The sequence below is a fragment of the Berghia stephanieae genome, chromosome 3, assembly GCF_034508935.2.
Source record: "Berghia stephanieae isolate SIO BIC M18660-M18661 chromosome 3, UCSD_Bste_1.3, whole genome shotgun sequence".
NCBI classification, from domain to species: domain Eukaryota; kingdom Metazoa; phylum Mollusca; class Gastropoda; order Nudibranchia; family Aeolidiidae; genus Berghia; species Berghia stephanieae.
In genome coordinates, this window is record NC_088362.1 from 66,700,822 (window position 1) to 66,818,321 (window position 117,500).

The following is a 117,500-nucleotide window of genomic DNA, read 5'->3' on the forward strand; positions in this document are numbered from 1 at the left end:
ATAAATGCCTAGTTTTTAAAAAAATAATAAGGGATAGAAGGTGAGAGAGTACGTGTGTGTGTGTGTGTGTGTGTGTGTGTGATTGTGTGTGTGTGAGAGAGAGAGAGAGGGAGAGAGAGAGAGAGAGAGAGAGAGATAGGATGGATTAGATAGAAGGTTCGATAACAATAAAAAATACAGTATTTTGAAATCGCCTACTTTAGGTGATCCGTATAAATGTCTCAGATAAAAACACGGAGAATTACTCTATAAGTCGTCTAATTCTAAATAGGTTTATGCAAATACTAAAAGTACCAGGTGTTGCTTATTACAAATATGTATTTGCAACATTATTCGTCCAATAGTTTTCAATGTTATGCTAAATACCAATGTCGGATAAGGTACTTGCAGTAAAATCAAGTTGCCAGCGTAGAAATTTGTAAATAAAGATTGTTTCTGAAGAATGCTGCCAATTATTCTGAAGACAGTTGCATTGGCATAAAATTTGCTATGAAGAATATAATGTCAATGTATTGTTCCATTTGATAGTCAAACATATTTATCATGTAAACAAATTGATTTTGTTGATGGTTTGGCTAATTGATTTGATCAGGAAAATAATATCTGTCACATAACAATGATTCATCTTTATTTTTCTAAAGTTTTATCTTAGTAATAAAAACAAAAGAACGGAGTTAATAATAATAATAATAATAATAATAATAATAATAATAATAATAATAATAATAATAATAATAATAATAATAATAATAATAATAATTATTTATTATTATTTTCTTATTATTCTTCTTCTTCTTCTTCTTCTTATTATTATTATTATTATTATTATTATTATTATTATTATTATTATTATTATTATTATTATTTTATTATTATTATTATTATTATTATTATTATTTATTATTATTATTATTATCATTATTATTATTATCATTATTATTATTATTATTATTATTATATATTATTATTATTATTATTATTATTATTATGATTATTATTATTATATTAATAATAGTATTAATAATATTATTGTTATTAATAATAATAATAGTAATTAATAATAATAATAATAATAATAATAATAATAATAATATAATAATAATAATAATAATATATTCGTTGAGAGATCTTCCATACCACGAGGAAATGCTCAGAGCGCTTTATAGGGGAATCAACAATTCAGATTGAAAAACAACAAAGTCTTACGATTCTTCTTCCGATAAAGAATGTCAAATGTATATAAAAAGTTCAAAAAAGCTCAAAAATTTAATTTGGAAGTTTGTTCCAGAGAGATGGGATGTTTCTAGAAAATGATTATCCTGCAGATGACACGTAAGAGTTCTTTCCTTGAGTGACAAGCAATTTTCCATCGGATGACGAGCGAAGAGATTATCGGTTTGTTGTATATAACTCCAATTTATCATAAAGATAAGTTGGTTCATATGTGTTGAGGCATTTAAAACACAATATCAGAACTTTGTAAAATATTCACTCCTTTACAGGAAGCCAATGAAGCTCTTATAGCAGAGGTGGCGTGACGCATGGTGTTTCGTATTGCACTTAAGGACTAGATAATCTTGCAGTATTGTTTTGAATTCTTGGCTGCTTGAGTATTCTCACATTGGTGAGGTTCAAAATGAGATATCTCGTACGGTAGAGTCAAGCTCTCTCGGACTAGGCGGAGTTGTCGTACCAGTAATAAGGTCGCGGGTTCGAGATCCCATCGCCGCCGCGAAATTTGTATTTACTATTGTCTTCTGGTACTTTCCTACTCACTTCATTTCTTGTTCTTTCATTAATTAGAGCACGATGAGTCATCTGTATGGAAATTGAAGTCACCCGTAATGATGAAAGGTATTAGTTGTAGATTTTAAATGGGTTAAAACTTGTCAAATTCATCAATAAATGTTGATGTTGTGAATGTATTATCTTACTCGGTGGGAAGGGGTGGGGGGGGGGGATACACGAATACTGAAGTCAGACGATGCGAGGACGATTAAATGCGGAGAGTAGCCGCTTCGAATGTAACAAACTTGACTATAATGTATATCCTGGTGTAATGGCAGATTACTTATTTCTACACAAGAACGCAATGCCCCCTCCTTAACGACTGATTCGTGGAAATGATTTAATTGAGTCATCATTTGGTGTCATTTCTGCCTGTGTAAATGCATCTCCGGATATTAGCCACATTTCTATTAAACAAAGATTAAATGCCCTTCTCAATTATCAGGTCTTTTATATCTTGAGGTTACTATTTGTTGATGGAGAATTTAGACAACCGATGACTACATTTCTTTATTTTTTTTATTCTTACTATTCGCTCTTTGATATTCTCTTCGTCAATATTGTTTTCATTAAAACCATTCACAAATTTATAAATATCAATGAGTGTGGGTGACGGTCTCGGTGATTTCTGGTGTGCTGGTGGTTGACTGCCAAGCTGAACATTAATCGCCATATGTTTTCTTCGACCACCCACTTGACCTCGTCTATTAGTTTTAAAGATAAATGCATTGCCGTCAAATGGCACGGTGAACAAAGTATAAACACACAGACAAAATGGCTGATGTTGTAGACTCCATTCTAAAAATCAATTTTATTAAAAGCAGGATTGTTAAGAATATTCTTAAACTATTTAAAAGGGTACACAGTTATAAAACAATTATCACAGTATGAAATTCAATAATATAGAGTAAATCCAACACACACAAAAATCAAGTAATCACAGCACATTCGACACAGCTGCCTGTTGCACTCCAGTTATATTTCGGTAGGCTTAGAAAAAACTCGACTTTCTAATATTAGATGATCATTCCTGTAATAACCTTTTTTTGACTTCATTTCAAATTAGTGAATACTTTTCATTCAACCTTTGTCACGAAGACACTTATTATAAAGCTAATTGATTTAATCTTCATTACTCACTTCTCTCAAGAACATACGCCTTGACGGACACACTATTCAACTTCTCATATTATCTTTATTTTCGATATTTATATCTTACTCTTGGGACTTTTTGGAGCACTTCACTATTTTTTATTTCCGCCATAAAGGCGCCGGAATTTTGTTGGTCACCATTGCCAGGCACATTGCTGTCAGGATTTTTTTGTGGCTATGTGGTCTAGTGGTATGACATTCGCTTTAGGATCGGAAAGTCCTGGGTTTGAGCCTCACTCGGCACATAGTTGAGTCCTTGGAAAAAGTTCTTTATTCACATTCTCTCACCGTATTCAGGTGTAAAATGAGTACCTGGCCGTAAAGAGCGTTACCTCTCTCCGAAAAAATGTAATATTGCATCACAGGCGTCATGTCTCGTCCTACATGTTAAGTGTTGCTGTTGGCCAGGGACCCCTTGTAAAGTGCTTTGAGCACGTTTAGTGTATATTTTTCTTTATAAAAACTCATTTTTTTCAAGCACTTAGAATCAGGTGTCTCGGAGTTATAGCGCTATATACGTTTTCAGCATTCTTCTTCTTCTTCTTATTCTTATTCTTCTTCTTATTATTATTTATTTATTTATTATTATATTATTATTATTATTATTATTATTATTATTATTATTATTATTATTATTATTTATCATGCCGGGGTCCAGGAATTGCAAGTACTCTCTGACTGGAAGAGGAACCGCCCAAGTCCTCACGCAATATTTAATATTATCAACATATCAGCAAGATCCAATGCTCATGGCATGGGAGGAAACGATTTGTTATATAGATCCAATTCGTTCACTCTGCTCCAGCGTGCTGTTTTACAGAATGTGCTGGGATTCGGCGTGCTAAAATTCGGTGAGTATTGTAATAGATAAGTATTGTGGTTTATGAAATCAGTGTTTCTTTTCTCATCTGTCCCAATTTTTATGGGAATAACCAAACTGCTGGAAATGGTTGTACATAATGAGAGCACTCTCCATGTTATTTTCTGGTGAATTAATTTAATCGAAGCATCCACTGCAGTCAGGTCAGAATGCCAAGCTCAATCGGATGGCAATATATTCTTCATGACATTTCCTATTAGATATACAGCCTTTCGCTTGGACTTGGCACTTTGGCATCAACACATTTGAGACAAGGTTTGGAAACATTTCGATTGAGAGAAGAAAAAAAAAACTTAAAGAGAGTATGTAAATAACAGTATTTCAAGAATGAATATGGCTGCGCTGTCTCTATGGACGCTTGCCGTGCATGTGTGTGTTACTTAAAGTGTGTCAAGTCTGTTTTTAATATCCAGTTAGTAATTGGTTTCCTTAAATCTCTGTCAAGTGTTCTTAGATTTTGAATGTTATCATGTGTGTTAAGGCACTGAGGCAATTGGATGTTTCCTTGTGTTGTTGAAATCAATTCTTCGGTTGTTGTTTCTAAATATATTTGATATTATTTGAGATTGTGATTCAATGTTGTTGGAAGTGAAGTTGGTGTACGCCCTCTATATTTGGCTCTTTGCTTGAAATAATCATCCATCGAGGGTTGTGCTGGATTATTTTCATCTGGTCGGAGCACATGTCCGAACAGTTTTCATCTTTGCTTCGTTATCCGTGTGCTTTCTCTTTGAAGAGAGTAGGTAAATAAGTCTTTCGGAGCCTTACAGATCATTAAGCTTAAGTTCATCCAGGTTTCTGTAGATTTCAAGAGAGAAAGATGGTACATTGAAAAGCATTGATTAGAGCGATAGTTCCCCAAAATTCAAAAGTCCTTCACAGCAATCTAATATCTAATGTTAATAATTTTAATATATTCGAATGCCGGTCTGTTTGTTGTGATACTTGCAATCTATTACTCGAACTATCGGATCCCATATAATAATGATTTGATCTTTTATTATTTATATCGATCATAATTTATTGGTTTGCACAAATTTTTTAAAGTACTAAAATAAGATAAGCTACACTTTCTTTCTTAACAGGAGATGAATAAAAAATTATGTCCAGTCTTCATGGATTCAATTCTGAAAGGAAAATAATAAAAATGTACAAGAGATTTTCTTACCAGATTTAATCAGATAATGAATTGGTAATATAAAATTTCTGTAATAATTGGATTCAGAAAATTGAACAAATAGATCATCAGGCTAAAATTAAATAAATAGTTTCCGACGACTCAGATTTGTTTCCATGTTCTTGTGTTCTATCAGCAACGTCATCGGATAGATTACGGCCCATATTCATATGCAGCGTCCAAAATAATAAGCTTTTGTACAGCGAAATTATCCACTCAATATGCTCAGAGCGCTTTACCAAAACCAACAACAACCAACACTTAACATGTAGGACGAGACATAACGCTGTTACCGCTCAAGTACTCATTCTTCATCTGGGTATGGTGAGAAACTTTGCAATGACTCAAAACATTTTTTAGAAATTGGGAGGCGAGTTTCCTGCCACTTAAGCACAAAGCAGCAAAGTCCAATATTGTCTTCCACAATGCATCTTCCAATGTTGTTGGGCATTTAAAGCATTTCAGCATCAAGTGCAAGTGGGCAAAAATCAAATCCCCAAGGCTGCCTTTGTTTAGACCACCCTACTTGTAATTGAAAATTGTTTGTTTTCATGGAAAAGAGCAGTCAATATTAACTTTTAAGAAAATATGACTTACCTTTTCTGTATGGCAATATGTTGGAATGAACTGCATACCAATTATTGAGTCAATTATTGAGCGATATTAGGCCATTTCGGGGTTGTTGTTTTTTAATTTCAGAGAGACCTGTCTTCAAATCAGAAAAATCAGTTTCCGAGATATCTATAGCAATTGAGACGATTGGTCACAAATTAGCAATTTGCCTGAGAAAGTATTAAACAACCCTTCAAAGCCCTGTATATAATATATGTCCTCTGACACCAAACTTTCCTTTTCTGGCACGTTTGGTTGAAACATGTATGCTTATGTAGGTCTTCATGTCATATTGTTGCAAATGGCCCTATGTACCCTATTACTGCAAAATTAGAGCCTCCTTTATTCGCAGTCCCGGCGGTATAACTGGGAATGGGAGGAGAGTCTGGCCCCCTTAACATTCGGCATGTAGGACCAACGTTGAGTGGAACACGCCCTTGTGCCCATCCGCCAGCCTCACAGCTATGGGTAAATAGCAAATCCCGAGTACATTGAGCTTGTGAGCCATGACAGGCAGTCAATTTAGGAGAGGAACAACTCTGAATTCAAACTCGGGCAGATGCAGCTCGTTAGTATAGAAACACAATCGTCTAAAGGGTGGAAACCCTGAAAGAAGAGATCCCTAGTCCTACTAGTAAAGAGATTGGGCAGCAGGCTAACTACCTTCTCTTGTAAAAAGAACTATTGTTACAGAAACCTCTAAAGCGACCAGAAATCTTCATTTTGCCTTGAGGAGGGGGGGGGGGTAGGGCTTTCCATCGGAGAGATATGACTTGCTTCATTGAAAGCCGAAAAGAAGCTGTTGAACCAATGACCCTTCTTCTCCAAGGACCCCCAACTACTCTACCTGAAAACACATAACCTATATTGGAACATGGGATGTGCGAACATGAGAGAAAAAGAAATTCGTGCACAAATCACAAAAGAAATGAAAAGCTATAACCTCACTCTGCTCGGACTCTGCGAAACAAGATGGAACACCTTTGGAATAATTAAATTTGAGACAGGAAAAACCCTTCTCTATTCATGAAAAGGAGAAGATGAGCCACCTCGAAGCAGGAGTTGCTCTGCTTTTGTCGCGTCAAGCAAACAAGTCTCATATATTGAAAACCAATATCTGACCGCATTATCAAAGCAATGTTTGAATCTGCCCCACCTTTCGTGTCCCTTGGGGTTTCCACTCAAGGGACTGGCGGGTGGCATTGCTCCCTGGTCTTCTTAGTGTATGACGACTGATCTCCATTTCCTCCTTCTGATTTGGATGTTGATGGGTTCTTGGTTTGACGTTCTCCATATTTCTATATTGGTGATGTGGTCTTGCCATCTGATTTTCAAAATCCTGCGGAGGCATTTGTTATTAGGGTCTGAATTTGTGAGTAAGTTTGTGACCCTCCAGGTTTCCGACCCATACAGTAGAATAGGTTTCACATTTTAGCCAAACATTCTACGCTTGGTTGCATTAGAGATAGCTGTTGCTTTCCATATTGGTGACAAGGTGACAAAAGTCAAGACATGCAGCCTAAATTAGGCTGCTTGACAGAAACAGCATACATTGTTGGTCTCAAAATAAATGTTGAAAAATCAAAGGTGATGCGAACCAGCACCAAACCCTAATCCACATATCAAGGTATCCAGTTCAAGATGTAAACGACTTCGCATTCTTAGGCAGTAAAGTCAGTGAAACAGAAGTTTCAGAGGAGGATGATTAAGTCATAATAAGGAAAGCACAGCAGACTTTTGCCACCTTGTCGCCCATATGGAAAGCAACAGCTATCCTAATGCAACTAAGCTTAGAATATTTAAAACAGAGACAACGCTTATAGCGGTTAAGTACGGTCTAGATAATAATATGCTATCTTTTGACCTGATACAAAGTGTGTATTTTGAATGGTTGGCAATGAGTTTGCATTGACTTTATATCCGGATCATTTAACACAAAATATGAGAAAAGAGCCTTTAGTAGAAAAATCCAGAGACAAGCTGCACTATCCGATACTTTACTAATTGTAAGTCCAGTTATTAGATATATGTCAGTCAAGCTTTGAATCAGATAGAATAGCAACCATTAGGAGACCGCAGATAATCAGTCAGGCTTAGTCTCTATAGGATCAGATAACGATAAAATGGTTTTATCCAGTTTAAACAAAGTAACCAAAATAGATTGTGTATTTTATATTCAAACACAGCGTCTTAATTGATTCTCAGATAAACTGAAAATTTTTAATCAAAAATCTCTTGTCAAAATTATTATAAACCATTCTAAAATAGGAGACAAAACATAATGACCAAATTCCTATCCTGTGCAGTACACATTTTGAACTGATATCCCTACAATAGCCAAGTCATGAACTAATTCAGATTTACATTGATTGGGAACATGTGTGTAACACAACACTGGCCAGAACTTTTTGACCATTATCACCCATCCATTCACTGACTACTTTCAAAATCGTTTGACTTTTATGTAAGATGAGATGCCTTATGAAAATCGTGGGATAGTTACTCATGTAACATACAGTGCTTCATAAAGAATAGTATTAATCTGATATTTTTAACGGTAAAATAGAAAATCTGACCCGTTGTGCCAATCTGGTGTTATTTCGGAATGAACTAAAATGTAAGCATTTAATTGCCGTACTATGGAAAAAAGACACATCATGAAAAATTTGGCCAGAAAACTCATCCTTCAAATATCGGTCAATTTAAATGGCCCTCATCTTGACAAAAACGTACTCTCCTCAATTTAGGAATTTATTTTATCTCAAATGTTATAAGTTATGTTTAGAATTAGGATTTTTGCATCAGGTATCCCCGACATGACACCATTTTGAGACGATTGGTTGGCTTTGGGCCCTTGTAGTATGACACACGTCTTTGGATCGGTAAGTCCTAGGTTTAATCCCGATCTGAGTGACTTGGTGTTGAGTCTTTGGAAAAAGATGATTATGATGGCAATGATGATGATCATAATAATGATGATGATGATGATGATGATGATGATAATGACGACGACGACGATGATGATGATGATGATGATGATGATGATGATGATGATGATGATGATGATGATGATGATGATTTCTCATTTGTCTCTGTTTTAAAATAAAATGTAATATCGCCTTGCAGGCGTCATTTCTCGTCCTACATATCAAGTGTTGCTGTTGGCTGGGGATCTTTGTAAAGCGCTTTGAGCATGTTTAGTGGATATTGGGCTAAATAAATGCTTAAGTTTTGTTTTGTTTGTTTTTTTAATTAGGACAAAGTATGGGCTGATAATATTTCCAATGTACTCGTAGATTAAGAATACTCCATTTTTAACATCAAGTGGCAGCGGAGGTGGTACCTAAGATTATAAGAATCCATCATTCTTGCAACCATAGTTGAGGTAAATGCCGTTCCTGGTGTCATTGCGGCTTTTTACTTATCGTTCCTTACCGCTCATCTTTGCTCTTACGAGAAGTCTGACATTCATGAGCGACCAACGCTCCTCGGGGCATGGATTTCATTTCTTAAAAGTTTGGATTATTTCTATGCGTGTTCCATACCAGACTTATGTCCGAATCTTGTCCGACTTAGCAGACTCGCCTACTAGAACGAAAAAAATTCGCTACAATTTATTTTTTTACTCCTATTGTTTGACTTTGCTCCTTGTGGAATATAGCGCCTCTACGAGCGTCCGCCATCTACTTCAATCCTTGGTCATCTTCCTGGTAGCCTCCCAGGTGAGGCCTTCCTTTTTCATTTCTTCTGACAATGAGTGCATCCATGTCTGTTTTGGACGCCCCACCTTTCGTGTCCCTTGGGGGTTCCACTCAAAGGACTGGCGGGTGACATTGCTCCCTGGTCTTCTTAGTGTATGACTGACCCACCTCAATTTCCTCCTTTTGATTTGAGTGTCGATAGGTTCTTGGTTTGACCTTCTTCATAGTTCTATGTTGGAGATGTGATCTTACTATCTGATTTTCAGAATCCTACGGAGGTGTTTGTTAATGAAGGTCTGAATTTTGTGAGTAAGGGTGTTTGTAACCCTCCAGTTTTCCGATCCTTACAGTAGAACAGGTTTCACATCCGAGCCAAATATTCTAAGCTTGGTTGCTATTAAGTAGTTTTTTTTTTCCTTCTCTCAATCGAAATGTTTCCAAACCTTGTCTCAAATGTGTTGATGTCAAAGTGTCAAGTCCAAACGAAAGGCTGTATATCTATTAGGAAATGTCATGAAGAATATATTGCCATCCGATTGAGCTTGGCATTCTGACCTGACTGTAGTGGATGCTTCGATTAAATTAATTCACCAGAAAATAGCATGGAGACTTTTCTCAATACAACCATTTCCAGCAGTTTGATTATTCCCATAAGAATTGGGACAGATGAGAAAAGAAATGCTGATTTCATAAACCATAATACTTATCTTTTACAATACTCACCGAATTCTAGCAAGCCGAATTCCAGCACCCTGGAGCAAAGTGTCCAATCAAGGGACGCTACTCTTCCGCTAATCTCATTCCCTATATGATAAGTCGTTTCCTCCAATGAGCATTGGATTTTGGCACGCTCGGATTCTAGCACACTTTTTGGCTTCTCCCAAGAGCATTATAGAATCCAACGAACACTGTATTGACATAGATACCAGATCAAAATATTACCATCAGCGCAGCATTTTAAGATGCTTTTGCCTATGCATTCCATGAAATAATATTGATAATCCATTACATTTTAAATGCTTTTAACTTTTTTGACAGGTCTGGAGCCATTTCACCAATCAACATTTGAAGTTAATAGTTTTCTGACTAAATGTAGTATATTAAATTGAAGCTTACATTCAATTTCACATTGTTTTGTATTTGTTCCTTAGGAACATTGTAAGACGATTGTTTTGTTTTAGCAAGTTACTGAAAGAATACTGTCTATTTATTTTAAAGTTTATCATATCATATAACTTGATGAACGAAGTCTGAGCTGTGTCGTTGCATAGAATACATTAATAATTATAGGAAACAAAATAAATATCCTCTCTCAGAATGAACTACACTCTCTCGGCTGCAAAGGATTCCACCTCGCTTCAGGAAAATACGAACGATCTAAAGCCTTAACAAAGTTTCAAAGTTTATTCAATCTTAGGCTTTCGCCAATAAATCAACAATTTGATGACAACATACATGAAAGTGGGAAAAAAATAAATGAATAACTAAAAATGGTAAATGGAACCAAAAAATAAACTGATACACCACACAAAAATACAACAATCGTAATACCATCAATACGTACAATAATAATAATAATAATATATAATAATAATAATAATAATAATTAAATAATAATAATAATAATAATAATAATAATAATGATTATGATAATAATAATAATAATAATAATAATAATAATAATAATAATAATAATAAATAATAATAATAATAATAATAATAATAATAATAATAATAATAATAATAATAATAATAATAATAATAATAATAATAATAATAATAATAATAATAATAATAATAATAATAATAATAATAATAATAATAATAATAATAATAATAATAATAATAATAATAATAATAATAATAATAATAATAATAATAATGATAAGAAGACGAAGAAGAAGAAGAAGAAGAAGAAGAAGAAGAAGAAGAAGAAGAAGAAGAAGAAGAAGAAGAACAATAATAATATTACCATCATCACTACTATCCCAATCATCACCGTTACCACCACCACCATTACCATTATCACTACCACTATCACCATCACTTTTACATCTCCAATCAGTTTTTCTCATTAAAACAATAAATAAATAAATTAATATATATATATATATATATATATATATATATATATATATATATATATATATATTGATCCCCATCACAACAGACCTCCTCACTACTACGAAAATTCCCTTAGAACTACGGCTAAATCCCGACCTGGATATAATAAAGGTTTTTAATTAAATGTCATTTCTTGAAAACGAAGTTCTGGTGCCAGAGCTATCACATAGAGTTAAAAATATTTTCCCCACGCATTATAAGGATAAACTGTTGATTTTTAAGAGTAGTTAAAATGTCTACGATGTTATTAACCCAGACAAAGACAGAGCAACACAGAAAAGGAAAACAGACAAGGGGATAGGAGACACACCAAGTGACCTCTCTGTACACGATGGGGGGTCAGAAGACCACTTCATGGTTGATGGGTTAGTACGAGGTCTTATTTGTAAAAGTTTCCTACATTAGATAAATCTTTCGTTTCATCGTGTCTAATAATTTTCCAGTTTGATTCTTTTTTGTGTGTGTGTTGTTTTAGATTTAAATATATCTTTGTTTCAAAGTCAATAAAATTCTAATTTTTAGTGACCAGATGCAAACTCTTCCCACGTGACTTAGTTCTTGGGTAAACAACTGTATACTATATTACCTACTATGACACTAACAGTACAGACAGTGGGAGGCTAGTTTCCAAAGTGCCAAGAGAAAACAATGAGCATGACAGATTACTTCGGCTGTTCACGCGTGAGATCTGTGTTTCATGTTGCCAACTTGCTGAATATAAAAATGCCCACTATGTAAGGCATTATTCCGTCTACTTTAATGCTGATAGGAGCCACTTGGAGGAAGCGCTGCGTCACGTGATCACTTTAGCGTTGCTTTAGCGTTGATCACTGGAGCCCACCAACTTCAATTTGATTAAAATTCTATATTATTATTATTCTATATTTTCAAACGGAATTGTGTTCAATGTATATGTTGTGAATTCATTCATCTGGATAGTGTATATATTCGTAAAACTTGTGCAATTTTAAACAATAGTTAAACGCCTATTTATCGCCTGCCATCTCGGTCACTTTGTTTACAAACAATGAACGCCATTTTTGGTTCCGAGTCAGTGATGGAGAAAGAAACAATCGAGAGTAGCCGAGCGGACGATAAGAAAGGGAAAGGAGGTGGTGAAGTGAAAGACGGGGCGAGCGAGAAGGAATGTGTTGGGAAAGGAAGTGTAAGAGGTGTAAAGGGGACAGGTAAAGGAAAGAAAACGGAGGGGAGCAGTTACGGTGCTGGTAGTAGTAGCGTTGGTAGCAGTGAACTGGACTTTAATGAAATAAAACAACAACTCAGTGTGTTGATGGGATTGGTGCCAGTGGTGAGCCAAATGAAGGAGGCCTTTGACCGTTTTAATGAAATGGAGGAGGAAGATGCTAATGTCAATATTGGCCTTTCGCGGCCAATATGTAATGATGACATTGAGTCTGATCTTTCGCGATCAGGCAGTAAAGATGTAAGTAATGCTGACCTTTCGCGGTCAGGCAGTAAAGATGTAGAATGTAATGCTGACCTTTCGCGGTCAGTTGATGTGGTGCCAGGCAGTAGTAGAGATACAGGGATGATGGAGCAGACATTCTCATATTTCGAGAATGTGGTAGGCAGGACAAATATAATCAGCCACACGAAAACGTGCTCACACCCATAAGAATACACACAGTAAGAGTGCACAATTATACATCGATTTTATGAACTCATCTCAAATATTAGCTATTTTATCTTCTCCAACTTAAGAAGTTTTTCACAAGACGCCATGATTGCATAATTGATACAAAAATTATCCCCGAGCAGTATAAAAATGTAGAAAATGGATTTTGAGTTTCTCAACTCAAAATGCCAATGCATTCAATCTTCATACCTGGTTATTAATAATTCTTTTCCACAAAAAAGCGACTGTCAGAGGATCAAAGGAACGGCGATATCTTTAAAAGTAGAAATCGATTGTCGTTTTACACAAAAGGCGACTGTCACATGATCAAAGAAACGCCGATATCTTTAAAAGTGCAAATCGATTGTAACATTAAATTTTAATATTATTCTGTGCCCCCTGGTTATCTTTTACAAGACAAATTGGATAAGATTTGATTTAATGGTCTCTTAAGGAAAATAAATTGCGTTACATACAAAACATAGAATTAACTTTCAAATTTACATATTATAGTAGAAACAATTCACGGGGAAAATTAATACATTTTTATTCCATACAAAGAATTTGGGGTTTTCGGGGGATGGGGTTGACAACGTCGCTGACACTTGATGTTCAGAATGGCATCTTGTTTGTGGTGGGTTAAACATTGAAAGTACAGACAAGCGTATCATTCCCGTAGAGAATCAAATATCGATTTTGAACAGCCTAAGGATAATAATGTAACGATCTTAACCTTTTCAAGAAGGCATCTCTTTTACATCGAATAATCAACGTTCATGTTAACGTATTAAGTTGTGTTCTCCGATTAATTGCAACAATATTACCATTTTGTAATTATCTAGAAATCATTAGCATAGATTTATGCGAATAATATGACGAATAATACTTGTTTGCACTGCTGCTAACATGGCTTACAAGCTTGTATGTATATATATTATGCATTGTTATATTATTATGGTTATCTTCTATATGCGTGTGTGTGTATGTGTGTGTGTGTGTGTGTGTGTGTGTGCTTTGCATGTCACGGTTAAAGATATAGGTTTGTACACCACATATACATGAGTACATTTAAGTTGAATCTTTACCACGAGTATCATTATTGTAATCTTTAATCAATAGATTTATGGCATTACTACTATTATTAAGGGCATTCAAGGGATTTTGTCCTATTTTGCCCTATACCATATTTTATGTTATATCCAACGTCATTCGATACTTTAAAAGAGATACTGTTCATTATTTCCTTTTCCTGTATAGATTTTTATTTTAAAATATAAATATTAAAAGTGGGGGTAGTTACAAATTTGCTGAATTTCAAAGTCTTGCATGTTATTTCCATCCTTTGGAATAAGTTGCCATGTAAAGATAGAGGCATTTTCCTCCTATAAAGCACATACATATTTTATTATAACAAGAAGTGAAGTGAGTAGGAAAGTGCCAGAAGGCAACAGAGAATAAAAACTTCATGGCGGCGATGGGGGCTCGAACCCGTGACCTTACTGGTACGACAACTCCGCCTGGTCGAGGAGATCGTGACTCTTCCGTATGAGCTATCCACGACCGCCCCCCCCCCCTCACCCCCCACCCCTCCCAAAAAAATATTTTTTTTAAATTGTCGTTTCAAATCTTAGTCTAACTAGAGCCTCTCTTCCCGACTTCTTGAGGCCATATGTTCAACACACACAAACGTTGCAAAGTTAGTTTGCCAGCATTTAAGCTTTATTAATAGCCAATAATTTTTTATTAAAGCTGGCTTTTTATGATCATTATATTTTACATTACCGCAATATAAATGACATTTACTTTATTGTAATCTGGATAATTTAGAAGCATACTTCTGTTTTTAAGAGTTTAAGCCGCTTGCGACTCTTATATATCGTTTCAGCAACAGTAAAAAAAAATTATGTGACAGTAGTCCAAAGATTTTTTTTTAAATCTACGAAAAAAAAGCGAGTTGCCTGTCACTGGAGAAAGATATTCAGGGCTAGGACGAAATCAAGTAAGTATTTTGTGATTCTAATATTACGAAAAAGTCATGAAGCAATGTAGAAATATTTGTTTTTGTTTGTTTTTAATGGTTTTACGCGCTTGCGACACATTTAGATCACATCAGCGCCAGTAAAAAGAAGACAATGGAATAGTCAAAATATTCTAGATTTACAACCAAAGCACCCAAGAAAAAGTAAGACAAATGGGAATTGGTTCAAACAGGGAACAGATGTAGATTCCAAAAGCATACCAGCAATGTACTTAGTTTGAGTTCACCTTAAAGTCTCATTCAGACACCAGTACAGGATCCCACTAAGAGGAACACACTCAAATGTTTACAAATCATATTTTATGTAAAATTTTAAATATATATATATATATATATATATATATATATATATATATATATATATATATATATATATATATATATATATATATATTTATATACATACAGTGCATAACAGAGAGATAATTTACAAGATAAAAACTGTCATCTCCCAAAACTCTTGATACATTTGATTGTTTCCCTCCAGCCAGAGCCAGGACAAAATCAAGTAATCTCATTCCAGACAAAGACTGAAAGCATGTTGAAAAACAGATATAGGAGGATAGAAGACACAGTAAGTGCTTCCCTTCCCAATATGGGAGGTCAGGAACCCCACCGAGATGTAGAAATGTAAAATAGATAATAATAATAATAATAATAATAATAATAATAATAATAATAATAATAATAATAATAATAATAATAATAATAATAATAATAATAATAATAATAATACACATTTATACAGCGCTCATTCTCGTGTAAAACACAAGCTCTGGGCACTTTACAATATAAATTATCAATTTTAAGTGGAAAAAAATAATAATAAATAAAATAAAAATAAAAAATAAATAAAAAATAAATTTTAAAAAAATAATAATAAAAAAATAATAATAATAATTCATAGGCAAATCAAGGATGCATAGAGTCAATAAAAACAAATACAGTAAAAATGTGTCTTGAGATTCTTTTTAAAGGTAGGTAAAGACTTACACTCCCTCAGAACACGTGGTAGTTCATTCCAAATCTGGGGGCCGAAACAAGCAAACGATCTATCACCAAATTTTGTTCTTGATCTTTTTTCCGATCTTAAAGTGTAATTTTCAAATTTACACATCACCACGTGATCTGTGAGATATGCCTGTGCTATACCAGTCAAACACTTATAAGCAAGACACGCTGCTTTGTAATATGTGCGCTTTTCAATGGGCAACCAGTGGAGAGAGGCCAACAAAGGGGTTGCATGATCAAATTTGTTTTTGCCAAAAACTAATCTTGCTGCACTGTTTTGCTATAGTTGTAATTGTTTAATAAGAAGCCTGAGGCAAGTTGACAAGCAGGGGGTTACAATAATCTAGTTTAGAAAAAATGAGGGAAACAACCAATGTTTTACATGTTCCAATTGCAATATACTGACGGATCGAACTGATTTTCTTCAATTGAAAGTATAAAGATTTACAGAGAGCAGAAATTTGAGCTGACATTCTCATTTCTGAATCAAAATAGAGACCCAAATTGTTCACAGTCTTTGAAACTTTGATCTTTTCACCCCCAATCAACCCCTCAAGACCATCATTCACCTTCAACTGCCCTCTATTTCCCACAATCATCACTTCTGTTTTTGACTCATTCATTTTCAACTTGTTTGCATCCATCCACTCTTTTACATCCGTCACACATTCTTCCACACTTTTCACAATATTTTCGAGATTTTTAGTTTTATCAGTAGCATAAAGTTGCGTTTCATCTGCATAGAGATGATAGCGCAGCCCATGACCAGTGATGACATTAGATAATGGAGAAGTATACAAAACAAAAAGAATTGGACCCAAAACAGAGCCTTGGTGAACACCAAAATACAATGTATGTTGACGAGAAAGTTTATCTAAAATCATAACCTGTTGCTTTCTGCCATCTAAATAAGATTCAAACCACTGCAAGACAGTCCCAGACAAGCCAAAAGTTATATTAAGTCGTTTAATGAGAATACCGTGATCAATAGTATCAAACGCCGCCGAAAGGTCTAACAATGTAAGAAGAGAAACAGAATCTTTATCTAAAACATCAAGCAAATCACTCGCAACACAGCACAGAGCAGTTTCTGTGCTGTGATAAGAACGATAAGCTGACTGAAATTTTTCCCATAGATTGTTTTCATGGAGATGTTGTGAAAGACGTCTGAGTACAACTTTTTCATTGATTTTAGAAAGAAATGGCAGATTTGAGACGGGACGGTAGTTATTAAGGTCATTTACATCGCGATTTTGATTTTTTATGAGAGGCTTTACAATTGCATTTTTATAGATATCTGGGACTTGTCCTGAGATAAATGACTGATTTATAATATGAGTTATGCAAGGTAACAATTCAGGAAGACATAATTTCAAAATATTAGTTGGTAAAGGATCTAAATCACATGCCTTCGAGGAAGATGAACAAATTATTATAGAAATCTCTTCTTCAGTTGTTTCTTTAAAACAAGAGAGTCCCTGTGAACCCGAAAAAGGGTGGAAATTTATGTCTTCATTTTGCACGAGGTCCAAATTGTTCCGAATTTTCGATATTTTTCCCGAAAAGAAATCTGAAGATGCATCCGGCTGTTTTTCTACCGGGATATTCGTGGGTAGACACATGCCCTTTTCTTCCCCTAAAAGTTCCTTTGAAACAGAGAAAAATTCCTTAGTGTCCCTCACTGATGATAGTTTCGTGTTCTAATAGTTTCTTTTTGCTCTTTTGCAGGTGGTTTTATATTTATGCTTTTTTTTTGCTATATATGTAGCAGCCGGTCAATCTCAAGGCCCAATTTTCTCCACGATGCCTCAGCATTTCTCTTTTCCCTTTTGGCAATTTTTCCACTCTGGTTAAACCACGGAGACGGTTTCCTGGAATTTATTATTCTAGTTGTCTTTGGCGCATGCCTGTCGATGACGTTGCGCAGTACGTCGTTCGTTTTCTGTGCTGATGGTATATCCTCTGACAGATTATTTGTGAAGGAACTAATGTCTATTATTTTAGTGTCCCTAGACACTATCTTGACTTTCTTTGCTTTCTCTTTGATGCATTTGAGAGTTGCCAGAATCAGATTATGGTCTGAAATTTCTTTTTTGATGTTTTTAATTGGCGACGGTGTATCAGTGATGAACCAGTCCAAAGATGTGTCCGATCTTTGAGTTGGAGAGGCCACTAACTGAGTCAGGCCATGTTCATTCAGCATATTTTTAATACTTTTAATGAGACTATTCTTATCAACATCAAACTGAATATTAAAATCGCCGATAAATTTTTTTCGCTTATTTGATGTGTCTTTTGATACAAAATCAGAAAATTCGTCAGCAAAATCATTCTGTCTCAGTTTGTTCTTTTTGCTTGGGGGTGGTCTATAGATACAAGTGATTAAAAATGAAATTTGAGGGTAGGTCAATGTGGTTTGGACACACTCAAAACTTTTGAACGAAATTGGCCTGTTTTATATTTTAGACGAAAGAGCGTTTTTGTATATGATGGCGATCCCCCCTCCTGATCGTCCATTTCTTGGGAACGATTCCATCTTGTAGCCGGGAGGTGTCATTTCTTTCATTAGGCTTTTAACGAAATCGGGTCGAACGAGACGCCGAACGCCGAACCCGAATGGATATAGCCTTCTCACGTGACCATGAACGAGATCTGGATAGTGAAGACTCTCAAGCGGTATGCAGCATCGGATCTAAGGTCACGTGATAGAGGATAGCTTGGGTTGCTGTTGGCTTGTGTTAGGGGAGGGCAAGGTCAGTGTCATTCAATAGTATATAATTGTGCATGTGGCGCTCTATACAGAGAGAAAATTATAAATTGATTACGGGGGAAGGTGGGGGGAGGGGGGGGGGGGTGGGTTGACCCACAAACGATCGAGGTGTTGGGCTTCGGGTAGACCATGATACGAAATCAAAGAGAAAAGGCCGCTGGTACTTGGATGGTGGAAATGGTTGGGGGGGGGGGGGGGGGTAGTGACAATCAGCATGGGATGTATATATTAACATTAATAATATAGGCAATAGATGACCAGGGATGTGTATTGTTTGTGTATTGTTTGTATATGTTTGTGTGTGTGTGTGTGTGTGTGTGTGTGTGCGCGCGTGTGTGTGTGTGAAAGGGATTACACAAAAACACCTTTCTCTGTAGCTTCCAAATGATTACGTATACGATAAATTTGAAACCCACATTGTTTGAATCAGCTCACTAATTAATTCCTGAGCCTTGAGATGGTGACGCAACTATTACATACAAGACCTTGCAGTCGAGACGCAGGGCTTTTGGGTTACACAACCACTATTTACCCATCGGTCAGCGGTACTCTTTGATGTATACAACACTCACCGCCTTTACGCAAAGCCGCCTGCCCATAAATCAAGAGATGGTCTCCTAACTGTTCACAAGCGAACTGTCAAACGAGCAATCGATGATTGGATAAGAATCTCAAGATCTCATATAATAAGGTAAGTTTTGGAGAGGTGATATCCCCCCACCCGTCATCGGACAGAACTTTCATTGCGTTATATCATATGAGCTCCGCCTCCTCTTTCTATTCGGGAGTGACGAGATTAGACGAGAGGACGCGAGAAAAAAAATGGTCACGTGTTGGGCAAGTCGTTCGTTAGGCGAGCTTCGGTGTCTAACTATAACTCCGTATTATAGGTTCATCACCGAACTGACGCAACCATGATTCAGTTATATATAGAATATCGATATCGTGTTGATCTATGACATCGATTATATCGAATGTCTTGTTTCTCGATGACTGTGCGCTCAAGTGACGCGGCCTTGCATTCCGGAAGTTACACTGGACAGTGCCTAGTTGCTACAGCTGATCAGTTGAAACAATGGCAGCTCGCCTAGCAGTTTTTTAATATTTACACCCATCCCAGAAAATACACTTTTTTGAACTAATAGCAATAATTTATGGTACAACCTTTACATTTTCTTAAAGGGAAATAAGATATTTATTGAGAGAGAGCAAACTTAGTAAGAATTTATGAAACCTGTAACAGTCATCTTTCTATTTCGAATAGTTGAGTGGTGGAGCAAGGCTTTACACCTTATTGCTACACACATTAGCCTAGTTTTCGTCTAACACACGCATATACACACAAAGAGCCCACGTACAGATGCACACATGTAATAAAGGAATTTTCTACAAACACACACACGTGGGTAACATTATTTCTTTGTGCCCTTTGTTTGAGATGTAACAGATGACCAGAGCATGCAAAACAGCGTGGTATGGGCATGGGGGTGGGCAGGGGGGGGGGGCTCTTTGTTGGCTTCGTTTATGACTTGAAAGGCCACTAACTTGCTTTCAACAAGTTGAAGGACATAGCTAAACTATTGACCAATCAGAATCAAGTAAATTTTTACTGCATTTCTAAATATAGAAAGGTTAACAACTCCATTCATAAACGGGGTTGATCTTGTCCTCAATAATGGACTGGCGCGCTCGGCGTCAAAGCCAACTCGTCCTCAATACTGGACCGTCGCCCCACTGACTCAGTTATGCTCGTCCTCAATATTGGACCTGCGCGCTACTATGGCCAATACAAATGTTATGGTTTCCACGACTTGGTCTTGTCTCATTTGTCAATATTTTTGTTTACGTCTGTGGTGGTCGAGTTGAACGATGACAGTTCACTGGAGGTCGCGGGACTGTTGTTTCAGTAACATTTTGTTTACGTCGACCACCCCGTTTACAGACAATCTTTTGTTGATTGTAATGGTGTTCACGTTTGAGGTAGGAGTGTGTCTTTTCAATTTGTAAACAATAAAAGCGCAGGGTGAATAAAAGTCCAACGACAGCCGACAGTAAAAATTGGTTGTGAGAACGAGTAAAAATGGCGGGGTCTTGGTGAAACATGGTAAAATAGTCCGAAACAATTTCGATAAAAATGACGTCGAAACCGTATAATATATAATTAAAGCAATATCACAATGGTATCTTACGTGTTGTACAAAAATCCTTGAATAAAAATTGAATTGAAATAAGACGTGTAAATCCTTGAAATCGGTAAAAATTGAAGAGAAATGTCACAACAACAAAAACACGTCTTGCCTGTTAGGCAACTACACACATTGAGGTATTGATATTGAGAGAGGGAGGAAAAAGCAAATGATGACCCCTAATTTTTTATAATGTCTGGAACCCAAGACTCCAAAGAAATCTCAAGTTTAAGATTTTTGGTAAGTTAAGGGTCAATTTTTCAATAGATACATGAAGTAAAGGTTTTCTGGCCAAATTGGAAATAAGGGATTTTTATCAGAATACGGTTGTATAGAGTTAGCATAGATTAGGAATCAATGTTATCACACTATATTATCATGTCTTCGTGTTTTCACACAGACAGCGCTTTAAACAATAAGACACTATGTTTTTATTCATTATCATTATTCAATTTCAATTACCATTACAGAGGGAAGAAATATCAAGATCATTTCATCACACTCCAAAATGTCAGAGGTTCCAATCTCAACAACTTCATCAGCAGTCTCGGTAACTCTCGGTGTTAACATCCTGTCAAAGAGAGACAATGACACTGACCCAGATCTACCACCCACCAGAAATCTTGCAGGATTGATAATGCTTGTGAAGATCGGATTGGCCATACGTATCTTGGGTGTGTCCATATCTTTTCTAGGCTTAATTACCAACCCAATCAATATCGCGGTATTTTCCAAGCTTAAAGACAATGACACTGTCAGCATCAGTCTACTCGGTATGGCCATAGCAGATTTCTTTGTTTGTCTTACAACATTCTATGGATCAATCGCAGATTTTGAGCAAATCCGAAAACTTTCCTTACTCCATCTATCAGTAGATTTAAGGCAAATAATGTTTCTGGTCAGCGCACTACCTAATGCCCATTTTGCAAGGGTAACGCTTACGATATCTGCATTCATTACAGTAGAACGTTGCTTGTGTGTCGCCATGCCTTTAAAGATAAAATTGATTTTTACCCGAACGAGATGCAAGGTCATTATGTTCTTTTGCTTTTTGATAAACCTCGTACAAGTTATACCGAATTACTCAACTTATATTTTCATCCGAAGATACAACCCAATTCTGAATAGAACAATCTTAGGCTACACTGTTAAAGAAGGATACAAGGAAAAAATAAAATTTACGGGTCCATTTGTTCTTATATATTTTTACATAAATTTTTCGCTTATAGTCATTTGTACAGCAATACTTATCGTCGTCCTCAAGAGGAAGAGAAGCTGGCGTCAAAGTGTTACCACCACAGCCACTTCTTCAAAGGAATCGAACCAAGCGTTGTCTAAAGAGTTTAAAATCATCAGAATGATGGTAATGATTTCAACTTTTCATCATTTTCAATCTGCCAGCATCAGTCGTATATCTCGCCAATGAAATAGACCCTAGCATCAGCATGGACGGATCACGGGTAGGTGTGTATATCTTGCTTGGATACCTTGGCATGTTATCACAGACGACCAATTCAGCTGTCAATATCTTCATTTATTATTTTTATAATACAAACTTCAGAGTTAAATTTAACCAAATGTATGGCGTTAAAGGAAAAGAAGGAGAGAAAAACGTGTCAGATACGAAACATAACTGATTATTCATCATAGAGACTGAGAATTACTGATTTTACAAGTATAGCATATAATAAACAAACTTTTATCTTCTTTATCGTCACCATTTGAAAACTCCTTCATGAATAACAGATAATTTACAAAGGAAATCCAAAAAGAATAAGCTTGCGACTTTACATCCAGAGACCCGGGTTCGATCCCAAGTGTCGCATCGTGTTTCCCTTGAGTAGGACACTTAACCCCTATACATGGTCACTTGGAGACGCTGTACTGGTGATAGACCTGTAAAAGTAAACCGTCGCCCCCCTTCCCCATCCCCAATCCCCATCCCTTGAGAATGAATAAAAGGGAGTTGTTAAAAAAAAAAAAAGAAAGAAAGAAAGAAAGAAATAGTGTTAAGCTTTTTTCGATTCTTACTCTTTAATTGTTTAAAGTGAAATAAACAAAGGCTTTAACCATGAAAAGGTTATTCTCCTTGATATTTTATTCAACAGATATATATAGTCAAAGAAAGCACTGGTGGTGGTTACAAGAGTTGATTTAGAAAAGAGGTCTTGCTTGTATAAACAATTTTATCATTGAATGAACACGGACATTTTGTAATGAACGACTGGATGGAAGAATTATTTAAGAATATTGTTTGAAATAAAAATACAATAGAAAACCTTTATTTTTTGGGTGGGGGAGCTCTTACATCCATTTAGTGGATATCGTGCTACATAAAGCTTCCATTATTTTTTAACAACAAGCCGTGCTCTTTATTCATTTTGAAAAATTAGACATTGGACTATCTCCCTCCCAGTCAGGGTATCCGGCCAGGGCTTGGACATTCTCATTCCCAGACAAAGACAGAGAGCAATTGGAAACCAGATAGAGGGTGATAGAGAAGACACAGCAAGTGCCTCCCTGCCCACTATGGGAGGTCGGGAACCCCACCCAGATGGTAGCAATAATGAAGAAAATGGGAAGTCAAAAATTCTAGATTTACAATTGAAAGCACATGAGAAAAAGGAAAACAAAGGAGAATGGTTCAAATAGAGAACAGATGTAGATTCCAAGAGCACACTATCAGTGTACTTAGTTTGAGAAAACCAAAAAATATCATCTAGACACACGCTCAGGTCCCTACTAAGAGGAATACACTCAAATATTTACAAACCATATAATATACCCCCAAAAATTTACAAACCATTACATATTTTAAAAAAAAATAAAAAAATAATGTAACAGTACATGACAGAGAGATGATTTACAATCTATAACTATACATTTGACTGTTTCCCTCCCAGTCAAGGATTCCAGCCAGGGCTAGGACAAAACTAAATTATCCCATTCCAAGACAAAAACAGAAAGCAACGTAGGGAATAGAAGACACATCGTGGTCTCCATCATGGGAGGTCAAAGAGTAGTCCTTAGGAGCCATTCGGCCCATGGATCCGGAGTTTATTCTCATTTCTAAGAGTGAAACGGACAATAGCAATTGCTTGCTACCCTTTGGATAGGACGCTAGTCTATTGCAAAGTACTTTCCGCCAGATCTAGCAGACCCAGTTACCCAATCACTTCTTGCTGGACAGAGGGGTCATAAAAATCAATCTCGACTGCACCCGGGATCGATCTTGGTCCTTTGATCGTGAAGCGAGTGCTCTACCAACGGAGCTACCACTAACCCCGAGGTCAAAGACCCCATCCATCATTGTCATTTTAACGCAACAGAACATATGATTAACTCCGACTCCATTAGGCCTTATGGGTCTGAAAGACGACTTTATATTTATGTTTTTGTTTTTAAGGGATTTACGGCGCTTACAAAACATTAAGGTCATATCAGCGCCAGTAAAAAGGAAGAAAATGGGATAGTAAAAAGTTCTAGAATTACAATTAAAGCACTAAAGGAAAGGTAAGACAAAGGGGAATTGGTTCAAATAGGAAACAGATGTAGATTCCAAGAGTACACTATTAAAGTACTTAGTTTGAGATCACCCAAAAGTCTCATCCAGACACAAGCACAGGTCCCCGCTAAGAGGAATACACTCAAATGTTTAGAAATCATATAATATAATATGCAAACAAAACATAATACAATGCATAACAGAGAGATGATTTACAAGGGAAAAAATATAATCTCCCAAAACTGTAACTATACATTCCACTGTTTCCCTCCCAGCCAAGGAACTCTGGTCAGGGTCAGGACAAAAGTGAGTAATCTCATTCCAAGACAATGACAGGAAACAATTGGAAAAAGGGTATGGAGGGAATAGAAGACAGCATGTACCTCCCTGCCCACTATGGGAGGTAATTGTTTGTTTGTTTTTAAGGGTTTTACGGCGCTTGCAACACCAGTAAAAAGGAAGAAAATGGGATAGTAAAGAGTTATAGAATTACAATTAAAGCACTCAAGAAAAAGTAAGACATGGGAGAACTGGGAACAAATAGGGATCAGATGTAGATTCCAAGAGCATACCACCAATGTACTTTGTTTGAGATCACCTAAAAGTCTCATCCGGACACAAGCACAGGTCCCAACTAAGAGGAATACACTCAAATGTTTACCAATTATATAATATAATATGTAAACTAAACATAATACAATGCATAACAGAGAGATGATTTACAAGGAAAAAAATATCATCTCCCAAAACTATAACTATACATTCGACTGTTTCCCTCCCAGCCAAGGAGCTCCGGCAAGGATCAGGACAAAACTAAGTAATCTCATTCCAAGACAATGACAGGAAACAATTGGGAAACGGGTATGGGGGGATAGAAGACAGAGCATGTACCTCCCTGCCCACTATGGGAGGTCAGGATCCCCACCCAGTATGGGAGGTAAGGATCCCCACCCAGAAAGACGACTTTAAAAACCACCCACTCAGACAGGAATTACTACTGTGTAACTCAGGTATCAGTGAAGGTCGTGACGCATCACTGTAATAGCTCTCTGTGTGAAAGCTGTAAATATGATGTCAATGCAAACCCAATTCAAGCTTGCAAGGGGTTAACAGTATCTACGATACGAGTACATAATGGCTGATTGGAATTAATGCCTTCTACTTTCAATGTCATCAGACATCCCAGCTTCGGCTGTATCTCGAAAATAATTGTAAACATTAAGAGCCATACGACCCAAGAAGCAGGAGTTCATCACAATTTATTCAACATTAAATGAACAATCACAAAAGGTGGATACCCTTTAAATAGGATTATTTTAGGATGCTAGTCTGTCGCAAAGTGCTTTCCGCCAATTGGATTGGACAGAGGATATTTTGTGCAAAATGCCTTTCCTATGTCATACAGACAAGGTGCCAAATCAGGAACTTGAACCCTCAGACCCCACTAAGCTCGTGTTGTACAGGACTATACCCCTATAAACAATCTGAACGCTTCGAATTTAAAAAGATACACTTGTCATTTGTCATAGAAAAGTGTAATTTAGATTTTGTCGTCTCGAAGCAGTAGTTTCATTAATTCACTTTTCCTTTATATTTGGTTTTAATCAGGGATTTTATAAAATTGGGAAGCCGGATCTGAAACAAGATTAAGAAAAATGAAAAAGTGTGGCGTTAACGTTATACGGTTTTAAACATTTGAAAATAGTAAGCAATGTACCTCAATTTTCTGGCAAAACTATTTTTTATTTCATTTTGGCCTGAAAACTTTTGCTCTAAATTTCGATTTGGTGACGCCCAAAATGTCTCAAACTTGAGACTTTTAACCTTAATCTTATCGAAGTTTAAAGAGGTTTGAGAATTTCTGACACTGAATAAGTTGTGGTCATTTTATTCAATCGATATTTGAAGTTATAAGTTTTGAGACCATTAAAAGAACAAGTGTTTGTTTTGTTTTTGTTCTTAATGGTTCTACGGCGCTTGCAACACATTAAAGTCATATCAGCACCAGTAAAAAGGAAGAAAATGGGATAGTAAAAATTTATAGAATTACAATTAAAGCACTAAAGAAAAGGTAAGACAAAGGGGAATTGGTTCAAATAGAAACAGGTGTAGATTCCAAGAGCACACTATCAAAGTACTTAGTTTGAGATCACTTAAAAGTCTCATCCAGACACAAGCACAGGTCCCCGCTAAGAGGAACACACTCAAATGTTTACAAACCACATATAATACATAAACAAAACATACCAAAACTAACTATACATTTGACTGTTTCCCTCCCAGCCAGGGTATACGACCAGGGCCAGGACAAAACTAAGTAATCTCATTCCAAGATAATGACAGAAAGCAAGTTGTAAAACAGACATAGGGGGATAGAAGACACAGTATGTACCTCCCTGCCCACTATGGGAGGTCAGGAACCCCACCCAGAAACAAGTGTTTTGTCAGCGTATGGCAGTGAGGATAGATATAGATCAGGCGGGTTTTTATTGTTAAAGATGATTGGGTGAAAAAGTAGATTACATTACAATTTTGATTCACATGTAAAAGTGAATTTAGATATTGCAGGTAGGAAGACAAGTGAGAAAAAAAAAGAATAATTGCTGAAAATAAAAGTGAAAAAAACATTAATTCCAATTCAAATATTTCAATCCTCAAAGAATAAAGAATTCAAAACGTGTAATGGGAAGCGTGGTTTGACATAAAACAACACTGGACGTTTTCTGAATTAAGTCAAAGGTTATAAAAAGTTAATTATAACATAACATAACATAACATAACATGTGGTATAGGGCAAAATAGGATAAGATCCTTTGAATGCCCTTAATATTAATTAGTAATGCCATAAATCTATTGATTAAATATTACAATAACGATACACGTGGTAAAGATATTATTTCAACTTAAATGTACTCATGTGGTGTACAAACATATATCTTTAACCGTGACATGCAAAGCGCACACACAACCACACACACACACACACACCCACACACATACACATACACACGCGTATAGAAGATAACCATAATAATATAATATACATACAAAATTGAAAGCCATGTCAACAGCAGAGCAAACAAGTATTATTCGTCATATATAAATCTCCCATCATATAATTCCCTGTCTACTAACACCTTGAAATAATCCATAGATTTTGCATTCTTTGTTTCAAATTTCAAACTGTTCCATTTCTGAACAATACGAATACCGAACCAGTTTTGTCTTATGTTTGTTTTGCATCTAGAGACAAAAATCTTAAGGGGCGGTTTGGGTCTTTTCTAAAAAAATGTTAATTACCTATATTTGGCGGTTTTAATCATTCTGTATCGTCAATATAGGTTAAAAAACAACATTTATGGTGAAAAATTTTAATTATCTGTGTTGATACCCATTTTGCGATCTAATTTGGGGGTCTGACATAAAAAAATATAACAATCTTGTGGCAAACGTTCCACAAAAACTAATGAAGGAATGACCTCCATATTCTTCCTTCTTGTCAACATTGTACCATAGTGTGTCACCATAGAGAGATTTTACGGCTTTAGCTTATGGAATTTTTATTAGATCATTACAAAGTTGAGAATCAAAATGTTATGACAAAATTGATGTAAAAAATTCAGATTTAGGATTATAAGTTAAAATTCACAAATCTTATCAAAAAAATCTCTCTATGGTGACATAATACATTATCTCTGCGATAACTGTGGAAATTTTCAGACAATTTCATTGAATAGATTCTGAGAAACGTTTGACACAGTTTCCCATACCCTTAGAAAAATGACATATTGAGAAAATAGCAAAATGGCTTCCCGTTTTTCACACATTTCTTACTACCTGTACCATTTTGGACTGTGTATTTCGTGCCTTTATAGTCTACTTTAAGAATTTGGACTTCAATTATATTATTTCTACGATAATAAAATATAATTTTCCACCAAAATCTCAAAATCAAATTTTTGAAGGATTTTCCTAATAATTAGACCCAAACCGCCCCTTAAACTTGTCCCCTCTAGTAAAAGTAATATTAGAATATGAAAAAAAATCAGAAAAGTCTATCCTATCCAGACCATGTACCAATCTATAAACCTGAATTAAATCCCCACGAATTCTTCTATATTTCAAACTGGGTAAGTCAAGAAATTCTAACCTTTCCTTATAAGATAAATACTGTATTGTATAAATTTTTTTGATAGCTCTCCTCTGTACACTTTCAATACTAATAGATTGTCTTTTATATAATGGGCTCCAGATGCAATTTCCGTATTCTAGAATTGGTCGAACGAGCGATTTATACAAATATAAAAATGTGGTTTTATCAAGACTAATAAAGGTTCTATATATTATTCCCATCATTCTGTTTGCACGGCTTACACAATTATCAATATGTAAATCAAAATTCAAATGTGAATCAAAAGTAACTCCCACATCCTTTTCATAAGGCACAACGGAAAGTAGATTTGACATAGAAGTATCGGTAAAATAATTATGACATGGATTATTTTTTCCTATATGTAATACTTTACATTTCGAAACATTAAAATCCAAATGCCATGTTGTAGACCATTTGAAAAGTGAAAATATATCATTTTGTAGAATGTTATGATGTTCAGTTGTACTATAGATCTTTGTGTCGTCTGCAAACAGTTTGCAGGCTGAATTTATGCCACATGGTAAATCATTTATATATAAAAGAAATAAAAGTGGTCCCAATACGCTTCCTTGGGGTACACCGCTAATTACATTCTTAAAATCCGACCCCACACCATTGACAATGACCCTTTGTATTCGATTATTAAGAAAGTCTTTAATCCAGCTAAAGATATTCCCTTTAAATCCATATGTTTTTAGTTTAATGAATAATCTCTCATGAGGTACAGAATCAAAAGCCTTGCGGAAATCAAGATAAACAACATCAATGTATTGATCACGATCAATTAACTTGGTAAAATCCTCCATCACCTGTAAAAGTTGAGTAATGCATGATCTCTTTGATCTAAAACCATGCTGGTTATCGTTTAGCATCGTATGACTTTCAAGAAAGTCCATTATTCGGTCTTTCAAGATAGAAATACAATAACAATTGTACAATATAAGTCATTCAATTTATCGATACCAAAAATAAATCAATGGTTTCCTTATTTAGTTTATGGTGTCCATGAATCGCATCCTTTCTTTTGTTAAATACATTTTAAAAAGGAATAATTTTTTTTTGTTTGTTGCTTTAGGTCTCTTCCAACACAATTGAGGTTATATGAGAGACCGCTGAAACAAAAAAACAAGCAATCTAACAAAAATAGTACAAATGTAAATCAAAATCATAACCTAAAGATATCATAAGCTAAATTATAAATAACCAAGGACAAACAGGCAGAAGATTTACAGAAAAAAAAATATCCCATGTCAAAAATACAATCACAAACCAAAGAAGCAGGATAGGCTAGTAAAGAGAAGAAGAAACGACATCACTATCGGATCGTACACCCATGCGAACATCATAGGTATATGATTCAAGGGTGATGCTCCCATCCAACCACCCGCAGGAATAATTTTTGTCAGTATTCTTCGATTACAGAAATAATAATAATAAACTGAGTTTGTTTTGTAGTTGTTTGTTTTTTTGTTTTTTAATCATGAAATTATAGCACAAAGTTGAAATCACAGTCGTGTCTGGAATGAGTTGGGGACATCTTTAAATGAATGGAATGCATAGCTGTGTAACTGACAACATCTTTAAATGAATGGAATATATAGCTGTGTAACACATTAAATTATCTAAACTGACTACATCTTTAAATGAATGCAATACATAGCTGTGTAACACGTTAAATTAACTTAACTGACAACACCTTTAAATGGATGGAATACATAGCTGTGTAACACGTTAAATTATCTAAACTATGTGAAGATGGTAACTGAAACCAGAATACAGACCGCCAACCGCAACAAATTAAAACTCTACACATTTGTAGTAAAAGAAAAATCTGTATCAACCCAAAGCACTGGATTAGCACTGGATTCAAACTCTTATTGAAGAATTGATGTGGTGTAGTTTTAACTGGTTACAAATGTGTTTATTTATACCAAATTTCTTCTAAAATTTGGGTTTAAAAATTTCAATCTGGAAAACAACAACTCAAAGTGCTCAAAATGCTTTACAAGGAGTACCTATCCAACAGCAACACTTAACATGTAGAACGAGACATAGCTCCTGTTGGACAATTTTTTGGATAGAGACAACACTGTTAATGGCCAGGTATTCATTTTACACCCGAATACGGTGGGAGAATGTGAGTAAAGAGCATTTTCTGAGGACAATTTCCCATTTTCTATGTGCCGCTCGGGACTCAAACCCAACTACTACTACTACTACTACTACTACTACTACTACTACTACTACTACTACTACTACTACTACTACTACTACTACTACTACTACTACTACTACTACTACTACTACTACTACTACTACTACTACTACTACTACTACTACTATACTACTACTATTACCACTACTACTAACTACTACTACTACTACTACTATACACTACTATACTACTATACTACTACTATTTCCACTAATACTACTACTACTACTACTACTACTACTACTACTAGTACTACTTCTACTACTACTACTACTACTACTACTACTACTACTACTACTACTACTACTACTACTACTACTACTACTACTACTACTACTACTACTACTACCACCAGTACAAAATCATTTCCACATAGTCACATTATCATCATCAATGTTTTCATCTCCTAGTTAATATCATATCAAGGTATTTTATCCTTCACTGTCAACAAATTCCTCTCACAACCCCCGTAAAACAATACTGATTGGAATTATGAACGATAATTGATGGATTGTTGCGCATTCAGTGGATCATGAAAAGTCCTGCGCAGTCTACCGATCTACGGAATGGGCAACAATTGATGGATTGTTGCTAATTCTGTGTCTCCACAATTGACCAATTATGCAAATCGACAGAAGGTGCCTAACATATATACCTGTGAATGATAGGTATAACTTATAAGTTTTTTTGTTTTCATTATCACAGTGAACACTAAGTAGGGAAATATATAACAGCAATTAATTTCATAATAAAATCATCAAAAAGGAACATATTTTTTCGAAAAGCAACAAGCAAACGCAGCAGAATTGGATCTCTCACAAAAACACATGAGATTTAATAGAATGAAATAGTCACTAAATGAGCTCAAAGCGCTTTACAAGGTAACAGCAACACTAAACATGGAAGAGAAGATATGCAGCCTGTGAGATACAGTTATAATTTCTTTGAGATGGATATTTATTTTTTTTTTTTTATCTCTATTGTCTTCTGGCACTTTCCTACTTCATCTCTTGTTGTTATAAACATAAGTGCCTCCACTCACTTTTCTGAATCAAAAATTCACCTCAATAAATACCGGAGCATACTCAATGTCTCAATTGTTTCTATGTTATATGTTTGTGTTGAGAATATTGGCTATTAAGCTTAATTGCTGGCCAACAAACTTCGCGGAGGTTGTGTGTATTGGATCCTTGGTCTCAAGTAGTCGGGAAGAGAAGGCCCTAATAATGACTAGGGTTAAAGACGATCTTTTTTGGGATCGTGGATAGCTCATACGGTAGAGTCACGCTCTCCCCGGCCAGGCGGAGTTATCGTACCAGTAAGGTCGCAGGTTCAAACCCCATCACCGCACGAAAATTTTTATTCTCTATTGTCTTCTGGCACTTTCCTACTCACTTCATCTCTTACTGGAATGGAGACAACATTATCACTAATCTATCTGATAGTTTACCTCTCAGGAAGACTCCAGACAGGGCTTGGTTGAAACCAAATGGTCATATTTCAAAAGAAAGGCACATTGCAAAATGTGACCGACAAATGATACACAAAGATAAGAGATATAGCAAATATGTGGATTGATGCAAAACTAACCTAAAGTAAAGACAAGCCGGCATATCCCCACCCTACAGGAAATTCCAAACACAATGGGTCTTGCTTTACAACTGGCAGAAAGTACTAGACTAGAATTAGAATCACAATCAAAATTTGTTGGGTTTTTTTTTTGTTAAATGGTGGCAATTTAACGCAAAAGAAACTGGGGCAAGCTCTGGCTCCACAGGCTTGACACCTCTAATAAGTATCAATAATATCTTTTAAAAATTTGGTGACCCACTGCTTCAACTTGGTATTATGTCAAGATGGACAAGAGGCTGATCAATATTTCTCATTTTAATTCTAAATTCTAGATGATGAGATTGGATTGAATTGGTTTCATTAAGAAGAATGAATGTAATCAAACTTGAGCTTTTATAAAGTGAAATATCCACTAAACATGCTCAAAACGCAGTGCAAGGGCCAACAGAAACACATGACGCCTATTAGGCAAAAATTTCTTTCTCCAACAGAGAAAATGTTGCAAGCGGTCAGGTACTCATTTTACACCTGAGTATGGTGGGACTATGTGAGTAAAGAGCCTTTCCCAAGGATTCAATTAGGCACTGACCAGTGTCATACCACTAGACCACATAGCCGCATAAGGTGAAGAAAATACCTTAAATTTCATAAATTTGACTTGAAATTTTTAGCATCTAGTTATCTTAGATCTTAATCAAATACCTGCTTAAGACTGGAATGTTTTGTGTGGAAAAAAAGTACAATAAAATGAGAAAGTGAAAATTGTTCAATCTTTTGCACTTTATAACAAGGAAATAAACACATTGTGACATCGTGGAATGGTGGATATAATAAAGTATTGAAAAATAAAAAGAAAGGATAACAGACACAAAATACATATATTTTGAAAATAGGAGATTGGTCAAACTGCTAAATCTCGTAACCGCATGAACACATCAAACTCAAACACATAGTGCATAGTAAACACAAACACTCTCTCTCTCTCTCTCTCTCTCTCTCTCCCTCTCTCCCTCCCTCCCTCCCTCCCTCCCTCTCTCTCTCTCTCTCTCTCTCTCTCTCTCTCTCTCTCTCTCTCTCTCTCTCTCTCTCTCTCTCTCGCTCTCTCTCTCTCTCACTCTTTTTATTTTCACATTGCAAAGGAATGCAGTCAGTGCCAGGATATTTTCTTTTCAAGACAACTAACTCTCAGCCATATGGAAGATGGCAGCAAATTGGGAAGGGTGTGTTGATTAGGCGACATCAAATGAATCCATTCCATCTGGGTTTCACTGTTAAGCCGTCTCCTCACTAATAGTGGGGCTAAAATCCCAGTACTTTCAGTCATTTTGCTTAAACAAGATATCAAAGATGTTATATAATACTGTAACTTTATAGCACGAAAACAACAAACAACATATTGTTAACAATAACATCTTAAATTTCACAGACACCAGCGATAACTTCACACAATTAAGCACCAGTTTTATATAAACCCATGGATGAAATTGAAGTGATAAAATAAATAATATAGGAAAAATATAATACGTTCATAAAAAATGAATAGTGTATGTAACAATTGATGTGTTTTCAAACTAGGAAAACAGCTACAATAATAACAAACAAAAAAAGAAATGTTATATTTTGACTTTTCATCTGTCTAAAAAATCCTCCCTGTATTTTTATGAACAACAACTTATTAGGATACTGTGTAAATAATGAGAAATATTCTACACAAGTTTAAAAGTGCAAGCTGATATATGACATCTGGTCAAACCTAATACAATTCAAATACTATTAATAAACATATATATGGTTCATTGCATCATAATGATAGTTTGAGTCCTTACTGTGTCCTATCTAGATAATATATCATAGCTGCCAACCCTTCACATTCCAAAAGTGGAATCAAAATATCAAAAAATCGGAATTTGAGACAAAAAATCGGAATTTGTAATTTTACTTACCACAATCACTGCATCACCATGGTCAAGCTATTTAGTCGCCTTCTACGACACGCAAGCAAAGCGGCAGTTCTATTCTTATTCCGGGAACTGCACGGAAAAGATGGTGGTAATCTATATATATACAAGTGAGTCAGAATTCAATTATACATGAAAATGTTGTGACTTTAGGACTAACAACAAAGCCAGAGATGGGCTTAAAAAATAATAAAAAATTCCTTTATTCATTCCATATGAGACATTTGCCTTTAGAGTCTATTCAAAGGGAAGACTGGAATAACCCAGGAATCTGCCGTAGTGTAGTGCTGCAAACTGAGCTAGGTCGAGGTGGCTTGCTCAAGATATTTTGACTTGATACCTCCCAGCTACGGAGCAAAAACCGTACCACTGAGCCACAGCCCCTTAAGCCTATGCATATACAAAACTGCACACATAACTTGGTCGAGGAAGGTTGAAAAGCTATTTACAGGTCAATCAATCAATCAATTCATGCCACTACCAATATTCTCTGTTTTTTCTCTGAAACTATCCACTTACCTCCCATTAATGTGCAGACTAGGATTGAAAATATATCTCTTTGTCAACCAATCAGGACATAGCCTACCTTAATCCCGAATTGGTGTTTTCATATTTTCATAACAGCAACATGGTTTGTAGAAATAACATATACAATGAAAAACAATGAGAGCTCCATTTTGATACTGCAAATCAAATATTCAATACCTAATGAATTAAAATTTTTCAACGATATTTATTTACCTTTATTATCAGCATAATCATTAAACAAAATTAAACTTTTTTATTTACTCACAAGATGACATGCAGCAGGTAATACTCTACTGTATTATGGCCAATTGTAGCTCTGGAGGCATTAAACTGCGATTGGAGGCATTAATTAGACTTTGCAAATGTTCATTGTATATAACCGACTCGATTTTTTTAACTGACGAAGTCAAAGGGCTGAAACGTTTTTTTAGTTTGTATTGTTCCCATTTACATGAGTCACCTTCACCCTCTTAATTCTTCTATTTTATTTTACTCTTGGGTTTTGCAATTTATTTCTTGCCGACAGTCACATCATGATCTTTGCAACAACAAAGTGATGGTCTGAATCGATGTCTGCGCCTCGCCTAGCTCGTACATCTAGTAATGAGTTTCTGTACCATTGTCTCATCATGACATAGTCTAATATCCATTTATATGAGCCACCTTCACCCTCCTAATTCTTCTCTCCATCTTATCTAGCTTTTACTTGCACAAGCATGTGAATTATGATAAGTAACAGGCTAGTTGCTCAGTTTTTATTCACGGCCCGTTTTGTCTCTCCACACCTTATTCTTCCTTTTCATCAAATCAATATTAAAATTGAACAAACATCAATAGACAAAGTGTCTCTAGAGTTTCATTTATAGTTATCTTTCCGATCAAAATATTAAGGGGCGAAATCAAATAGACAGTTTAACAAAAAAGGGGTGGAGGAAGTTTTACTATTATATATTCAACACCATAGTGAAGAATATTAAATTTCACGGTTTTTCCTCAAAATCTTCAAAAATTTTCAATTAAAATATGAGACAATCAAGATATTTCACAATCATTTCCAAAGGATAGCTCCACTTTTAAAAAAACGGCTACACCCATCAGTTTCAGGTAAATGCAATGAATGTTTTATAAACGACAAAACAAAAAACACACTTGAAAATGCATCATGATACTAATAACTTTATAGATATAAGCTCTCTGCTAAACAAACACACACACGTTCACGGATCATTTCAGCCAATAGAATTTTATATTTCCTTGGTTCCATTCTGAATAACTCCCCAAAAAGAAAATAAACCAACTGAAAATCCTTCCTTACTTGCTCTAGTTAAATATGAACCACTGTATTTATAACAGTATTCAAGCATGTGACCTCTCAAATCAAAGAACTTCTGAATTAAATGAATTGCACCATAACTTCCAACCAAAGAAGAGAGTAAAAAATTTAAAATAAAAATTTAAAGAAAAAGAAAAGAAAAAACCTAATTTTCAAAAATAAATAAATAAATAAATAATAATAAAAACAATAATAATCTATATATATAAAATACTAATCTCTACAAGAGATTTATCTTATGATCCTGCACCAAACATTTCTCTGCTGTCTGCTCCAAATGGAAGGTTCTCTCTCCTGGATTAATGCCTCCTCGACTGGGCAGGCCAATCTGGAAATAAGTCTCACTGTTAAGAGAGCGTCTGCCAAAACAGCAAGCAGTGTGGGACCTGAAGAGAAAATTATTTGTGGTCATAAATAACAATAAGAAATTAAATGGAAGCTTCAATTTCATGAACATAGGGTTCATTCATTGTGTTTTTTTTTGATAACGGAGAAATTCAAAAAATCCCCATAGGTTTAATAAATTTCTAATAAAATTTATTATTTTTTATTTCATATCCTATAGTTATTTATTTCTTTGACCAATATTATTTACAGTTAAATACAAAAGTTGCAAATTGACAATTACTTTAATAAAAAATTTGAATACTAGGCTGATAGAAGCTGTGGACTGTACTGTAATAAGTAATGTAACAAAATTAACGTAACATCTTGAAAAAAAAGAACAAAAATACCGTGTTTGATATTTGAATTCTTTTTTTTAAGGTGTTGTATTCATTTTTGTAGGGGCTACATTATTTTTTTATTATTTTTTTAAAATGGGAATTTGGTCAAAAAAAAAAAAACGATAAACAGTCTTGAAAACTTTTTATCTGCTTTATTTCTAAGTATGAAATAAATTCATCTCCACTTCATTGTTTAAGAGAATATTTATTCTAATCCTAACTCTAGTCCTTACAAATAAATTGCCACTTAACCATTAATTCAAAAAACAAAATCCTTTGCTTAAACGCAGTGTATGTATATATATATATATATATATATATATATATAATATATATATATATATATATATAATATATATATATATATATATATATATATATAGTATGTATGTATGTATGTATGTATGTATGTATGTATACCTGTATGTGGCATCCACAAGATCAGGCATGAAAACAAAGTCTTTGTGCATACGTACACAGGTGTCAACCATTTCATTGGCCAGACCTGTCACAGGCATGATAGCAGAGCCTTATGGGAAATAAGAACAATTTGCTACAATAGATTATAGAAATAAATATGTAAATTAAAATTCAAGCTATCAGTAAACAATAAACAAAAACAAACAAATAAACAATAATCAAAACAAAAATTTTAATATATATACTTATAAAAAAGTAGAGGAATAAATTTGCACATTTATATGATCTACCCTTGAAAAAAACATTTAGCACACATTTCTCTTGTCCTGTCAGAGAGATTTGAGATATCATTAAGATTTTGATGGTTGGTAGATTAAACCTCTGAAGTCTTGATTTTCAGGATCGGCGATTCAAAACTCTGAAGTCTACATATGAGCTGTGCGCACCATGTTTTATTTAAATTTGGGTGGATCAGACCTTTGATGACGCCAGAGCAAAGCTGTATGTCGACTTCAGAGTTTTGATACGCCGACCATCGATTCGTAGGTTCTTCCTGGAGTAAATCAGTGTTATCCTTGTCAGAAAATTGTACTGACAGGCTGATGAGCCATCAAAAATTATATATATAGTCTTTTACAAAAGAAACTAGACAATTTGTTTTCGCCAATAGTTTAATACTGGTTGGAATAAATACAATGACATATATACTAGACAAACTAGTTTTCTTTTGGTATATAATTTATTGAATTTGTGTCACATGTTAAAAAGTCGCAGAAATTTAAATCCAGTCATCAAAAAATCGATTTTGCAAAATTGAGCACAAAATTAAAATCATCACACTTGATGCACTTCAGTATTTTGTTTGTCCACCATTACAATTGATCAATGCTACAACTCTTTGCCTCATGGATGCTGTCAGCTGATGGACTGTTTCTGCTAGTAGATCATTCCAAGATTATAACGAACAGTTCATCAAATTTTGCACAGCATTCTTGCTTTCTTTTTAAAATTATTTTTTTGTTACTTTCTTTTCATAAAATCCCACATTATGTTTAAGGGGATTGATGTCAGATGACACAGCTGACCATGGGTTAATAACCCTAAATTTGAATCATTTAGGAAAACATATGTTTGTCTAACTCTATGTGATGTGTCATTGTAATGCTAGAATATCAATACTTGATTATTCTGATTCAAAATAAATAGGATGCCGATTGGTTCAAGAATATCGTTGATGAATTGGTCTGAATTGAGAATTTGATACTTATTAGCTAAATTTTTCTACCACCAATTATTACTCCCCCACACCATAAAGAGATCCATATCTTCAATTTGTTACTTCAATTATGGTTTCAGCACTGAAGCATTCACCTCGACGTCGATAGCTTGAAATTCGTTTCTAGAATCAACTTTTTAAAAAGAGATCCGTCTGTAAACAAAACGCTGTCCAACATTTTCTGATCCCAGTCCTTGTGTTCACCAGCCCATCTCAATTGAGCAATTTTGTGCAAAGGGGTAAGCTTTGATCGAATTACTGCTTGTGACTTTTGAAACCACGCTCACTGAGTATAAACTTATAGTGTGATGACCGCTGCGTAGCAACGCCAGAGACGCCAACTTTAAATTTGGCTCACAGGAGTTTTAGACACCACTCGTAGGAATTTCAATGCCGAAAGAGGAATTTCCGCACACAAGAAAAGTAAAAGTAATTGGAATGGTATTGTGTTTACATATTGTATAGTTCTAAATAGATAACTGATAAGAATTATATTATAATACATAAACACGATGCCAAATATAATCCCAAAGTTTCCTTATTTCAAATGAAGTAAAGCGCCAAAACCTAATGGTAAAGATTGTAGTACTAGTACTGGTGGTAGTGATGACGATGTGGTGTTGGTGGTTGTAGTAGTAGTGGTAGTGATGATGTGGTGGTGGTGGTTGTAGTAGTAGTGGTTGTAGTAGCAGTGGTAGTGATGATGTGGTGGTGGTTGTTGTAGTAGTAGTGGTAGTGATGATGTGGTGGTGGTTGTAGTAGTAGTAGTGGTAGTGATGATGTGGTGATGGTGGTTGTAGTAGTAGTAGTGGTAGTGATGATGTGGTGGTGGTGGTGGTTGTAGTAGCAGTGGTAGTGATGATGATGTGGTGGTGGTTGTAGTAGTAGTAGTGGTAGTAATGATGTGGTGGTGGTGGTTGTAGTAGTAGTGGTGGTAGTGATGAAGATGAGGTGGTGGTAGTGATGAAGATGAGGTGGGGGTCGTGCTTGTAGTAGTAGTGGTAGTGATGATGATGTGGTGGTGGTTGTAGTAGTGATGGTAGTGATGATGGTTGTAGTCGTGGTGGTAGTGATGATGATGTGGTGGTGGTTGTAGTAGTGGTGTAGTGATGATGATGTGGTGGTGATGGTGGTTGTAGTACAAATGGTAGTGATGATGATGTTGTAGTGGTGGTTGTAGTAGTAGTGGTAGTTGCAGTGATGATGATATGGTGGTGGTGGTTGCAGTAGTAGTGGTAGTGATGATGTGGTGGTGGTGGTTGTAGTAGTAGCAGTAATGATGATGTGGTTGTGGTGGTAGTAGTGGTAGTAATGACGTGATGGTGGTGGTTGTAGTAGTAGTGGTAGTGATGATGATGTGGTGATGGTTGTAGTAGTAGAGGTTGTGATGATGATGTTGTGGTGGTGGTTGTAGTAGTATTTGTAGTGATGATGATGTGGTGGTGGTTGTAGTAGTATTAGTGGTAGTGATGATGATGTGGTGGTGGTGATTGTAGTAGTAGTGGTAATGATGTGGTGGCGGTGGTGGTGGTATTGTAGTAGTTGTGGTAGTGATGATGTGGTGGTGGTAGTTGTAGTAGTAGTGGTAGTTGCAGTGATGATGATGTGTAGTGGTTACAGTAGTAGTGGTAGTGATGATGTGGTGGTGGTGGTGGTTGTAGTAGTAGCAGTAATGATGATGTTGTTGTGGTGATTGTAGTAGTAGTGGTAGTGGTAGTAATGATGTGATGGTGGTGGCTGTAGTAGTAGGGGTAATGATGACGTGGTGGTGGTGGTTGTAGTAGTAGTGGTAGTGATGATGATGTGATGGCTGTAGTAGTAGAGGTCGTGATGATGATGTGGTAGATGTGGTTGTAGTAGTAGTGGTAGTGATGATGTGATGCTGGTGTTTGTAGTAGTAGTGGTAGTGATGACAATGTGGTGGTGGTGGTTGTGGTAGTAGTGGTAGTGATGATGATGTGGCGGTGGTGGTGTAGAAGTGGTGATGATGGTTGTAGTAGTAGTGGTAGTGATGATTGTAATGGTGATGGTAGTTGTGGTAGTGGTAGTGATGATGTGGTGGTGGTGGTTGCAGTAGTAGTTGTGGTACTGATGATGATGTGGTGGTGGTTGTAGTAGTTGTGGTAGTGAGGATGGTTGTAATACTAGTGGCAATGATGATGATGTGGTAGTTGAAAAGGGGGGGGGGGGTATCCTTGGAACAAATTGACCTCACCGGAAATTTGACGGAAGTTGCCCGGAGCCCGGAATTTTTCGCTCCAGACCGGAGTTTTTTCCGGTGAAACCGGAGTTTTGGCATCACTGCAATGCTTATGTGAAATTAATGTTTGAAATTCATATTTTGCGTACGCATTTACGAAATGTAATTTTGGTAGTGACAAGTCTGGCAGTCTGCACCTGCTCCTCATTTGTGTCAATAAAGGCATGCGAAACATCAAGAGAAAGAAAAATTTGTCTACTTCTTCAAGACAAACACCAAGAACCACTTTCTTTTCTCTTATGTGAGATAATGGCAAATACAAATTGTTTAGTTTCTTTTGTAAATGACTATAATATGACAAATCTGTCACAGACTGGTCATTCCAATTAAGCAACTATTCTGATTAACCAGTTAACTGACCTAATCTAGAAAGACATGTATTTAAAAATTTGGCCAGAATACTCGTCCTTCAAAAATCGATCGATTTAAATGACCCAGAAAATGGCCAAAACTCTCAAACCTGGGACCTCATGAGGTCATTCATATATTATTCTAACTTTCAATTCACCTCCCAGATCAGATTAACCTTGACATAAAACCGTTTGGCGATAATAAGACACAAAGACCAAACATATGCCATACTTACCATTTAAATTTTGAGAGAATGAATCATACTTCATATATTGATATAATGCTCCAATAGTCTGTGAATGAACAAAAATAAATTCTATTTAATAAAACCCTCTGTGAAATTATCTCAATATTAATAAATTAATAAATTAAACATGAAAGAAAATGAACATAAGGTGAAACACTTTATAATAACAATCACAAATAAAAATAATAACAACAACAACAACAACAACAATAATAATAATAATATAATAATATAATAATAATAATAATAATAATAATAAAAAAAATAATAATTAGATAAATGATGATCATGATATAAAAAATAATAACAATAACATACAATAATAAATACGATGATAATAATGATGATGATGATGATGAATAGATGATGATGATGATATGATGATATGATGATGATAAATAATATAAAATTAAAATTAACATGTTGGTGAAGTGATGATGGTAACATTTTTAATAGAGCTCCGATACTTAAATTATAAGACTGTCAGCACTTAAATTCGATTGGCTTTTTGTAAGGACATTTCTTATAAATAAAATAAACACAAACATAACCCCTCCCCCCCCCCCCCCCCCCCCCCATCCTTGAATTTAAGTCTCTTCTAAATTATGCCAATGCATATCTTGAAAGAGAGTGAGAGGTCCAGCAGCACCACATGGCATGATGAATATTAGCCAGCACTACTGCTCTAGACAGTGTCTTTATTTTTACGATTATACTGTGAAACACCAAACAACACAGAATTAAAATACTCTAATTTTCATGACATAATAGGCACCTAGTGTAAGGGAACATAACCACGCCCCTCAGATAGTCGTCATAATTAAGGCAACAGCAGTGATTGGTAAACATAGCGAACTCTACAGGTTTTACTATCAATTGTAAGCGTCTTAGTAAAATACCCACTGTTCTACCACTTGATGCATAAAAGAAAAATAAGAAAATATGTGTAAACTTATATGTCAATAATCTGATTGAGAAAATTGATAACTAGTAGCCCAGTTGGGGGGATAAAACAATAACAATGATCTGAGAGGGGTCGATTTTCATTCACCGTATCATTTTTAAACAACCAACTGTTTTTGTCCAAGCACCTTTGAAGGTGTGTCACATATTCTATGTTTTGATTGGTCAAAAATCTATTGGTTAATTGGAAAAAAAAGTGAAGAAGTAGGTTTAAACAACATATTAAATTGCTACTCCATAAACATATTATCTAAATAAAGATTTTTAAAAATACTAATATTCTTTTCATTAAGATCTAAATGATGAATTCTGTGCAGAAAGTATTTTAATTTTAAGGGATTATTTTGTAAAACCATCATTACCTCTGATTCATCTTTGCTGTGCCTCTCTACATTCTTAACTTCAAAGTCTAGCTCTCCCAGGTGGGACAAGCAAGACTTCCACTGTAATTGTCATGGAAAAAGATAAGCTATTATAAGAATGGAATGCTACTATACACACACACACACACAAACACACACACACACAGACACACACACACACACTTACACACATACATACATACATACATTATATATACACACAAAAAACAAAAACAAAATACACACATGTACATACATTATCATAGCAATGAGTTTCGCATATACTATAATATTAGAAAAACAAAAAGTATTGACACAGAGCATAATTAATTGAGCATTTATATAGCGCAATATCCACTTAACGTGCTCAATGCGCTTTACAAGTAATAGTATAGTAATGAAGAATTTCACACACTATCGTATATTATGCTAAAAATATGATTTACCCCAAAGAAATCCTGTCAATAAGTGGTTGAAAAATAGTGAAGCTTTAGTAATGGTCTGAACATAAATGTACTCATAAAAACAAAAGAAAAAAATAGAAAAAAGAAATTGAAAAGACATCAAGTATTTCAGAAGTTTTATATCTTGTAGCTAAATTGATAAATGACCTGGAGAAAAGGCAACCCAAAAGGAAAAGGGGAAAAAAATTAGCAGTGAACAGGATTCAAACCAGAGTCTCTTTGGTTTGGCACAAGTTAGTTTAACAAGTGAGAGAATGGCATTGCCATGCAATATATGAGCTATCCAACATAACACAAAGCCCGATCCAAAATCAGTCATAATAGGGTCCCTCTTTTTGACCTCAGATTCAATTCAAATTCAGAAAAGTATGCAGATAAAGCAGGCGCAAGTATCAATAAGGAACATAAATAAAGGGTGTCTGCAATGGTACTTACTAGACTGTGAATGTAGCTCTTATTACACTTGACTTCTTTTTCAATAAGGAGGACAAGAAGTGTGTCGGAATGACCTTGAATATACAGATTCATCTCGGTCAAGTTCTCTTGCTGTGGTCTCCACTTGGAAGTTTTGTCGTCTGTAGAGCTTTTCCTTTCCATGGGCAAACGCATGGTCAAGCCTCCCTCACTGTCTTGACAACTGTGAAAAGAGCCGTAATTCACATCCTCACCCTCTGCCTCTTTCAGTGAAGATAGACTTATTGGCAAACTATTTCCTTGAAACATTGGATGGATTTCCGAATCAGGGGAGACAATTCCAAGATCAGAATTTTCACTATCCAGATATTCAAATGTCAGTCTGTCTTTACTGGAAGGAACATCACTATTTGCCAGAGAATTTACTGAACTTTTTCGACTATTCTGATCATCCTCTTTTCTCACCTCACATGAAGAAGATTGCAAAGATGAGTCATCTCCACTTAAAGAAGCACCTCTATTATATGAACCCTCTAGACTAACATATCTTTGGAACACAGTATTTTTACCACCAAAACTAGAGGTAAAACCATCAGGTGACGTTTTTTGACTAAATTCATGAATAACAATATCATTTGATTGGACAGCTCTTGAGCTGCTGTTACTAGAACTTTCACACTCTTTGGATTTGTTGACTACTTTGGTGGATGAGAAATGATAATTACTGTTTTCTATTTCCAAATTCAACTTTCTATTGATTTCCTTAATATCTCCTCCTTGGTGTTCGTAAGACATTGCTGTTTGCCTGTTTTGAGATTCAGGGAAAGAGTTTTCTTTATCTGAGTCTTTAATATCTTTGTTGTCAAAACCTTCCACATGTTCATCAGTAGCACGAGATGAATTTCCACTACTACTTTTTGAACAAGAATTCCCCCTTTTATCAAACTGAGACAAATTTTCACTGTTTTCCTTTGATGAGAAATGTTCATCTTTATCAATGAGAGGAGCATTTTGACTATCGTCATTATAAGACAACTTTTCACTGTTACGATTAAAATAATCTTCACCTTCATCTGTAGCAGAACAACCATGTCCCTCATCAAATGAAGACAAATTTTGACTGTTATTGTTGGGAGATGATTTTCGTTGATTGTCATTAAAAGAATCTGTGTTAGACTGCAGCTGTTTTTCTTTTAGATTGTCCATGGATGAGTTATATTCTGAATTTGAAAAAATAGATGAGTTGATTCCACCACCACCTTTTAATATCTCCTTTTCCCCTTTGTCAATACCACATGTATTTAAAGAATTTGTAAGAGATTCAACAGAAAATCCATCATTGCCACTTTGCTTAATAATTTCGTAATGTTTCATTTCATCTAAACTATGGCCAAGACTACTTATTTTCTCTTCAATCGTGTTACTCAACTCTTTACAAGACGCACTGTCCTTCCCTTTAACACCAATCACACTTCTGCAATCACTTTCTGATAAATTGTGCAAATGAGACCCAGAATTTAATTCTAAACTTGATGAGTGAATACTTTGTTGCAAATTAGTTGTGATTTCACTTGTTTCAGCTAGGTTATTGTTCAAACCAATAACATTAGGATTCAGGTGGTGTTCGTCGCTTATATTTATAGATTGAGAATTAAATTGATCACCGCAACTACTGAAAGCACTATCAGGAAAAATGGAGTTTTTATCATCAGGGACTGTTGACTCCTTTGCATTGATCTCCATTGAAGAGGAGAAGCGTTTTTTACGTCGATGGTTAAGACTTTGACATTCCTCTTCAGTCAGGTAGATGTAAATCAGATGAACGCCTCCCGGATGCTCTAAATCTGCAGAAAAAAAAGAGTGTTCTTAAGGTGGGATACCACGTAGTACAATATGGTAAAATTTGATAAGCAACAAAGACAAAGTTGTCACTTGCCAGGTACTCATTTTACACATGGGTATGGTGAAATAAAGATGAGTATAGAGCCTTTTCCAAGACTCAACTTTATGCCATTCACAGCAGAATTCAAACCAAGGGGTCAGAACCAAGGTCAGATAACCACAAGTTCCATGCAGCAGTAATCCTGATATTCCAGTAGCATCAGCATTGGATAATTTTCTGCCATGTAATTACAAGACCCTTTATTTTTTACAAATGTAAACAAAATAATGACCTGCAGTGAATTGTATATGAGTTTGAATGAATAAAAAGATCAGGCCTGTCATTACATGATGAATGAACGATCAAAAGACAATTATGATGAAAAAAATGATAGGCTGCCAGATAGAGAGGGGGAAAAAAAGTCGGTGCTCTATATTATTTCATTGTATTCTGGATGATGGGGCATTAAAAAAAAAAATCTTACTTGGGTTGACTTCAACACTTGGAAACTGTGAAGAAAAATGAATAGAATATAAATATTTTTATAGGCAGAATTCAAATCCTATAAATCTAGACCTAAGAAGACCCTAGTAAGAACCCAGGGAAATGCTTTTCATCAAAATATTTTGACAGAATGCTGATATAAAACTATGTGAACACAATATAATTTACTTCTGGTCTTCACATTTCCAGCCTCACTAAATGTCCATGTCATACTGTACAAATTGCCTGATAATTGTCCTTTTTGTTCAAGTACCCTTACAACAGATGTAACTGTTGCAATGCTAGTTCAATGCATTCCTTGATGTTGTCAATCAACAATTTCTATGACCTACCCCTCCTTGGCAAACTCCTGCTGTATGATATTGCTCACCCCATCATGTCGAAAAACCATGAAAGGTTCTGGCTTTTTTAAACATTTGATCAGAGAGATTCTTGTTTACCAGTAAAAAAAAACTGATGACTGTAGTATTTCTATGCTCAGTGTAAAAGACTTTTATTGTTTCTGTAGTATTCATTTTAAAAACCTAGTATTGGTCTTTCCATTTCCATCATGCATGTCCAAGCCTCACAACTATACAGAAGAATTGACTAGATAGGGAATCTTATCTTTACTCCTATAATTATTACGCATTTCTATATTTTTGTCATTCTGCCCATTGCTGTTGTTGTTGCTGCAATTCTTTCAGGATCTCAGTGAATTTCGTTTTATTCTTTGGGCAAGATTATCACCTCACAATTTGTTCACTTTTGATAAAAGGGAAAACCCAAAAAGTCGACATGATTTATCTTGATCAATCAAATTCCAGTTATCATTCAAATTCATTGTATTTTTGGCTGCTTTATTTCCTGATTTAATTATCTTAAGGCTAAATAAAGGAAATCGATCATTTATAATCCTTATTACAAACGGTATCATAGACTATGGAATTGAATAAAATGATTGGATAATAAATGAAAAAAATAAAGTAGATTTCCTTTACTTTTTTTTTTTCAAACTGAGCTAAAAACTTTACCTGAGTTTGCATCATCAAGAGAAGCAGCTTGCGAGTCAAAGCATTGCTCAGTTGGGTGCATAGGACTCTGAATACGATAAGATTAGAAAAAAAAAAAAAAGGACACCCATAATCAAATTTTGTTTGCCTTATTTTGTTTTGTGATCATAACTTCTATGAAAAAAAAAAATAATAATAACTTAAATGATAGAGAAGTAGAAAGGCCATTGTAGGCAATACAGCTCAAATGATAAAGCATACACGTGACATTTGACAGTGATGGCCAGGTAGCAGAATGTCTCACCTTGTAACTAAGTCAAACAAGATTGAGCGTAAAATGCTGGCCTCTATAATGTATTCTTCGGTTAAGCATTTTGCCCAATATTCAGACTTCCCATCCATTAGCTATAATGAGACTTCATTTTTCATTTTTGACCCAGAATAAAGCATATTTTCAAACAACTTTTTTTGAAAAAGAAAGTCATGAAAACTTGATATACCCATTTATTCTTGCTTTACCTAAATGTCATTAAGTTATTTAGCTTACTTGTTTTTGCTGAATAATGCTCCAGATAAAACACCGTTGTGCTTCAAACTCCGTTGCAAGATGTGCGACGCATGGAGGAACAGACTACCTTGGCTCTGATGTGTAAAATATTAAGTACAGATTAACATACTTTACTGGAAGCGACTAATCATCATTATCTACAGGAAAAAAATCAGGCAAGGACTTAGCAGGTGAGAATAAGTCAAAATTTATGACACATCCTGATGATGATGATGATGATAATAATGATGATGGTAATCGATAATGGTGATAGTGGAGATGATAATGATGATGTTTATAGTGAAGATTATAATAATGATGAAGAGGAAAGTATGAATATATGCTATGCTATTTGATTATACTATGTATCATTTTATTTTTTTTTAAATGCAAGATATATTGAGCATAGTCAGTGACCGGAGGGGTAAGTGAAAGCGATAACAAAAACTGGCCCTTCTATCATGTCCTTAAGACACTTTACATAAATCATATCTCTCAGCTTAATTATGAACGAGTACCCGGTAATAGGCGACTGCAAATATTGTAAGGGTGTGAATGAGTAACTGGCCAAAGGTAATAACTGATCATGTAAAAATGCAAGTACACAAAGATTGTCTAACATATGACTTGTACTGTATGAAGTGGAAATTTGGCTTGATTTGAGTACTTGGGGAATAAAATAAGCATTGTGAAATCCATTGAACATGTTGAATTCGCATATTTTCAATAAACAAATATTCAGACTTGTTACTAATCATTTATTACTTAAATTTCAATTTCATCTCAATCAAAAATTTACCCTGTGCAGCTTGATATATGGGATAGTTTGAAATGCCTGGCTCAGAAGATCTCCTTGACTCTGACATAAAGGAAGGTAAATGTCCCAAACCATGTTCAACTTGCGAAGAAATTGTTCCTCTGATTGTCGCTAGAAATAAATTTACAAATGCATTGTAGTTACATTATGGGGACACGAAAATTGAAAGATATTTTGTCAAATAGAATTTTTTTTTAAAGGAATTTCTTTTGACCACAATGGTCACTATCTTTTAATCCGCCACTAACATTACAACATTACCTGGTCATTAGCCAGAAAAAGTGATTAAAGCTATTTTTTTTTTCCAACTAAATTAATATTGGAGTAATTTTGTGGCAAACGTCACACAAATAATTGCTTGGCACAGCCTCAAATAGAAAACTATATATCCTTATTTTAAGACAAATCTGAAAAAAAAGACATCACCTTACATGCAGCATTGTACTCTTTTGTACCCAGAGTCAGAAATAACAAAACACACAATAAACGAGCATGGAAGTCAGTGCAGGACTCAGTTATGATTAGTTGCATAAGTAATTAACAAAGGAAGCAAATGATAATATATACAAATCATACATAGGGATTTCATGATTGTCACTCTTGTAAATCAAAATTGCTTTACATCCATAAAATGAACTATTTTTCAGGGTCGTGTGGAGTTCATTAAAATGGAGAGTATGAGTCTAATCTCTGAGAAATAAAGTTATGGAGAAGTACCAGATATTTATATACCAGAGATTTATATATAGATATATATAAGGCTAACCTGTTATAATGTCAGGTTGAAAGTAGGAAACAAATTCAAAATTAATCCCAAAAAAAATAATAATAGTAAAATTACTCCTTCTGCCACAGCAGTAATATATACCTTCGCCTAGGCATTGTATGAAGATAAGATAAGATAAGATAAGATATACTTTATTCATCAAAAAAAAAATGGAAATTCGTTTACAGACGTGGCATGCATGAAAATGTATAAACACAAAGTTGAGAATCTATGGTGGCAATGTATATATATATATGTTTTTGTTTTTGTTTTTAAGAGTTTTACGGCGCTTGCAACACATTAAGGTCATATCAGCGCCAGTAAAAAGGAAGAAAATGGGATAGTTAAAAGTTCTAAAATTACAATAAAGTATCAAAGAAAAGGGAAGACAAAGGGGAATTGGTTCAAATAATAAACAGGTGTAGATTCCAAAAGCACTCTATCAAAGTACTTAGTTTGAGATCACTAAAAGTCTCATCCAGACACAAGCACTGGTCCCCGCTGAGAGGAACACACTCAAATGTTTTACAAATCATGTATAATATAAAGAAAGCATAATACAGTGCATAACAGAGAGATGATTTACAATGAAAAAAAATATCATCTCCTAAAACTAACTATACATTCGACTGTTTCCCTCTCAGCCAAGGCATCTAGCCAGGACCAGGACAAAACCAAGTAATCTCATTCCAAGACAAAGACAGAAAGCATGTTGGAAAACAGATATAAGGGGATAGAAGACACAGGATGTACCCCCCTGCCCGCTATGGGAGATATATATATATATATATATATATACATCAATTTATCAAATTAATATATAAAATGTTGCTATTGGTTCTTGGTTGTATATTTTTACATTGTTGTATATATATATATATATGCAAATGCACAAAAATGTAAAAATATACAACCAAGAACCAATAGCAACACTTTATATATTAATTTGATGAATTGAGATAGGCCATACCTCTGGCCTTTAGTCCGAACTTGTGTGTGCATGTACATAATCCATCAAACAAGATGTTTAATGTCAACAGGAATCACCCATGTTGTATTAAGTAAGCAAATTGAGAGTTAATGATCTTACCCAAGGAAAAAAATAAATGTGCCAGAAATGAGGCTTGATCCTGGGATATTTCAGGTCACAGTGCAATGCCTTAACTATTCGGCCGCTTTGCCCCTTGGTGCCGTGACTAGTATTAATTAATCAGAAATTTTTTTATATTTTATAGTTTACAGATAAATTTATTCTTCTCAATGATTTAATCCGATTTTCACATTATAACTTTCGATCCAATGGTCCTCATCTAATTTACCTTAACATAATATCAATTTTAGGCAGTGGGTCAAATATCTGAGTATAAACATTTCATGATTACAACCCCGATTCTTTAAGGTAATATTGAACATGATAAGAAGAACAGACAACTAAATTACTTAAATATAAGGATCATTACCTGTCTCAGAGCTGGAATGCTCCCTTGATAGAATACAAACGTGGACCATAGAAACCGCATGTGGGCAAGAAGGAAGTTGGTAGGGATATCCATTGGCCCAGCCAAACCCTGGCAACAACAATAGTAAAGATGTTTATATGAAATAATGATATAATAATAATAATAATAATAATAATAATAATAATAATAATAATAATAATAATAATAATAATAATAATAATAATAATAATAATAATAATAATAATAATAATAATAAATACAATAATAATAATAATAACAATAATAATAATAATAATAATAATAATAATATAATAATAATAATAATAATAATAATAATAATATAATAATAATAATAATAATAATAATAATAATAATAATATTAACAACAACAATAATTTAATGAGCTCAATTACACAAGTAATAAATTAAATACAGATATAAGAATTAATAAAAAGAAAAAAACAAAAAAAACAAATTAAAACAGATGTAAAAGTAAAAGGAAATAGATCTGGGTTACATAAATAATTAAGAATTAATTGCCGTATAACTCCATTTCCTTAGATATAATTCAAATAACATCAAATGATATATACTAACAATTATATATTCGGAATGCTGCAGTAATGCAATATTGTGTGCCGATAATTTTACAATCTGAGGCATTTCCTGTGGCAGAAATTCCAGGCAGAAATCTGTGATACCAATGATACCGCCAACTATGGCAATCTGGTCATCCGTTTTCACCTGGAGAAAAGTTATAGGAAAGGTCAATGTAACTTTCATCTACATCAAACATCACTGAAAAAAAAAATTGTGTGGGATAAACTTAACAACAACAACAACAACATCATCATCATCATCGGCGGCGGCAGCGGCATCATCATCATCATCATCATCAACATTATTATTATTATTATTATTATTATTATTATTATTATTATTATTATTATTATTATTAAAGACTCACAGGGTCATGGGAGTTGTTTTGTTTTTGTTTTTTGTTTTTAAGGGTTTAACGGCACTTGCAACACATTTAGGTTATATCAGCGCCAGTAAAAAGGAAGAAAATGGGATAGTAAAAAGTTCTAGAATTACAACTAAAGCACCCAAGAGAGAAAGTAAGACAAAGCGGAACTGGGAACAAATAGGGATCAGATGTAAATTCCAAGAGCAATCCACCAATGTACTTAGTCTGAGATCACCTATAAGTCTCATCTGGACACAAGCACAAAATCCAACAAAGAGGAATACACTCAAATGCTTACATTATACATAATACAAAAATAACACATATAATAATACATAACGGAGAGATGATTTACAAGGAAAAAAAATATCATCTCCCAAAACAATAACTATGCATTTGACTGTTTCCTTCCCATCCATGACTCCGGCCAGGGCCAGGACAAAACCAAGTAATCTCATTCCAAGACAAAGACAGAAAGCATGTTGGAAAACAGACATAAGGGGATAGAAGTCACAGTATGTACCTCCCTGCCCACTATGAGTCATGGGAGTTATCATTCTTGATTTCAAAGGAATGTTATAGTGAATATTTTTGAAGACTTGATATTTCACAGACTTAAGAACTTGCGATTTAAATTGCCATTGGTACATTAAGTGCAAAATCAATTAACTCACATATCACTGCCAAAAAGATTGTAAAACTATATCAGTTGCTACTTTTAAAACCAGGGGACTAAACGATTTTGCAAAATAAAACAACTTGCTATAATATTACTATTATTTCTCATTATTATTATTATTTATTATTATTATTATATTATTATTATTATTATTATTATTATTATTATTATTATTATTATCATTATTATTATTATTATATATTATTATTATTATTATTATTATTATTATTTATTATTATATTATTATTATTATTATCATTATTATTATTATATTATTATTATTATTATTATTATTATTATTTATTATTATTATTATTATTATTATTATTATTATTATTATTATTATTATTATTATTGTTATTATTATTATTTTTATTATTATTATTATTATTATTATTATTATTATTATTATTATTAATCATCATTATTATTTATATTATTTTTATCATTATTATTACTATTTAAATGTACTGCTGTAATCAATGCAAACAATTTCTCTTTATATGAAACTTTTCAAAAAAGTAAAATTATCTAATTTTAGCATTTTTGCTATGGAGATTTATATATGAAATAAATTTATGCATGTGTGATAGATGAAAATAATACAGTACACACATAAATACGCCAGATGGGAAGATGACTTTTGCACATTCTCGAATTGAATTTGAAGTACAAGAGCCATATTTCATAAAGAAAGAAATGAATGACAATAATATTTATCAATCTTTCCTCTTTCCATTTTGCAGTCTGTTCCCTTTAAAATATATCTGTGATACACTGTAAACGACCATGGATATGTTTGTTTTTTTTTTTCTTTTAAGTTAGCTGACAAATTATAATTAGTACGTACTGATCTTGGATAAAAATAAAGAATGGCATCCTTAGGGTCATCTTCCTCTTTTTTCTTTTTATGGTCATATATGAAAAACATGTGGCCTTCATGGTTTCTGGCGAAGAAGAAAAGAAAAAAATAGATACAGAATAATAATGCATACATAAGACAGTGAACAGCAATAGTAAAATTAGATTTGCCACATTACTAATAATTATATCAATTTATTAATGATTTTTTGTTTTTTTGTTTTTGTTTTGTTTTTTGTTGTATTGGGGGGGGGGGGGGGTAAACAAATGCACATCCGAAAAATGGATGGGATATGAATATATCAGTGATGATACTCACAAAAAGTCAAAAAGGAGGAAAAGTCTCGGAAAAACGGAAAACTCACCTAGAACATTCTTGCACCACAGGAAAGTAGGCAGGATGACTTCTTTTGAGTACAATTTTAAAACGCCCGGAGTCCAGTAAAAGGAGGAAATTTTTTATATAAATATTTTTTTTTAAAAAAGGAGGTATTTTTTAAAGATTTATTATATTTTAAAAAAGTAAAAGGAGGAAATGAAGGAAATATCCGCGGATCGAGGATCTGAGGAGGAAAACCGAGGAAAGGAAAGAAAACCGCGGATTTCCGCGGATCCGCGGAAAAGTATCATCACTGATATATTGAGCTAATGAATGTTGAAAACAATATACAAAATGTAAGAAAAACAAACAAAAAAAAAAAAAACAAATTCCAACATTGATTTTATTCGTTTTATGGTGAGTTTGTGTTATTAGATTCAGCAGATTTTAATATCTACCATATAAATTTTCTTTTTTGTTCCTTTATTTATCAAAGAAGAATCTGGAAGTAGAATTGTGTCCTTTTTTTTCACTACCATTATAATTATCCACTGTGAGCATAAAGTACAGTAATCTATTGGTCTAATTGTCGTTGTAGCTTGATTATCCGATTTCAAATTTTGGTGATTTGGTGTGTTTTGTGCATGCGAGATGGAAGAAATATGTTTTAAAAAGATAGCATCAAGTACCACAGAGCCATGGTAATTTGCGACCAACGTCAATTGCCACAGACCCGTTAAGTTCATCTACTACATATGTACTATTACCTGCCATGGTGTAATAGTAATCTCTCTCTCTCTCTCTCTCTCTCTCTCTCTCTCTCTCTCTCTCTCTCTCTCTCTCTCTCTCTCTCTCCTCTCTCTCTCTCTCTCTCTCTCTCTCTTTCTCTTTCTCTCTCTCTCTCTCTCTCTCTCTCTCTCTCTCTCTCTCTCTCTCTCTCTCTCTCTCTCTCTCTCTCTCTCTCTCTCTCTCTCTCTCTCTCAGCCAGGTTGTGGGTGTCATATTAATTGGATCCCGGGTTTGGCTACCTGATACTGCAATATTTTTTTCTCTTTTTTTATCTGGTACTTCTCCATAACTTTATTTCTCAAAGATTAGACTCATACTCTCCATTTTAATGAACTCCACATGACCCTGAAAAATAGTTCATTTTATGGATGTAAAGCAATTTTGATTTAAAAGAGTGACAATCATGAAATCCCTATGTATGATTTATATATATTATCGTTTGCTTCCTTTGTTAATTACTTATGCAACTAATCATAACTGAATCCTGCACTGACTTCCATGCTCGTTTATTGTGTGTTTTGTTATTTCTATTGTCAACTATCTATTATTAATTGCCACAGACTGACGGTATTGCCAGAAATCTTTTATGTTGTCTTATTATGATAATGTGCAGTATATTTTCCTTTAAAGCAAAGGAAATCATCCTTTTTTTAAAAAATCTATCTGACACATTTATAGGTAGACTCGCCAAGGATTACCACTTCGCTCTTGTTTGTTTTCTCCACTGAATCTGAAATTTGGATCTGAAAACAACAGTAATCGTTGTCTTGATATGATTTTAACTCATCTATAAATTCCTTAAAAAACTTATACTTATAAAAATTAAAAACATATGCCGACAAGTGTGGACTGGCAACGAACAATAATAAATGAATGATTGGAAAATGAGGAGATTCAATCAAGATCTATATGCGTGCAAATCGAGGCTTGATAAAATCAAATTTGATTCCTTGATAGTTGAATCACTCCATCGCAATTGACACTTTCTTTTTAAAAACCTTAGGGAAGTTATTAAATAGTGGATAAAGAAACATTCAAATCATGCAACTGATTTTTATCTGTTAATTAGCAAGACAGCTATCTTAAAACACCCAGGCCTATAATAACAGTAACAGTACCGACAGTACTATTAAATAAAGAGTACATACAGAATTCAACAAATACAATAATTGTGAGTCAAAGAAGTTGTAGTTGTAGGAATCTCTAGCCGTAAACAAATATATGGCTACAGTGGCCATAGCAATGTTGGTCATTCCTACTTTTGCTCTACCTCAATCTGGGCTTTCTCAATCGCCCCCTTTTTTCCATCATTGACTTCCCTTCTCCATTCACCCCTTCTTCTCTTGCCCAGTTCGTCAACCTTTCCATTGACTTGTCTTCATCTTATCTCTTAAAATAAAGGTGTAAGCTATTTTCATAACTTAAGTTTTTTTACTTAGTAATTCCGTAATTCACTAACGGCCACCTAGACCAATACCAGCCAGCTGCAGCTATTCCGACTCGAGTCTGAAGTCTCCCATGGCTATTACGACTCAAATTCCAATGCACAAGTACAACCAACAGATTATTCAGACTCATTCATTATAGTTTATTTGTATCTTAAACATTTTAATTATTAATAATTATATAAAATTAATGCAAATCAAAATTACGATTTTAGTTACTGTCAACGGGTAGTATAACCCCTCTAATGAGAAAGGCACAATCATATATCAATTGGAAGTCCAGATAAAAATTAAAAAGAAAAGAGTTAAAACTCTTCAAAAGTAACAAAAGTCAGTCAAAGTAACTGTGTTGGCATAAATGAAAGGATAAATAAAAAGATTTTTTAACAACATAACACGATGTCCAAATAAAATCAGGACAAAGAAAAACACATTGTGATAGTGTGAGATGGACAACAATCCTTCTACAGTCCAAAGTAGGGGTATGAGCTGAGTCAGTGTGATATGGGCAAAACAGAATTTCTCCTGAACTCTTTTTCTATTTCTTTATCAGTTCTACCCTCAACCTACAGCCCACATTGTGTACGTCCTCCCCTCTGTGTGCGCATACACATTGGAGTCCGAATAGCCACGGGAGAGTATTCAGACTCGAGTCTGAATTGCCACTTCGACCCCAGCCATGGAGTCCTCCTACCCTAAAGCCAGAACACTGAGTTTTGGCAATAACAGCAATTAACTACAAAGTTGAAAGCATTAATAATAAGTATAGTCAGAGTAATAGTAATAGTAATGACGGAGTAGCTGTACAATTGTGCAAACATTATAATAATTATATGGTTATATATGAAATATATGCCGGCTGCTCCCCTCACTCAGCAGATAAGTATCCCCTGTGATTATCCCCAGACACCTGTCTGGGGATAAGGATATTTCGTTATCCCCAGACACATATTTGAAACTCCGCTCTTTTAAACAATTATCCACATTCCAGAATATGGAATGTTTCCAAATGCACATATAGAAATAAGGAAAGTTAATAAAATATCTATAAAAACATAAAATTAACCAACATTAAATCAGTTGTTACTAAATATACACAATATGCGTCGACTTCGAAGTGGGTGTCATGGCCGAATGGTTTAGTCGTCTGCCCTGGGAAGTTTTACTAGAATCGACGTTGTGGGTTCAAATCCTGGTTCCGCCACTTTTTTTTTTTTTTAAAATTCCGTCTTCTTTTTATAGAACATTGCAAGGGATAAATGTCCCATCCATCCTCCTCCCCACCTCTTTTTTTTTTTTTTTTTGTGCGAGTCTATTCTTTTCTCCTTTTAGTTTGGCCTTTTGTTCCGTTTCTGAACATGAATTTCTTTTTTAAAAATTCTATTTTTTTTTTAAATTATTGTTTGTTTTTTTTCTCCTCTATCTGACCAATTGGTCGCTCTCTGACTATTTTTGTTGGTTTGCTTTTTAATTATTTATTCTTTTTAGACACTTTTTGAGATCGGAATGGGGACGAATATGACAATTTGCTAGAAACTAGAAAGGAACCAAGAGAGAGAGAGAGAGACACAGAGAGAGAGAGAGAGAGAGAGAGAGAGAGAGAGAGAGAGAGAGAGAGAGAGAGAGAGAGAGAGAGAGAGAGAGAGAGAGGAGAGAGTTTTTAAAAAAAAAAAGGTGGGGGGAGGATGGATGGGGCATTTTTCACTTGCAACGTTCTGTAAAAAGAAGACGGAATTTTTTTTTTTTTTTAAAAGTGACGGAACCAGGATTTGACCCCACAACGTCGATTCTGGTAAAACTTCCAGGGCAGACGACTAAACCATTCGGCCATGACACCCACTTCGAAGTCGATGCATATTGTTGTGTACATGTAGTAACAACTGATTTAATGTTGGTTAATTTTATGTATTTATAGATATTTTATTAACTTTTCTTATTTCTATGTGCATTCGGAAACATTCCATATTCTGGAATGTGAATAGTTATTTAAAAGAGCGGATTTTAAATACATGTCTGGGGATAACAAAATTTCGTTATCCCCAGACAGGCGTCTGGGGATAACGAATATTCATTATCCCCAGACAGGTGTCTGGGGATAATGACAGCCATAAGTATCTGGACAAATATTTCAAATATGATATTCACTAGGAGGAGTAACAAAGAAAAGGATTGTTTGATTGGTTAAGTTAATGATTAATAATATTCATAACACGTATGCTAGCAGCTTGAACGCGAGGCTGATATTGATATTATTAATAATATTAGACTAGCTAGATAGAGACGAAGTCTAAATTAAAAGTAAAAGTTTATTATTATCAATTTTATTAAAGTTTCAAATAAGTTTAAATAAGTACAAGTTACGTTACGATTACGAGAACTTCGACGAAGAAGAGAGTGCGGCTGACGACATGACTTGAGCAAACCCAAGTCAATTTGATTAAATTGATTATATTATGATTTTTGTAACCGTATCAAGGAAAAGCGTATTTGACAAGGAGGTTAAAATATTTCTAATAATTCAAAGATGCAAAGCAAGTTCTTATACAAACCGAAAGGAGAAACCCCTTTCTTTGGTGGCCATTTTGTAAGTTGTTGATGGTCATATGACTACACATAGGCGATGACACCGATCAAATGTGCGAATAGCTCTCTATACCTATTTTCGGTTTTCTTGTATCTTTTCTGCATTTTTTTTTTTTTTCTTTTACTTGTTCTTCTTTCTTTCTTTCTTTCTTTTTTAACGAATGTGTAATTGTGTTGTCTTTATAAATATTTTGTTTTGTTTTGACTCCTAGTTTTGCAAGAGTATGAATCTAAGTTGATTTAATTTGATCGCTCGATTCAGCTAAAACGGTATTATAATATTATAAAACGACGTGCACTTATTTGCAGGTCTGATAAACCGATTCCTTATGGGCTCATTGTTGTTATGGAAAAATCAAAAATTGACGCAAAATATTAACATTTTGGAACAAAAATAACCCCAAAAAATGGAAAGGAGGGGGGGGGGGGGCATAGATTACTTTCCTTCCCCCTTTACTTCCTTTTTTTTTTTTTATGTTGTGTATTTCCATTTTACAATACCGAGATAAACGTAATTTCTGGACGGGACGGCGATTCGGGATTCTTCTATCAACTGAAAATTCTTTCCGATTTCTGTGCAATTGGCCTTTCGTATGAACCGTTCTATTTCGCTCTTTTCTCAAAACCGTTTGCCGGTTTCTACATTTCCAAGTTAACGATTTTCACTCGTCGGGTGAGACGAACGACCACGTTATCAAATTCTCTCTCCCGTTCTCTCGTCTCAATTCAGAACGAAGATGGAGCCTGCCTTTCACGTTGGAAGATAAACGCTTAGGAATAATTGTGCTTTGATATTTATCAATTTGCGAAAACAAAAAAAAAATATGTTGTGGGCTAGGAATTTCGATTTGATCCTTTGTTATTCACGATTGTAAATCATTGACATTACATTTTGTTTGGTAAAAATCGGACAACAGTTACGACTTTGGTGATGAAAAATGACTTTGGTGACAATTGTTGTAAACTTAAAAAATTATTATGAATAATTAATAACTCCCTTATTTGTGTGCCGATTTTGTCATTCGTGTTTATCAATTTTATTGTAATAGAGAGAAGGGAACTTCCGAGTTATTTTTTCTGATGAGAAATTGTCATTTAGCACCAAGAAAAATGTTTGGTAAATAAAAATGTTACCCTCTTTGATTTACCACCACCATCTATTCGTGTAGAATTGTAAAGTCAAGCGTCCCAAAGTGTTCGACCAATCACAGGCTCTCTACTCGGATATTAAGCTTCTGTTTTGCAAATAAATGTAACACCTTTTTGAGTTATAATCTGAAAGTAAAAAATATAATAATAATTGTGAGGAATTAGAAATTCATATTGCTGAAATCAGCTGTAAAAACGTTGGTCTTTATTTCAGAAAAAATCGGTTGAAAACCAACTGTTTTAAGAATAAATTTGATTTTTAAAACTGCATTTATTTATTTTAGCAACTTTTTAAAAATTTATCTGCCGATTTTCTTGATTTTGCTGATGTACTAGTTTGATTCAAAAGAGTTAAAAACACAAATTTCGTTTTTTGATTGCGAGTCCAGCCTTACTAATTAATTCATGAGCGTTGAGACAGTTACGCAACCATTACATACAAGACCTCGTGGTGGAAAATATAAAACATAAAACATTATGTTTATTCAGGTTAATAAAGCAAACTAGTGGGTTTTTCTTATTGAAAACTGTAGCGTATTTATTACGGGATAAGGGAAACTTAAATGGGTACCCTCAACTACGTTTCACGAAGCACCTTGTATACAAAAGTGAAAGAAAGAAATCAGAGTGAAAAATGGGAGTGTGGCTCCAATGTCTATGAGTCGCTCTTTTTCTCAACAGAAACTTATGTCAAATTTTCATAACCAAATTTGGTTTTCAGAGCCATTGACCCGATGCATCAATTATATTTTCAGTGTAATTCTATATAATTGATGCTTTCAAATTCATATTTCTTTATTCTCTATGTTCTAAAACCTTGGGTCAAAACGATTCATTTTTCAAGAGCCTAACTTCAACTAAGATTAAGAGATGTTTAACGCCCTTGTACTTTACACGACATGGAATCAATGAGACGAGGTGGGGGGGGGGGGGGGGGGGGAGAGAGATATTCAACATTGTCGTGGCGGCATACATAAAGGTGACTACAATAGAATATAATTCTTAATGAAGATAGATTTGTAAATATCTATGTACGAGGGTGAGTCAAAAAGTAATGGGACAAATTATGTCCTAATGAGTTAATTTATTTTTCATCTGACGTCATATTGGCTCAATTAAACTTACACATAAACTCTTTATACCAAAAGTTGAAATTTTTAATTCTGTCAAATTTTGACAAAGTTATGTCAGTTCAACAGGAAGCATACCCATTTATCACAGGCCGAGTTTGTCACAGACCCCTCAACAATGTCTTAATCTGTGTAAGGAAGTCTTACTCATAGCCTTTAACCAATTTATAATAAATTGTTTGTTAAAATTAGTTTTTTGCATCATGTTTTATCAATTCATTACTACGCGAAAACTTAGGTTGTTTTGTACCAAAAACCAACCCACTCTCAGATTCTTTGAAACAACAGGAGTCCTCCTTTTAAACTCTTATCTATAATATGTTCGGATAGATTGAAATCTCCTACAACGGTTGCTTGATTTCTATCGAACTGGCCTCGTGACAATCTGACAAATCTTATGATGGCCGTCCAAGCAGTGTCAACTCAGTGAATCAAATAAAGACAGAAGCATTGATCAGATCTGATAGTAGAACTTCTCTTGATGAGATAGCAGGTACACATAGATATTGAAGCGACTGGAAGCAAGAATTAGTTGTTTTAGACCGGATTTGGAGATGCCCTTCTACACACATGTGTCAGGAAAAGGTATGTAATAGATGGACACTGCTGTCTCACTCTCCGTATTCTCCAGAATTTACACTTTCAGTTTCAGGCTTCCGTCTTTTTGATCCACTGAAGGAGGCAATGAGGAGACATCGCTTTGTAGACGATGAAGAAGACAAGACAGTCGTGTAAAATGGGCTGAAAGTTCAGTCAACTCAGTTTTACGAGGACGGGATACATGGCCTTTAAATTAAAAAAGGTGGACTCTGGCTATTGAAAGAGGCGGAGACTATATTATTATTGAGAAGTAATACTCGGCTAATACCAAGCTTCAATTTGAGGTATGACGCATGGTATTATTCAATTTGTTTTGAAATAATAAGCAGAGCCCCTTAACTTTTTGATTCACCCTCGTATATCAATATACTATCAACACACAAAGGCACACTTTAACACTGTCCATATCGATGTTTATTATCATTTAATCATTAAAATATGATATCGATATTCCAGAGTTTCTGATTTCCGACCATGGAGGCCATGTTACCGGCCAATGTCCAAGAATATTGTCAGAATCCTTGTTTTGCGAAACTGTAAATAAAAAATAAGTAGACAAAAAAAAAAAAGAAGATAATGCAAATGGTGATGATGATATGATGATGATGATGATGATGATGATGATGGCGACGACGATGACGATGATGATGATGATGATTATGATGATGATGATGATGATGATGATGATGATGATGACTTGTACTCGATTATGATGATGATTTCATTAACATGTTTTAAAGTCACAATTTATTACACGATCTTTCATATACACTCAAAAATAGTAATAAGAGAATAATATCGATAAAAATAACTATCATTATTGAAAGATGGACACTGTATTCGTCTCGAAACAAAACAAAAAAAAAGTTTGCTCGTTTTTTGACCAAAGAATTAGATTATTAAATTAAAAATGAACAGATACACTCATGAAATAGATTAAGTTATATTTCCTTTAATTATTCCCATGGGGAATAATTGTATTTACGTTCTATTTCATTGGAAATATCCAAAATGCCTATTGTTAACAAAATATTTAGTGGTTGGGTCAGGGGCCGGTAAAAATGCTGATTTTCACTTACAAGGCTCTTGAGCATTTAGCACGACAGTTTTGGCACTCCAGGATCTACATAAGAACATGAAATAGATCAGTTGATTCCGGTTCAAAACTCATTGGAAGTGTGTAGTCAGTCCACCAGAGGATAACAATGTATAGGTTTTATATTGAATCATAAGGTGGCATAACTATTTTCGTAGAAAAATGTATAGACAGACTCTTATACGGGGCGTAAAAGAGCGAAAATGGATAATCTTTATTGAAGACCAGCATTTAATTAGGCTGGAAAATAAATTGACATCACTCTCAGACTGGGAAGATCAGTTGCACAAGATATATACATACATACATGCATACATACATACATACACACACACAACTACACATATATATATATATATATATATATATATATATATATATATATATATATATATATATATAAATCCAGTTCTCCCGTGGACAGGTTTCACACTTCCAAGTAGATTGGAACCCGTACTTTGACATCACTATTTTGTTTCCAATAACAAAAGCATAAAGAAGAAAAGAAGCCATAATTTTAAAATTGTAAAAGACAAGTCTATTACCTTGTCCAGTTTCAGTGGTACGGGTAAATAATATTTGCATAGACGCTGACATCTCATCGCGGGACGGATCGCCGAACAGGCACTGCTGTGTCGCTGTGACCCGATCCTGCGTTAATCGCAGATGATTTTTGCCCACACACGGGGAGATATTTTTTGAGGCGATCGGCGATCGGGGGCGTGGCAGTATAAAAAAGTTGACAATTTATTTCGGATTTTCGCTGTTTTCACGTCGGATTCGTGATCAGCGTCAAATTTACAATAGGTTTGATACTAAGAACTGTGTGTTCACTCCAAAAATTGGTGAAATTAGAAATAAATTTTAATTAATAGTGAGGCTATTTAAATTTGGCCGACAGAACCGATCCTAGTTACTGTGTTATTCTATCTTTCGTCTTGCGCACAATAGTGATTACTTCTCACTAAATTATATCAATAAGACTGTTGAAGGAACGAAATTGACATCATTCCACTCTTTGTTATTTTATTAAGGCAGTCATTTTGGTAATTAGTTCTCACTAAATTATATCAATCAGACGTTTAACGTTCAAAGTTACTCGTAGTTTTGTGTGACGTTACGTTATTTACGACTGGTGGATGTTGTGAGCATTTTACCTAAATTCATAGCATCAATAACCGTCAAAGACATTCGCATCATATGTAGCAATAGCTATAATAATCTAACATGTCGAGAGAGAGAGAGAGAGAGAGAAGGAGGAGAGAGAGAGAGAGAGAGAGAGAGAGAGAGAGAGAGAGAGAGAAATTTACTTGCGCTATATATAGGACCGCTATATTCAATAAAGGTGCTCAAATCACTTTATAAGGGTCCTTGGTCAACATAAAAAACATGTTAGACGAGACATGACTGTTAAACGATATTGCAATTGTTTCCCGACAGAGACGACGCTGTAAACAGCGAGGTACTCATTTTAACAGTGAACAAGGTGAGAGAATGCGAGTAAAGAGCCTTTTCCAAGGACTCAATTATGCACCACTCAGAGCGGGACTCGAATCCAGTACCGTCCGATCCAAATGCTAGTGTCATTTCACAAGACCACATGCACAGCCGCACAAAAAAGTGATGAGAGAATAGATTCATATGTATTGAAGGAGGAGAGAGCGGATAGAGTGAGTTAAGTTCTTGGATATTTATAGAAGAAACCAAATTGACGTCACTCATCTGATTGTTATTGTTTTTAGACACCCATGTTTATGATTAGTTCTCATTAAAATATATCACACTATAAAGTTCAAGGTTCCATGTAGATTTTTGGGCTGGAGTGATATTTCTGGCTGGCGGACTTTGTGAGTATTTTAATTTAACACAGAGCATGCATCAATAGAAGGAATTAATTTGACGTTAGTCAACCCGTTGTTATTGCTTTTAGACAGCCATTTTTATAATTAACGTATCACTAAGTTATATCAATCAGACTATGAACGTTCGAGTTTGCAATTTTGTGTGTTAATATGTTATACCCCGATGGAGATGTCGTGATATTTTTCCAATACGCATAACATCAATACGTTTGCAATCCGATTTAAGTTTAAAAGCGACGTAGACCACCGAAATTTTTCCATTTTGTGGACAATAAAGATTTGTTATTTATTGTCATTATTATTATTATTATTATTATTATTATTATTATTATTATTATTATTATTATTATTATTATTATTATTATTATTATTATTATTATTATTATTATTATTTATAAAACAAATCGACAGTGCTCCCGTGGCAGGTTAAACGGGTACACCTCGGGACTACTCGCATTCGCATTTATGAAAACTTTTATTTTGTATGAAATCCTTTATAAATTTTACGATGATCAAGAACGAAACTTTTGCCATCTACCTCTTCCTGGCGCAACATTTATAAAAATATTATTTAAAAAAAAATAACACTGCATTTATTTGGCGCAATATCCACGTGCTCAAAGCGCTTTACAAGGGGTCCCAAGGCAACAGCAATATTAGACTTGAAAGACGAGACATGACGCCTGTCAGGCGATGTGACATTTTTTCCCAACAAAGACAACGAACGGCCATGTTCTCATTTTATACTGAGTACGGTGAGAGAATGTGAGTAAAGAGCCTTTTCCAAGGACTCAACTCTGCGCCACTCAGAGCGGGTCTCGAAACCTGAACCTTCCGATCCGAAAGCGAGAGTCATACCACTTGATCTATCACAAAACAAGGAGGGGCATTATTCTGTCGGCCACATAGCCTCAATATTAATTAAAAATTATTTCTAATTTCATCAATTTTTGGAGTAAAAACATAGTTCTTGGTATCAAACCTATTGTAAATTCGACGCTGATCACGAATCTGACGTCTAAACAGCGAAAATCCGAGAGAAAAAAATGTCCAATTTTTTATACTGCCACGCCCCCGATCGCCGATCGCCTCGAAAAATATTAAGCAAAGCGGGCTTTGCGAGCGATCGACCGTCCCCCTGTTTATCGGCCAGGTATTTGGCCACACACATTGCGTTTTCACCCCGGTTTGCCTGATCGTGGTTCGTTCGAACGCCTATCAAAACCGTGCGTGTATGGAGCCTTTAAGAACTGAACGCAGTTCTGGGCTTGTTTTAATGTAAATGATACACAATGTAATCAGTTCAGGGCTTGTTTTAATGTAAATGACACACAATGTGATGGACATGACAATATTTTGCGTTCGTGCTCTAAGTATACTGAACAGCAAAATAAATGCACCACTTTTGTAGCCCCTATAATTTATTAGTGACATCAGTAACCAACAAATAAAGTACATCATGAAAAATTACACTATCTATGACATGATGAAAATGTTTGACTCTAAGTGGTTGATATTCAGCTAATAAGAAGATGTATCAAAATACCAAATTGCATGGTTTAATATTCTGTTTGTTTGCGTCGTGCAACTACCTTGGCGTGGAAGGAAAGCTATTACAAATGAAAATGAAGAAAACACATGGTGAACGTTACAATTTTGACCTTTTCAAATTAACAAGAATGATTTCAGTGGGCTGGATATCATTTAAGAAACTCTCAGGAGACATTTAAAAGAGGACGGGTTAAAATGCAGAAAGCCATATCAAATATCAGTTATGTTTTGATCCAGTAGCACCGACATTTTCGTTTTGAAATAGCAGTTATTTGTCGGGACTTTTTTTTTTTTTTGAATGAGCAGATTCTTAAAGTTCTATCGTGGCCTAAACGTTATCCTATCAAGCAACATATGGGAAGTCATTGGTCGCAAAGTCAGAGGATGAAACGCCCATAACATTGCAATACACTTTCGCATGCAGTGAGAGAGGAGTGGAACATTATCACCCAACAAATCCAACAATTCAATCAATGAATTAATCCCAGATATCAAATATTGCACATTCTGCGATGTGTGTAATCTAAGCATTCTATGTACCTTTTTATTTTGATCTTTAACATGTTGACATGATCAATTTCTATAATGTCAGACATCATTTTATCAGGATAATACAATTTTTTTCATAAAAACAGAATAAGAATTTGGCTAATCTTGCAGAGACCTTATTTCAAGGGTGTTTTTTCTTCAGTTTACTTTAATCATATAGAAGCAATACTGTAATAATACGTATTATCTTATCAATTAAAAGAACAATATAAATATTATCCCATTATTTATATATTTATATATTATATTATATTTATTATTTATTATTTATAATAATTATTTTATATATATGTATTGGTTTATTTTATTATTATATTATATTATTATCATATATATTATTATATTATCATTTTATATTATTATAATAATATTATACATTATTATCTTAATTATTAAATATATATTATATTAATATTATTAAATTATTTTTATTATTATTATTATTATTATTATTATTATTATTATTATTATTATTTATTATTATTATTATTATTATTATTATTATTTTATTATTATTATTATTATTATTATTATTATTATTATTATTATTATTATTATTATTATTATTATTATTATTATTATCATTAAAGAAAGAAATAACGCTGTTACCAGCCAGGTCCCATTTTACGCTTGAGTGTGGTGAATGAAGACCATTTTCCAAGGACTTAACTTTTCGCCGCCCAAATTGGGACTAAGCTGTACACAGTCCATTTTACTGTTGGATAAGACCATTTCAAGGCTTACTTTGCGCCAAATGGGATCGATAGGATTTATATCGTGTATGTAATTACTGTGTGGAAAGAACCTGGTTACCTTATCATATTATGCCTTTAACTCACTGTACAATTATCTTACTCACATGACAATGATACCCCATTTTTGTTTCTAAGAAAGGACTAGGCCTACTACCTTGCCTTTCTTTGTTGAGAACTTCCATGAAAAATTGAAAATAAATATTACATTTATTGCTATCCTCCCTACTTGAAAAGTAAAAAAAAAGAAGTAAATTTTTGGGAGACAAAAGAGAAGTTGTATTCGCTATATAAATCGTAAATTTTAGGAGACAAAAAGTAGTCGCTATATAAATCGTAAATTTTTGGGTGACAAAAATTGTAGCCGCTGTAGTTAATTCTAAAAATAAACTATTTACTCACATAAGGATTTACAAAACATTTCAAAATTCTTTATATCATCGTCGCTTTCATTTTCAATTTGTTTTAATGGCATAAATGCTCGTAAACTTTTAAAATTGAAGTCAAAATATCGTAATTCTACGAATTTTTCGTAATGGTAGGCAGGTCTGTGGTATACATCTTTGCCCTATCGACCAAGCTCTAAATTGCCAGCGTCGATAGCTCAGCGGTACGGTGTCACAAAACTCAAGTGATATTAAGCGTGTTCAGTGCTGAGATGGGCGACAGTGATCGTAAAAATATTCTCGTCCCGGTGTTTTACCCTTAGGCAACGCAGTTTACACATTATTAGGTGTGAATGAGTAACTAGCTATTATAAGCAGTGACGAACATCGCAAGAGAGTTGGTTCTTAAATGAAGTTTAACGGGCAACTAGTACTGTTTAAAATGAAAATAGGTGTCCATATGACCTGCTGGAGAAATAAAGGAAACATTGTGAAGCACATTTAACTTTTTTTTTTCTTAACTAGAGCATTTATATGGCGCTAAATCCACTAAACGTGCTCAAAGCGTTTACAAGGGCTCCCTGGTCAACAACAACACGGGACATGACGCCTATTAGGCGATGTTACATTTTTTTTCGGACAGAGACGACGCTGTTAACGGTCAGGTACTCATTTTACACCTGAGTACGGCGAGAGAAAGTGAGTAAAGAGCCTTTTCCAAGGGCCCAACTATGCGCTGAGCGAGGCTCGAATCCAGGACCTTCCTGTCCGAAAGTGAGTGTCATAATAAAATTTAAAAAAAAATAAAATTGAGCTTTATAAAGCGCAATATCCACTAAATGTGCTCAAAGCGCTTTACAAGGGGTCCCTGGTCAACAGCAACATTTAACATGTAGGACGGGACATGACGCCTATTAGGCGATATTACAATTTTTCGGATAAAGACAACGCTGTTAACGACCAGGGACTCATTTTACACCTGAGTACAGTGAGGGGATGTGAGTAAAGAGCCTTTTCCAAGGACTCAACTATGCGCCGAGCGCGAGGCTCGAACCCAGGACCTTCCTATCAAAAAGCGAGTGTCATACCACTAGACCACATAGCCGCACAAGCATGGTTGTTAACCCATGGAAATACACTACATATACATATATTTATTTTCTATTTGCTGACTATTTAGGATACATTGTCTTCTGGTTCCTTTGATGGAATAAGAATATAGATGTCTCTTTAACAATTAGCCACAAGCACTCACCGCAATAGGGTTCAACTGTCTGACGTCACGTCCGCCTAGCAATCAAAATCCTGGTTGTAACAAGTTTAATATAATCAGAGTATTATGTAAAAGTCAAAATGTGACCAGATTTATAATATATACTTTTATGCTTGTCGGAGAAGTAAAGAGATATTGGCGTCCTCCATTGTTCCCGACAGCGTAGAACTAGTTAATGTGCGAGGCAAGTGACATCACGACTGCAGAACCCTATTCCGATAATTCCCTAGCAACTTCAAACAAATCTGAAAGATTCTTTAGAGTGTAAATTTGTGGACTAACAGCACTATGTTTACCTCATACGTTCTTTGAAGTTTCCAATCGAATGACCCTAATTTTTCTTCCAGGTTACAAAAGGAACTTTTAATTTTAAAGGGATTGTATATAATTTGATGAAGTCTTACCCAGGCTACATCTTCCGTGCAGTTTGTTGCACATTTGTCACTGCACTCACAATACTCTCGGCTGATTGGTTCGCAGTCTTGTGATGGTATACGCCCCTATATTTTGAATCAGTTAAAGAAAACAAGGTTAAACTGAAATTCCTGTCTTGGACATTCATTTATTTATTTATACATGTCATTGTTTAAACATGATGTTAGGGAATCAGACTGAGAGAAAAGGATTTGTATTCATGAAACTGCAGTCGTTAAATGTAGCAAAATCAAAGCACCACACATCTCGACTCATGCCGTACTCTGAAAAAAAGGCCCATTGCATTTTGATAAATTTTGGCCAGAAAACTCATCCTTCAAATATTATGTCGATCAATTAAAATTACTTTTCTGGGCATCTTTAAAAAAAAACCAATGTGTTATATTTCTGAGTACTGTAGTGTAGTTGAGCAAAAACCTTTATTTTTCCTTCTTCATAAATATCTAAGACGTTGAACAAAAACCTTTATTTTCTCCCTCCTCATAAATATCCAACACGTATCTAATGATACCAAATTTACAAAAACAATCTGTGACGTCAGATTGTGCAGGTTTAAAATGTATCTAAAGCAGCAGCAGTATCATTTCAAACTTTTACAAGATATCTTTCAGTCAAAAATAACGAAATCAGAATCATTTGATGTCATGCTTGCATAGTTGGATCTCTGATAACCAAGCTTAATTAAGGGGGTAGATTTAGCATCGATGTAAGATCTAAAAAGGGAAAGAACATCCCACATGAAGTCAGCCTGTCTTAACTCACTCAATCCTAGAGATTTTTGCTCCTTCTCAAAATAGGAAAAAAATGTATTAAAATGAGCATGTTCATAGATAGTTTTATTCAACTATAATTAACATGCAAAAACTGAAAACATTATCTTTGGTACTACGCCAATAAGAAAAATGTAATAAATAGGCATGGTGTAAAAGTAACTCGGGTAAACTACGAGTCTGTGTTAGGGTTGAGTCAGGCCTCTTGTACTGTGCTGATCCTCAGTCGAGGCAGGCTGATTGTTTGGGGGGATGTTTGTTGTGCTTGTGATTTTCTTTCTATTGTGTCTGGACCTGTTACACTCCTATTCAGACATTCATCTTATACCGATGCCTGGTCCTTAATTTGTCACATCGTTGTCATGGACTATATCTTCTGTTCGTTTGAGAGTATTTCCATTACAACAGTGAGCCCATCCATAATATAGTTGGGGTTTTCATATCAGCACATATGTACACGTCTTCTGAAGAAAACAAAACCCAATAAATTGATCCCAAGTTTTATATATTTAATATTTGATCATGGAGACAATTTTCAGCATCCTAATCATTCCGTGTTTTGAGGCGGTTGGAAAACATGATTAGATTTTAGCATTTGATGATAATGATGGTGATGATGATGATGATGATTATGATGATGATGATGATGATGATGATGATGATTATGATGATGATGATGATGATAAGGAGGAGGAGGAGGAGGGGAGGAGGAGGAGGAGGAGGAGGATTAAATCATCATGAAATCAGATTTAAAAACGAAACTCAAAAGTAAAAATAAAAAAAATATCAACGATAATAGTTTCCTCACCAAGCGCCGACAATCTCGTGTGTGGTTAAAGATGCATACAGCATTTCTGTCATGTCCTGAACCAGAGGCAAGGGTCAGGCAAATTGTCAAACCAACAAGAAGAACGTCTGTGTGGAAAAAGACGGATAAAAATGGGGTTATTTCGGAGATTAAATCTTTACAAACGTCAGATAAACATCACTTCCCTCTAAAGTTAGGACTTCGTGAATGGAGGGGAGAAGGGAGGTAATCATTGTTTAGGGTATTATCAAAGTGTGAATTCAACGCCTCGTATAAGGCCAACGGAGCCGGAGTTTATCCAAGTTACTGTAGTGTTAAAGAAACAGTTGCAATTGCTTACTACCCTTTAGAAATAACGGTAATCTGTTGAAAAATACTGCACGGCAGCTCTAACAGACTTATATGCACAAAAAACCGCTGGGTCGATAGGGAAAGGTGGAAAAGAAAGAAAAAAAAACAACATCTCGTGTGTCACCGATTTTATGACATTAAAATGTAAAGATATTTTCAACTACAATCGGACTCATGGTTTTACAAAAAGGTCCCCACAAAAGTAAAGCATTAAATTAGTAAACAAGTCTGCTGATTAATTTAAATTATAATTTTATTTTAAAAGATGAAAATGTAAAATAATAAAAATGAAAGTTTTGACAAACAAAACGCACCTATTCAGTAACATATAAAGACAATACAACACACACAAACGAATCTTGTCTTGTTGTCGTCTCGGGTATGCTCCTCTGTAATCTTGACACAGCGTTGCTCTGATTTTTTTGTGAAGATGTGTAGCACTTCACTTTATACCGATCTCGACCCAACAAATATTGAGAACAAGCGTGTTTTTCAAATTTATTTTACGTACCCCTAAAGGACTTATCACTATCCTTTTGAATCTGGACAGAGACTTGATCGACTCAATTGTTAACAGGCACCTTTTTACTATCACACTCTTTTATTGAGATGTGATATTACGACATATTACGTCACTTTTTATTTCGTCACCGACCGACCAGCATTTGATATTTTACAACACAGTGTTTGGTCTCCTGTGTTATATTTGTTTTAATCTGTACCGGACTGTATAACACAGTTTCGGCCTACTCTGTGTTATACTTTTATTGGGACATATAGTAACAGATTTGCCTTCTCTGTACTATGATTTGGTCACCCGTTCACGGACTAACACAGTACAGTAGCCTTCACTATGCCTTGTATTAAGGGAAGGATATCAAGTGACGTTGGGCGGCCTGCCATGGGTTTATATAACCATGGTGAGTAGTATTCATATGACGAATGGGAGGCGTTGTCATCACAAGATAGCATAGCAACAGGTTTGAAAAATAACAACTCATGGTTGCCTAAAGCTAATATCCCATTGAGACTTAAGCTCGTTCTACTGTAACGTGACATCGTGGGCAATCCCGATACTTTTGCTTTCTGGAGCGAGTGCTCTATCATTTGAGCTATTGGATTCTCCATCAATCAGATGTTATATCGGCAGCAGATACAATGCTGAGAGTGGCTGCAATGTTCAATGATCAGAAATATGAAATCATCGTTTTTCACACTATTTGAAACCACGTTGTTGTTCCTCAGCTCAACAAAACAAAACAAATAGCGAAGACAAATCAAAACACACAACAATTATTTCAAATTTAGGCCAGATAATTCATCTTTCCACCAATATCGATCGATTAAAATAATCCTCATCGTATCGAAATCTCTCAGACCTGGGAATAGAGGTGATTGTCATTTTAATCGCTTTAATGTTTAAAGGACGAGTTTTCTGGCCAACATTTTTATAATGTGTTTTTCAAAGCACGGCAGAAGCATCGTCACTGCAGGCTAAAAATAGAATTTTCAGTATCTAAATTTCAAAGGTTATAAAAGATAGGACCGCCAACGGTTCTTCACTTTGGGACCGGTCCCCGGTTCTCATCTAAAGGACGGTCGGACCGGATCCAAGGACCGGTCCCCAGCTCGGCACTAATCAAAATCACTCCGACATAATATCAAAGAAAGGAAAGCAGTATCTAGTATATTTATTGTAGTCTTTGTGCATTGCCCTCTTCACTCTTTAAATAGTTTCCACTTTTCCATTTTTTAAGAATCGATTATTCCATTGGGTTCTCCTCCTGCTCTAAAGTATTCAAAGATATTCAGTCTTTACTTTTCTTCACCATTAATTTTTGCAAAGTTTCTTATTTACACTAAGTAGTTAATGACAAATAATCTTTAGTCACAAACAAAAAACATCATCGTAGTCACTATAATTCAGCTGGTAGAGCGTTCGGCTTTCAAGCAAAGGGACCGCCATCGATCCTACGCTTAGTTCTATTTTATTTATTTTTTTTTGTTTTTATACTGAAATGACTCTCCTCCGAGGAATACGGGGCATCTGATTATGCTCGATATATTGTAATCTAAAACAAAAACAAGCAAAAATACGAACAGTATCTAATAATTGTTACTGTCCGTTTAAAGTTGCAGAAGCAGAGATCAACTCAAGATCCTTGTGATTCGGCCCAGAGGACTACATTTTATACAGAGCATTTTCAGGAACAGCTAGGATGCAAACAATCTGAATCGTCAAATTACATTGAAGAATGTATATTATGGATGACATACCGTGTCATATGGTATTATGGCGGAGTCAACAACATGAAGATTATTTTTTTAAAGTCAAAACATAATAGTTGCGAATATCCACCTTTTTTAAGTTTAAGGAATTAACGTAATTCACTCTACGTAATGAATGCATTTGTTTCAATTCAAATTAAATATATTAAGTTTAACATTCGATTTTAAGCATCACGTTAACCAAGGAATAAACTCGTTTTGAGACGAATGAACATTTTTTTGGATGAATGATAATGATAATGTAGACTTACTGAATTTGGCAATTGAGTTCATCTCGAATACATGCATATACAGCGAGTTGATATTGTTGGAATTCACTGTTCGTAGAGTGACTGCGGTTTGTGGGTGCTTAATTTTATAGGTGTAGTATAAGTGAATTAATCACTTTTTAAAGATTATCACATGCAATAAATCTTGAAAAATAATCGATTCTTCATTTGATAAAACAACAGCTTGAGCACCACAAGCATGTTTTATCTTCTCTTATCTTCCTGCATCGTGTTTTTCAACCAATTATATTCAATTTAACTTTTTTGATTTATTACTCTTCCCCGTTTATAAAAAAAACCCCGAAAAAAACAAACAAAAACTTAAATCTAAAGCCATCAAATCATCTTACCCACTACTTCTCTCTTCTTCATCTATTTCTTTTCTATTCTCTCTCTCTCTCTCTCTCTCTCTCTCTCTCTCTCTCTCTCTCTCTCTCTCTCTCTCTCTCTCTCTCTCTCTCTCTCTTATATTATTTATATGGGGATGAGGGATGGGTATTATATTGCTTTTCTATTCATCTCTCTTCCCCCCCCCCTCTCTCTCTCTCTCTCTCTCTCTCTCTCTCTCTCTCTCTCTCTTCCTTTCTCTCTCTCTCTCTCTTCCTTTCTCTCTCTCTCTCTCTCTCTCTCTCTCTCTCTCTCTCTCTCTCTCTTATATTATTTATATGGGGATGAGTGAGAGTCTGGGACAGGTCAAACTAAGGACACTTACTGCATTTATCAAATTAGGGGAATTTTAAATTAGGCTCTTTATAGTATTAAAACGCATTACTATACCACTTTGATTTTTTTTTTCAGCGACTCCTCTACTTTTTTTGTTTCTCTCTATTTAAATGCACAGCATAAAAATGCAATCTGAATCCGTAGTTTTTTACTGATTTCGGGCCGTATAAATCTTTAGTACATACTTATTCAAATTTTATTATAACATAATCACTACATGTTAGTTAACTAATGATATGAATTTAATGTATTCCTAAAATATCTTCATATCATTAATTAACTAACATGTAGTGATTATGTTATAATCGTGGCATTATTTAGCAGTAATTAAATGTAATTCGGTGTATTATTCATAGAAATACAATATTGGTAATACAATTGCAAAGGGCAATAACTCAATAATAATAATAATAATAATAATAATAATAATAATAATAATAATAATAATAATAATAATAATAATAATAATAATAATAATAATAATAATAATAATAATAATAATAATGATGATGATGATGATGATAATAATAGTAATAAATAATAATAATAATAATAATAATAATAATAATAATAATAATAATAATAATAATAATAATAATAATAATAATAATAATAATAATAATACACTATCCTTTCTTTAAAAAATAGGGCATTGTGGAGAACATTGCGCTTATTTGAGTCAATAAAAAAATGATACGGCGCACAACTCTACTGAAAGATTTTAAAATTAGAAATGTATTTTTTACAGATAGATAAACAGATAACTTGATTTCCTTTTATAATTTAAAGTCAGTTTGAAAGTTCGTTGAGTCAAACAGATATAATAAAATATGTACCGACAACACTAGACTCTCAAAATCAACAAATTTTGACACTGTAAAAAGTTGTCAATTTGCGTCATCTATTTATGACATCAAGTATTATTATTACTTCCGTTCTGTTGTTGATTTAGCGGTGATCAGCGTTGTTATGTAGTAGTATGTTCTAATTGCGTGTATGTTTGTGTGTGTGCGTGTGTGTGTGTGTGGTTTTTTTGTGTGTGTTGTGTGTGGTGTATACATGTGTGTGTTGGCATTTTTCAGCAAATCGTGGCATTCATAGTGATATTATTCACTTGATCACATGAAGGTATTTCAGTCGCCATTTTGATTCTTTTTTTACTATTAGGGTTAGCACGAGATCGGAGGATTTTTTTTCTATTAGGGTTAGTCATAAGTCTTAGTAAAGGTGCTAGAGTGTTTGTTTTTCCATAAGTTAAGTAAAGGGGAAACATTCCGAAAGCGCCTACATCCCCAGTATTCTTTAAATTTGAATTTTCATCGTTGATCTTTTGTCGGGCGTTTATTTATTCAATTTGTCATCATTTTTTCTATTAGGGTTAGCTCGAGATCGGAGGATATTTTTTTTCTCTATTAGGGTTAGTCATAAGTCTTAGTAAAAGTGCTAGGGTGTTTGTTTTTCCATACGTTAAGTAAAGGGGAGACATTCCGAAAGCTCCTACATCCCCAGTATTCTTTAAATTTGTATTTTCACCTTCAATCTTTTGTCAGGCGTTTATTTATTCAATTTGTCATCATTTTTTCTATTAGGGTTAGCTCGAGATCGGATGATTTTTTTTCCTATTAGGGTTAGTCATAAGTCTTATTAAAGTGCTAGGGTGTTTGTTTTTCCTATTAGGGTTAACTAAAGGTACTATGTTTAATTTTTGCTTGGGGTTAGTTGAGGGAATATATTATTAAAGTTGTTTCCCTTTGTAGGGGCTTTCGGAAGGCCTCCCAAGTAAAGACTTGGGACGAATTGATATAGATATCTACTGACTGATAAACCAAAATCATGCCGAATAAAGCATGGCAGCGACGACAAGCACGTCGATTAAAATATGCATCTAATCGTAATCAAGCTAATCATGAAAATGATTCAGGCCGATGTGTACGCCCAGCTGAAGAACCACACAGTATTGACATAGAAGTAGTTCACATTCCATGTCAAGAGGAAGAAACTCATGTCTTATCTCCACTTCAAACTTGAACCAGAACTAGATCTACTAATACTACTACGACTACTACTTCCGCCACTTCTACTACTAATACTAATAATACAGAAACTGCTCCTCAACAAAATGTAGCTCAAACAGTGGAAATTACATCAGCTGCAGATCAAGAACAGGATACAACTACAATACCTCTTATCTCACCACACAACACAGGACGCATGAACAAAGTTTGTCGTTTTTATTCAGCAAAACTATGGCACGGTGAATCAACCTCGCTATGCTGTGCCAACGGGGAAGTATCACTGGCACCTTTACAACCCTTTCCGGTTAATATAAAGAGTCTTTACACGGGTAACGACACAAATTCTAAGCATTTTCGAGAACACATCTGTGCTTACAATTCTATGTTTGCATCCGCCTCCTTGGGTGTACACGAAGATTTCTTGCCTCCTGGGATATGCTGTTTCCGAGTTAGTGGTACCGTCTACCATAGAATAGGCCATATTCAACCCAACAGTAATAATGATAGACCAAAATTTGCACAACTTTACATTTATGACACTGAACACGAAATTCAAAATAGGCTTTTTTGGAATAGAAGTCTTAATGCTGATATTTTGACAACTATATCTACCATCATGGCTACTGTTAGTCCCTTTGTTGAATTATATAAGCATGCCGCTGCAGCTATTGAAGATGCTGGAGATCAAGGGAAGGATATTAGAATGGTGCTGTGAGCAGATTCATCAAAAGATCCCCGTAGATATAATTTACCGACTGCTTCAGAAGTTGCTGTTTTACTCCCAAATAACCATATCAAGGGTAGTAACCGGAGGGATATTGTATTATACCGCAAATCAGATGACCATCCAAACCAACAGTCAATTATGCGTATCAGAGAAACATCCTCACTTTGATCCGTTACATTATGTGCTCTTCTTTCCAAAAGGAGAAGAAAGTTGGGTGCCCAACATTAAATTCAACAGAAAGCGAACCGGTCAGGTCAGTCCATCATTAATTTATGCTTATCGACTTATGGAGAGAGATAGTTTTAATGTAATCTTGCACGGAGGTTGTCTCCTGCAACAATATTGTGTTGATCAGTATGCTAAAGTTGAAGACCAACGTTTGCAATACATTCGATTTAATCAACAGTCATTACGAGCAGAATTGTATCAAGAACTGGTGGATGCAGTGTATCGATGTGACGCACATGGAGCTACAGTAGGGACCAAAATTGTTTTGTCATCTTCATTCACAGGACACATACAAATGACTCCACTTATCCCCTGTATCAGAGACGTAATGATGGAAACTCAATCTTCAAAAGAGGAATTGCCCTTGACAGTAGATGGGTTGTCCCATATAACCCGTATCTCCTCAGCAGATATATGGCACATATCAATCTTGAGGTGTGGAACAGCATAAAAGCGGTGAAATACATGTATAAGTATGTATACAAAGGACATGATAGAGTCATGGTAGAATTCCAAGGGGAACAAGATGATGAAATTAGGACATTTGTTGATGCACGTTATGTTTCAGCAAGGGAATCTTGCTGGAGATTATTCCAATTTGACATGCAAGACCGATACCCGGCAGTTCAACGTTTAGCTTTGCACTTGGAAAACCAGCAGCCTGCAACTTACAGAGAAGGGCATGCGGAAAAAGCTGTAAGGAGACTGAAAGACACCACACTAACAGCATGGTTTAAGGAGAATGCAATAAACCCTGAGGCTAATACTCTACTGTATACTTATATGCCGGAACATTACACATGGGATAGTAGAACGTGCATTTGAAAGAAGAGACAAATCGGTAGAATGTACAGCGCCCATCCAGCAGAAGGGGGGGGGGGCGCTTCTTTCTTAGATTATTGCTGCAGCACTTAAGGGAAGCAAAATCATTTGAAGACCTAAAGAGATCAGAAGTAGGAACATTACACCATACTTTTCGACAGGCCGCGTCTGCTATGGGTTTATTGGAGGACGATGATGAGTGGAGAAACTGCATGGCAGAATCAGCATTTGTTGCCTCAGCAAGTCAACTCCGACAGCTTTTTGTCACAATTTTGATCTTTTGCAACCCCACAAATCCTTTTTCCTTATGGAATACTTTTCAAGACCAGCTAGCTGAAGATTATTCTCATGTTGAAAGTATGACTGCAGAAGCTTGCGTTAGTAAGACACTTGAAGACGTTAACAGGCTTCTTATGATTCACAATAGATCAATAAAAGATTATCAACTGCCTGAGCCTACAGAATCATACGCAACTGCCTGTCAAGTATGGGATCCAAATGAGCAACGACAAATTGCACACAGTCGAAAAATGCAGATGAATCATGACCAACAGTTAGCATTTACTGCCATTTTGGAAGCAATTGACGTACCTGAACAAGACCGGGTGAATAATGTCTTCTTCATCGATGGCCCTGGTGGAACTGGCAAAACCTATGTATATAACACGCTGCTTGCAGAAATCAAAGGTCGAGGACTTTCAGCTACACCTGTTGCATCATCTGGAATTGCTGCAGAATTATTACACGGTGGTAGAACAGCACATTCAACGTTCAAAATTCCAATTCCAATAACGGATAACAGCACCTGTAGCATCAGTCGCCAATCAGACACAGCTAAGTTACTGAAGAGTAGTTCTCTCATAAATTGGGATGAAGCACCTATGATGGACAGGCGTGTGTTTGAATGTGTGAGCAGGACATTTTGTGACATAACAGGCAGTTCAAAACCTTTTGGGGGCAAAGTGGTTGTACTTGGAGGGGATTTTCGGCAAATTCTACCAGTTGTTAACAAAGGAAGTGAAGCCGATCTATTAAGTGTCACACTTAACAAGTCAATTATTTGGAATTTTGTCACCATTTTTCACCTGAACAAGAACACGAGGATTACTGATGACAATAACTGTTTTGCAAATTGGCTTCTCCGCATCGGAAATGGTACAGAGCCGGTTTTCAGCGAAATAGGAAAGTCTTCTGTTAAATTACCTACAGCGCTATGCCTTCCTGAAAATGACCCAGAATGCTTGATAAATGCTGTATACAATGATTTGAATCTGAACTTTGCGGATGAACGTTATCTATCAGCAGCGGCGTGGCGTATTGACGGCATATGGTGGTGCCATGATTAGAAGAAGAAAAAAAATTCTAAAACAGTGAACACGGTTAAGAGGAGAGAGCACATGTTAAAAACTCTCTTTTGTGGAAGGTGGGGGGGGGGAGGGTCGATGGTTTCTACGAGTGGACAAAACTCACAAAAACAAATTATTCATGAAAACAACAAGCCACAACACTGAGATACCAGTCCCATGTGAAAAGGTCTTTGTAATTATTCTTTGTCAACCATTTAAAGGATTGGATTTGGTAGATAATGCAATCAATATGTGATAAATGTAAATCAAAAGAGAAAAAAAAACCTATGACAGAAATAACTTACTTTTAGTACTTGTAAAAAAAATCTGCACGGCGATGTTTCATATCTGCAAATATTTTTATAATGTGTTTATTGAAATCTGGAATCTATTTCAGCTTTGTGAATTGACAGAATCATTAACGAATTTAACCGCTCCTGTTTCATTGAATTTCGCAAGAAATTTTTCACTCTTTTAAGGGTGCTAAAACAACGTTCAGGAGGTCAAGAAATACGATGGAAGTCGTTAAGGTCACTATAGCCTATAGATGTCCATGATTTGTCAGTGTTTGTTGTATCTGTAAAAAGTAGTCAATAAAAACAAAAGAAACGTGTTTTTTTCTAAACTAACTGTGAGCCATTCATGCTTGTCATACCATGTCACTGAAAAAGAGCGTTTTCGAGATTTCCACACCTGTGTTAATTCAAAATCAGTTGGTTGGTGAGGAACTAGTCTTTTTATTTCTAATTTGTCATCTAGTGTCAATCTCCCAAACGGTCGGTGAAGTAAAGAGTCAACTTGATTCATTGCAATTCATTGTTTAACAAAACAAAACTTCAAAGTATATCTCAAATAATGGAAATCAATGAAATACGATTAATGATTGCATAAATAAAAGGTAGATTCAGATCTTAAAGCATCACAAAGAAAAAATCACTCCACTTAAGTACTTAAAAAATCTAAAAACACACCAAAAGTATAACTGTTGACAATCTTCGCTTTCTTTCTCTGACTGACACAAATACACACACACAAACACACACACACACACACACACACACACAATAAACACTCATACACACGTAACCATCAACTCGGCACTACGAGCAAGAAAAATGTTGGTAAATTCGTCCACAATGCTTCGTTGCAAAGAATTACTTTATTCAATAATCGTGAAAAAGAGGTGAGGGGGGGGGGGATTTTGATATGTCATATTTTAAAGTTTTATGTTGTTTTTCCTTGCTGCTTACCAATAAATTTGACAATGATCAGTGTTTTTGACAGTTAATGTAATATTTTGGATGGCCGAAGTTACCCTAATTTGGCGCAGCCCCCCAGTCCAACGGTGGAGCTCTCAGATCCTGGCACAAGTCGAGGGGTTTTCCGCTATTTGAAGATAGTATAATTCGACCTAGTCTCTCGCTCAATCAACTGGAGCGATACTAATGGATAGAGCATTAACTGAGCTGGGATTGCTTTGCACCACGGTGTTCGTCACGAATTCGCGCAGTGATGTCACCAACACACGAGTCGGCGCAGTGCGTGATTCGGAATCTTATAGAGTGGAGACCATAGAATTAAACGAATGAGAATACGTACGAAGCCTAAAAAGTGTCCACCAATGAAAGCATTCAGCGCCATTTTGTTGTTGGCTGAGAATGTAGTAATTACCATTCATTCGGTCTCTATGTCAACATAACGACACAAGAAAAACAACAAACAATATCAAAATCCACAATAAAATGTTTCAGAACTGTTGCGTATATTTATGGCACAATGAAGCTGTCAAAAATGAAGTTAGAGAATGTGTGTAATCATGTATTATAATAACCTGTAATGTGTTTTCCAACCACCACATCATCTACTACTACAACCACCACCACAATATCATCACTAACACTACTACTACAACCACCAGCCCCACATCATGATCACTACCACTACTACTACTACACCACCACCAGCACATCATCATCACTACAACTACTACTACAATCACCACAACCACATCGTCATCACTACCACTACTGCTGCAACCACCGCCACCATATCATCATCATTACCACTACTACCACAACCACCACCACCAATACTACTACAACCACCACCACATCACTACCTCAACTACTACAACCACCATCACAATAGCATCACTACCACTACTACCACAACCACCAGCACCACATCATTATCACTACCACTACTGTACCACCAGCAGCACATAATCATCACTACCACTACTACTACAACCACCACAACAACATCGTCATCACGACCACTACTACTACAACCACCACCATATCATTACCATTACCACTACTACTACAACCACCACTACCACCATATCATTACCATTACCACTACTACCACAACCACCACAACCACATCGTCATCACTAACACTACTACTGCAACCACCACTACCACCATATCATCACCATTACAACTACTACTACAACCACCACAACCACATCATCATCACTACCACTACTACTACAACCACCACCACATCATCATCAATATCACTACTACTACAACTACAACCACCACCACATTATCATCACTACCACTACTACTACTGCAACCACCACCACCATATCATCATAATTGAAATACTTTTTTTAAATTGAGCTTTATATAGTGCAATATCTACTAAATGTGCTCAAAGCGCTTTACAAGGGGTCCCTGGTCAACATTTAACATGTAGGTCGAGACATGACGCCTGTTAGGCGATATTACAATTTTTCGGACAAAGACAACTCTGTTAACGGCCAGGTACTCATTTTACACCTGAGTACGGTGAGAGAATGTGAGTAAAGAGCCTTTTCCAAGGACTCAACTATGCGCCGAGCGCGAGGCTCGAACCCAGGACCTTCCGATCCGGAAGCGAGTGTCATACTACTAGACCACATAGCCGCATCATTACCACTACTACTACAAACACCACCACCACATCATCATCACGACCACTACTACTACAACCACCACTACCACCATATCATTACCATTACCACTACTACTACAACCACCACCACATCATCATCACTACCACTACCACTACAACTACAATCATCACCACCACCACATCATCATCACTATTACTACTACAACTACAACCACCACCAACACCACATCACCTCACTAACACAAGTACTACAATCATTACCATTAGGTTTTGGAACTTTACTTCATTTGAAATAAGGAAACTTCGGAATTGTATTTGGCATTGTGTTTATATATCATAATATAATTCTAATCAGTTATCTATTTAGAACTAGATACTATACAATATGTATGCCAAATACCATCCCAATTCCCCTTTCTTGTGTGCGGGAATTCCTCTTTCGGCATTGAAATTGAGTGTGAGAGAGTCATCACTACACACATAAACAACAGAAACAATTTAAAAACAAGACTATGACACGCAACCACTCACACACGAGGCTATACTATTTATCCTTTTCTCTATATAGAATAGGACAAGACAAACAATAGCTTGACTCTCGCTACACTTCGCATTGATGTTTGTCGTCTCACGAGTTCAACTCTCGGTCGACCTGTCAATATTCCTTTTTGCCTCGGACGTAATCATTAATAGAATGTTGTGTGGTTTTGACCGTGAAGAAAACCTTAAGAAGTCACATTTATATCATTTTAGAGAGATCGTTTTGAATAATTTTGAGTTAAACGAGCGAGCAGCAACTTGTTTTCATGAACGGCCGATCAGCGCTTGTTTACTATAGTAACGCGATTCCCAACCAACGTCTCAATGGCGGATATTTTTCTCATCGAGGCCGCTGGTTGGTTAGCCAATAAGAGCACCGTACGGTTTCCATTGGGTAAATTCCTTGGTGGAGACTAAAAAGGCAGTATATTGTTGGCGAGTTGGCGAAAGACAGTGGAGTTAAAATCTCTCAGTTTTATTTTTTATTAATTTATGCTGTTAATGATTTTTTTAAAGATTGGTGTGGTGCCTGGCACCATTCGATCCAATGGCCCCACGCCACTGTCTATCAGAGAGAGCAATTTTGACTACAATCCATAAAAATGTTGACAAAATAAATGCATCCGTTCTGTCCAGGTTAACCTCATCAACTGAACAAATTTACCGCAGTGTTGATTCCATTCAAAGTGACTCTGACATCAACTTATACCCGATTGAATTCTTGAACGAACTTACACCTCCCGGACTTCCTCCACATGCATTACATTTTAAAGCCAACACGCTTAGAAATATAAATCTAAAATCAGGCCTCCTAAATGGCACCCGTTTGTTAATAACTAAATTAGGTTCAAAAGTATTAGAAGCCAAGATAATTACAGATAGTATCGCTGGCGATATAGTGTTTATCCCTAGAATCAATCTGACGACAACAACTGATTCAGGCTTACCATTTATTCTAAACAGAAGACAGTTTCCGGTAAAATTGTAATATGCAATGACAATTAACAAGTCTCAGGGGAAGACATTAAGCAAGGTGGGGATTTTCTTACCACAACCGGTATTCACACACGGACGACTGTATGTTGCTGTGTCACGGGTCAGAGGCTATAGTGGCTTACACTTCATGTTGGGCCACACAGAAAAATCAACCGAAGATATACCAAATTACACAGACAACGTTGTTTACCACTCTACCCTCATTAAATGATGGTGAGTACAGTATCGAATGAAAATAGTTCTTTCCTCGCGAAATTGCGGGCTTTTTCTAGTATAATAAAATTGATCAATTAAATTCATTTGGAAACGGAGCTTAAAATGGGAGACTTGGAACAAGTCAGGGAGATTTGAAACACGAGCCAGGGATCTTGGGGCAGTCATTTTACTAATAAGTAACTAATTATCATCCAAAGAAATATAGTGGAGGGAAAAAATATCAAATAATAACACCATAACAAAACTGCCAATCTAGTATTAAATACATTAACTCTTAAATGATAATTTTTCATTTGATTTAAAATGCAAGTATCTAGTGCCTGAACTGTTGGGCGATTTCAAATAGTTTGGTAAACTTATAAGAAAATGTGTTGAAACAGATTTGCCATACTTATCAAAGGTTAGTGACCTCCCTCTTTTTAACTGACGATGATTGATGTCACTGTAAAGTAAATAAAAAAAGATTGTTCCTTCAATCTCTCTACAACAAAGGAGTTGTAAAATCCAATTCATTTATGGGACGGAAAGACCATAATATGTTCTTCTTAAACTGCATGTTTATATAAGGTTATTAAAATATTGTAGAAGGAGCTCAACTGACGTGAAAAACATTTAATGGATTTTCAAAATTTTGGATGGAACCAAAATGGATGCGGCTTTCTTCTCTCGCAACCGAAACCAAAGGTCTCGCAATAGATAGTATGCGCTTGGCTAAGAAGCTCACAACATTGCCATCCGGAAATATAACGGATCAATACACAAAACTATGTGTAACCTTGAACGTTTATAGTCTGATTAATACAGTTTAGTGAGAATTATTCGTAAATGCGGATGGCGAAAAGCAATAACAAAGACCCGAGTAACGTCAACTTCATCCTTTCTATAAAAATTAAAATGTACTTTTTTGAACGAGAAGTACTGAAGTGCGTTAACGGACAATTTTTTTTTTTTTTGGAATGAGCCCTCGAAAACTCATGGCTTGAAACTAACCCCCCAAAAAAATCGTCATAGAAGAAGACGAAGATAGATCAGGAGGAAACAAAACTTAATTGTGAGTTGTAACCAATAGCTGAACCAATAGAATCATTTGTTTCCTTCGGCACTCCTAACATTACTCACTTTTCACTCTGTTTTATTGATCTTCTTCTTTTGTGACGCAAGTTTTTTTTTTTTGTTGTCAATATCAGGCCTTTAGTTTACAAAGGCGACGGGTGAGCCTGTTTAATTGAACGGGATGGTAATTCTCAATCTGAGTCGATTATTGGTCAAAAATCAAAGGCACGTTAAATCGTTTGCCAACAAGAAAACTCTGATTTGAGCAATGTTCTTTCTACTGGGAGGACAGCAATGAAGCTCCATTTACATAAATTGGAACTTTTTATAAATCAATACAATGACTGCTTTGTCGTCGCCTCAAGCACAATCCTAAGTCACATTAAATTTGTGACTGGAGTCTGAATCGCCATTTATCTGTGCAAGTTTAGAGACAAGATGCCAAAAAAAAAAAAATAAAAAAAAAAAAAAAAGCGATCCGTAAATACACTAGAGGGTTTGGTCTATCAATAACATGTAAGAAATAACGGTGTGTTTTGTAAATAAATGGCTTAAAACACTGCGTGCACGCAATTTTAAAGCAAATCAAACCACACGTCATCTAAATAACAAAGAAAAAACCTCAAAGACCACATACAACCAAAATTCTTAATTCAATTCATTAAAAAGGTCGTAATTGCGATTTTATATTACACCACGAGTTGTTAATTCAGGACCAATTTTTTCTACTCTGGGGATCAAAGTTTTAAAAGCTGTTTCCATAGCGTCATCTTGAGATTTCAAAATCATATCAAATCTAATCCAAAATATATATCATCAACAATCTTGAAAATAACCAATGTTTTGGGGTTATTGTCAATAGACTTTGGTGATTCTCATTTTTGTTTTGTTTTGTTGCTAACTGTATAATAGAGGAATAAGGGGAAAAAACCGAAAGAGTATGGTGCTGTTTCAATACGTAAAGGAAATCAGAAAAATTCAAGCATTTACTAGCAACAAGAACAAGGCCTTAAATCAATACTTGCCAAGTTAAATTTAAAATTCTACCTTTGGTTAAGAAGCTATGTCGGTTACACCAAAATAATATAAAAATCACGAAATCAAAAGTTTCCAAACATGCGTCTTGTTTGTAACAGTGTGGTGTGGAAGTTACCCCGTCTTGTTGAAAAACAAACTGCCGATTTGAATAGAATCTGGAATATTTTGTTTTCTTCAAACAATGTTACACAATTGTCAATACAAAGCAAAAATCTCATTTGATTCATTTTTAAAGATAAATGACTTCCAATGAGTTCTAACTCGAATCTAATGCATTTGATCATTTACACAGAAGAGCTAACAGAGTCTATTCAAATTAAATGGGATTGAATCACTATTCAAAACATTAGAAAACAAATTGAGATCTGGGGGAAATGCGACGCACAGTTCTAAAGCAAAATGGGAGATCTACATATGACATCAACATTTGAGGGTTACGTCCCAAATCTTCGAAATGGCAAATGTGCGGTGCAATCACTAAAACTATTGTAGAGTTGACATTTTCATTTTCAACATATTTTTGTAAAACATTGTGGATATAAATTTCAATAAATGGGTTTAATTTTGGTAAATTTTCAAATGTGCATATATATTTCTTTGCGAGATACACTGATTGTTTTATGCTTTTTAATAGAATAGTTTAACTGTTAGAAATAATAGTGGAATATATAATTACTGAGAAAGTTTCGTATTCGTATTTCATTAAAAGATGATTAATAGAATTTCTTGTCGTCATAATCTGTATCAAGCACATACACACACACACACACACACACACACACACATATATATATATATATATATATATATATATATATATATCAAACACGCACACACGAACACACACACACACACACACACACACACATATATATATATATATACGTGTGTGTGTGTGTGTGTGTGTGTGTGTGTTTGATACAGATTATGACGACAAGAGATTCTATTAATCATATTTTAATGAAATACGAATACGAAACTTTATATTATAATATATTCCACTATTATTTCTAACAGTTAAACTATTCTATTAAAAAGCTTAAAACATATCAGTGAATCTCGCAAAGAACGGCAGTAAGTTAAAGTGTAGATGATAACAGTTTCATGGTCACAACCATGACGATGATATAATCACAGCGATTAAATTTGTTGCAGCTGTTAAGTGTATGATTTGAAAACTCTGATCTGAGCAAGTGATTACTGCACCATGCTTTTGTTATCTGCTTACTTCAACAAAGGAGAGATCTATACCTGAGTCTTGTGATTTAGGATACCACACTCCAAGAACGTCTTGCTACATCATATCACGGTGTTCAACATTGTGCTTATTTATAACGAGGTCTCTCTCTCTCTCTCTCTCTCTCTCTCTCTCTCTCTCTCTCTCTCTCTCACTCTCTCTCTTTCTCTCTTTCTCTCTCTCTCTCACATACACGCACACAATGCTCACACACATACTCTCTCTCTAACACACACACACACACATACTCTCTCTCTCTCACACACACACACACACACACACGCGCTCTCGCTCGCTCTTCCCCCCCTCTCTCTCTCTCTCTCTCTCTCTCTCTCTCTCTCTCTCTCTGTGTGTGTGTTTGTTTGTTTGTTTATATATTATTTGTATGTGTGCATTAATGTATTTTTACATTAATTGAACAATATACAAGTGCATTCCAATGTCACGCAAGGACTGTCCGAAAAGAAACAAGAAAGTGGAGAAAATTCTGAACCAAAGATTCTATCATTGTGAAAACAATTCATGTTGAGAAGATCATTTATATTTTGATTTTTTATATTTTTATTTTGATATTTTGATTTTATATTTTGAATTTATATTTTGATATTTCAAGATGGCTACTGGCTACTCAAATCAACTAGTCCAAGTTCGTGGTCAGAGCTGTTCTAATAATAGTAATAATAATAATAATATAATAATAATAATAATAATAATAATAATAATAATAATAATAATAATAATAATAATAATAATAATAATAATAATAATAATAATAATAAATGGTATTTATATAGCGCTTTAGCCTGTTGAAACAGATTCTAAGTGCTTTACAGTGAAATAAAACATAACACATTACAGTAAGACAAATGTAGATGGAAAATGATACAAATTCAATTTAACAACAGCAAAACTTCATAATAGTATAGCAACTCATGACATAAAAAGATAAAATTTAGGCGAGATTTGAAAGTCATCAACTAATCATCATTATCATCATCATCATCATCATCATCATCATCATCATCATCATCATCATCATCATCATCATCATCATAATCATCATAGTCCATGATCCAGCGGGCTTGGACCTCACCCCCTCGGGGGACATTTTGAGTCATATACCATTGGAAAGCTTATAAAATTCTCTATCAGATCCCGGTTGTCTCCTTATCAAAAAGTGACCACATAAGAGAGTTACAGCCGATTTTCTAGTTATTTCCCCTTATATAAGTCATTTAAATTTTTCAACTTGAAACCTAACTGATTTTGAAATGCACATCTATCATTTGGGAAGTTTTTAGGTTACTTTGTGACATTCTTGAAGAAATTAACTAATTTTTGTGATATATTTTAAAATGACACATAATTTACAAATTCAAGGGAAATAACTCGAAAATAAATTGTCGCTCTTTTCATGTTTAGATGTTTGTAAAATTACTAAAGTTGTTTTTTTTTTTTTCGAAACCATTCAAATCCTGAAAGAAACCGTACTCAGCTCCAGAAGAACAAATTCAAAAGCACCGGGGGTAGCCATTGACCAAACAATTGAACAAACAATAAATAAAAGCTCCAATTCCATTAGCGGTTTGAGAGGCGATTAGCCGAAAGCTTGATGCATACGACAGGTGGTGCATTACCCGACATGATGGGGCGTTATAAGTTGAGGGTTTGTCGTCATTGGCAGACTTAGTAGACCGCCATGACAGTAATAAAGAATTACGGCTTTCAGAGATGACTCGTGGATGCAAAAACAAGGATAAACTATCGAATGCCATTTGCAGTTACAACAATCCGTTTGATGTTGGTGGAGAACATATAGTTTGCTTGTCATCTGGTGTCCAAGTATCGGAAGGCATTTCTAAAGAGATGGTAACAATATGCAAGGAGGGTGAATTAGAGATGAAAAACTTTATAAAGGAGCGATTGGAGACACGCGAGAAATATTTCCACGCACCAGTAACTACAAAGAAAATCCAAACATTTGGTTCAATGAAAAAAAAATCTTCTGTTCGCAACAAATCCAATAAAGAAATCAAAGTAACTGCACAAAGAAATATATACGGACAGTTGATAATGTTAGCTGTTGAGCACAAAATTGATCTCCATAGGTTGATGTCTTACCCCCTTGGTCCTATTCCATGGGCATTGGCAACAAGTGATGGGTCAATGGTAAAAACCAACAGCAGTATTGCTCCACAAACTGGAATGCCATGGCTCTAATGAGAATGCTTCCGAAAACGACAACATTTCAACACACATCATAGATGGAAATGTTTTGCTCCATTCACTCATTTCTATTCCGGAAACATTTGGACAATTGGCTAAGACAGTATTTTTGTGTCTTCCAAAAGTACGAGTTGTTCATTTTGTGACTGATTCTTACAAAGAAAATTCCATCAAATGCACAGAACGTATTCGACGTGGCACATCGGATACAATTACTTTGAAAGGCAGGTCTACAAAAGTACCCCGTGATTGGAAAAGGTTTTTGTGCAATAATGAAAACAAGAAGCAGCTCATCAAGTTAATTTTCAACGAGTGGTCCACCGATGAGTATGCAGAGCTGTTAGTTGGGAGAAAGGTGTATGTGGTCTGTGAAGAGGAGGTCACTCTACTCTTTACCGAGGATGGTAAAATAACTGACCAACTTCCTATTTACCACTTACAATCAACCCAGGAAGAAGTAGACACTCGAATTGTTTTACAAGCAAACTTTTCTAAAGTAAATGACTTTGCATCAAAAGTTATTGTGAGGTCCACTGATACAGATATCTTTCTCCTCTTACTTCATTTTGCTGATGCATTATATCCATTGGAAATAGTATTTGATACTGGTGTTGGTGACAAGAGGCGTTTTGTCATAATAAATGATGTTATCCAGTGTCAATGGAGATATAATTCCATCTTTACTTGGATTTCATGCCCTAACAGGTTGTGATTCAACTAGTTCGTTTCTGAACAAAGCCAAAATTAGGCCGTTAAAAACGTTATGTAATGATCCAGAATCACAGACTGCCATGAAGGATATTGGTGAACACGAAAATCTCACAGATGAAGTTAAATGCCAGCTTGAAAAGTTTGTGTGTAAGATCTACAACTCAGAACATGAAAGCATCAATGAATTACGATATCAAAGAGTTTGTTCAAAGTTCCATTCAAAGAACAATGTTATATCTCCCAAAAGCAGTACCGACTTAAGCATGATGCCTCCGTGTCAGTTATCACTGGACTTGCATTTAAAACGAGTAAATTATCAAGTTCGAATTTGGAAAAGAGCTTTGCAACAATTCCCCGAATTACCACCAGTTGAATTTCATGGTTGGAAGCGTTGCAACAATATACTGTCCATCGATTGGGGTGAGAAAATGTTTTCCATAGAGCTGACAGACATTCTTACTTCTGAATCACATATTTCAAATTCAAGTGAGAGTGAAAGTAGTGATCTCAGTGGAGATGAAAGTGCATATTCTGAATGCTATTCGAGTTCTGACAAGACAAGTGACGAAGATTAGTAAACGTAAAAGAACATTATTTTATCTTAAATGACGCAAATCAAATATTTAAATGATATTATATGTTCAGTACGATATGTTGCAATGTACTTATTAAGCTAAATAACTGTATTAAAACACGGTAACTGCAAAATAGCTCTGGGATTGTTGAACATCAAGGGAGATGATATAATACTTAGTACTTTTATTGCATGAAATTATAATATTGTTGACCACGCAATACAATATAAACGTTCTAAAATAAGAATGTGTGTCCTTTATATAAAAATAACAACCGATACTTAAGTACATAATGTACTCTTGTAATAGGTAAAGAAAAATCCGAGCACTCACTTTTGCCAACCACATAACCGAAAACCCCATTGAGAGATACGCCACAAACAATTCGAACTGCTTCAAAATCCCACAGACAAGAACACAAAACCACAGAAATTCTTTCATTAGAACTATCTCGGTGGAATGGGCTGGATGAACTGGTCATCATGGCACCACACCTAAACGATTTCAAGGCCCGACTGACATGGGCCCGCGCCCAATGAGGACGCCGCTGAAATACAACCAGACCATTGGTTTCTTCAGCGCATCTTTTAACCGTTTCACTGTTTTTAAAGGTCATTAACTTCATTAAGAATTATTGTTTTGCCACGAAATACATTATCAAAAGTCAAAGTGTCAGTCTCATTCAATGGTATCTAAATTTACACGTTTGATGTAAAATGTATTTTTTTTTTTTTTTTGACAATCAGGGGAAATAACTCATTTTTCAACCAAAAAAAATCCTTCAAAGGGCCATAACTTTCTTATGTGGTCACTTTTTGATGAGGAATGAGGAGACAACCGGGAAGCTTTCCAATGGTATATGACTCAAAATGTCCCAGTGGATCATGGACTATCATCATCATCATCATCATCATCATCATCATCATCATCATCATCACCACCACCACCACCACCACTACCATCATCATTATCATAATCATTCTCTCTGACCCGAAATGTGACTCGAAATCATCTGTCTCATATAACAAACTTTATCTTTAAAATAACGTTCCTATAGATGCCAAACACTACAGCCCTTATATGAGCCTTGCTGCCCTCTCATATATTATGTTAACGAAAAGATGAAAATGGAAAAGCTTCGGGTGGGAACAGTACAGATAATAGACGTTTCAGGTAAAAACCTTCGGCGGCACAAAATAATCAACAAAGGAACGTTGAAAACAAATAAAATGAAATGTAAAAATTGTAAAATTTGTATTCTGTACATTAGGGACTCTCTACTCACAAACCGACGCCACGCTAACGCTTAATACTTTTTTTCTGTACTTTTAAGCAGTGATATTTGGGGAAATAAAAGTGTGTGGCTTAATATGCTTGTTTTGTTCTTTGCGTACATCAAACAAAATAGTGTCGCTCTAAAATAAAATTATCATTGTAAGGAAGGGGAGCCTTTCACACTGGTTCCCTGGATTTGAGACAGTGTCTTTAAAATCGAAAAAAAAAAATATAGCTAAACATTTAGAGAACTAAATAAAAATTTGTATTGATATTTCGCACAACACAATCACCTCATCGTTCTCAATGCGCTTGTCAATGCTTCATGTATTCCCTATTCAGTATTCAGGACAAATTGAACAAATTTTCCACTTCATTCGTTGGCTACTACTCTCGTCTAATTTATTTCCTCCATGGCGAGAAGTCACCTGTCAAGCATTGGTTTTGTACTTGGCCCTCTCACAATAACCCTTGTAAAGCGCTTTGAGCACTTTTAGTGGATATTGCTCTATGCCTATATAAAAACTGATAAATTAAAAAAACAAAAAACATGACTGTCTGTATTCAGGGAAACAAATAGAGCCTGATAACTTTTGTAAAATTAAATATACTTGGTAGCCTCCCTTCGGAGACTGGCATACTTCGACCTTTGATGTTTTGAGTTTTGAGATCAAGGCTCGGGTGCTCCGGTGCTCTAAGTTCGAGTGAAACAAATTGAAACTTATATTTATCTTGATGGTCTTTGACTTTGGTGAGTACCTACTACTCAAAAGCATACATCGTTTTATCTGGATTAGAATAAGTTATTCAATATCAAGGCTGTACTTTTGTACAATTCCTAAAATTAATTTTGTTTCCCTGATTTTTTGTGGAGAATGGCATGATCATAATCATTATTTCACAATCATCTTTTATTATAGTTTTGTCAATTGGATGTTTCCAGATTGGGAATTGTGATGGGTAGGCTACATTGAATTGAATACCCCTAAGACTAAGATACACAGTAAGATAATTAGGACCAAAACTTTACAATTAACGATTGCAATAACAAATGCAAGGAATTGGAGCTCTTCTTCTTCTTCTTCTTCTTCTTCTTCTTCTTCTTCTTCTTCTCTCCTTTTCCAACACCACCACCACTTTCTCCTACCATATACAGGTTCCACTTCAGTGACTAATATCTAGTAAATAATATACTGACTTGCTCACCTGGAGTTACAGTGATATTTATCCAAAGGAAAAAAAAACAAAACAAAGGTATCGTTATCAGACCAGAAATACGGCTTGTTTTCAATGATTGAGATGTCGTGCGCTGCCAGAGGCAGAGATCACCTTATTCCAAACCTAATACATTTCTCTTGCTTTCTTTTTTTTCATCAGAAATTTTTCAACACAGAATGCCATCTTGAATGATTCCTACTTGACTGAAATGGTTCATCTTGGAAATGAAGTACAGATAAAGTTTTTGACAAGTATAAGTATAAGAGATACAAAGAAGGGAAGATAATATTAATAGTATCCTTCTTTTCACTATTGATTTGCCATCTCCACTTGGTTGTTTTTCAAAATGCTCATCAAAGAAATAGCTAAAATAGTCAGTGTTTTAGAGTCTTACAGAGGCCGTGACAGGGTCATTCGGTTAGTCACCTATGGAGCCATGTTTATGGGTGGACCAGGCAAGACTCCGTCACAGATCAAATGGAAGACCATTGTTACAGAACTGAATGCTTGTCGGACGATCCTACGTCTTTTTGATGATTTGCCAATGCTACTCTATAATTTATCAACTGGTTTTGGATTAAAGGTATACATTTTTTTTCCACAAGTGTCACCTGAAAACATTTTCTTTTATGTAATCTGCATTACACTGAAAATTATATATTACTAATATTACAGTATTTTTTTTCTTAGGAATGTTTTCTCTATATCCACACTTGCCTCGTTATCATGTAAAGCTAAAAAGCGAAATGTCATGAATAATAACATATGATAAGGGGGGGGGGGTATGTATTTCAGGACTGTTATTGTGTACATGTAGTGGATTCTGAAACGCAAGTTTTAGCATTTTGATTTTGCAGCTTGATAAACTATAATATGACTCTTGATAATGTATGAATTTAACCGAAATTTTAGATTAAGAATTATAGATTAAATTTTCAATATCTAGTTGATCTCAACCTACCAGTTTGAGAAGATGGGACATATAAGTATCCATTATCATTTGTCTTTTCATTTTTGTAGGGAACCAAACCTCAACTGAAACCATTGGAGCTGCTCTCGAGTATTCTGAACCAATTGTTTTATCCTGTGGAGCATATAGCTTGGCTCAGGCAGAAGGGCATTCAAAGTGGTCAACATGTACTCTATCTCCTCCTGGGCGTAGCCATATGGGCTTTGAGTTTATTCACTGAATTAGTGAAGTAAGTACCACTGTTAAATGAATTAAAGAGTAATGAGCGATATGGATACTGAGTACCAGTGATAGCAGTGTGGCTATGTGGTCTAGTGGTATGACATTCGCCTTCGAACCAGAGGGTCTAGTGTTCGAGTCCTGCTCTGAGCAGTGCATAATTGAGTCCTTGGAAAATACTCTTTACTCATATTCTCTCACCATACTCAGGTATAAAATGAGTACCTGGTCATTAACAGCTTTGTCTCTGGCCATAAAAAATTGTATTATTGCCTAACATATGTCATGTTTCGTCCTAGTGCTGCTATTGGCTAGGTACCCCTGTTAAAATGCTCATATTTTTTTGTACTGACCTTGCTGAGCATTTCTACAACCTATTTGAGAAGATGAGGAAGACGAAAAGACAAAGCAAGGATCGATAAAGTCATATTATAGACACCTAGTCTTGGTACAAGATCTAGATGGGTAGTCTGTGTGCATGCATTATGATGATTGTCAGGAGGGTTTCTTATTAGTCTAATTATATTTGGAATTCTCAGTACTTGTACTGTTACTTGTAATAGCGATTCTGAACTTTCAATATATGGTAACCAATCAACACAGAGAAATGGTATAGTCCAAGTCTAGAAATAGATGTTTGAATTTAGTTTCTGAAAAATGTTGTTTTTATGTCAATGATGATGATGATAAGTAAAGAGAATAGTGATTAAAATGACCATGGTCTGGAAGACAAACCTGGGATTCAACTATGACACCCTCTGCTTGTCTAAAAGAGAGAGGTTAGCTATATATCCACCCAATAAAGTGAATTCAAACTCAATTACCGTTCTTTTGTGCACCTATACTCTCTTATCTTCTTACTCTTCACATCTGCCATATGTAAGATTGTTAGAATAGAGGCGCACAGAAGTTATTATGTTTGGAATCACTATTTTGAATGGATGGATTGCTCAGCGCTAAGATATTTCCACACCAAACTCTGTTCTCTCAGCCAGGCAGAGGGTGCACAATTGTTGTGTCCTAAGTTTGGCTTATAAACACTGCGACTGTGATATATTTGCTCTCTGTTTTCATTTGAAACTTTTGTTCTCCCTTCATTTCTTGGATTTCCAGTTTGTAATGGAGAGATATTTTATGTAATCGTTTCAGGTTACATTTCTTAAAAAGTGGTTTTAGATCTGCTTGTGCATTTTTAACAGTCTGATTAATGAACCGAAATTAAGGGCTTGATGTTATATTAATTGTTGTAATGGATAATATTGTTTCAACAATCGTTATCTTTTACTGCTCTTCATTTATTTGCTTGTATTTTCTGGGTTTGTTTTTTTTTTTTTTTTTTCAGATCTATCATAAAGTTACGCATAATGGCAACTCAAGCAAAGACTCTCATTAAACAGCAGCAGTTAGACAAGGATAGGTGAGAATTATTTTTTATCACATAGCATCATAGATTTTGCTTTTTACCCTTTGGATAGTGTACTATTCTATCACAAAATACTTTTCACTAGACCTAACAGACCAAAGTACACAATCATTGATCATGGAAAGAGTAAACTGTCCAATAGTATGCTTATACTTTGTCTCAAAAAGATACGTATTATGATGAGGTAAAAGTAACCAAGGCCAAATACTGAGATAGTCAGTGTTAGGATTGAATGAGTTTTGAGGCCAGCTTTAGTGAATAAAGTCATGATTGATCTAATATCTCCTTTTTGAAATAATTGTCTTATAGTGTTTGCCACATTGATAAGTTCAAGAGGGAGATCGATCAATCACCAACTTTATTCACTAAAGGAGCCTCTTAGTATAAAGTTCTTCCACCATAAGTATTTATCTATTTAAGTTCAAAGACACAGTCTCTTAAATAGACTTTAAATATCACACAGAAAAGTGGGATGTCAAAAAAATAACGGTTCCAGTCTCATTGGAGGAATGGAACATACCTTATGTAATTGATCTTCTGGTTTCAGTCTTATTTTCTAGTCTAAATATGTGCTGGCTGTCAAGAAAGATCACCCATCCTCGCTCTTTTACGTTCCATAATCCTAATAATTTCCCTATACACACTGCTACTAAAATAGTTATGCCACCTTATGATTTAATATGTAACCTATTCATTATAAGTCCTCCAAAGGGTTTGTTACATACATACTTCCAAGGATTTCGGAACCGGAGAAGTAGAAAGTGTGGTGTCACGACTTTTCTGCCTTATTGATAACAGATTTTATGGTAACTTTGAATTTCAGGTCAGGAAGCTCTAGCCAGAACACCCAGATAAAAGAAAATCTAAAGAAATTGAGTCATGAGAAACAAGATGTCATTCTAGGAATGGTCCAATCTGCTTGCGATTTGACCAATGCCATCTCCTGGTTCCCTCCTGGTTTCTTGTGGTCCCAGAAATTGCCAGCATCAGCCAATGGAGTCTTTGGGACAATTGCCTCTGTTATAATGTTATATCGTAACTGGCCGATGGCCTCCTCTGCCTCATGATGAAACTAGCCATGATATTGGATATGTCAAAGATGTTAAGCAGGAATAATATGGGGCCAAAGACATAACTTATTTGAATTGAAAATTTTCTGTTTTGCTCAATGATAAAGATTTTTACTGAGATTTATCAACCAGAATACTCCAGACTTTGAACTACTACATAAATAGAACTAAGCAAATTCCACTCTATCTAACCAATTTGTTTTGGTTTAAGTTTCCAATCACTCTCATTTTCCAAACTGGTGAAAATATACCCTTTCATAAACAGAAATATAAATACAATATATGAAAATATTTAATAGCTCGTTTATTTCATAATAAAAGGGGGGGGGGGGGGAGTGTTCAAAGTGTGAGAGTTTACAAAAACCTGGAGAGAGTGAGTCAGAGAGAGGAAGACAGAAAATAGAGAGATAGAAAGAGAGAGAGAGAGAGAGAGAGAGAGAGAGAGAGAGAGAGAGAGAGAGAGAGAGAGAGAGAGAGAGAGAGAGAGAGAGAGATGGAAGGTAATTGTAGCTCACAACGTTTGTGAATAGATCACACCAAAATCAATAACATCAGTTCGTATACATGGCAGATATTTCTAGTTAAACATAACCATGAATTACTTCGATAGTTCATTTTTTGGCAAACCTGTTATATACTTAAAAATATCAGGCAAGGTATGATGGGACCCACTCTTTGTTAACACTACTTCCATGGGCTGTTACTAATTGTAGCTCATTCGAAGATGATTTTTACATAAAAGATGGATTATCTAGAATGATTATTTCACATAAAAAAAATATTTGGGCATAGGTTTTTATTTTTGCCTTATAAAATTTACATAAAATGTTACTCAGATTCACACTCAGCTGTGCCATATTATTAAGCGCAAATTTGTCACTCATGTACATGATGAGAGTTGTTTGTTTACTTCTGTGGGCTTTTTTTTTCTTCCTAATTTTGTTTCACATTGCAAGCGGGTCACAATAGCTCAGTTGGTAAAATCCTCACGTCAAACATAGAGTGGTCGAGTTTGATCCCAGGTGCAGTCAAGATTTTTTCCTGACACCCCCCCCCCCCCCTCCCTTTTAGATCTAGCAGAAAGTACTTTGCGATAGACTAGCATCCTATCAAAAGGGTAGCAAGCAATTGCTATTGTTCCGTTTCATGCTATCAAAAATGGAATAAACTCCGGCTTCATGGGCCTCATGGCTGTGAAGGACTACTTTTTTTTTTCTGAAAGAAGCACTCCACTGTATTATGGACAATTTACAAATGGTCTTGTATCCTTCAATTTTTTTTTTTTACATTGCGGGGATGTATGCAATTTTTATTTTCATTTTATTCTTTTTATTTGAACAAACACATTGTCATGTTAAGGATGTTGTACAATGCCATATTGCTTTACTGTGACTAATGATTTGATATAATATATAACATATGCAATTCTGTATAATCATGTTAATTGTCATAGACTTAGAGGAAAAACAAATGTCTTTAAGACATAAAAGATTCATCGAACTATGATTAGACAATAGAAAGTAAAAACTTGGCAGCGAACTTGAGTCAAGCCCTGTTCCAGAGTAATACTGCAATCCTGGAATGACTCCAACATGACCTGAGATCTTTAAGATTATTTTAGATTTTGTAGGTAGAAATAACAGTAAAAAAAAAAAAACAACTTTGGATTTTAAGAAACAGTAACAAGTGATTGCTTCCCTTTTCATAGAATGCTAGGCTATTACGAAACGCTTTCAGCTAGATTCAACAGACCTAACTCTCAACTATGCCAGGTGGACAGATAGATGAGAGAAATGTCAATTGCACTAGAGATCAATACTGGTTCCTTTGCTTTTCAAGCAAATAGCAAATGCTCTGTCGAGTTATCTATAAGTGTATTGAGGTGTAAAATTTTCACTCGAACCAACAAATGATGGTGAGCAGAGGCAGTTTATTGCTGTCTCTTCAACGCCCCTATAATCATTGTTCCATTTTGATTTCACCCTTTGTTTTTGTCTAGGAAATAAACCATTTTGTTTTACTTAGGCTCTAGCTAGGATTTTTAATGGTAAGGGAAACAGATGCGTGTCGTAATAGTGAATATTACTTGTAATTTACCTTGTAATATACCATTATACTCAGTTCCATAAGTAACTGTCAAAACATTTAAATAGTTCAAAAATGAATTTTTAAAACCCTTAATGTTTAATATCGCTTTAAAGAGGAGAAATATCAGATCTGAATGGAAAATTCTGGTATGCATTAATAAAAAGTTATCATCCATCAAAAATAGCATTAAAAAAAACTTGAGCTTGCCAAATTAAGTACATTCATGAATATGTTATTCTATTACATTAAGTACGCAACAGGCCTACTAGGTCAGTTATATCATAGTTCTTAAAGGAAATATCCTGGCGGGTGGTTGGATGGGAGCATCACCCTTGAATCATATACCTATGATGTTCGCATGGGTGTACGATCCGATAGTGATGTCGTTTCTTCTTCTCTTTACTAGCCTATCCTGCTTCTTTGGTTTGTGATTGTATTTTTGACAGGGGATATTTTTTTCCTGTAAATCCTCTGCCTGTTTGTTCTTGGTTATTTATAATTTAGCTTATGATATCTTTAGGTTATGATTTTGATTGACATTTGTACTATTTTTGTTAGATTGCTTGTTTTTTTGTTTCAGCGGTCTCTCATATAACCTCAATTGTGTTGGAAGAGACCTAAAGCAACAAACAAACAAACAAACAGAAATATCCTGAACATTGCGAAAGCAAGAAGTAAAAGCTTTGGCAGTGAACTAGAGTCAAGCCCTGTTCCAGAGTAATATAGGAATCGTGGAATAGCTCCAACATGACCTGAGATCTTTAACATTATTTTAGATTTTGTAGATTATTTTTTTATTTTTTGTTCTATTTATTCGTTATTTTAGTTTTAGGTAATTGTCATTTTTTAATATCTTCATTATTATTCACTGTTACTTTGGTAAGCATCATAATTGTGCTTGCTTAATTTTAGTGACAAGGGCGTCAATAGAGTTAATTAATTTAATAAGTGGCAGTTGAAACTGAATAGATTTGAATAAAAGGAAAGAACAATGAATGCTTGAACCAATTTTTGGCAAAGACAAATACAATTGTTAAAGCTATTACCATGCAATGTTTGTAGATGTGAAAATGTGGAAGTGTTTCATCAGTGGCTTAAGATAGATGATATTAACCTTTTCCAAGTAACCTATAAAATTTTTTATTTTTTTTATTTATTCAAGGGAGAGAAGATGTGTTTTACAAATATTGTACGTACGTTGTTGCCGTTTTAATGTTAAGCTATTTATTTAATGGAAGAGTCAATGTAATCATAGTGTAATAATCTGAAATCAAATTTATGTATCTGGGTGGGGTTCCTGGCCTCCCATAGTGGGCAGGGAGGTACACACTGCTCTTCTATCCCCTTATATCTGTTTTCCAACATGCTTTCTGTCTTTGTCTTGGAATGAGATTTATTGGTTTTGTCCTGGCCCTGGCCGAAGTCCTGACTGGGAGGGAAACAGTCAAATGCATTGTTATTGTTTTGGGAGATGATATATTTTCCTTGTAAATATTCTCTCTGTTATGTATTGTTATTTTAAATGTATAATGTAAGCATTTGAGTTTATTCCTCTTTGTTGGATTTTGTGCTTGTGTCTGGATGAGACTTATAGGTGATCTCAAACTAAGTACATTGGTGGTATGCTCTTGGAATCTACATCTGATCTCTATTTGTTCTCAGTTCCCCTATGTCTTACTTTTTCTTGGTTGCTTTAATTGTAATTCTAGAACTTTTTACTATCCCATTTTCTTCCTTTTTACTGGCGCTGATATAACCTACATGTGTTGCAAGCGCCGTAAAGTCCTTAAAAACAATAAAACAAATTTATGTATTGTTAACAACCTACATTTCAAAACTCCATTTATGTAAAAGCATTGAAATGTTGGTGGTTATTTCACTGCATCGAATATTAGTTGATTACAATGAACATTCAAACTAAGTTAACAATTTTTCACACTTGAAAGTTTGTTTTAATAGTTCCAGATTTATATCACAATATTATCCCTTGTGTAAATACAAACACTCCAACTCGTTGATATGGATGTTGTTAAGGCCATGAAAATGATTTAATTATATAATCATTTTCTGGATTGAACAAGTGCAATTATAACAAGGGGTTAAAGAATCGACACTGAAGAAATAATTTGCTAAAAGTAAGGGTTTGTAAAATGTCATTTCATTATTTGGAGTGTATATCATCATGACTACAAATAGATTTCAACTTGTTCAAGTTAAAGTGATGAATGAATTATTCTAATTTTTATTTTTATAATTTTTTTCATTTAAATTATTGTTATTGTTCTTGTTATTTAAAATGTTATTATTACTACAAGTCTTTACCGTAAAGTTTCTATATTACATGTTTGTGTTGAGAATATTGGCTATTAAGCTTAAATGCTGGCCAACTAACTTCGCGGCGGTTGCGTGTGTTGAACCCATGACCTCAAGAAGTCAGGAAGATTGGGTGAGGTTCCTGACCTCCCATAGTGGGCAGGGGGGTACATACTGTGTCTTCTATCCCCTTATATCTGTTTTCCAACATGCTTTCTGTCTTTGTCTTGGAATGAGATTACTTAGTTTTGTCCTGGACCTGGTCGGAGTCCTGGCTGGGAGGGAAACAATCGAATGCATAGTTATTTTTGTGGGAGATGATTTTTTTTTTCCTTGTAAATCATCTCTCTGTTATGTATTATTATATTTGTAATTTTCAATGTAGAATGTAAGCATTTGAGTGTATTCCTGTTTGTTGGATTTTGTGCTTGTGTCCGGAAGAGACTTATAGGTGATCTCAAACTAAGTACATTGGTGGTATGCTCTTGGAATCTACATCTGATCCCTATTTGTTCCCAGTTCCCCTATGTCTTACTTTTTCTTGAGTGCTTTTATGGTAAATTTAGAACTTTTTACTATCCCATTTTCTTCCTTTTTACTGGCGCTGATATAACCTAAATGTGTTGCAAGCGCCGTAAAACCCTTAAAAACAAAACAAACAAGTCAGGAAGAGAGGGCTCTAATAAAGCCTAGGGTTAGAGATGATCTTTTTTGGGATCGTTGATAGCTCATACATTAGAGTCATGCTCTCCCCGGCCAGGCGGAGTTGTCGTACCTGTATGATCGCAGGTTCAAACTAGAGCTTTAATAAAAAAGTATTGGCTTTTAATAAAGCTTAAATGCTGGAAACTAACTTAGTGGCGTTTGTGTGTGTTGAACCTGTGACCTCAAGAAGTCGGGAAGAGAGGCTCTAGTTAGACTAAGGTTTGAAACGACATTTTTTTTGGGGGGGCGGCATGGATAGCTCATACGGAAGAGTCACGATCTCCTCGGCCAGGCGGAGTTGTCGTACCAGTAAGGTCGCGGGTTCGAGCCCCCATCGCCACCACGAAATTTTTATTCTCTATTGTCTTCTGGCACTTTCCTACTCACTTCATTTCTTGTTGTTACTTGACTGTAAAGCCTTGCCTTCTATGCGATATTTTCTTTCCTCATCATCAAATTTTGTTTATTACATCACCTTTGAAATTGTCAAGTAACAAGCCCCTCCTTCATCTTATCTGTGAGCAATTTGCCAAACCACCTATAGTTATCATTGAAGGTGAAAATGTTACAAAATAAGGATATTGCTTTGAAACTGTGCAGTTACAGAGTTCCTCAACGCTCAAGGGATATCACCAATAAATGTCAGGTGTGGGGACTGTGATACAGTGGATTAGATGCTGGAATGGCAGCAATCCAACTGAAACATGTCTTCAAGATCAATTTTGCTGTGGTCGTCTCGTCCCATCATTGTCAAAGATGCTATGCATCAGATGAGAGTAGACGAATTGGTTCAACATAACCATCGTGTTAAACAGTGAGATATTGCAGAAGTCGCTGGGATTTCTTCAGAAAGAGTACAATATCTGATTAGTGATGTATTAGGTTACAAAAAAAAACTGTATGTTGGGTCCTTCACAGATTATTCAGTAGTAAAGACCCAGAATTTTTTGTCGATTTTTTGCATTACAACAACCAGTATATTGTTAGTGCACTTGTTTTGACGGAGACAGAAATCAATTGTGAAAAAATAAAGGTAGCTCTGTTTTCATTTGTAGAATGATTTGTTTAGAAATTGAAGGAGGAGGCAAGTCTTTCAGACACCCCTCATACTACCATTATTATTATTATTATTATTATTATTATTATTATTATTATTATTATTATTATTATGAACTTCATCCATACACATTATATTACTTTACCCACATTATGTTACATGTTGATCAGTAAATTATTTGCTAATACACGTAATTATTTTTTCATATTAAATAGAAATTATGAATTACAAACATTAGTTTTTGGTAATCCATTTTTGATCTTTAGGACTGGATGCTGGGTGGGGTTCCTGACCTCCCATAGTGGGCAGGAAGGTATATACTCTGTCTTCTATCCCCCTATGTCTGTTTTCAAACATGCTTTCTGTCTTTGTATTGGAATGAGATTACTTGGTTTCTGGGTGGGGATCCTGACCTCCCATAGCGGGCAGGGAGGTACATACTGTGTCTTCTATCCCCTTATATCTGTTTTCCAACATGCTTTCTGTCTTTGTCTTGGAATGAGATTACTTAGTTTTTTTCCTGGCCCTGGTCGGAGTCCTGGCTGGGAGGGAAACAGTCGAATGCATAGTTATTGTTTTGGAAGATGATATTTTTTTCCTTGTAAATCATCTCTCTGTTATGTTTAGTTTACATATTATATTATATGATTGGTAAACATTGGAGTGTATTCCTCTTAGTTGGGACCTGTGCTTGTGTCTGGATGAGACTTTTAGATGATCTCAAACTAAGTACATTGGTGGTATGCTCTTGGAATCTACATCTGATCCCTATTTGTTCCCAGTTCCCCTATGTCTTACTTTTTCTTGGGTGCTTTAATTGTAATTCTAGAACTTTTTACTATCCCAATTTCTTCCTTTTTACTGGCGCTGATATAACCTAAATGTGTTGCAAGCGCCGTAAAACCCTTAAAAACAAAACAAAAACAGATTACTTGGTTTTGTCCTGGCCCTGGCTGGGAGGGAAACAGTCAATGTATAGTTAGTTTTGGGAGATGATATTTTTTTCCTTGTATATTATCTCTCTATTAATTAAAACATAAATTAGACAGGGCTTTGGAAGATGAAATGACTATTGAGGTCAGTGAAGAAGAAACGAGATTCGTATTTTCGAAACTAAACGAGAGGAAGGCTGCTGGACCGGATGGATTGAAAGGAAAATTATTAAAAGAATGTGCCCATCAACTGTCCCCCATTTATACACATATTTTTAACTGGTCCCTTCAATGCGTTTCGATCCCTGAAATTTGGAAAACTTCAAAAATTATTCCTGTTCCAAAAAAAGAAAAACTTGAATCTATGAACGATCTCAGACCTGTTGCACTGACTTCAATAGTCATGAAATCTTTAGAAAAACTTGTTCTTGTTAAAATTAGGAACCAGTTTATGCCATTGAGTGATAGTCATCAATTTGCTTACAAACCAGGACGTGGCGTAGAGGATGCCATTTTGCTGTTTACAAACAACATCTACAGGCATCTAGATCAAGCTAAGAGCTATTGCAGATTGCTTTTCGCAGATTTTTCTTCAGCGTTCAATACAATGCAACCTCAGTTGGTTGTTAAAAAATTGACTAGTCTGAATCTAAACAAGTATATAATTGCTTGGGTGCTCGAATTTCTTACGGAGAGAGCACAATATGTTCAATTAGGACAAAATATATCTTCCTGTATAACTACAAATACTGGTGCTCCTCAAGGTTGTGTATTGTCCCCTGTATTATTCACAATATACACGAATGACTGTAGAAGTCAAAACCTGAGTGTACCTTTGATAAAGTTTGCAGATGACACCGCTCTTCAAGGCCTCATAACAAATGGCAACGAAGTGGCTTATAGGCAAGAAATTGATAGATTTGTGTCTTGGTGTGATGCCCACCACCTAGAGCTTAACATAAGCAAGACAAAGGAGCTAGTGATTGACTTTAGGAGAGTGAAGGAACCGATAGAACCGTTAAAATTAAAGGACCAATTCGTCCAGCGAGTTCCTCACTACAAATACCTTGGTGTAACAATTGATGACAGGCTCAAGTGGGATGAACACTTGAAAATAATTAGGCATAAGATGTGCAGACGTACATATTTTTTATCAAAACTCTCTCAGTTTAGAATAGATAAAACCCTCTGCACATTATTTTATAGAGCAGTAATCGAAAGTGTTTTGTCATTTTGTATAACAGCTTGGGGAGGCAATTGCTTAGCAGTGGAAAGGAACAAAATAAATTCAAATATTAAAAAATCTATTAAACGCTATATAAATGATGTTGACGATGTAGATTTTTTATACGAGAAATTTTGTATAAATAAAATAACTAAAATATTAAATGACCAGTATCATCCACTAAGACCATCAGTTATTATGTCAGAAAGAAGTGGTCGCCCCTTTCTCTATTTCAACGAAAACAGAGAGACACCGAAAATCATTTCTGCCGTCCAGTATTAGGCTTTATAACAACAAGCAATAATCATTTTATACAATTATTTCGCATTTTTACTTTCAAAAAATGTAAATATTAAATTATTAATTTATTTGTTTTGCAATCTTTTCAATTTTTAATTTATAGTGACAGTTTTGACTATTTTACAGTGTTGAAATTATTCATATTATAAAGCGCAGCTCTGGTTATGGAGCTACTCCTTTTTCATATATTATACATCCTATTTCCATTGTATTTTTATCTTATTATGTAAATTATAACACGTCTGTACAAAAAATTTCCTTTTTGGGATGCAATAAAGTATTATTATATTATTATTATTATTATTATTATTATTATTATTATTATTATTATTATTATTATTATTATTATTATTATTATTATTATTATTATTATTATTATTATTATTATTATGTTTTGTTTATGTATTATATATGATTTGTAAACATTTGAGTGTGTTCTTCTTAGTAGGACCTGTGCTTGTGTCTGGATGAGACTTTTAGGTGATCTCAAACTAATTACATTGATAGTGTGCTCTTGAAATCTACATCTGTTTCCAATTTGATCCAATTCCCCTTTTTCATACTTTTTCTTGGGTGCTTTAATTGTCATTCTAGAACTTATTACTATTCCATTTTCTTCCTTTTTACCGGCGCTGATATGACCTTAATGTGTTGCAAGCGTCGTAAAACCCTTAAAAACAAAACAAAACAAACTGACCGAAGTCCTGGCTGGGAGGGAAACAGTCAAATGCATAGTTCTTGTTTTTGGAGATGATATTTTTTTCCTTGTAAATCATCTTTCTGTTATGTATTATTATATATGTTATTTTGAATGTATTGATAATGTAAGCATTTTTAATGTATTCCTCTTTGTTGGATTTTGTGCTTGTGTCCAGATGAGACTTATAGGTGATCTCAAACTAAGTACATTGGTGGTATGCTCTTGGAATCTACATCTGATTTCTATTTGTTCTCAGTTCCTCTATGTCTTACTTTTTCTTGGGTGCTTTAATTGTAATTCTAGAACTTTTTACTATCCCAGTTTTTCCTTTTTACTGGCGCTGATATAACCTAAATGTGTTGCAAGCGCCGTAAAACCCTTAAAAATAAACACACATCAAACTAAGTACTTTGCTAGTGCTCTTGGAATCTACATCTGTTTCCTATTTGAACCAATTCCCCTTTGTTTTACCTTTTCTTGAGAACTTTTTACCAACGCATTTTCTTCCTTTTATGGCGCTGATATGACCTTAATGTGTTGGACCGTAGTCATCGTTAACTTATAGCCTGACACTCCCGAGTTATAGTTGCTCACCGAACGGACACCGCACGAACGACTGAACGGACACGTGATCAGTTTTTTCTCGCGTCCTCTCGTCTAATCTCGTCACTCCGGAATAGAAAGAGGAGGCGGAGCTTATATGATATAACGCAATGAAAGTTCTGTCCGATGACGGGTGGGGAGATACACAGACTGGGGAAATATCAACTCTCCAAAACTTACCTTATTATATGAGATCTTGAGATTCTTATCCAATCATCGATTGCTCGTTTGACAGTTCGCTTGTGAACAGTTAGGAGATCATCTCTTGATTTATGGGCAGGCGGCTTTGCGTAAAGGCGGTGAGTGTTGTATACATCAGAGAGTACCGCTGACCGATGGGTAAATAGTGGTTGTGTAACCCAAAAGCCCTGCCGACTCGACTGCAAGGTCTTGTATGTAATAGTTGCGTCACCATATCTCAACGCTCAGGAATTTATTAGTGAGGACTCTCAGTATATATATATATATATATATATATATATATATATATATATATATATATATATATATATATATATATATATATATATTAAAACAACGTAATTGGTGTTTTAAACGCTTTTGAATCACACGAGATACATCAGTGTGCTTGTCGCATTGAGAATTGAGAAATGAGATATAAATCAAGAAAATTGACCGGGAAATAAAGAAATTATCATTAAATTAAAAAAATTTGAGCAATATTTATTTTAAAATCAATCTACCAGAAAAAAAAGTTATTTTAAGCCTATTTTTGTGAAACAAATATAAATGTTCTCCTTTTTGCAAGCTGATTCAAACAATGTGGTTTTCAAATTTATCGTATCGTAATCATTTGGAAGCTACAGAGAAAGGTGTTTTTGTGTAATCCCTTTCACACACAAGCGCGCACACACACACACACACACACACACACACACACACAAACATATACAAACAATACACACACATTACACATCCCTGGTCATCTATTGCCTTTATTATTAATGTGTATACATCCCATGCTGATTGTCACAACCCCCCACCCATTTCCACCATCCAAGTACCAGCGGCCTTTTCTCTTTGATGTCGTATTATGGTCTACCCGAAGCCCAACACCTCGGTCGTTTGTGGGTCAGCCCCCCCCCCCCCCCCCCTTCTTCCCACCTTCCCCCGTAATCAATTTATAATTTTCTCTCCGTATCTAGGGTAGAGCGCCACATGCACAATTATATACTATTGAATGACACTGACCTTGCCCCTCCCCTAACACATGGTAGGTGTGTGTGGTGGGGGGGGGGGGGGGCTGAGGTAGTCTCCATTCTTTCCTTCTCCGTTTCTTGTCAGCTGAAGCCAACAGCAACCCAAGCTATCCTCTATCACGTGACCTTAGATCCGATGCTGCATACCGCTTGAGAGTCTTCACTATCCAGATCTCGTTCATGGTCACGTGAGAAGGCTAGATCCGTTCAGGTTCGGCGATCGGCGTCTCGTTCGGCCCGATTTTGTTAAAAGCCCACTCCAAAAAAAATGGCGTCAAAATGCCAGTCTTTGGCCACAAAAGAAAACAAATCGTGAGTTGAATTCAATAGTTCCACCAATGGGATCTCTTGAGCACTACTAACGACAACTCACTAGGCGGTGCAAACACCTAATAATGACGTCAATATGCCAGTCTTTTTGGGTTTCAGTGTCAGGCTATAACTTAACGATGGCTACGGTTGTACGCGCCGTAAAACCCTTAAAAACAAAACAAAACAAAAACAAAGCTTAAATACATCTTAAGCCAGCATGCCCCCTCTTTCCACCGCCCCCCCCCCTCTCTCTCTCTCTCTCTCTCTCTCTCTCTCTCTCTCTCTCTCTCTCTCTCTCTCTCTCTCTCTCTCTCTCTCTCTCTCTCTCATACCCATGCAGACATACACACTCAAACATACATTCGCCCACTAACTTTAAAGATCTCTTCATTTGATTGACCAATTTGTCTTTTTCTGATTAAGTGAAAATTTACTATTGCACTTTTTATTTGCGAAAACACATTTAACATATATATATGCATTTGTTACAACTCAAACAATTGTTTGTAAATAACTAATTTTACAGATAATAGATTTATATATTTTTAAAATCAAGGTATGAAGCTTTAATGAGTATTTATTAGACGAAAAAATAATAATAATGATTCAAATTATGAATACCAAAAGTTTTTGAATGGGTGATTGTTTCGAGAGATTATATTATGTGACTTATTGCTTCGAAATAGTGTTATCGAAGGTGAGAACTTGATACTTCTCCCATAGTGGGCAGGGAGGTACTTACTGTGTATTCTATCCCCTATATCTTTTTTCCAACTTGCTTTCTGTGCTTTCTGTCTTTGTCTTGGAATGGAATTACTCGGTTTTGTCCTGACCCTGGCCGGATATCATGGCTGGGAGGGAAACAGTCAAATGTATAGTTGGAGTTTTGGGAGATGATAATTTTTCCTAATCTCTCTGTTTTGCTCTGTATTATGTTTTGTTTACATATTATTTATGATTTGTAAACATTTGAGTGTATTCCTCTTAGTGGGGACCTGTTCTTGTGTCAGGATGAGACTTTTAGGAGATCTTAAACTAAGTAACTTTGATAGTGTGCTCTTGGAATCTACATCTGTTTCCTATTTGAACCAATTCCCCTTTGTCTTACATTTTCTTGAGTGCTTTAATTGTAATTCTAGAACTTATTACCATCCCATTATCTTCCGTTTTACTGGCGCTAATAGGATCTCAATGTGTTGCAAGCGCCGTAAAACCCTTAAAAACAAAAACAAACAACCGACTTGAATCTTTGGCTTGAATTTTAAGAGTTTTCTTTTAAGTCTTACTTTTAAACTTAAAGTTAAAATAAATGCATCGACTGAGTAGAGTCCATTTTGTTTCAGAAACTACAGAAATTTTTAATTTCTTTAATTTGATGGTTTTGACTTGTAACGTAGTATTCTTCCTCTAGGTCCGTCGGTCAGAATACCAGATTGACGGTGTGGGTTACATATATTATTATCTCTTATAATTTGTAAAATTTAAAATATTTACTAAGGATTAACATTTGAGACACGTAGATAAAACTTAAAATGCCAAGTATTGAAATGATCACAATGTGTCTAGTCTAGCGACTGTGTGTGTGTGTGTGTGTGTGTGTGTGTGTGTGTGTGTTTGTATGAAACAGTGAACTGTAGTCTGGAGCTTCTAAATGAGAAGCTACTACAAATACCAAGAAGAAGAAGATGGATCACATCGGCGATCTCAGCTCCTTTCAATATGTGTTCAGACAGCCGTACAGGAACAAAGCATCATTTTGTTTTAATTGTTTGCTTAATGTGTTTTGTTATAGCAACTTTTACTTCCTGTATCGATAGATTAAACCGCCCCACAATCCCTAAAAGAGTAATAAAACTGAGGGTTAATTAAGTCTTAATTTTAATATTATTTTAATAAATCGGTACAGTTAATATATCGATATAGGAAATTGGAGTTTTAAAGTTTATCTGACCAACTATTTTTAAAAGCGTAAGGCCAAATAGCCATATTATAGGGGAGGGGGGGGGGGGGTTGGGGGGGTTGTTTTTTTTTCTATGCATAGTCTCTATCCATCTTTGCCTTGAGCTGAGCTAGTGCCACTAGTCGCTTGTCCCTCCACTGTCTTCGTTTCTGGATGTCCTCCAGCGGTCCTGTGGTCTTAATCATGTCTTCGTGGATGGACTCCAGGGTCTCGCCCTCCATCCTTACAGGGGGTGTGAAAGTCTGCTGTATCGATAGATTTACCGTACGTCCACCAAATCCCTAAAGAAATAAACTGATTAATAACCCAAATTGTAATACGTAAGCAAAAATCGCTACACACTAATTACACATCATTCATGGTTTCACTTTGTTCAAAGCTTCATTCAATTATTCTTCAGGGGTAGGCCACTAAATAATCATTATAGACAGTTTCTGTAACTGTTTTTTTCGTAATGCATTTGCTATCATGCGTAATGCGTAGTGGTATTGCCGTTCCATGTTCGTTCTGGTGTCTCACGTTGTGGTCTAATATTTCTGTGGCATTTGTTCTTTTTGCCCCTCTACATATCGTTTCGTTTCTGGACTCCTGTAACTGTCCTAAACCAGGAATATGAATGAAGACATACGCAATTGCACAGTACAATTTCACAATTTCATGTTATATGAGAAAGTAACAAACTTAGAGGTGAAAATCATCACATCAACGAGTGTGTGTGGTTGGTACCTTCCTGGACGGATTAAATGACATGGCAACAATTTTAGCTCCTCATTGAAAAAGGAATCTATGATATAAACGTATGAACTAATAGAGTCACAAATGAATGCAATTCCTGGCATTAATTGATATAATACTGAATTCCGTGGCATTTTGTAAATGATGTGTTAAAAACAAAACAGCACACACGTCACGTGTAGTTCTTGGAATTTGCCCATGAATTTCTAGCTTCGGGTGTCCGTATAGCCGCGTGATGCGTATTCGAACGATAGATCCACGCATTACGGATACAGGGATAATAAGTTGAATTACATATAAACGTTCTTTACTCATTGCGCTTTACACACACGTATTACGTAAATGTGGAAACGGGGCTTAAAGCATCCTTGTTTATATTGGTATTTTTACAATATTTTTCGCTACTATCCGGAGCCAGTAGTTCCTAATTCAGACCGAAGGAGAGGACGCGAATGTGTGAAAATGTCATGTACACTTTATTCTCCTCCTCCTTCTCCTCCTCCTCCTCCTCCTCCTCCTCCTCCTCCTCCTCCTTCTCATGAAATTAACATCACCAAATCGGTTCCAATACGAGCAAAAATAACTAAATAAATAAAAGCCCTTTTCAGTACTTTCGAGTGCCTTATCACGGAATATCGTAATCATTTGATATAACAGAGTATTTATGAAGCGAACCTTCAGCATTAAGATGAGCCGTTTCCCACGGTCCCATGAAGGCGTATCTCATACCAAGACCCTGGGACATGATGAGGTCAAGATCAGTCGCAGTTACTACACCGTCCTGTTGAAGAAACAAATACCGCCCTAAATAACTTAGCCTAATTTGAAAATTTTACTTATGTGGATTTAGAGCATCTGGAGTACTTTTAACTCACTCAATCCAAGAGACTTATGCTACTTTCCAAAATTGGAAAAAAATGTATTAAAAATGAGCATGTACATAGTTTTATTCAACTACAAGTCACAATTTGCTTTCTTTTGGTGGTCTGATCTTGTATTTTGACGTAATTGTTTAGTCAGTCTCAGGCTATGAGTTTATGAAGACTACGGTTAGAATGCGGCTTCGTGAGCTACAGTACTACAAAGACTAAGACACTTTTTTTTTTTTACCATACCTGTATAAGTTTATAAGCCTCTCCAAAGATGGCGTACTGCAATCGGTTGAGGACAAATCCAGCAACTTCCTTTTTGACCAGGATTGGTACCTGCCCGATCTCCCTCAACACCTCCATTGTCCGAGTGATTACCTCCTTATCAGTCCATGCGGCCGGGACGACCTCCGTAGCTGGGGCATAGTATGGGGGTTGGTCTGTGGATGGGTGGAGTGAGTTGCACACATTTATAAAATGGATAGGAATATAATATTTTAATTGAATTGCATTATTGTCGTCAACAGACTATGATTCCTCTTCTTGAAAAGCACGTTTTCCCGTTTATGATTACCAAGCTTCGTATCATAAAATGTGTGCATACTAGCTATATTTTTTTTTGTTTTTAATAAGCTGATTTTGCATAATCTCGACTTAATTCTACTAAAACCGCTCTAAAAATGGTTTCTAGACCAAAAACAACACTTTAAGGTAAGGCCAGGTACTCATTTATACCTGATTAAGTGAGAAAATGTGAGTAAAGATTTTTTTTTCCTTCCAAGGGCACAATCTACTGGTTTCCACATGTCAGTAAATAAAAAAAATTGCAAAACGAAACAAAAGTTGTTCTATCCTAATTTGGAGATTAATAAATAAGCAATTTCCCTTTCATTTTTTTTTTCATTATCACATCCTCCTTTCCTCTCCTCTGAGCAATGTCTTCGCCAAATAATAAAACCGGCTGTTAATGTTTGTCACTCGAGAGGCGGGAAATTAGGCGGTGGCCTCTGTCTATGAAATGTCGTAACTTACAGGATGACACACGATAAATCTGTTCTTGTGGACTAGTCCCTCTGATATGGCAGACGGCAAGAGAGCACTTGTTGAAGATGACATTATGACCTTTCCATCCACCATCTTGTCAACCTTTGACCATAGTGACTTCTTGATCTCCAGCCTCTCAGGGATGCACTCCTGAAATCACAATGATATGAAAAATAAAACAATATTACCTATGAATAGTTTAAATATTTATCAAATTCATAACACAGTGCCAACCAATTGGAAGAGAACCGTTACACAGAAATCGTTCCACTTAAGCTCTGTTCCAATTAACCGATTCCATAAGAGACTTTCATAATAATTGGGACAGCCTATCAAGACTACAAACATGTTTTTGTGTGAATTATAACAATAGCTATACAGACCATCCTTTCAGTTCTTTGTCCAAAATTGTATCTTTCAATTTTTATAACATTTAATGCTTTAGGTGTGTCTGCCCATGATGATGCGATGAGAATGAGTGATCATATCCTATGAATACACATGTATAATGAAATATAAACACACCTTTCCCCCCAAAAAGAGGTTTAATTAATTGAATACACATAAATCATGTTTCATCATAAATTACAACATATACAATTTTCATCAACGCGGCGTTAAAAGCAAATAAATCATTGCACCTTTACATGAGCTCTCTTTATTCATTTGTTGTTCTCCAATGCGGTCAAAAGGACAAAGTATAACATACTACAATATAAAAGGGAATGGGTGATGATAGGCGTGATGCCATTTTTTAATTAATGGACCCACCCGTTCGTCTGACATCATGGGATGCTATCATTATTGTTAATATCAATAGGGATATTTATATTTGTTCATTTCAGAAAGAAAGAAAAAAAATCATACAATATTCTGAAGGCGTAACATTGTTCTAATTAACCGGCATGCGTTCCAATTAATGAGTAGAATTTATATAGCAATAGTTCTGTCACCAACAAATCGTTCCAATTGAGCGGCTGTTCCGATAGAGCGGCGTTCCAATTACCGGCTTCAACTGACTGTACGCTAATTTGCAAAGGCCATTACCAACTCTGATGACAAATCTTATATTGGATTTAAACAATTTAGCTAAGGTGCTTAGAAATCACTCGTGACGAAAGATAAATAGGCCGATTAATATCCATAGGAGATTCTTCCATTTGTGACCTACCACCCCAAAGCAGTATTATTATGTTGGGTGGTTTTGATTTTTTATAAGTGTAATTGAATTTTTGTATGGCGAAGTAGCCGAGTGGGCATTACACTGTGACCCGGAAGGTCCCGGCTATGAGCCCCTATTCAGGAACTTTCGTAGTTTTCCTTGGGCAAGATTATTAACCCCCCTTTTTGCTCTCTTTGGACAACATGGGTGTTACTTGTTGACATCAGACACCTTGTTTAATGGATTATCTATATTCCTTAATGTCATGCCTAGGCGAAAGGGCGTAATTTTTAAAATTTTGATTGAATGTATAGTCCAAAATGTGAGACAATAATTACGTTTTTTTCCCATGTTTTATTGAAGAGAATGATTATATTTCTAAACGAGACAAAATAAAAAATTTATAGTTGCGATCATTTTTACTTTAAAATTAAATTTGAGTATCCGATATATCCTCACATAATACATTTCAGTCTATTGATCACATTTGTGCTCAGACAGAAGGAGATTTTGGGTGGTTAAGGCATTGCACTTATGCCCGAAGGACAGGGGTTCCATATATGTATATCCTGAAGAAATTCCCCTTTAAATAAATAGAGGAAATTAAACATTCATTTATTAAATACCAAACGCGTAACTTGGGTTTATAAACTTTGTGATATTTATCGACACTGACATAATAATAAATTTAGATGGTAGGTCACATATATAAGATAATATAAGATAAGATGAACTTTTGGAAATTTACAGTGGGTATTGCCATACACTAATGCATTTCTAAACATAATTAGGCAAATATATAATAAAAAGGAAATACAATTACATAGAAGTAAACCAATAAAAGCTTAACATAAAAACAAACAAACTAGAGTTTAAATAATTGATTATACATGTGTGAGAATTCAGACTAAGACCGTTTCGACCTATCCACATACTTGTATAAAAAATGCTCCATTAACACATTCATCCAGACTCTCTGTTGTCGAAATTTTATCAAATTGCTGCTCCTTTGACAATTCCCCCCTTAGTAAGCCTTGATTTTCAAGGTTTGCCAATTGGGTATGGATATCAGCCTTGGCAGCCGAAGTCTGTTTCGGTTCAAGGTCATATATTGTGACGTCATATCCGGCACTGACAAACAGCATGGTAAAGCTTCGACCAATGAGACCACTGTCGGGAGAATAATACAAAAAGAAAAAAAAACTGTTAATATTTGAATGGCACTTAAAAATCAGAAAGAACTGTTACTTCTCCGCTATCCATTGCATGCCATGTGACGTCTGTGGCATCTATTTTCAATCCCTCCCCATTTACAGCTGTTGTTCTTGCCTGGCCCCAAGTCATCCATCCAAAGCCATTCCCATCTCTTTGATAACAGTCCGTCTCCTCTTTTTATTTATTATTTTATTTATTTGTCTATTTATCTATTATTTTGTTTGCCCCCCCCCCCCCCCTCCCTCCCTTTTTTCTTTCTTTTCTCTTAACCCATGTCATTGCTGTAATAGAAGCATTGCTTGTGTTTGTCCTCAAGGTGTGTCCTAGTCCTATAGTCACATATTATAATCCGTCTCCTTTTCAAAACGTATGCTCATTGTGTTCATATCATCTTTTTCTAAACATCTTCATTACTGATGTAGTTTTGCCATACCATATTCAACATATTCCTCAAGCATCTTGTTTGAAGTCTATGTAACATCGTATTGTAAAACTAATACTAATTGTAGGATTGATACATCAATAGTTACATCAAATGATAGTATGTGATAATTCTGCAATCTGGAGCAAATTGCCTCGAGCATTTCGTTTGAAATATGAGAGCAGCGGGGGCTTCCTGAACCCTAGACAACGGTGGGGGTTTCCTGAACCCTAGAGAGCGACGGGAGCTTCCTGAAGTATAGAGATCGGTGGGGTTTTATAAGATAAAGTTTATTTTAATGTTTTGCTTTGTTTTTCTGTTGTTATATATATATATATATATATATATATATATATATATATATATATATATATATATATATATATATATATATATATATATATCGATCTCTCACTTGAAATTTCAGGTTTCTGAATCAGTTCGACATACTGCAAAACATTGTGGATGAACTCAAGCACAGACGATGGAAATGGCTGGATTTATTCTTCCGAATGAAAAAGTCCAGACTACAATAACACATTAAAGATGGTTCCCACCGGGAAAAAGAAAGAAAGGAAGACCATTGGGCACCTGAAGGAGGACAGTCGAAGAGGAGATGAAAGAAACTGGTAAGACATGGAATGAGCTGAGCGGGCTAGCCCAGGACAGAGATGTCTGGAGGAACTTTGTTGGCACTTTATGTTCCACCAAAGAACCAAAAGAATAAGGTAAGGTAAGCGGCACCCCACGTTTGTCGGGAATGTATTTTACAGTTACAGTGATAAGAAGTTCTCAAAATATCTTTAGTTTGACTTCACACGGGGAGCCATTGATTTTAAATGCATTTGTGACTCGTCGTGTCAATACGGCATTATGTCGAGGTGATTCAGAGGCTGGAAAGTGAAATTTAAAATGTGAAATTCTAGCTGTTTGCTGTTTATGAAATAATAATTATTTTTAAATAGTCATTTTCCTCGTGAAGAATACAAATCAATATGTTTCCCACCGTCTCAAAACGGTTTTATGTCGGAATGAATGGGACCCCAAAAATTAAATTTAGAATGAAAAGCATAAGAAATATGTATGATCTTTCAGTTTTTGCAGTGGAAGAAATTATATTAATTTTCCACAATATATCCATGCACTTAATGTGATATTTAATCACAGGTCTTCCCTGAGTGGCGCCTGTATAATATAGAAGTTCTACCAGATATAGCACTTTATAAAAGCTCCGTTTCTTTATTGGCAACGTTTGGTATGAACCGACAAGAGTGCATTTGGTTAGCTGTATATATATATATATATATATATATATATATATATATATATATATATATATATATATATATATATATGAATTAAAAGGAATAAATAAATAGATAGATAAATAAATAATGTTGTGAGC

General features: G+C 35.1%; 6 protein-coding genes across 6 annotated transcripts in view; 3 read left to right on the forward strand and 3 right to left on the reverse strand.

Moving 5' to 3' along the window:
• Positions 1–33,637: 33,637 nt before the first annotated feature.
• LOC144968282 (uncharacterized) lies at positions 33,638–58,438 on the reverse strand. Its single transcript, XM_078906484.1, has 13 exons — positions 58,399–58,438; positions 53,286–53,382; positions 51,387–51,533; positions 50,790–50,897; positions 48,546–48,674; positions 47,747–47,841; positions 47,221–47,287; positions 46,188–46,212; positions 43,843–45,665; positions 42,944–43,024; positions 41,607–41,664; positions 37,485–37,593; positions 33,638–36,725 (listed from the first exon to the last, which is right to left on the reverse strand). Exons 1-13 carry the CDS (start codon positions 58,428–58,430, stop codon positions 36,560–36,562), a joined length of 2,937 nt encoding a protein of 978 aa, XP_078762610.1. The 5' UTR covers positions 58,431–58,438; the 3' UTR covers positions 33,638–36,559.
• A 3,264-nt stretch (positions 58,439–61,702) lies between these two features.
• LOC144969630 (uncharacterized) lies at positions 61,703–73,811 on the reverse strand. Its single transcript, XM_078908770.1, has 5 exons — positions 73,685–73,811; positions 70,794–70,900; positions 69,185–69,280; positions 62,391–62,434; positions 61,703–61,845 (listed from the first exon to the last, which is right to left on the reverse strand). The coding sequence occupies exons 1-5, from the start codon at positions 73,719–73,721 to the stop codon at positions 61,824–61,826; spliced, it is 306 nt and encodes a 101-aa protein (XP_078764896.1). The 5' UTR covers positions 73,722–73,811; the 3' UTR covers positions 61,703–61,823.
• A 4,085-nt stretch (positions 73,812–77,896) lies between these two features.
• Positions 77,897–78,220, forward strand: LOC144969322 (uncharacterized). Its single transcript, XM_078908431.1, has one exon. The coding sequence runs from the start codon at positions 77,897–77,899 to the stop codon at positions 78,218–78,220; it is 324 nt and encodes a 107-aa protein (XP_078764557.1).
• Positions 78,221–78,390: 170 nt separating this feature from the next.
• On the forward strand, positions 78,391–88,216 carry LOC144969323 (uncharacterized). Its single transcript, XM_078908432.1, has 2 exons — positions 78,391–78,967; positions 88,161–88,216. The coding sequence occupies exons 1-2, from the start codon at positions 78,391–78,393 to the stop codon at positions 88,214–88,216; spliced, it is 633 nt and encodes a 210-aa protein (XP_078764558.1).
• A 4,769-nt stretch (positions 88,217–92,985) lies between these two features.
• LOC144968249 (peroxisomal membrane protein 11C-like) lies at positions 92,986–98,013 on the forward strand. Its single transcript, XM_078906415.1, has 5 exons — positions 92,986–93,085; positions 93,712–94,135; positions 94,573–94,751; positions 96,084–96,158; positions 96,988–98,013. Exons 2-5 carry the CDS (start codon positions 93,899–93,901, stop codon positions 97,229–97,231), a joined length of 735 nt encoding a protein of 244 aa, XP_078762541.1. The 5' UTR covers positions 92,986–93,085; positions 93,712–93,898; the 3' UTR covers positions 97,232–98,013.
• Positions 98,014–110,702: 12,689 nt separating this feature from the next.
• LOC144969324 (lambda-crystallin homolog) overlaps positions 110,703–117,500 on the reverse strand; it is a 10,827-nt gene continuing 4,029 nt past the window's right edge. The window contains exons 2-8 of the mRNA XM_078908434.1: positions 116,205–116,346; positions 115,395–115,629; positions 113,282–113,447; positions 112,500–112,693; positions 112,014–112,165; positions 111,376–111,379; positions 110,703–110,930 (exon numbers count right to left, since the gene is read on the reverse strand). Of these exons, the coding sequence (XP_078764560.1) occupies positions 110,721–110,930; positions 111,376–111,379; positions 112,014–112,165; positions 112,500–112,693; positions 113,282–113,447; positions 115,395–115,629; positions 116,205–116,346 (1,103 nt within the window). The 3' untranslated portion in view covers positions 110,703–110,720. The remainder of the gene's footprint in view (positions 110,931–111,375; positions 111,380–112,013; positions 112,166–112,499; positions 112,694–113,281; positions 113,448–115,394; positions 115,630–116,204; positions 116,347–117,500) is intronic.

What these genes read in the sequence shown, in the direction of transcription:
- LOC144968282 (XM_078906484.1), bottom strand. Translation starts at nt 58,430, where the DNA reads ATGGCCACCAAAGAAAGGGGTTTCTCCTTTCG. An exon ending in GAAAGGGGTTTCTCCTTTCG is followed by an intron (nt 53,383 to 58,398) that starts GTTTGTATAAGA and finishes CTTCTTCGCCAG; the next exon opens with AAACCATGAAGGCCACATGT. An exon ending in GCATTCCAGCTCTGAGACAG is followed by an intron (nt 48,675 to 50,789) that starts GTAATGATCCTT and finishes ATTTATTTCTAG; the next exon opens with CGACAATCAGAGGAACAATT.
- LOC144969323 (XM_078908432.1), top strand. Translation starts at nt 78,391, where the DNA reads ATGGGTTTATTGGAGGACGATGATGAGTGGAGAAACTGCATGGCAGAA. An exon ending in TGCAGAATTATTACACGGTG is followed by an intron (nt 78,968 to 88,160) that starts GTAGAACAGCAC and finishes TGATATTTCAAG; the next exon opens with ATGGCTACTGGCTACTCAAA.
- LOC144969630 (XM_078908770.1), bottom strand. Translation starts at nt 73,721, where the DNA reads ATGCATGTATTCGAGATGAACTCAATTGCCAAATTCA. An exon ending in GAACTCAATTGCCAAATTCA is followed by an intron (nt 70,901 to 73,684) that starts GTAAGTCTACAT and finishes TTTTCCACACAG; the next exon opens with ACGTTCTTCTTGTTGGTTTG. An exon ending in GCTAAATGCTCAAGAGCCTT is followed by an intron (nt 61,846 to 62,390) that starts GTAAGTGAAAAT and finishes TTTTATTTACAG; the next exon opens with TTTCGCAAAACAAGGATTCT.
- LOC144969322 (XM_078908431.1), top strand. Translation starts at nt 77,897, where the DNA reads ATGGTAGAATTCCAAGGGGAACAAGATGATGAAATTAGGACATTTGTT.
- LOC144968249 (XM_078906415.1), top strand. Translation starts at nt 93,899, where the DNA reads ATGCTCATCAAAGAAATAGCTAAAATAGTCAGTGTTTTAGAGTCTTAC. An exon ending in CAACTGGTTTTGGATTAAAG is followed by an intron (nt 94,136 to 94,572) that starts GTATACATTTTT and finishes TCATTTTTGTAG; the next exon opens with GGAACCAAACCTCAACTGAA. An exon ending in CAGCAGTTAGACAAGGATAG is followed by an intron (nt 96,159 to 96,987) that starts GTGAGAATTATT and finishes TTTGAATTTCAG; the next exon opens with GTCAGGAAGCTCTAGCCAGA.